General features: G+C 42.8%; 1 protein-coding gene across 1 annotated transcript; it reads right to left on the bottom strand.

Moving 5' to 3' along the window:
• Positions 1-6,494: 6,494 nt before the first annotated feature.
• On the bottom strand, positions 6,495-108,715 carry col12a1b (collagen, type XII, alpha 1b). Its single transcript, XM_079180074.1, is given in 77 exon segments — positions 6,495-7,350; positions 9,571-9,741; positions 11,115-11,183; positions 11,851-12,036; positions 12,121-12,187; positions 12,622-12,657; positions 12,748-12,819; positions 12,989-13,042; positions 13,151-13,204; positions 15,372-15,425; positions 16,408-16,503; positions 16,829-16,882; positions 17,192-17,278; positions 20,748-20,825; positions 21,299-21,457; positions 25,055-25,164; positions 25,870-26,012; positions 27,033-27,171; positions 27,261-27,299; positions 27,403-27,567; positions 28,849-28,992; positions 29,077-29,200; positions 29,331-29,470; positions 30,808-30,838; positions 30,840-30,883; positions 31,222-31,374; positions 34,271-34,387; positions 34,968-35,114; positions 35,896-36,015; positions 37,138-37,267; positions 38,475-38,617; positions 39,653-39,782; positions 42,734-42,876; positions 46,659-46,788; positions 47,732-47,871; positions 48,180-48,309; positions 48,871-49,010; positions 51,126-51,255; positions 51,444-51,583; positions 52,186-52,315; positions 53,206-53,345; positions 53,542-53,671; positions 55,347-55,486; positions 55,580-55,709; positions 55,806-55,945; positions 56,508-56,637; positions 56,921-57,060; positions 57,752-57,881; positions 61,716-61,855; positions 63,536-63,553; positions 63,660-63,792; positions 65,715-65,854; positions 66,771-66,900; positions 69,698-69,834; positions 70,862-70,991; positions 71,716-71,861; positions 72,769-72,898; positions 75,730-75,872; positions 77,387-77,533; positions 77,855-78,019; positions 78,294-78,413; positions 78,606-78,755; positions 81,864-81,988; positions 82,703-82,895; positions 84,179-84,445; positions 86,284-86,553; positions 95,550-95,822; positions 98,402-98,677; positions 98,753-99,031; positions 101,203-101,805; positions 102,136-102,426; positions 102,945-103,118; positions 103,637-103,801; positions 104,908-105,171; positions 106,195-106,254; positions 107,193-107,336; positions 108,645-108,715. Coding segments are annotated over 77 exon segments (10,818 nt in total). The 5' UTR covers positions 108,709-108,715; the 3' UTR covers positions 6,495-7,228.
• Positions 108,716-113,342: the final 4,627 nt, after the last annotated feature.

The raw sequence follows: 113,342 nt of genomic DNA on the forward strand, positions 1-113,342 counted from the left end.
CTAGTGGGTATTTCATTGACGACAGTGAGGCTCATTGACGTGTTTTAATGGAGCTCAATAGCTCAGAGGAAGACGAGATATCAGGCTGTGATACACCAACGTATCCTCATGAAGAGGTTACTCCTCATTTAACAAAATAAAAACACAGCAAACAGCTGTTAGGTTGAGGCAACACAACTCTTTAGGTTGAGGAAAAGACGATGAAAGTTACTGAAGTACGAATGTTACGTGACAAACGTCCACTTTGACTTGTTGGTCTTTTGCGATCTTTATCAAAGATACGTCTATCAGGTCAAAATGATCGAGGTCACACATGGTACAATAAAGAGATTATTGTGATTATTGTGATGGGGCCTCGTCATATGTTTGGAATGTTAAATGTTAAAATGCAGAATAACTAGTTTTAGATGAAAATTATTTTCATGTGAAATGGAGATATTAATGTACAAGTACCTCAAAATTGTTCATAAGCAAAGTACTTTTGCAAAAGTACTTTCCAGTGGTTACGATAAATAATAATAATAAAAGAACAGCCAACATGCAACCGTGAAAACAAATGAAACAGAAGAACTTGAGACGTTTTTATAGACGTGTTGTGAGTGAGATTTGTACGATTTGTTCTCGATGACGACCGTCGGCGTTGTTTCAAACACACAAATTCAGCTCAACGTCTTCTCAGCCGAATAAAATCATTCACGGTGTCGTACACAAACCTGAACTGAAACAGGATTTGAAGCAGACTGCTGGGCCTTGTTATCAGATTCGGAGCTCGTGGTTTTGCTGGAAAACACATCTCAACATTGAGCTAATCTTTTATTTTATTTCCTCTGGAAGTCGTCGGACTTTTCTTTGGACGAGCTGCAGCCGCCGGCTCGACTCATTTAGGGTAAAGTTCGTTAAAGATTATCGGTCCTCAAAGTCGCCAGGAGACATTTTCTTCTGGGCCTCGAGCAGTTTTATTACGCTGATGAATTGACTTTCAGCAGATTTAACTCCCAAATAAATAACACGAGGTGCGTGCATGTGTGGAAAACTATTTCATCCTCACTGCAGAGCTCCAGCTGCTGATAATGTTGAAAGAATAATGTGGATTTATTGGAAAGATTGAGGCTGAAATGGTCATTAAATCAGCTTTTTGTTTTACATAAACTCAACTTTATTTCATTAAAGCAACAACTTTGATCTGATACCAAACGTTCTTCCTTTAAACTCACTTTTCTTTTCCTTCTTCTTTTACCTAAACGCCTTCATCTTCTAGTGTGTGACATGAAGTGTGTGTCGAGAAGCAGATTGTTCCAGCTGTTCACACTCTGCTACAGATGTGTGTCGCCAAATGATGAGGTTGTGTTTGCGTCTCATCCGTCTGAAGTGTGTGTGTGTGTGTGTGTGTGAGGCTAACGAGCAGCGGATCAGAGAGGAAGACGAGGTCAGGTGATGAAGATCAATCAAGCTCTCACTTTTAATACGGTCACAGTACGAGAAATAATACAGAGGATTCATTTAAAGAAGACAAAGAATGAGAAGAAAAGAGAAAATACAGGAAGTCCTGGCGGCTCATCAGTGATGATTGAGTTTAGATTCAGTCCACACGCTGTTTAAAGAAGATGAATGTGTGTTATATCTGTTAATAAACTAAACTAAATGCTGCTTAAATTATTATTCATATTGTCTGAATGCTTTATGATTCCTTTAACTCTGTGTACAAACACTTGATATATACAGTTAATGAAGTTTAATATTAAAATGTGGCATTAATGTGGCATTATTATTGTTTATCAGCATATTCACAACATATTGCAGTTCATGTTCTGGTCTATTGTCTGTTTATGATGCTATCTAGGATGCTATCTTGATAACATTTTTAATATATGTTTATATATGTTTATTAGTTGAGTTTGAAAATAATAGTTTGACCAGAACATTTTAAATCAAGGTCCACTTACTGGTATTTTCCGGAGCTTTCAGCCGCACCTCGCTCACAGGTTTAAGTCTAATAATGGCTTTTAATGCGTTTAATTAAAAACTATCAAACATTAATTATACTGACACACATTATTGTCAGTGAGGCAAATGTTTGGTCAGCAGTTTGCTGCAGAAACTCAGGAGTCAGATTTGAACCTGATGAACCTCGAGAGTGATTCACCGTCTACAGTTTTTGCTCACAAAGGTTCACGGTTGAATGCCTTGCTCAAAGGCACCACGGTGAGATTCCCTTGTAAGGCGGGGCTGCTGTCGTGTTCGCTCTGTGGAACAGATCACATTTTTCTTCCTGATGAGTTTTCATGATATTCCAGCGACACATGACGACGTCGCCCGCTGAACGCCGAGTCAGCAGCAGCGTGTCTGAGAGCTCCACTCACGCTGATGTTTGAGGTCGTTTAGGAGGGAAAACACTGACCGCAGTGAGCTTCATCTCACAACAAGTGTCCTCGCTGGCTGAACAGCGGCTCACTGTCATCACAGTGTGTGTGAAGGGAAGTCAGAAGGTAACGATGTGGAGGAGGAACGTAGCAGAAAGTGAACTGTAGAGCAGCAAAAAGTGAATTATAGAGCAGAAGTATAAAGCAGCAGAAACACTAAAGTACAAGTTCCTCAAAACTATACTTTGGTAAAAAGTACAATATTGTCATATTTCATATCTTGTAAAAACATCTTGTCAATAATATTTGACGTAGTCATAACTTATGCATATTCATTAGATGTTCTCTGTAATATTGTGATATTGTAATATTATATAGATGGAGGACTCGGCTTTCTGCCTCTTCCTGCATTTTATATTTCAAATTGTGCAAATAAATAAACATCAGCACATGTCATATAATATATGTAATAATCAAATAACTTTACCTTATTTATGTTTAAATAGTCTATTTAGTAGTTGATTTTAAACCTCAGTGGGTGAAGATTTACTGTCGTTGATGCACTCGTACCGGCGTAAACTGGTTCCTCGACTCCCGCCGGCTGGGAATCAGCCAATGAGATCATCTCTGCCGCGGTGAAATACCGGCGCACTAATCCGCGCTGTCCCGTTGTCTCCATCCCGCATCGTCAGCACTCGGTGAGTCTGACAGCGTTAATCCCACCGAGACGAACTCCTTCCATAAATATTGTCGCGGTGGACCGGAGTGATACTGGTGTGTTGTGGGTCTGGACAGTGGGGGGGGCGGTGGGACACCTCAAACCGAGCAAAACCGGCACCGTATGCCAGACTTTCCATGAGGTCATCTCTGGCCGGCATTAAGCTCTCCTTGAGTTTATAGTTCTGCTAAGAGCCTCAAAAGTCGAGCTGGAAGAAGAGTTTTTATTGCACTTAACAGCGACGTATAAACACTGCCCCCCCCCCCCCCCCAACACACAGAGGTCAAACGAATCTGGTCTGATTGTGTAAAAATGTTCCAGATCATTTGGGTTCCTTCTGTGCAGCTGAGAACAGAAAGTGTTTGTTCTCCATCTATCAAAAGAAGTTCCTCGTTTGACAAGCGAGGCGTCACTCTTTGATTATTTTCACTAGATGTGAGAAGGAGGCGGAGCTCCGACCTGCAGCTTCCAAACACTTCCGTCCATCACCGATGATTCGTATCAACTCTGCAGAACTTCAGCTTGCAGTTTAAGTCCAGACACAGTTAGACACTCGCTGGTCTCTCACTTAAAGTTTCTCAGCTGTGAACATTTGCTGCTTTTCTTTCTCGCTGTCAGTCTGCTGGCGTTATCTTGGGCTTCTGGCCCGTTCAGACACATTTGAAGACGTCGCCTCAGGCTTTAGGAAGTTGTGATGGAGCTGACATTTTATACAGGAAACAATTTGTTGACAAAACACTAAATGTAATGGTGTGAATCTTTTGTTATCAGAGTGAACCAGCTGTGGCTGGGTGGGTTTTCTATGTATTTAATATCCTCTGAGCTCTTTGCAGGCACCTCTTGTCACCAATCTACAGAGGCATCAGGGGCCGAACCAGCAGACTTCAGAACAGCTTCTTTATCAGGCTGAGGCTCCTTTATTCATCCTCCACCAGATAATATAGTTTTCCCTTTTCGTTTGTTCTCCTCTTGTAGCAAAATTGGACTAAAACTGCATTTCGTTGCGCAATCCTTTGTTGTACAATGACAATAAATGAAACCGTGACCCTTCAGTGAATGAGTCTGTAAAGAGGGCGTCGCTGCTAAAGCGTCCAGACTTTGTCCTGATGGCAGATGGAGAAAAATAACCCTTTTAAAATATGTTGATCCGAGCAAAGTTAACAGGAAAGGATTCACTTGAAACCAGAAACAACAGCGTTTATAGGAAACGTGGTGTTCATTTGTAGAGTCATGACTCTACTTGTGTAAGATAAAGGCTACCAGTGACCTTTGACCTCCAGGATATCGAGTGTCCTTTCCTCGGGTCCTTGTTTGGTCTTGAATCACGTTTCCGCTCGGCAGGATCAGAGGGACGTGCGTGCAGTTTTAACTTTATTCATAATTACCTGCAGTCGCCAGCAGACGCAGAGAAAATTGACCTCAAAACATTTCATCGTGCTCAGATATGTTTTGAGTTTCGCCACCATCAAAGATCGCATCTCGTGTGTTTTTCTATATGTGAGGTTCAAACTTCAAAGCTGCTGATAAGCTCGCCGCTCCAGGAAGGAACACGGCTGTTCCGCCTTCTTCATCCCGTTCCAATTAGACCTCCGGAGGTTTCTGATTAGAAACACCACAGACTACTAAAGGTTCCTTTTCTTCAGATGCTTCACCGACCTGCTCGAGACGTGAGGAAAAACCTCCGCTTTAGTCTTCAACAAACTATCAGAAGACTCTGTCAGGCCTTCACACATCATCCACGTAGGCTGCACATTATTGATGAAACTGCAGATTAATCTCTCAAAGAATCTGTTGATGAAATGGTCCTAAAAGCTTCCCAAAGTGATGTCTTTAAATACTTTGTTTTATGTGAACAAAAGTCCCAAAACCTAAAAGGTATTGGATTTCCTGTCATATATGACACAAATCCTCATATTTAAGAAGCTAGAAGCTGCTAATTTCTGACAATTGTGCTTCAGAAATGACTTAAACGGCTCGACTATTGAAATAGTTGCAGATTAATTGACCGATCGTATGCGCTCTAGTAAAATAAGTTTAGAGTCTGAAGTAAAGTTGTTTTAAATCAGCTAAGAATTTGTTCTTTGTGGCAAAAAGTTCTTCAAAATGTCTCTTATTTATATCTTCTTAAATTTGTTGAAGGCTTAACCTAAATAGATTTGAATGAACACTGAACCAAAGACCTATTTCAGACTAAATGAAGTAATAAATTGCAGCATCGTTCTGTCGTTGCAGCTTTAAATCAAAGCATCATTCAGCAACAATCACACGTGTTGCTGCACGCTGGATATTTTCCTTTTCCTTCAACAGTTAATCTTCAGTATTTTGAAGTCGAGAACCAGTAAAATAACTCTATTTGTATTTCATAAACTACAGCTACAGATGAGTCGTGCTTGAGTGGACTCATCTCACCGCTGGTGACGAGGTGTTTCCGTGGTGGCGATGTTTGCGTCTCACTCGTGTGCTCGGCTTTAAGCGTCGTGTTTGTGGGAATGATTGAGGGGAAAATATCCGGAGAGAAAATAGCAGCGAGTGAGTCGGGGGTCAGTGAAGTGAGCCGATCCTCAGCCGCTCCTGAGTTCAGGGTCGTAAAAAGAAAAAGAAGCGAGTATTCGGAGAGGCGGAGGAGAACACTTTTAAGACACTTTCCAATTTCCTGACTGCACAATTTATGTCTGTCTTAAAGTTTCCACTCCAGGAAGGTGTTTCCCCTCAGAGACGTAGAACATAACGCAGACAGAGGCGCGCTCTCCATGCTGAACTTCTACTCAATCAAGGTTTGTCTTCCGTCTGAGCTGCAGGGCGTCCATGTGTACCGTCTGTAGCTCATAGTATGGTATGTCCAAAAATATGATGAGAAAAGTCATACTGTAGTGTAAATAAATATGAAAATAGTCAGAGTATACCATGTGGTGAAGGTCATTAAACATTGATGGTAGAGGGGAGACTTGTCAGTGGTCCGTTAATCAGATGATCCTCGTCCGTGTCCGTGTGTTTGGACAACACTTGACCCTCAATCACTCCCGTAAACGCTCTCCGGTGTGTGAACGACGGTCCTGATGGGCAGGTGGCAACGTTCATGGCAGCGCCTTCAATCAGTGTGTGAGTGAACACGTTCATTTACCGTCATTTACTAAATGAACATCATGCTGCACTGAAGAAGACTTGAAACTAGAGATTGAGACCATAAACTCATGTTTACAATGTTTACTGAGGTAATAAATCAAGAGAGAAGTAGAGTCATTTTCTCATAGACTTCTATACAACCAGAGGAGTCGCTCATATACACTTTATTAATGAATGTAGTGAAGTAAAAAGAACAATCTTTCCCTGTAGTTGAGTTAAAAGCAGCATTAAGTTGAGCTTAATAAACGTTGCGTTAGTGGAAAGTCACCGTCTCACAAAAACACACACACAAGTTTACATTTTCAGTAGTTTTATTGAAAAATGCCTCTTCTGTTTTCAGAAATAAATAAGAAAATAAGGCTGGAATTCACAATCTGCAGTTCAAACATGAAGCAGCAACACCGCTTCCATAGTCTTGCACGCAGGTTTTTTTTTGACTGCATTCGATACTGAGAAGATGACAAGAATGACAAACAACTATATTCTGTTTAAAACAAAAATATGAAATGTAACAAAAAAAAACAACAAAAGAACATCTACTAAATATACACCACAGACATGCAATTCCACCTTTCTTTGTTAAAATGAGCTGTGACGGAATAAAAGGAAAAACAGATAAATATTAAGTCTAGATACGAAATGAAAGCTGTTTAACTGCCGTAATGAAACTGAACCTCCGTGATTGTGTTTAACGTTGATGAGCTGTGAACGTTCTCTCTCTGCTTCCTTCAGCTTCGTTACAGCAAACCGGATGCAAATATGTTACAAGCAAAAGAACAGACGAGTGGAAAAAGAAAGATCACAGGTTTCTCTTTGTTGTTTGGTGGATTCTTAACATTTCTCCCCTCCATTCAAACCGCTTAACCTGCTACAAAACAATGAATATTCACATACGTTTGAAGACATTTAAAGGTGTTTTCCAATAAAAAAAAGTCGAGGTGTCAAACCCCCTTTTACATTGTATGTGTGTATAATGTGCAGAAATCCAAAACACAGGTTGAACATGATTAGAAAAAGGAGTTGGTTCTTAAGACGTGAGCCTGCTGGATGGCCGTCTTGATAGCGACCTCTTTCGACGCTGGTTTTGCGACAGCTCGTCCTCCTCTGGGTCTGGAGCTACCCGGCTGTCGGGTTCAGGAGGATACTGGCCTGCTCGGAGATATCGTTTGGGCCAGTTGAGCACAAGGTTTCTCATCGTGTCGTTAACATGCACACAAACCCCACCAGGCTGAAGCTTTGTTTAGTTTGTCTGAAGCACCGATAGCGGTGGAGAGCAGGGAGAAAGGGGGCGTGTCCATCCAAATCTTCACTCGCTAATTCAAATTAAAAAGTCTTCTGAAACAGGAAGAAGCTGCGTTCTGAAGTTTTGTTAATTTATTTGTATCTTAACTAATGTTTTAGATCAACCAGCGCGCTAAACATTCTCTGGTTTCTGCTTCTCATCGTTTCTTTCTGATCGTACAAACAATTAATTGTAAAAAAACTAATCCGGATAAGATTTCATAACACATCCGGATACTTTTCCTTTTATTATTGATGCTTAAAGAGCTTTAGAACGCTAAATAAGGAGAGCATCTAAACTGGGATGGTTGGCCGAGGAGGTACCGCCAATGAACCAATCAAACTGCCAGCTTTAGTGGGCGGGGCCTCAGGTTGGACACGCCCCCCTCCTCCTAAACACCTCAGTGCTGTTTCATTCATTCACAAAATAAAACATTTCTAAGTTAACTTCTACCAGACTTGGTTGGGATTGCATTGTTAGTGTTTTTATATACTACTTACAGACAGTAAAGCTGGTTTTTGGGGAGAACAAAAGTCAAATAAAAGAAATATAAAAAGTGTCGGATCTAAACGTTCGGGGGTCACATGTGCAGAAGTGATTCAGAGGCCCTGAGCAGTTTAAAACACACGGGTAATAATAAATCAGTCAAAATAAAAAGAGGCGTTTTCTTTGGCATTCAGCAAAGCAGCAGGTTGTTGGTTTGCACGGCTCAAGCTTTCAAACTGCAGATGTTAAAAACTAAATGTAGTGATTCAAAGATCATTTACAAGGAAAGAATTAGTTTATTTACACTGAAGAGAAATGCTGTTAACAGAGCTGCTGCTGCTGGTTCTCTGCTACAAATCCACCTTTGTTAGTATCGGCTTGTTGTTGTTGTTGTTGTTGTTGTTGTTGTTGTTGTTGTTGTTGGGTGCATGCTCCTCCACCGAACACAACGCTTCTGCGTTTTTTGGTCTTTGGCGTCAAGCTGCAAACAGGCCACTCGACGGGTCGGCGCTTTGTGAGTCGCTGTTAGTTTCCCTCTTTGTTGTTGTTGACTTGTGTGTTTTTGTTAAAGGTTTTTCCTTCGGCTGGTAAATCCGTTTCCTAAAGCAGCTCGAGAGCGTGTGAGCGATGTGTCGTGTGTTGTGTTCAGGGAGTCAGTGAAAGCAGCACATAGAAAGTCTACTGTGAACCTGGAACAGGCCGAGAGAAGGATGAAGGTGTCAGTCAGGTCCAAGAGAGGAGACAGAGAATTCAAATACTTCTGAGCTTCTAAAACGATTAGTCACGTTCTTCTAACGCATGCATCCGTCCTCAAGGAGAAGAGGAAGCAGGCCCACACTTTGGGAGATCCTTGTTTTCTGTCTTAGAGCCCCGACACACACACACACTGATGGCAGCTACATAGAGGGTTGACTTGTATCCAGTGTTGTTCTCTGATGGAGTACGTAGTGTAACTGTGGAGCACGCTGGAGTCAACAATGATCCGACCTAGAACAAGTCTTTACCAACGAGAGCATTTAGCCCCGAAAGATGCCACATCTCCATAATAAGATTATTTTTAACATTTATATTTACGGCAGAATATGAACATTAATATTATTGATATTGTTTTCGACGCAGTGTGACGGATGATGTGTGTGAGGGATGAAAGTACCGACGTCGGATGGATTATTCCATGTTTAGCCTAGCTTAGCACAATGACTGGAAGCAGGTGGAAACTGCTAGCCTAGCTCCATCCAGAGGAAGATGCTGCATCTTGTTCACTGAACAGGTGTTTGGTATTAATATAAACATGTTTATTTACCAAATATTAAAAGTTTAAATCACAAACATTCTGATCGAGATTCTTCAGACACATTTCAGAAATCAGATTTAAAGATGTACTTTGTCCTCTTTTGATGGAGCTAGGCTAGCAGTTTCCCCCTGCTTCCAGTCTTTGTGCTAAGCTAGGCTAACCCGACCTGAACCTGCTGGTTCTTCACTGGACCCGCGTTCTCGTTTGACAGAAAACAAGCATCTCTCTCTCAAAGTGCCGGACGTGCTCCTTCCAAAAAATGAAGAACCAGCTGAATCATGAGCAGCATGCTGGTGGTGCTACGTACCTCCGTATCCCTGCCCGTTGTACGGAATACCGACGCACTGAGAGGAGTCGCAGTATCCAGGAGGTCCGGGGGGTCCGCGGACTCCCGCGTGTCCTGGACGTCCGGGGGGACCGCGGAGTCCGGCGGCGCCTGAAGGGCCCGCGGGTCCTGTTCTGCTTTCTCCTGGTGGACCTGGTGGAGGAACAACAAAGCGTTGTTTGTCACACGTTGACTAACGAACGAGGGAGCGGACTCGTGATCGGCTCCCTCCGTTCACAGCAGGGCTTCATGTCGGGACAAACCAGAAAGAACCCTTTAGTCACAACCGTTACTCAGAGGACGGAGGCTCATCTCTGCCGCTGGGACGTTCATGACGTTGGCTTTAGGAACTTTAAAACAATTAATCAAATAAATAATAGTTTGGTCTGAAAGACCTTCTCAGGTCTGTGGAGCTTTCATATTTTACGATCGTTTCTGAACAATAGAGAACATTCTATTAAGCCGAGATGAGTTGAAATGATGTAATCTCCGAACATCAGGGGGTGTTTCACCATCTCTAAACCAAACCAGATCATCTGAGTCATCGCACTCTGGAAATACTTGTTGTTTTCTAGAAAGCTGTTAATGCAAGACATTAATTTAAAACTCCTCTCCGTGTGATGTCTAGACACGGAGAGTCTCCTCCTCTCCGTCCTCTTCCTCTTCCTCCTGATCCAGGACCTTTGAGCTCTGATGTGAATCTTAATCTAAGAATGTGAAGCGCAACACCTCCACCGGGTTCAGGCTTCACTTAAAGGTGCTTTCAGCTTTAACGATCTGGTTTTGGGGCAATAATCAGGATTTAGTGGCTCAGCTCGGTTTATTACTCGTAGCGTGAGGAGTTTATTCTCTGAAACACCAGAAGAACAAACAAACTGTGAAGAATGAAAAAGACGAGGAGTGTAACTCAGAGATGTGAACACAGACTGAAGGAGACGTAAACCTTCCTCCGCTGTAGAGGATTCTAATTAACTGTAAACTCATGTCTCATGTTCATAAACTACTTTATTACCTTCATACAAACCCTTTAAATAAAGTCCAGTATTAAATACATTAAACAGAAACAAAGGTTGAATATCCTGTAAACTATGTGATGTGGCTGATCAATATTTAGACTGTCCTTTGTAAAATCACTAGACATGTAAATAGTGTTTTTATCAGTGAACTTTGTTTTTTTAACTTTTTGTTAATGAAAATTAATAACAAATGTTTTGAAGTCTAGATTTTCAGACAGCAACACATCTCTGAAGTTATATATTAGTCAACCTCGTCTTTATTTAAAATGAAACTCTCTGTCGGTGCATTCAGGGAACCTCTGACATCTGAGAGTTGGCAGCAAAACTTTAAAAAGAAAAGATTTAATTTACTTTATGTTTTCCTCATAATCCGGTCGTGTTCTGGGTCGTTTGGCAATAAAACATGAATCCATCAGCTCTGATATGAACTTTTAAACTTAATATTTAATAAACTTAATAAACTTTATATATTCTTAATAACACATTTATAACACAGAGTCAGAGACGTACCAGCAGGTCCTCGCGGTCCTTTCTGTCCCACTACTGACGATCCTCGCTCGCCCTTCTCTCCTGCGGGACCTGAAGGCAACACGCAGCATCACACACGATGTTAAAGTTATCGATCAATAAAGAGGGTTTAACGGACAGAATGAAAGGAAAAAGCATCGATATCTCTCTACAGGAAACAGAGGAGAAACACACAGGATGTACGTAGCAACAACGTTTAGCCGACAAAACGGGGAATTATGGCGTTCCTGTTCGTGATTCAGCGTAACGGTGAGGTGCTGCTAAGATAAAGACAAAGAAAAGCAGAGCGTTTACCGCTGAAGCCTCGTTAGCATCTTTTAAAATAGATAATAATAAACAATAATAAGTCATAATAAATAATATAAAATAATAATAAATAATAAGTCATAATAAATAATATAAAATAATAATAAATAATAAGTCATAATAAATAATATAAAATAATAATAAATAATAAGTCATAATAAATAATATAAAATAATAATTCATAATAAATAATATAAAATAATAATAAATAATAATAAGTCATAATAAATAATAATAAGTCATAATAAATAATAATAAGTCATAATAAATAATATAAAATAATAAATAATAATAAGTCATAATAAATAATATAAAATAATAATTAATAATTAATGAATAATAATTCATCATAATTCATAATTCCGGTCTGGGTTTATTTCTCCTCATGAAGATAAAAACATCCTCGTCGTACCTCTCTCTCCCGACTGGCCCGGTGAACCCGGACTTCCCGGGAAACCGTTGCTTCCCGTGGTGCCGGGCTCTCCGCGGGGCCCCTGCCTGCCGGTGGCCCCCGAAGGCCCCGGAGGGCCCGGGTTGTTGCTGCGCTGCATGCCGCTGGGGATCTGGTTCAGCAGCGTGTTGACGCGAGACATTTGTGCTGAAACGACAGAGCGGAAGGAGGAGAGTTGAGTTTTCTGGACTCGTCGTCATCACGAGAGAAGAAAAACGTTCGCTGACTCACCGCTGACCAGCTGCTCGCACACCTGCCTGGCGATGGAGCGCATCATGTTCTGAGGAGCAAAGTCTCCCTGAGGACAAAGAGGGCGGAGTCAAACCAAACTTTAACAAACCGTTGGCTGAGGTTTATTACTTCCCTTTACTTTCACTCTGGTGTGATTTTCTAACATCTTTCTGTTTTAAACAGTTTAGTTTCACTTTCTCTGTGGAGCTTCTTGTGTGTCGGGAACTACATTTCCCATGAGCACTTGCATAAAAACAGAGGTTCTCTTTTTGAAAAGATTTGATGTGATCCTCTGAGAGACAAGTACACCAAGAACTCGTCCTAACACGTGAGTTAATGTTGAGTCCTAAAATCACATTTTCTTTAATTCACTCAAGACAGTCAGAGATTAAAATGTGTAGAAAGCTCCTCAGAAACGGCAGCAGGAACAACTGGAGTGCTCTGAAGGTTTGGAAGATGAAAGTGAAGCATCTTCGTCTGAAGAAGTTCAGATGTACTCACTCTCTCTCCTTTGTCTCCCTTTGGACCCAGAGAGCCCTGAAAACAGAAGAACCACGACGGTTCAGTTGTCACAAAAAAACCCACATTTAGACCGCAGCTAGTGGCCGTGACGGCGAGGACACTTACAGGGGTACCGGAGTCTCCGGGGTTTCCTGGTTTTCCTGCACCACCCGAGGATCCTGGAGATCCTGGAGGTCCCTGCGAGGACACAGAGAGGAGAAGCGCTGCGTTATCAGACAGAACGGATAGAATCGTGAGTTTAGATAAAGTGTGTTTTTAAATGTGTTCAATATTTCCTGTCCTTGAGCAAGGCACTCAAACGCCTCGCCTCGGGCCTTAGATGAGTCAAAACCAGTAAAACTCTCACCATGGGCCCCGCGGGGCCTCTGGGTCCCGTCGATCCTTCCTTTCCTGGAGGGCCCTGGAAGCAAAAAGATCCAGACTGAGAACCTGAACCTGGTACCGTTCAGGTTTTGAAGGCTTCATGGAGACCCCGTTAAAACCAGCCCCCCACCCCGTCTGTACTCACCCGGACTCCGGCTGGTCCGATGGGGCCGGCAGAACCACGAGGACCCGGAGAACCCTGCAAACACACAAGGAAGAACTGCAGAACTGAACGGGAACCTTCGCACCGATGGAACGTTCAGACCGGTTTGTTTCTGACACTAAATCAACTCTCGATCCTTTTTATTTCTCTGCTCGCTGGTCTTATACGCGGTCCTCGTGGTCTTTGATGCCTCGGCACCAGATTTACTGGGAACGTAATATATTCCAGATCTGTTTTATTGGCCGTTATAAACCAGGACCCGCGTGGTCTGGAAGTCATTAAACCCACGATGCTGCTCCGACCCGCTCACCTGCAGCCACGTGGAGGTGACCTCAGGGGGCTCGCTGAACCCTCGGCTGATTGGTCCGTCACATGGTCACATGGTCACATGACAACAATGTTCAGAGTATGACAACATACTGAAACTACGGATCATGTAAATGTTATATGTAATATTCAGATTGAGGTTTTATTCTAAATATTGTGGAATATTCATGTGTATTAGTCATGTAAACAGTAATATTAGTGGAATATTCATGTGTATTAGTCATGTAAACAGTAATATTAGAGGAATATTCATGTGTATTAGTCATGTAAACAGTAATATTAGAGGAATATTCATGTGTATTAGTCATGTAAACAGTAATATTAGAGGAATATTCATGTGTATTAGTCATGTAAACAGGAATATTAGAGGAATATTCATGTTTATTAGTCATGTAAACAGTAATATTAGAGGAATATTCATGTGTATTAGTCATGTAAACAGTAATATTAGAGGAATATTCATGTGTATTAGTCATGTAAACAGTAATATTAGAGGAATATTCATGTGTATTAGTCATGTAAACAGTAATATTAGAGGAATATTCATGTTTATTAGTCATGTAAACAGTAATATTAGAGGAATATTCATGTTTATTAGTCATGTAAACAGTAATATTAGAGGAATATTCATGTGTATTAGTCATGTAAACAGGAATATTAGAGGAATATTCATGTTTATTAGTCATGTAAACAGTAATATTAGAGGAATATTCATGTGTATTAGTCATGTAAACAGTAATATTAGAGGAATATTCATGTGTATTAGTCATGTAAACAGTAATATTAGAGGAATATTCATGTGTATTAGTCATGTAAACAGTAATATTAGAGGAATATTCATGTTTATTAGTCATGTAAACAGTAATATTAGAGGAATATTCATGTGTATTAGTCATGTAAACAGTAATATTAGAGGAATATTCATGTGTATTAGTCATGTAAACAGTAATATTAGAGGAATATTCATGTGTATTAGTCATGTAAACAGTAATATTAGAGGAATATTCATGTGTATTAGTCATGTAAACAGTAATATTAGTGGAATATTCATGTGTATTAGTCATGTAAACAGTAATATTAGAGGAATATTCATGTGTATTAGTCATGTAAACAGTAATATTAGTGGAATATTCATGTGTATTAGTCATGTTATTAGTCATTAGTCATTACTCTCTGATGTCTTTAACTGTAGAAACTCTGACATCTTTTCAGACTTTACTGTGTTCGCTGACCTTCGCTGACCTTCACTGACCTTCACTCCACCTCATCTTTAGAGATGAAAAAGAAACGATGTCTCCTCTGACTCAACAAAGAGGAGGAGCTTCACTCTGCTTTAGATTCTTTTAAAATCCACTGAAGAAGTAAAACTCTGAAGGGTTGAAGCTTCAAGAAGTAAACAAGCTGCACTTCACAAGTCAGAGGTCACGAGAGAGACTCCGCCTTTAAACAGATCTCATTTAAAGATCTTTTACCTTCTCATGAGCTCGACTGCAGTCTAAACTGAAACGTGACCTGATCTTAATAATCTACTGTTTTTCACTAAATATGTTTCATCAAAGGTAACTTGTGATTCTTCATCTCCCCTGAGTGATGCTGCAGACTTTAATAGATAACAGAGGAAGACATTGAAACGCCTCCTGATGTCCGTCACTAAACGTCAGCGTCATGATGTTTCTCCGTATGTTCACAGATTAAATGAGGATGGAGACGCAGACCAACACTCAACCAGCGCTGTTAATCAGGGAGACTGCTTCTTCAACAGTTGATGCTCATTAGACTCTCCTCTGTGAATCCTGCTCAGCTGGAGAGATCTTCACTTCCTGTTTAAAACTCTTTTCTTCTTCTGTGTTTTTATATCAGCCAGAGCTGCACTTACTTTCTGTCCTGGTAAACCCGAGTGACCGCCGTCTCCCTTTGGTCCGGGGCGGCCCTGAAGACAGGAAACAACATCAGTCACATGACATTCAGAAGATGTTTACATAAAGTGATCTCTTTTATTATGTTTTATTTTTGAATTCTGTGTTCTTTGAATTGTTGCGGTGCAGATTTAACTCTTCTTGTTCCTTCGTGTCATGGCTGTGAGAGGCGTCACTGTCTTTAATAAAGTGTACTGTTGTTATTTACGTTACATTTACGTGCATTATTAATGCAGATGTGACACATGGATTGGATCAGACCCACTTTACACCTGATACCAACATGTGGTCTCTGTCTAACAACATAGCCAACGTTTCATGTGTTAAAGCTGCATTCTCTCTAGTGACCACCAGGGGGCGACTCCTCTGGTTGTATAGAAGTCTATGAGAAAATGACTCTACTTCTCTCTTGATTTATTACCTCAGTAAACATTGTAAACATGAGTTTATGGTCTCAATCTCTAGTTTCAAGTCTTCTTCAATACAGCATGATGTTCATTTAGTAAATGATGCGCAAATGAAACGCAGAACTCAAGGCTTCAAAATGTCCACAAATCAATGATCTACGTCCACTTCTGATATTCAATAATCCAAATCTCTTGCTGTAAATATCTACACCAGTTCTCCCAAATCAGCCGCTGATCTGTAACTACAGCTGCTAAATACATCTCCTTGAGGACAGCAGTCTGCTTCCTCACAACGTTTCTCTTTGACTGGACGTCACAGATGGAAATCCAAACCGTGGATCAGAAAGCTTCAGAGAGTCTCAGGTCTCCTCGGTATCCGTCTCCCCCTCAGACATGAAGGAATGTGAGACTCTGCCACAGAAAAACTCCCCGCCTTGTAAATTCTCCTCATAATAAATGGCCTAATAATCCCCACACAGCCGCGCTGAGGCATGCTGGGATTTATGTTTAGCTGCTGAAAAAGGCATCGTGGGGAGTGTGTGTGTGTGTGTGTGTGTGTGTGTGTGTGTGTGTGTGTGTGTAGACTCACAGCTTCTCCTGGAATCGACAGGCCGCTGGGTCCTTGAGGGCCGGGCAGACCCATGGGCCCCGGTGGTCCGTTATCTCCGCGAGGGCCGATCGGCCCCTGTGGAAATGAAACGAGGAGTCAGATACGAGAACGTTTGGGATGTGCTGCTCTGATTATAAGACGTTTTTTACAACCCGCGGAAAAGAGGAATGCCGCTGCGCCGGTGATCGAAACGAGCTTCCCCTTCATATCAGGGGAGGAGACGCGTTGTGTAAGTGGAATCAGATGCGATCGCCGTCTTCAAAGCTCTTCGTACTTTAAACAATATGTTGTTTTTCACGGAGGAGCTGATAAGCTGATCCAGCTCAGAGCCAACTGTCATGGGTTTCTTCTTCAGGGGTGATTTAAACAAAAAGTAAAAAGGTAAAAAAAAGGTACTCACAACAGGACCGGCCTCTCCTCTTTCACCTCGGGGACCTTTGCTGCCGGGGGCACCCTGAGGAGGACCAACATTAGTCATGTTAGCACAACAAACACCAGATCAGTCTGTCAGAGGTCGTCACCACAAGAGGAGTCATGGTGCTCTTGAAGGCCTAGCTGTTCATGTACGAGGACAGAAGGACTTCAAAGTCTTCAAAGATGCTCGTTATGCATGTTTTTACGTTCGCAGGGAGGAAGAGTCACGGAGTCTTTAGGGAATCGAAGCATAGAGGACCTTTGATAACGTGCGTTAGTCTGCTTCATCAGGACTGTGCGTGACACTTAGTTTGGTTAGATTTGATCATATTTGTGACTCGACTCTCACCACTGGTCCCTGAGGGCCCGACGGTCCGGTGCCCGCTGACGTACAGCTGCAGGAGTTTGGAAGAGACGGACACTTCAGCTCGTCTCTCTGTGGAAGAAGCAAACGGACAAACGGTCACAAACAAACACAGGAGCGTGAAGACTCAAGAGAGTCCGGAGGCAAAACGGTTCAGTTTCTTTTGAGAGCTGAAGCAGCCGACGAGCAGAACCAATCGGTGGGCTCGGTGACAGCAGCAGCCTGTGTGATCCTTCGTGTTCAGACGATGAAGTGAAGGAAAATAAAAAAACCTCAAAGAGAATCTGAATAAACTCCCCGAGAGAGACGACTTTCAAGGACGCAAGAGAAGAGAAGAGACGGACACTTTAATCAAGTTAGACAGATAATAATAATAATAATAATCATATCCGTTACCAGGACTCAGTTCAAATAAATATCTACAGATGTCACTTAAATCTGCTGCTTTCAACACCAGCGGAGGAGACGATGCCGGAGAAAGCTGACGACATCTTCGGTTATCAAACCGATGTCATGGAGAGACGCCGACGGATGATTTAAAGCTATCGAGTCCAGATTTTAGGGACCGAGTCCTCACAAAGTGACGGCTGCTACGACCTCTATCGCCTGTAGTCCGATCAGAACACAACATGCAGGACCCACCGGAACCCACTGGGTTCTTCTTCGGCTCACGCTTCAGCTGCCCACCAAGTTTCATGTAAATCAGGCCAGTAGTTCTTCTGTAGCCGTGCTGAGTTAATAAAGACCTAATGAGTTAATAAAGACCTAATGAGTTAATAATGACCTAATGAGTTAATAATGACCTAATGAGTTAATAATGACCTAATGACCTAAATACACAGAAACACCTGTTCATATTGCTGCATTGAAACGATTCATTTGAGACGGTTGCAACACTTTTTTCAAGTGAATTCAAAGTTTCCTCTGGTAAATGGTCACAGTGTCTGGGGCTTTTATTGTGAAAGGTAAGAACAGCAGGAGTGGATCTGGTCCGCGCTGAGGAGTAATAAACTAATAAAGACTCATATCTCCGTGTTCAGGAGCTTCAACAGCTTCTTTACTGAAGGAAACGTTGAGACAGAAAACACAAAAATGTTGCTTTGTTGTTGCAAAGTTTAGTGATATTTGACTTTATTGTAGTTCTTCTGTTATATTCTGTATGTAACGAGCGTTAATAGAGTTCATCGGCCGGTCGTGCTCTTCAAATGAAACCATCATGTGCTGTTTTGTTGGAGGACAAATATCAGATGAAGAAGAACCGTTCAGTTCAGCTTCGTTTGAAAGAGCTTTTAGCTTTAGACGAGGGGTTTCTGGGTAATGTAGTCTATGTTTTTAGAAACTTCAACAACATCACTGGACAGAGAAAAAGACGACCGATCAGTCAGAGAACAATGAAATGTGAAATTAAAGTTTGTCAAATAGTGACACACATTCTCCACTGAACCTCTGGATCTCATTACTTCTTTGTGTCGTCTCATATTATGGGATGTTCACTTCCTCTCTGAATTATTTCCCCGCTGAGTTTAGATCATTTATTAATAATTGTCAGCAGAGGAGCACAATCAAGCAGCTGTCTCTGCTCTGCAGTAATTATAGATAATAATAGATAATAATAGAATAATCCAGCCGCTGGACGGCCGACATGCAGACGAAGCTTTGGTTTGTGAAGGTCTCTGCTGGGACACAGTCTGCTCACACAAAGGTTCCTCGTGTTCTTTACAGATCATTATTCATTCTGTGTGCTAAAGCTGCAGGACATTTATTATTAGCATTTATTGTTATTACATTTCAGAATGGTGTTTTGGTTAGAATGAGTTTCTACAGTAGCCCAGAGGGGACAAACCCCAGACTCTAGAGAGACTTTCACGTGTTTCTTTGCCTGAAGGCCACCGTAGTCTTTCTACATACTTATGAAACCGTGGTAACGTGAGCGTTAAACTCTGGTACCACCAGCCGCCATCTGACTCTTCTAAAGCCGTGTTATTATGGTCTGGACGTCCTCTGAGTGAAGCTAACGAGGTTACCACAGTTTTCCACTTGGCGGCTCACGTTGCCTCAGAGTGAACGACGTTCAGTTGGTTTTGATCTGCAGCCTCAGCACTAAATCTGCACGCTGGCCCTTTAAATAAAGGACCCGAGTACTTCTGGTACTCAGTAACTGTTCGCGTTCCTCAGATCTGTAGCTAGTTGTCCTCCAAGTGGTCAACAATTATAAAAGTAAATAGTGAATGAATACAGGTTTAATCAAACCACCACTTAAACATATTCATATTATATCGCTTCATGTTGACGCGTTAGATGCTGCAGATCTAAATCAGTTGTTCAGCTGTGGCTCATAAACTGCAGCAGGTCATTTAGTTTATCTGTATCTTTGACTTTATTGTCACGTAAATGGTTAAACTGAATTATTCTTATTAGCTTCTCCAAGTATTGAGGTTAAGCTCAGAACATTTGACTGCAACAGACGGGAAAGACGTCAGAAACGACCTGAATCACATGAATCCATACGCTACGTCGTGTTGAGTGAACCTCAGCAGGTTTAACGTGTTTCGTATTATATCTCACGTCCTCTTGGACATTCCTGCGTATCATATACACGATGTTTATATTCCAGAAACTCCTGATTCTGATTATTTTGCCCCGAGTGTTTGTTCTGCTGCTCATCTGCTGTTCAACGGTCGGGACGCTGGAGTTACTTCTGCTCTGAAACCTCAGCGAGAGTCACTCAAACGTTTGTGCATCGTCCCAAAGGTGGACGATGTTTGAGGGAAACCAGGTGGCCTGATATTCTATAAGATGCTCCACAGATGTGACAGCAAACAGGAAGAAAGCAGATGTGACTCGTTGTTTTAGATTTACAGCAGACATAAGTACCACGGTGCGTATATTCCAAGATTCATGTCGTAAACCTACGAGAAAAAACCGGAATATTCTCTGAGATTATGAACTCATAAATTTGCAGGAAAGAAACTTTAAGTTAAGTTAATGTATAAGCTAATGTATCAGTTAATGTATAAGTTAAGTTAATGTATCAGTTAATGTATAAGTTAAGTTGAGTTAAGTTAATGTGTAAGTTGAGTTAATGTATAAGTTAAGTTGAGTTAAGTTGAGTTAATGTATAAGTTAAGTTGAGTTAAGTTGAGTTAATGTATAAGTTAAGTTGAGTTAAGTTAAGTTAATGTATAAGTTAAGTTGAGTTAAGTTAAGTTAATGTATAAGTTAAGTTAATGTATAAGTTAAGTTGAGTTAAGTTGAGTTAATGTATAAGTTAAGTTGAGTTAAGTTGAGTTAATGTATAAGTTAAGTTGAGTTAAGTTAAGTTAATGTGTAAGTTGAGTTAATGTATAAGTTAAGTTGAGTTAAGTTGAGTTAATGTATAAGTTAAGTTGAGTTAAGTTGAGTTAATGTATAAGTTAAGTTGAGTTAAGTTAAGTTAATGTATAAGTTAAGTTAATGTATAGGTTAAGTTGAGTTAAGTTAATGTATAAGTTGAGTTAAGTTAAATTAATGTATAAGTTGAGTTAAAAAGTGTTTCTCTCACCATAGACGGGAGGTCACAACATCTGTCCCGGCTGGTCCAACCCAAGCTGCACACAATGTCAAACATCTGGAGCTGGAACTGTGAAAAGAAAAGAAGCAGAACAGGAAACATTAAAATGGTGTTGTGGTACACAAGTCTCTTCACAGCTCCCATCAGACAGGAAACGTCTCATGTTCTACTTACACATCTGACCCAATAGACCCGATATGCGTCGTAGCGTATTCATGTGAAACATGTGTTTGTTTCTATTGTATCTGATCTCTGTGTTTCTTTCCTCCATTCTCTGAGATAAATGAGTCTCTACTGGACAGTAACATCTAAACACCTCCTAATTCTATCCAACCTAAAAGTCTTACTTTGACAGTATTCAAAAACTACAACTCCCACGAGGCTTTGACGTCACATTTCTGTTACATTTGATTAAAAGGTGCGTCTTGTGGCGTTTGCTCCGTTGTAATCAGATTGAAGTGTTTGCAGTTTGCAGACTTTGCAGTATTTAATATGTCAAAGTGATGTTAAAAGACGTTTAAACTCCTTCCTAGTTCACTTACGGTTGCCGACTCTCCTTTGGAGCCGATGGACTTGGACATCTTGCCCAGGACCTGGTAGCCGTCGCTGGACGTGTTTCCAGCCTCCTTGATCTCCTTCTCGACCACTTCTTGGCAGTCGATGTTGAGTTTGACGCCGGTGGATGAAACCAGGATGTGGAGCTTCAGAGAGGAGAGGAGAGGAGAGGAGAGGAGAGGAGAGGAGAGGAGAGGAGAGGAGAGGAGAGGAGAGGAAAGGAGAGGAGAGGAGAGGAGAGGAGGTTTTATTGTTACATTTCTTTGTTCTACGACCAAGTCCTGAGTCTGCTTCGTATCCTGTAAACGATCAGGTTACACTGAAGGTCTGTTTATTGAAACACGGCCGGAATGTAGGAGAGCTTCTTCCTTTCCATTCAGAGGAAGAGCTGCTCGCTTTAAGGACAGCAGATTCCGGATCTGATGCTGCTCATTTCTATGGAAATTCATATTTCTATAGAACTGATTCACTCGTATTTAAATTAGTCAAATATCCTAAAATCTGCATTTTTTAATCCTCATTGTTATCATAAAGACAGAGCACTTAAAAGGTGATCATAGTAGAGTGTAGATGCAACAGTACGACATGTTTCTAAAGAATATCTGCTGATACAAAGTTTAAATATAAACAGCATCACATCCAACTTGGATCAGAGTTCAAGCTTCACACAAACGTCACTTAATTACCTTTAATCATCTAAAGAGCTTCTGCATGTTTGTTTCAGATATGAAATAAAAGAAAACTTCTAAATAAAAGTGTTTTAAATCTATTGTCTGAGGCTCCGTCTTTCATCACGTCTTTATTTAAATTATAAATAGAAATAATGTGTGGACTCGTTCAACACGACTTCCCTAAAGAAAGCGAACAGTAAAACGTACTTTAAAAAAAGTAAAATCTTCGACCGGATTGTTTCTCATTTAACCGTTTTACGAGCTCATTTCAAACCAATAAAAAGCTAAATCCTCGTGGAGGGTTTTAAGATTCTGCTCTGAGCCACGACGTAACTGATCCACGATCAGTGTTTCAGGCTCTGACCTCGTGTGACCTCTCACAGACTTTTAGAATAAAGTTTTACAACTGTCTGATGACGAGCAGCAGATTATTCACTCTGGACTCATCCGGTCGTCTCCGACTCCTCGTCTACTTTCTCAAAGATTCCACAGAAAACCTTTCAGCTGGAAAAGCATCACATTTTTGGGAACCGAAATTCCTTCCCTCTCGTGTCATTGGACGACACACTGAGGCATCTGAGACAGCTTCAACTGTAAACAGTCAAACCGCTGTTATACACACACACACACACACACACACACACACATGATGAACCACAATGCATTTCTCCTCACTCAGATCTCTCCTCATGATGTCATTCTGTGGTCAGTCTCTAAAACAACTTTTCCTCAAAGCCGAGTCAGAACGAGTCCAGCTGTGAGGAGGAGGAGGAGGAGGAAGAGAAGCAGGAGGAGGAAGAGGAGCAGCAGGAGGATTAATGAAGTCAGACGTGGTGACGGTGTGGCGGACCCCGACGTCTCTCAACAGACTTTCTAAATCATGTGTGTGTCTGCATCGCGCTGACAGCCGTCAGCTCCTCCACCTGACAGGCGGCTGAATCCTTCAGGCCGGCCGTCGTTATTACGGCCGGAGGCCTCGGAGGACGACGCATCCAGAGTGAAAAGCAATCAAAGCGTCATGACGCGTCGCTGAGCTCCACGCCGATCCCCAGACAGAGGAGATGGTTTACGGTGACCTCTGACCTCCGGGTGGAGGGGAGGAGCTAAAGGAAGAATTTCACCCTCAAGGAATCGATTCCGCATCACTTTCCTCTTCGTCTCCGGAGATCCGGAGAATCACGACTGAATCAAAAGGTTACTCTCAGAAAGGTTCTCTTTTTTAAATTGGAGCTGACTGGATGAGTTTTAATCTAATTTGGATCTTAAAAGTTACCAAAAACATCTCTCTGCTTTCAGGTTTCCTGCCTGAGGGAAGACAGAAAAACACATTCTACATGAAAAATAAATCACGGCTCAAAGTGCCCAGAGGACGATCTGTCACCGCGGTACAGCAGGTAGAACCTAAATCACCACAGGCTGCTCTTTTATTAACACTCCTCCAGAGAGACAGGGGGCATGCTGGGAGGTGAAACCACAGAGCGGAGAGAATTCCCTCTCTGCGGTCGGCTACCGAGCGCCCTGAACCTCGAAAACCCCACTCCTAAACCGAAGCGATGATGCAATCTGATGTCACCGTTTAATAACACTGACCCAATATTTTCCAGGCGAGCGTCCCGGCAGTTCTTCTGAGGAGCTTGTGGATCCTTTGCGGAGCGTTGGCACCACAGATTACAACACATCCTCTCCTCTCTGATCCTCATCAGACCAACGAGAAGTTTTTATTTCTGCTGCACTAACTGCAGCTTTGTCTCTCGTGTTGGCTCCGTGTAGCACGGCGGCGTAAAGTCAATCTCAAGTAGCGTTGTTTAAAAAAACAGAAACAACACAGACACGACGGAGATAAGAATCGTCCTTAAAAACAAAGACATTCATCACCGGGGTCAAACCATCAAGGGTTGTCTTATTTTGAAGGCGGCCTACGACACGTTTCCTCCACGACAGCAGTGTTTTAAACTGGTCCAGTGTTGAAGGAGAAGGCTGCAGACGGCCACCGCTAACAGGCTGTAATGTCATCGCAATGTACGTCCACGAGAAGAGCCTGTGACTGCCGCTGACAGACTCAGATTGTCATTATAACCTTTCTGTTAGTCATCGTGTCATGTGACTTGTTGAGGCGACGGTGTGAGAGAGACTCACAGCAGCAAAGAGAAAGGTGAAGAGAGGTTTGATTTCTCTGGAGGCTTCTTCCCATAATGTTGTCAGACGCTTCACATAACAATGTGAGTCTGTCAGTGGAAACAACAAGAACTTCTGGTGGACGTACGGTGATGGTGAGGAGTTTGGTGGCTGATGTCTGCAGCCTCCTCCTTCAACACTGGACCAGTTTACATCATTGTTGTCCCCGTTAGTCACTTAGACACAGAGACATTCATGAATAGGGTCCAGGTCTCATCTTGTCAAACAGACTAAAGATCTATTTTACTGCTCAATGGATGGAATATTTGTTTATGTCAGCTGGATACTTGACTTAGAGGAGAATTAATGTCGTTAAATAACCTGAATAGTTTAAGTTTGGTTTGAATCTCTCTTTAAGAAGATATCTGTAAACTGATCCTGCAGAAGTCTCAAATAAAACGATGATGTCATGAAGGAGTCTGTCCTCTCTTAAACATCATGTAGAAGTCTATTGATGTCTGTTATAACATCCAGCAGATCGCTCTCCATCAGCTCATCAGACGTCTGCACTGATGTCATCATCATCAGCAGGAATCAGTCTCAGGTATCAGAGCCGGAGCTTCACTGCGTTTTTTACTTGTTTTTTTACAACCTGCAGAGGACCATCTGTTGGTCTTCAGGAACACGTCTGTAGTTGAGCTCCGACTCTAATTTACGACACGTTTTGGAATCTCAGGCATCCGCAATATCTGTACGACCTCTGGGACGTCCAGAGAGAACAAAGCGGAGCGATCAGATTGATGGCGGTCACGCCCACAACTTAAAGAACAACATCTCTCTAGAATTCAGACGTTAAAGACACGTTTGGCTCTCAGCCTGGATCCGTTCCACTGGAACAAGACGGACTCTGAGCTTCTCTCCTGCTCCATGAACACTTTTGCTGGTGTGTTTGTTTACCTTGTGGAAGCTTCCGTGGAAGATCCTCTTCACCCGATCGTTGTCGAATGTGACTCTCTGGATCTCACCGCGCACGTCTGTGTTGTAGAAGGACAGCGTCTGGCTGGAGGCTGAGCAGAGACACAGGAGGAGATGTTACGCTCTGATCTGGTTCGTACGAACGAAGAGGACGACGTTCAGCCAAGAGAGTCAATGTTTCTTACTTATTACGGAAATTCTGCTGCAAACAAGCTCCTGAAAATAAGACCAGGCTCCATGTTGTCATGCAAACAAGAACACTAATAAAAAAAAAAATTCAAAAAAAATTCAAAAAATGTCAAAATTCTAACTTTTTTGAACACTAATAAAAAATAAGACTTCAAAAAGTTGACTTTAATTCTTCAAGTTTGCCAATTAAAACACTAAAACCACAAACTATGAACTAAATCCTCAATATGTGAGCAGATATTTTGATTTATATATTTGAAGCAAACACTGTTACTATATGCAAATGACTCCCAATGACAACGTCAAACTGCTCCTTTAATAACGCGGATCGTTCCTCTCTGTAGAGGAGCTGAACCTCGTCCAAAAGGTTGCCGCTCAAGAACCAGAGCGACCCGTCTCTGGAGGAGAGCCCAGCAGAGAGTCCAGCAGAGGGTCCGGCTGACGGCCTGAAACCGGGTCTTTACGAGAGCCAGCTGAGACCACGACACCAGACTCTCGAGGTAAAAAGAAGGCGGGAGTCGTTACGCACGACTCGACTCTCTCCATGAACAGACACAGCTGCTCCTCGTCCACACACACACACACAGAACAGAGGGGGGGGTATTTACGGTCCAGGGTGACGCCGGTCTCTGGCTTGTGGTCTTTGTTTGACACCTGCCAGATGTCGAAGGCCTCGCTGGGCGAGTCGGCCAGCAGGCGGATCATCATGATGATGGTGAAGGAGTGAGGAAGACCGTCGGGATGGATCTCTCTGTTCAGGAGACACGAAGACACGACGGGTTAGAACAAAACCTCTCCGGTCCAGAGAGGCTTCACGGTACTTCAGTACATTAACGCAGCAGTAATACTAATCCAGAAACTTTACTTACTCATCAATCAACACTGTAATACTAAGTACTTTAAGTAGATTCAGCCGATCACATACCTTTACTTCAGTAAGGTTTTGAACGCAGTATTTTCACGGTATTGTATTAGTACTTTACTGCAGTAAAGGGTCAGAATACTTCCTTCACCTCTAAACCGAACATTTCAACTCACTTAGAATCACGTGTGTCTACTTCTACAAGAGTAAAAGGATTGTTAATGTTCCCACCATTGGTTCTTCATATATTTATATATAGACCAGAGCATGTGTCAGGATGTTTCTCATGATGTCACTTTGGAAAGTCAGACTTTTGGTGAAGAGTCAGACCTCGAGCTGTTTTTCAACAGTCTAGTTTGCACTCGGCGGACGACGGGAGGCTTCAGGCTGCAGGGTTGTGACCTCACAGAGCCTCGTAAATCCACTGACCCAGTTAGTGAAGAGAAGGAGCTCAAACAGTCACAGCTGGGCAGAACGAGACTCTTCCCGCTAACAACAACGGTGCGGAATAAAAGCAGAGTTCAAGCGGTGTCTTTTTATGAGCACCAGGTCTTATTAGTGTTGCTCTGAAGAGAATAAAACCTCAGTGGTTGAGCTACAAACCAACGGGGGAACTGAAGGAAAACTGATTTTATTTCTTATTTTATCGTTTACTTCCCGTCTTATGTTGTGTTGCTTTGTTAAGCTCTGGTGTTTCATTGCTAGGAGCCGATCCGTGTCCTCCGGCTTCATATCCCTCATAAACGAGACCTCTTTAAAGGGTTTGATGTCCTCAGCAGTGATTGTTTCTCTGGTCCACGTGTTGAATCACTTACAGAGTGCTGATGTTAGACCAGAGATACGCGTCTTTCTTTAGACGTAAACTAGATTTCTACCGTTCAAACCTTCACAGCAACCTTCAGGACTCACGTTGTCGGCTGAGTGAGGAAGGCGTCCTTGTGGAGTCTGTAGGCCGCGAAGCTGTTGAAGGAGCCCGGCTCCATCGAGACGCCTTTAACGTAACCGTAGGTCTTCTCCGTCAGGTTGAACGCCTCGAGCATCCGGAAGCCTGAAACACAACCGACCAGGAGCTTTTGTCTCTAGATACATTTAAGTCTCAGTCATTGGTTAAGTGGTGCATTTCAGCTTTGCACTCACCAGGTGAAGTGAATCCATTCAGGTAAATCAGGGGACACGCTGTGGAGCAAGAAAGGAAAACCACAAAAATTCAGCTGCTGAAAACAGAACCGTAACAATAAAAAACTCTGTTTTTGTTTCCGTAGATTTGGTGCAAACTTACACGACGTCGCGGTCTCACAGATGAAGGTGATCAGGTTTTCTTTGATGGTGTCGAAAGCGTCGAAGTCGTCCACGACGAAGACGTGTCTGTCGCTGGGTTTGCTGCCGATCTCCTGCAGCTCCACGAAGTCCACGTCGGCGACGCCGATGGCGAAGACGCTGTAACCTGAAAGACGGGGACGTAGAAATACGGTCAGAACGCCGTAAACCCGCTGAAGCACAGCGTCACATTTCACTCCTACGTCACATAAAGTCCTGCATCTCTATAGAAACAGAACCATCACGGGGAGAAGGAGAGAGAACTCAAACATGTCTTTAGTGCAGAATAAAACTGCTATAATGCCATTAATCACAAAAAAGAAGAAGAAGAAAGAGCAAGTTGAATTTCTTTTGATTCAAATTTTTGAAAAACTTTAAAATTTTTAAATTTGGAAAATAGTGGAATCTATACATCCAACAAGTGGAGGCTCCACATGATGTATTTATATCTTTTGATGTCTTTATAGAAGAATAAAATGTGTTCCATTTAGTTTTCTACTGTCCTTTACGCTGTGAACAGCGTGATGCTTTGTTTAGTGAGATAACAATAGATATTGATTTGATAAATATGGATAATCTTTACATATTATGTTATTTTGAGAAAGCCTGGGACAAAACTCTTTACCGATATAATGTGTAGAAATGTATTTTCTTCCTTTTCCACATGCTTTTATGTGTCAGACCAAATATAACGGTGTGTTGTAATCTCATGTGGGATGGGCTGAATGTTTGGCATGATACAGAAATAACACAAATAGATGAATATTAAACGATTCATGTTTTTAAACCTCTTCTTTCGTACCTCTCCTGACCTTTCAAGTCCAAGTTTCACCACATTTATTTCCCGTGACGAGTCATCACGGCTTCTCAGTTTCACTGGGAACTCAGGAATGAGTGTTTTTGGTTGATGATCAGAGCAACGGTTTGTTTGTGGTGAAATTATAAATGAGACGTGAAGAAGAAAAGTGATTTTGATGAAATGTCCCGATTTTAAGCTTTGATTTGGTTTCTTTTCCTGACGGAAGTCACACATGATGAAGATCTGACAATGATGTCTTTAATGTTTTTAAGCTTCAAAAAAAGATAATTAAACACGCTTTTCAAACCTGCCGGCGAGGTTTGGGGTTGAGAGATTTGTTGGCACGTTGAGAGGCAACAAAGCGGTTTACTGCTCCGACTTTGAGGGAAACCAAGCACACAGATCTGAACCAGAGCAGTTTCAGAAATATCCATGATTCAGATCGGTACCAGCTGCTTCTCTTTAACAGAGATGTACCGTACAGCAACAAGCTAATGACCGGTCTGCAGCCTGCTCTGCTTTCGTTCTTACAGTTCATGAGAGAGACTCAGATGAAGTCATGAAGGACTCGATGCATCGCGTCGATGCATCGTGGGATCCCGGCATTACCTGCGTGCTGCAGCTTGGCCGCCTTCGTCTTCACCTCGTCCTGAGAGCGTCCGTCGGTGATGACGACCACCACTTTGGGGACGTTCCTCCTCATTCCGTTCTCCACAGAAAAGGCCTTCTCATAGGTGTGTTTCAGCGCCACTCCTGTTCAACAGAGAGAGAGAGAGTCAGAAAGAAAACCCTCCGGCTCACCGACGGACCGTCTCTGCGCGGTGCGCGGTATCGAACCTGTCTTGGTGTTTCCTCCTCGGTAGCGGATGAGATGAAGCGCAGACATGGCGATGCCTTTGTCTTGGTAAGCGTTCAGCCGGAATTCGGTCTTTGCTTCGTCGCTGTACTGCACGAACGACACCTGAAGACACACAAAAGACCCTCAGATCTTATCTCAACAAACAACAACAACAACTTAAGACCTTACAGCCCACGAGGCATGAAGAAGGTCACGGGTATGTATGAAAACGTGCAACTGGATGGTCACAAACCTGCATCCCAGAGGGGCCGATCACGTCGAAGGCGGCGATCATGCCGGAGACGAAGCTCCTGACTTTGGTGAAGCTCTCCTCCCCGATGCTCCAGGAGCCGTCGATGAGGAACACCACGTCGGCTTTGGCTCCTTTGCAAACTGAGGCGAGGGAAAATGGAGCGTTAAGAGAGTCCAGTGCCACGAAAACCAGCAGACCGGATGACATCGTCACACGACATCAGAGTTGCTTGAGAGCTGGCATAATAAAGTCGTAGGATGGTAATCACCAATAAAAAACATTTGGTGAGCAGAATGGTTGAGAAGTGAGCTCTCATTAGTGAGCTCCTCAAATAATCTCTGCCTTACGTGATGCAGCGAGAGATTTACAAAGACACAAAGAGATTCTCTTCCTTTTTTAACGGGCGGCTGACGGGGAGCACATGTGGCGGCTAATAATTCACCGCTGGCACGACTCGGATCCAGAAGGAGTCGGCGCTGAAAAACAAGGAGGCCAAAAACGCCTCACGGAGGAGTTTCCAATCAGAGCCAAGCTTGAATGAAAAGACTGGATCCAGTCAGACCTTCAGAGGATCCGTGTTGGAGTTTCTGCATGTGGTGAATTATTAGCTTCATTTAGCTTCCACTGACTTTAAAAACAAACCTTTTTTGCCGAATCTGATCTCTAAAGGTTGAGTTTACACGATGCATCGTGAAACCTCTCTGAACCGTTTTACTCCACCGCTTGAGACACTTAACCAGCTGGTGTGATGGATCACTCACAGGACAACAAGTCTCTTCTGTGCAGCGCTCTATCCTCAAGAGTCAAGAGAGCTTCCTTCATGTTGGACTCTCTAAAAGATCGCCGTGGTCGCTGTCGGTCAAATTTGCAAATTTGTGTGACGGTACAGTTCAAAAACACATGTTTATCCTCCATCAGTCTAGATGGTTTGGGTGTGAGTGTTAGAGATATAAGAGATATAGTTGTAGAAATGTCTGCCTTCTGTCCAATGTAAAGCTGCGTGCAGAAGGTAGCATAGCTCTACGCACCGCTAGCTCACGTAGCATATACGGCTGCCAGGTGTAGTTCGATACAAAGAAAGTCGTTCCTACATCATGAAACTGCTCTCAACAAGGTGTTTGGAATATCTTAAATAACCGGCTCATGATTTTTTGGAGAGAGACTTTGCTGTTGAGTTCTGGTGATAAATAGCTCTACTGTCCCTTTAAGGAGAGAACTCACACATTTTGAACCGCAGGTATGTTTTTAAACTGTTCGATGTTCTGCAGCTGAGCAGCAAAGCGACGTAAACGTTTGTTTGTTTCAGCCGACGAAATGATAAAGAAACGATTGTCTGTATGAAAAGAACTTCTCCGTCCACGAAGACAGAAAAAAACAATAGAGTTGAAAGACAGCTGGACTACAAAAGAACTAAACGTGAACTCTAACTTCAGCTGGACTTGACAGCGAAGGCTTCTGGGGGCCTGGAGACACTTACTTGGCCACGCTGGGGGGACGGTGGGCGGGGGGGGTCGGGGTCGGCGGGAGCGTTGGAACCGGAGTTGGCTTCACCACTACGAGAAAAACAGAAAATCAAGCATGTTTGTAATAAATACAGGACAACAGTAAACATGTCGTGTGATGAGGTCATTGTTTTTTTGGCCCCGCTGCTGTGAGGTGATGTCACTTCTCTGGTTGCGTAACGCTTCAACATCTCAGAGACCACGGGGTCACGGTGGAGACACGGCGCTCGTTACTGCGGTCATCGTGTCTTTTGTAGGTTTACGGTTTACAGGTACAGTTTCACACAGTTTGTGAAACAAAAGAGAATGATTTGCAAAACACGACTCCGTGTTTCAGCTACAAAACATTTCTTTTTAAGCTTCTTTTGAGAAACGTCTTCAGAACTTACGAGTCCTCTCCTTGGCGCTGACTCCCGGACCCTCCAGGTTGGGGGTCTGGACGAACACGGTGGCGGTGTACAGGGCGTCCGGAGAGAGTCCGTCGAAGCAGTACTGAGGAAGACCGGCGGGGATGGTGATCTCATGCTGTCCTTTACTGGAGGCTGCAGGAGGAAGAGGACATCGTTAATCCACCAATCACAGTAAAAACGTCCAGAAAATGTGTCATGTTAAACACTCATTAGTTCTCTCAAAGATCCCTCTTCCAGGCTGTGTTCTCAGGTGGTTTATCTTTGGGAGAACACGTTGATTAGCTAGCTTGCTACTGACACAGTGTGTGTGTGTGTGTGTGTGTGTGTATTAAAGATGTAAAAACAGGATTAGTGGATCATTTATCGTTCATCCTCTTCATGGGACTCAGTCAGACGGAGGGAAACACGTTGTGAGGCAGACGAGCTCCAGCCTTCCTCCTGGATGGATGAAGAGTGACAGTTCCAGCCTCCTAACCACACCCGGCGGGTTTCATATCGTCGTTCGGCTCTGAATCATCACCAGAGATTAATATAAGTGGTGAAAACCCAGATATTCCTTCATTACGTGCATCTCCAGGGGTATGAAAGCATCAACGATGATCACCGATGACTCAAAGATTGCTTCCCCCGGTGCTCACATGTCCGGCTTTTGAAATGAACTCAAAATGTTGCCAACATTTTTTTCAAATGACGTAGAAGAACTTGTATTTTACAGCACTTTACCGTTTCTGTGCTCCATTTCAGTGAAGCTGTTTTGATTTATTGGTAAAGTTCTTGGTTCGTTTCTCGTCTTTGTGGAGTTACGAACTGAAATCTTTGCTAAAACTGGTTTCTCTGCATCATTTCAGTCGCCCTTCACTCTAGAATGTATTTAGTTTCTTTTATTTGATGGAATTGTGATTATTTCACATTCGTCTGCTGGAGCAGGATTTAGCAACATCACAACCAGTTTGGAGCCGATCAACATCCAGTATTCAAGTTTAACCTTTTCAGTGAAGACACAGCTCTGGAGTAATCATATTGTGTATATATATATATATATATATATTTAGTTATATGGATTGTCCCTCCTCTGTTATCTTTCCATTTTTTCCTTGTCTACGTGTTTTGGTAAAGTCCGTCCTCGGGGCCTTTACGTTGTTTCACTCGCTCGTCTCGTCTGATTTGCCGTGAAACACTTTTCTGACTTTTATTTTGAGGAAAGCTGGACGACTAAAGTAAAGATGACATCACTTGTGTCCATCCTGCAGAGACACAGGATGTTTGTAAAGCTGTACTTTCTGTTCTGTTGCTAACGGAGGAAAACATAAAAAGATCACTTAAAGCTGCTTAAATTCCTCAAAGGCACTCGTCTTCAGGACGTCGACATGTGTGCACGTCTGAGCGGTGAAGTATCGACAGCGAGCTTTATTTACTCTGTGTTTTCTAGCGAGCACAAACAAACAAAAGCGTGTTTACGGGCGAGGAAGCTGCTCCTCGGTGCTCTGAAACCTTTAGTCCGGTGACGCAATGCGTTCACAACGAGCTCTGTAATATCAACAAGTTATGATGGAAGTCAATTGTCAATTGTTCTGGGAAAAACACACACAGAGCTGAGGTCTGCTCCAGAACAGTGGCCCCGGCTCATCAGGAGTGATGCTGACTAAATATGAAGCCTGAAGTATTTCAGAGGCTTCTCAAGAACTGGCAGCAAGTTCTCCTTTCAAACGGCTTCTAAACTACGGAGGAAACACCGGCGGAGAGCCGGAGCCTCGCCGGTGTGTCGACGGATGTGTTGTGTGTTTCTGATTGCAGCTATCATCTGTCCCACGCTAGCAGACGCTGTATTTGTTCTGGCAGCCCGTCACAGCGTCCCCGCCGGCTAATGACTACCATATAGATATTTAAAACACGGATGCTCCCTTTTCCTGTTTCTTTTTAACCGCTAACCCGGCGCGCTCTCTCGGCGCGCAAACACAAAACCAGATGGGACTCAAAGACCCCCGGCGGTAATTGAAAAGGACGTAATCTTCAGACACAATTAAAAAGCTCGGTGGTCGGGACGCTTTAAATCCACGCCAACACTCGCATCCTGCTCGGGGTAATAATCCCGGAGGAGGAGGAGGAGGAGGAGGAGGAGGAGGAGGAGGAGGAGGAGGAGGAAGAGGAGGAGGAGGAGGAGGAGGAGGAGGAGGAGGAGGAGGAGGAGGAGGAAGAGGAGGAGGAGGAGGAGGAGGAGGAAGAGGAGGAGGAGGTAAACAGTCGAGCTGACAGCTAAACGCTGTGAAGCGTCCGTCTACAGAGGTGACCTCATCTGGAGATCAAACATCTGCTGGAAGTTCATGTTACTGCATGCATCACCTCAGACGAGTCACATCGGATCAGGATCAGGATCAGGATCAGGATCAGGATCAGGATCAGGAGTGTTAAAGTGGATCAGGTGCACACATGAATCTAAAGCATCGGTGTCAGGTGGAGGTGAAGTGTTCAGTTTGACATTTTGTCGTCAGTTTATTAAAGACTTTGATTCCAGTGTTTGTCAAAAGGATCATTTTCATTCGTTGTTCTTTGGCCATAAAAAACAGAATTTAGTCACAAAACATATAGAATGTGTTGTTCTGGTCTTCATCAAGTAAAAATGTCAAAAGCATTTCCTGGTTGCAGCTCAAAGTCAGCATCTACAGCTGTGAAGTGTCTGTTCACTGATATTCATATTTTATGGAAATAAACTGAACCCAATGACCAACCAGTGGAGTTTATATCCACATCCTGCCACTTCATCACTTTATACTTTTAGACATTCGTGGGAAAATATTCATAATTAGCAGATGAATTCTTGAGTTATGGCCAAATACGTGTTTTGTGAGGCCACCGTGACCTTTGACCACCAAGATCTTTAAATCAGTTCACTGAGTCCAAGTGGACTTTTGTACCAAACATGGAAGAGATTCTCTCCAAGCGTTCCTGAGATATCACATTCTGAAGGATGAACTTCAAACTTCTAAAGTAAACAGAGTCACAGGAAGCGGACGGTGTGGAGGAGACTTACGGTCCACGGGGAGGAGCTTGATCCGGTACGACGTGGCCGCCCGGTGAGAAGTCCACTTGATGCAGAACTTGTCGTGGTCGGCGTCGTAGGTCTCGATGTTGGTCACGTTCAGGTAGACTGCAGGTAGGACGTACATTCACATTTAACATCGGGTCTCTGACTGCAGAACACTGACTCTGTACTAGAAGAGGTTCCAGGTTAAAAACGGACACTTGAAGGTTTTTCACTTTCATTGTCTCAAGTCAAGTTAAACGTTTAACACGTTTGTCTGTTTCACATCAAGTCACATTTTACAAAAGACTCTTTAGATTTTTGTAACTCTATATTTTAAGCAGATGAAGACTTTGAGTCATCATGGATGTTAAGTTATGATCGAAACAAACGATCTGAGCTCCTCCAGGACGTCAGAGTCGGAGAAGCTGCTTTATTCAGTCAATTTGAACACTGAAGGAATCCTGACGACTACAACTCCCATCATCCCAAGCTGCTTCAACGCGTCACGTGTTATATTTTTGACTGGCAGCAGCAGAAAAAAAGTTTTTGCAATCTATAGTAAGTCAACGTCCGATGTCAAGTGTCAGGTTTCAAGTCAGCTCTGCCACAAATCAAGTCCCGTTAACATCTCTGTATTTAGAAGGCAGAGAAATCAACGGTGTTGTGATTTGGGAATCTTTTCCACACACTTCCCCGTACGTACGTGTCGTTCCCTGCCCGGGCAGCGGTCCACTCATGCCGCCGATGTACTGAGCCACCACTTTCAGATCGTAGGTGGTTCCAGGCAGCAGGTTGTGCAGCGTGTACGAGGTCACGTCGCCCACGAAGAAGTCCATGGGCTGGTTAGTGCCTGGAAAGATAACAAAGACGCAAATAAAAGACATTACAGAGTCCATCTTTGAGTCAGAACATCAAAGAGACCAATCACAACTAACTGGGAAGCTTTTTGCAGACGGTGACTTGGAGCCGAGGCCGAGTTCACTCACAATCTGAGGGAAACAATCCCAACTCAAGGGCCACTTACTCACTTTTTTTTCCAGAGAAACAAACTGTCTTTAATTTCAGGCTTGAAGCCAACACGGAGGTGAGAAATCATACAAGTGCGATGGATAAAATCAAAGCAGCTTCTGAGCTCGCATGTGAACAGATTCATCCAACATCCAGCTACTGATGAAGACTGTGTAATTCAGCTGAAAGCTCCAGAAGAAGCTAGAAAGTGGACCTTGAGAAAGAAGGAGTTTCGAACACAGATCTTCAGCTCCGGATTTTACAAAACCATTTTATGAAGACATATTTAACTGAAAATGATGTGTCCTGTGTAGGTTTTTCTATATTTTGATGGTCATGCATCGACGGTTAAAAAGTATCCTTTTTAAGCTCTATTTTCTCTTTTCTTTTCTCTAATCTTTTATACTCTTTTCCCACCAAAACTAGCGTACATGCAGATACTACTGTTTCTGTCAATGGAGTTGACTCTGGGCTTCCAAATCATGTTGTAATGAATCAATCTGCAACCAACATGTGTTTCATATGAAAGGGTTAAACAGCCGAATCATCAATTCACGGGATCCTAAAGACGCGAGCAGTGAGACGAGCTGATAAACTGTGTGGATGACGACATGCGGTCTCACCTGCAGGAGCGTAGATGAGTCTGTATCCCTGGACCGGAGCTCCCACCGGGTCCCAGGCCACCCTGAACCTGGTGTACCACTCATCGGAGACTCGGAGGTTCCTGGGACTCAACATCCCCACTGAGACACGGAGGAGGCGACGCGGCAACAACAACACATCAGATTTAGAACATTACATTACTTATTAGAATCAGTCAAACATCAGTAGCGAGTCGCTGCTGGTTCGTTTCCTTCTGTTCATGAAGTTCATTGTATGTGATACGTGTGTTTAGGTTCTGGCTCTTTACTGAAGTTCTGAGTTGGAGCGACGCCTGAACGTTCCTATTGTTTGTGTAACTGGCGCTCCTGCTCACCAGTGAAGTGCTCTCCCAGTTTGGCTCCTGTGAGATCCCACTGGTCCGAACCCGTCACACTAAACCCTGTTGGCACCGTTGACTAATGCACATGGACTGTGTTTATTTTCTCTGCACAGACTCCTGCAGCCCGCTGGCCCGTAGAGCTGCGAGCTGTCGGGCGTTTAGCTCAGTGAGAGCTCACCATGACGCAGAGTTCACAGGTTCAAACCCGGCAACACTGAGACCACAGCAGCACTCTGGTGGAGAGGTCTCACTTCATCTTCTCTCAGTCTTGTAGAAGATGTTCTAAAGCAGGCTGGAGGTTCTTTATTCTTTTTATTGTTTTTGGAGCACTTCTTATTCACAAACTACAGATTAAAAGAAACTGTGGAAGCACTTTTCCTCAAACGTGATTAATGATTTAGAGATACTAAGTCATGATTTAGAGATAACAAGTCATGATTTAGAGATAACAAGTCATGATTTAGAGATAACAAGTCATGATTTAGAGATACTAAGTCATGATTTAGAGATAATAAGCCATGATTTAGAGATAACAAGTCATGATTTAGAGATAACAAGTCATGATTTAGAGATACTAAGTCATGATTTAGAGATACTAAGTCTTTATTTAGAGATACTAAGTCATGATTTAGAGATAATAAGTCATGATTTAGAGATACTAAGTCATGATTTAGAGATAATACGTCATGATTTAGAGATAACAAGTCATGATGTAGAGATACTAAGTCATGATTTAGAGATACTAAGTCATGATTTAGAGATAATACGTCATGATTTAGAGACAATAAGCCATTATTTTAAGAAACTAAGTCATAATGTTGAGAGCTTCTCTCGTTGTTGCTTAAAACAGCTGACTGTGTTATTTTAGGTGCGGCTGCCTCACCTGTGCGTCCATTTCCATTGAGGGACCCTCCAGGACCCTCGGCGTAGATGGCCTCAACGGTGATGTTGTACGGGGTGTCGGGCAGCAGGTTCTGCAGCATGGCGTTGTTTCTGTTCCCTGGAACCACAGTCTGAGGACGGGAGAACACCACAGAGTCAGAGGGTTCCACACGCAGAACAATGCACGTGTTGTGTTTGGGTTTTCCCAAATATTCTTTTATTATATATTTTGGGATGCATGTTTTTGCTGTTTGTTGTCCCCATTTTAAATGTGTTAAATCTGTTGTTGCCACTGATGGCAATCAAAGGCCAAGAATTGGTTGTCAATTTCGAGCCCTGCATCGACATCGCATCTCAATTTGCAATATGATTCATGTTTTTGTACATTACACATGGTGTCTCTTGGTCAAATGAAAAGTCTTTCTGATTCTGAGTCCTGACTGTCTAACACTCTAATGTGAATGTAATACTGCTTAGTTGTTATGAGTCTTCGGTAAGACTAAACATCCCTTTCCTCAATAATTAAGAGTGTAACCGTCTAATGTGTCTTCACTGAGGAGTCGAGGGAGCTGTTGGTGTTACGAAATGTTAAATCTGTGAATTCTGTTCCACCCTCTCGACTGGTTCCCATTCCTTTATGTGCACAAACACAAACCTTGTCCATTAGCCACAGATGCTAAATTGTAATAACTGCACGCATTAATAAACGGTAATAGGTTCCTCGGTCAGTCCCAGTCTGGAGAAGTCCTTTCGTCGCCGCCCCTCCGCTGCGGTTAGCTGACTCATAGAGAACAGGTGCCTCGCTAACAGGTGGAGGGGCAGCACAGCTGGGCCGCCTCCGCCCTCCACCGCCGCTCCAACTCGCTGTTCAGGACTATTAATAATGTTATTAAGGCCCTAATTGAAGTGTTTGTTTAACAGAGCCCGTAATTAGTCTCATTAATCGGTGATTTATTACCTGGACGGGTCGAGGGAATCCTGAGATGTGACTTCACTGCATAGTTTGGATGGAACATCACGGAGGAGGGTGAACGAAGAGTTTATCCAGAATAAAGAAATGTAATAAACTGAAATGAATCTCTCTTTATGGCTGAAACGAGGAGGCTCGAGCGGATTAAAGAAGTTTGAGATTTTTCATTATCTTAACAAATATCTGTCTACTTCTAAAGACTTTGCATTGCAGAGTTCTTGGTGTGTTTCCGGTGTTACGGTTTTGTCTCCATTAGCAGGAAGTTCCTCCTCCAGGACGGTTGCTCCATCTCTACAGCTCCACCGTGAATCACTGAGGCTCGACGCTACACGGCGGATGATATTTCGGCTACACGGCGGCGTACTTACGAACTCGGTGATGGGGTCTCCGGTCATGGGGGCGTAGGCGATCCTGTACTGCCTCACGGGTCCCTCTGCGTGGTCCCAGCCGATGGTCAGGGTGCTGGTGGTGGCGTCAAACACACGCATGTTCCTGGGACCGGCACGCGGCACTGCAGCGCAAACACAACAACGCACACTTATACCACACGCTGTATGACGACACACTGGGAGTTTCTGCTCACACTGACAAGCTGCAGGACTAAAGTGGATCAAAGAGAGTCTCTTTATGGAAAAATAAAGACTATGAATGGATCGGTTTTTGAAATAAAACCATATGTTATGGACCACAGAGGCAGTGCATCATTCTCTCATTTTAGTTATAATAACATAAGATAGAAATTAATTTATGAAGGAAAATGTTGGTAAATTAAGGGACAGAATTCCTCTAATATTCTCTAGTTCCTGTAATATAAAGTGTAAAGTTCTGATCTCATGTTATCTCGTGATAAATAAATTCTATCAACTAGACACAAGTTGTAGCGAGCTAGCTGGCTAATGCTAACGTAACTTCTGTTTTGCGGTCAAATAATGAAGTCATTGTGAAGTTATTCGTACTATGTATCAAAACAAATAAACAGGACTAACCAGCATGTTTTCATCATTTTGTTTAATCTGTTTCATTTAGTTGAAACAGATTAAACCCCTAAGGTGTCTTAATGAACTATCTGGGCTGAGTTAGTTTTCAGGTTTACTTGTGCAACAAAGACATGTGTTTAGGTTTAGGAGAAGATCGCGGTTTGGGTTAAAATAAGAACATAATTGCGTAACATAACTACTTTCCCACCGGACATGACCAGCGGTCTCCTGAGTGAACGTTTTACTACTTTAAGATTTAGGTTTATTCTTTTAACAGTCAATAGAGAAGACAGAAACAGAAGCTACCTGGATGTAGCTCCAGCTATACGAGTGCACGAGGAGCCAGTACGGACAGATAGTCGCATCATCCTGGTGAAGCTCGACTTTTAAATACTCACACAGTTTTGGAAACTGTTTGTTTGTTTTATGACCACCGAATGTAAATCATGTGATCCGTTCTGAAGTGTCTGTGTATCATGAAGTCATGTGTTTAGAGGAGCTGTGTGAGCGCTGATGCTTGTTGAGAGGAACACGGTGTCACATTGTGGGTTTGCTGCCGTTGCTCTTACGTGTTCTGCCGCTGTCTTTGATCGGCGATCCCTCCCCGTCGGCGTACAGAGCCGCCACGCTCACCGAGTAGGGCGTGTCTGGGACCAGGTTGTCCAGGAAGGCGTTGTTAACGTTTCCTGGAACCAGGACCTTTGTGGAGTAGAGGATCAAACATTATATATATATATATATACACAATAGACATCATCACGATGACGGCTCTGCCTCTTCATGCATCACACAGACACCTGGCAGTGATAATGTACATAATGAGCTCACTGCTCATCCCACATCCAGTTATCAGAGACGCATTCTGCTGAAACACTAACAGAAGGCCTGGGAGGTCAGACGGATAAACACATCCTTCGGTCAGTAAGTGGACTGACGGGTAAACAGTCTCTGCGAGGAAGCGGCTGGAGAGAGCGAGCGGCCGTCAGCACGCAGCTCGCTGAACAACAAGGACGACGGCGGCGCGAGGCCGTCTACTGTCGTGTGGGATTATCACGGCGTTTAACCCGTTTAGATCACGGGACATGCATCTGCTGGGTTTGAACTCCGGTCCACCCTCATCGAGAGACGCTTTTGTTTTGGTTAAAGCAAAAAATCTCAGAGGGTTTTGGACCCAAAAGCTTCTGGCACACGGGACCATGAGACCGGGTTCCTCCACAACGCCCGCCAGCCGGTCAACAGTACGGCCGGCGCATTGGCCGTTGTCCTTTTGAAACATGATGGATTACGCTGGAGGTGCAGTCGTACGGTCACTTCCTGACGGCGGAGCTGCTCTCCACGGTTCAGACGGAGCTCACCGGTCGAGATAAATCTCAGTGAACGGAGCCAAATCATCCAGTTCTTCTGGCTGATTAATGAGCTTTTAACAGGCGTCGTGTTTACTGTGTTTAACAGTCGACTTGAATGACACATTCAGATGGTATTCATCTCATTAGCTGTGATGTTTGCTAATAAAGAAAACAGGGAAGTTCCGTTAATTAGCTGAGCTGAACGCTCAACGCTGGTCTGTAGCTGTACTGATGTGGCTCCGTGATTAATTATGATTAATTGCGTCGTACGTCCGTTCCTTTCGTCATTTTGAAAACGAAGAAAAGTTGAAAAAAATGTTGCTCTGGTTTGTTTTGGAAGTTCACTTCGCTTCCCTTCTTCCCCCTGAAGCGGACGCCTCGTCTCTCCTGTTGAAGGAACTCTTAATGCTAAAGTACATCGTATTTTACACAACAGTGTTCTCCCAACTTTGTGTCGTCAGGTTCTTTCTTTCCTGCTTCAACGTGACTAGAACTACAAAGCCAGCTCCGTAGAGAGTTGGGTTTCCCAGCTTGGCGGAGAAGAACTAGACCTGATCCCCGATCCGTCACCTTTGGGATGAACTGGAATGCCGACTCTAAGCCAGACCCGATCACCCAACACCAGCGTTGGACCCTTTTTGAGCAAATTCCTACATCAGGTTCCAAAATGTGGTGAAAAGACTGAATAGCGGAGGCTGCTAGAGCGTCATATTAATGTCCATGTGGTTTTGGGATCACGTGATCAACTATCACATGTGGGTGTAATCTTTCTACAGAATCTGTTTCCTGGCTCAGCCCGCTTACGTTAAACTCAAAGGACTCGTCTCTGTGGTGTAAAACAGGCCGTTTAATCTCAGCTACGCTGAATTAATCATCAAGAGTCGAATCTTTCTGAGCTCATCTTCGCGTCTTTACCGAACCAACAAAGTGAGTTAAAATAAACCACAACAGAAGTGAACATAGAGAGAGGAGGTGGTGACGACGAGTGATGCTAAGCTGCTCAGAGTGTTGCTGATGGGGGATGATAAGCTGCACAGTGATATCAGCTTCACAGCATCATCAAAGCAGAACCTCATCACCAGAACAGCCACACTGGATTACAGCCTCACAGCCCCAAAAACATGACACCATAGCGTCCAATGATGTCAGTCACAGATGTGTCCGCTCTGTCGTGTTTCCAGACTTCAGAGTTCAGACTCTTTCTGGGGAAATAAAACCTTCTTTTGTTTCGCTGCCATCCAGAGATTTGCCCAAAAATCAGCACGGATGGAGAAAAACTGACAAGTCATTAGTTTCAGAGCATCGTCATAATAACTGCTGCTCAGACATCTGTGCAACATCAACGCAAACACTCAGCGAGGAAGAATAACAGGAACGTCTATGAAACAGACCGACCCGGTGACGGCTTTGACCAAAAGCTTTTGAACGCATCAAAGTCATTCATCAGATGTGGAGACGAGACGAAGACAACTTTATTCAAACCTTCAGACGACCGAGAGAGACGCAACCTGGTGGGACGAGTTCAGCGGCACTGAAAGTCCAAAAACACAGCTGAACGGTGGGACAAGGAAAGCTCTGAGGTGAAGAGTCCTGAGTCAAGACCTGCAAGTCTCAAAGTCCCACGTCTGGTCCAACAAGTGCCGAGTCAAAAGCAACAAGTCCCGCGTTGATAAGAGCAAAGTTAAGTCCTAAAAACGTCAAGAACCAACTCAAGACCTACAAGTCTCATGTATAGACCCACACTTTAACTTTAGGACGACGTCACGTCATTCAAGTCAGAATGCTAAAGTCCAGCTGAAGTCACCAGTCACTGGTGTTACAATCTAATTCTTCTTTGATTTAATCAAATATAAAGTCAGAGTTATGTTACTTGAGACTAAACTGCTGCTAAAACCGAACATAATAACCATGAAGCTGTCACCTTGGGCTCTGGGACATTTTATTATTATTTTGGGGCATTTTTAAGACTAAATAAACAACATTTTATTATAGATTTTATATCAAAAGATTGGCTTATAATGAAAATAACCATTAGTTGCAGCACTATCTGTCATGATATCTGCTTTATCTTAAAACAAGAACTGCTAGTGGGATCAAATATTAACCGCTAATCTTCAGATCTATCCTGGAGACGCTTCACATCCAACAAGAGTTGACCTGCAGCTCTTTGCTGGAAGTTCTTTATCCAAACATTTGTATCTGTAATCCTTTGAGAGCAGGGACACTGATCTCCTGCCCCTCGAGGCAAAGTGTGCCGCCGACTGGTTGTGTGTGTTTTAACAGCCTGCAGAGAGAGTTACTCACCGACTCAGCGGGTTTAACTCCGCTCAGGGAGGAGTACGCCACCCGGTACTGCTGAACCTGGCCCGAGGCGGGCTCCCAGCGCACGTTCAGGCTGTTGGCGCTGGGGTTGTACACCTGGATGTTCCTGGGTGGCGTGCGTGGGACTGCAAGGGGTCACAGAGGTGAAGACAAAGTGAAGTGAGGGAACTTTTCTTTTACTTAGCAACCAAAACATCAAAACAAAAAAGGATTTGTTCCAAGCGGCTCCGGCTTTAGGACCCAGAAGATGCCGGAACACACGTGATTACATTCCTATAAATGTCAAGTCAGTGAAGCGCTGAACAGAAACGCAGCGAGAATCAAGCCAAGGACGAGAATGTCAGTTTATATTTTTGCATCTTTTTTAAAAAGGTACAGAAGAGTTTACAGAGAGTGTGAACTCCTGTGACCTTCTTTGTCCAACAGCAACAGAAATCCGGTGTTGTCTGTTAAATATTACAATTAAAAGAAACAGATTTTGCTTGGAAACACTTCCAAAACCCTCTGGCTTCTATCAAGAAAAGAGCGTTTAATGGGAGAATAAACGGTCTCTGCAGTGGGACGCCCGGCGTTACAGTCGAACCTGAGGTTTGAACTCAGACGCTGAGTGCAGCAGAAGTCTCCTGCGTTTTATAGAGCGGAGAATGTGTAGAGAGAGAAGGAGCTCAGTTTTGGGGTTTGTGCAAAAAGCCCTTAACTTCCCTTTTAAACGGAACCAGATGTGCATGTCCCCCCTGGTATTTGGAGCTTTACCCAATAAAACAGAACTGGATGCAGTAGGTAGATTTAAGCGGAGCCTCCTCCTCAATCAGGACTAAACCTCCAGACTAAACCGTCTCCCTGATGTTCAACCACATTAAAAGAAATCAACATTTAATACCTCTGAAAACAGAGGCCGTCCGCCCCCATGTTTCACTTCCATCACATCCAATGACCTTCTGTCCTTCGGAGGGATAAAGTAATCCTGATCTGATGTGTTATCAGTCGTTTTACAGCAGTTCGTTTTCTCCACATTTTTTGGACTGAAACACTGTTTTTGTCCAGACGAACTGTGACAAATTCCTCCCGGAAGGGAAACAGTAAAACTGGACGGAGTCACCGGCGATAAAAGATCATTAACGTCACACACGGGCTCATGTTCACTGACGGACGTTACTGGTTTCACTTCTTTGTCATTCTGCACAAATGAATGTTTCACTGAAGCAACAACGACCTTTTAGGACAAATGAATGATGAGTATTCAGCACGAGCAGCGACAGTTCACAAAGCTTCACGTTTTAAGACAAAGAAGCCAGAAACAGCCGTCCTGATGAAGGCGAGACAGCAGGAAACCTAATGAAACCAGCCGTCTCTACATCTCTAATATATATAATATATACACGAACCAAAGCTCTAAACCACGGAGGGAAACAGACTTCAACCCCTCTGAGTAACAGATCAGGAGTTCGACCGAACGGTTCCAAGCTTCATCCAGAACTTTGATTTTTTGTTGCGTGTCTGTTATTTTGTTTTAAAGCTGTTTGCACGAACATTTATTGAAGGAAAGGTAGTTGTGGGTTCTCATGGATGCTTTCACACCCCTGGAGGACGTTTGTTTGGGGGAAAAGAATAATTCGGATGGAGAAAGATTTCAGCGAATTTCAACCTGCGGGAATATTTGTTCGACCAATGAAATAATTTGTTCCGAGTGATGTCATACCTCCAGGTGAAGCTCCTGATCGCTTGCTGCCAAAATTTGGGGGAAATGTCTTTAGATTAAGTTTGTCAAGAACCGAATAAAGTACGAAGTCTGTCTGGAGGTCGCCGAGCAGCTGGGACACGATGAAGACGCTAACGATGAAGATGTGTACTTGCTAACGTTATGAGTTCTATCCGTGAACACAGGCTCTATTCAAAATAAACGGTATTTATTGCTTTTATGACCAAAATGAAACATGGCAGTGCGGATCATTAGTTGATATAAAACGTTATTTTCACTGCGGTAACAAGTGATGCAGCCCTTATAATATTATAATATTATAATATTATAATATAATCATTAAAGCAAGTTATAACAAAAAGAAGTCAAAGTCAATAAATCCGATGAATCAATTTATTCTAATGAAGGATTTAGTTTGAGGATCATTTTTTACTTGTTTTTTTTGGTGACATAAAACACGACGAAGATTAATTTGAAAAAGCTTTGATTTTCTTCCGGTACAGTTAAAATAAATCCAGATCCAAAAACACAGTTTTCATGTTTTCTGAAGTTATCACAGCAGCATCGGTCAGCACAGTGGGGTGAAATGCGTTTTGAGTATTTTAGTGAAGGAAACGAGGAAACATGTCGTAATCAAAACCCCGCCGACCCCAAAAATTCAAATTGGACATAAACCGACTTCCAAACAAAGAGCATCGCGTTACATGTGACTGCTCGATGGATTATCCCGACCAGAAATGAAATATTCCGGCTCGTGTTTGCCCGCTGGAAGAAGTCTGTGGAATCACTCCCCAATTAAAAAAGAAAAAAAAAACCCAGGATGCATTTCTGCTGACTCTGCATGCCACGCCGTCTGGGCAGAAACAAAACCAACACACACACACACACACACACACACACACACACACACACACACACACACACACACACACACACACACACACAACGGGAGGTCAAACCACCCAGACGAGTCAACGTTCTCCAAAACCCCAGAACGTTTCTCCATCCAGACTCAGCAGCAGCTTCACCGTTCTCTCTCTGCTGCGCTCCATCTCCGTGCATCTCTTCAGCTTCTCTGTTGTTCCATCGACTCATTCAGAGGTTTTTCGAGGCTGCTTGTGATTTAGGAGTTTTGGGCTCTTTCTGCAGATTGCTGTGGTTTTTTTCCACTGAAGGAGATGCTGTTTGTCTATAAAGATGTTTCTGCTGTCAAACTTCTTCTTTTTTTGTTTTTGAAACTATCTGAAAATGATGCAGTGCAGGAGAACACACTGCCCATTTATTTATGGATACTTTAGTGCAGACACTTATAAACTTTAAACATTTATCCCAGCGAAGGAATGACTGTTTGTTTCCACTGGCAGCTGCTCAGTAAAACCGGTGACCTCTGACCTTTCACTGCAGCGCAGGAGGAGCTGGTTAAAGGGAGAAGCTCAGCAGAACAGCGTGAGCGAACAACGACGTCAGGAAGAAAAGGTGATAAACATGATGAAGCTGTTTTTTGTCCCCTCCACTTTTCTGGATATTAAATGTGTAAAAGCCGTACCATGTTCTGGATATTCACACGTTTACAGCAGCAGACGTGTTCCCTCCGTGTGTCTTTGAACCTGTTTACAGTGAATCTTTCAGAGTAAACCGGCTCTAATGCGTTTAAGAAGTCCAATTTCAATTGCAAGACTTTTCTAACTTGTGTTTTACTGCCACAGAAACAATAAAACCCCGATGAGTGAAAACATATTTACTGTCAACAGCCAGAAAGCAGCGTTCTGATAAATGATTTCAAAAGCCTGAATGACGGACAGGACGAGGAATTAGCTGCACTCGAAAACATATTTGGACAAGCACAACAAATGTGTTTTTTATGTCCCAAATTTTTAAGACTAAATAAACAAAGTATTTCACTTTTACGAGAAAAAAGATGAGAAATTTTAACATTTTTCCGCCGCAGGACCAGCCTGATTAAATCTTTTATATCTCCAAAAAGTTGTATTTCTAAAAGCAGATGTTGGAAAAGAGGGTTTGATTTAATATCAGTCCATCTGTGTGTTACAGTCTGTTACTTTAATAAGAAGGTGTTAAAGTTTCTTCATGAATGTGTCCAGTTTAACTTTTAAGATGCTTGTGCAATGAGTTTTGTTTCCTACTGACCTCTTCACTGCAGAGATTCATATTTTCTTCATTAGAAAGGCGCTCCAGATCATTACTTACGTGTCTTTCCGTCGTCGGACTGGCGCAGACCTTCTCCCTCTGGGTAGACCGGCACCACGGTCACGGTGTAGGGCGTGTCCGACAGCAGGTTCCTCAGGACGGTGTTGGTGGTGCCGCCTGACACCTGCTCCTGCTCACACACACACAACAAGACGATTACCAGGCCGCAACCTCCGGCTCTGAAAAGTGTCTTAAAGCTGCATTCTCTCTAATGTCCACCAGGGGGCGACTCCTCTGGTTGTATAGAAGTCTATGAGAAAATGACTCTACTTCTCTCTTGATTTATTACCTCAGTAAACATTGTAAACATGAGTTTATGGTCTCAATCTCTAGTTTCAAGTCTTCTTCAATACAGCATGATGTTCATTTAGTACATGATGGTCCATTTAGAGTCAAACAGACCATAAAGCAGGGTATCTGTATCTTATCTTATCTGTAGCGTAGCTTCTTATCGTATCGCGTCGTATCGTACCGTAGCTTCTTATCGTATCGCGTCGTATCGTATCGTAGCTTCTTATCGTAGCTTCTTATCGTATCGCGTCGTATCGTACCGTAGCTTCTTATCGTAGCTTCTTATCGTATCGCGTCGTATCGTACCGTAGCTTCTTATCGTATCGCGTCGTATCGTACCGTAGCTTCTTATCGTATCGCGTCGTATCGTATCGTAGCTTCTTATCGTAGCTTCTTATCGTATCGCGTCGTATCGTACCGTAGCTTCTTATCGTAGCTTCTTATCGTATCGTGTCATATCGTACCGTAGCTTCTTATCGTATCGCGTCGTATCGTATCGTAGCTTCTTATCGTAGCTTCTTATCGTATCGTGTCGTATCGTACCGTAGCTTCTTATCGTATCGCGTCGTATCGTATCGTAGCTTCTTATCGTAGCTTCTTATCGTATCGTGTCGTATCGTACCGTAGCTTCTTATCGTATCGCGTCGTATCGTATCGTAGCTTCTTATCGTAGCTTCTTATCGTATCGCGTCGTATTGCGTCGTATCGTAGCTTCTTATGGTATTGTATCTTATCTTATGGTAAGAAGCCTGTGATGAAGCACAGGAAGTCCGGTGTCTCACCATGTCCTCGGCTCCTCCTGCTGAAGGAACGTAGAAGAGGCGATACTGGCGGACGTTGCCCTCCGCCGGCTCCCAGCGCACCTTGAGCGAGCTGGTGGTGGGATCAGTGACCTGCAGATTCTTCACTCCGCCCAGAGCCTCTGTCAAAAAACCCCCACAGAGATCCTCGTCAATGGACAAAATGTCAAATGTTTGAGTTACAGCCGGCAGCTAAAAACAGGACTTTCCCTTTGACGAACAGATGTGGGAGGTTAGAGGTCTGTTGTCAAGCGTCAAATCACAGGAAAGTGACACCTGCTGACTTTCAAAACACTTTTCTTTCATTATCTAAACTTCCTTCAACATTATTATCTTCAAAACAAGTCGAGAAAAGTAGCAACGTTCAAACAGACGAGTTTTTGCCGAAGCTTTCCTGAGAGCCGGGCGTGGCCTCGGCCGCTCTACTCACTCGTCTTTCCGTTCTCCGACATGCGCTTCCCTTCCACGTCGGAGTAAACGGGCACCAGCGTCACTTTGTACTCGGTGTCCGGCCGCAGGTCTCTCAGCACCGTGTTGGTCGACATTCCGGACACCTGAGTCTGAAGAGGAATGAGTGACGAAATAAAACAAAACCTGTAAAGGAAGCTCCGTGTGTCAACATACAGTTTTCCCTTTTTATTTCCCCTGACAGCTCTAAGGTGGACACTGTCTGACAGAGTTATTTATACCTTGTGTGTCATCCTGTTTCAGCTCTTCATTGAAGCGACATGATGTTTATTCAAACTGCTTTAAAAACAATAAAAGCCCCATCGAGTACCTGTATCCTAGTAGGAAGATCAGGTCGAGGCTGTTTTTTTCAAAATAAAAGCCTCGTAGAATAACTATCTTAACGGGGAACTAGAGCCCTCACAGGTCAGACCTCAGCTGATGTTGTATCCTCATGTCATTGCTTATTACACCAGGATTCCCATTGTTCAGGAAGTAAGTTGAACTCAGTTTAGTTGGATCTCCGTTGGCTTCTGTTGCAGCAGTTAATAATCCGCACAGAGTTAATATCTGAGACATTTTAAAAAGACATAAATAAGTCAGTTTCTTTTATAAAACTGACAAGCTGACAATAAAGCTGACAAGAGATGAAGTTCCATCCTCATCACACCGACCATGCTCTCGGCTCCTCCTCCGGTGGGGACGTAGATGATCTGGTACTGCCTGACGTCGCCCTCGGCCGGCTCCCAGCGAACCCGGAGCGAGTTGGTGGTGGGGTCGGTCACCTGAAGGTTCTTCACTCCGCCCAGAGGATCTGAAAGAGAGACGGGACGCGTCACGAATGCTCGCTGTGTGCTTTGTCTCTTGGCCGTTGGACGGGTGGAGTTCACAGAGGAGTGTATTTCCCTTTTCTCTGACTGTCTAAGCTTTCTGGTATTCTATGAGGCAAAGACATCCCTATGAGAATTTATCCAAGGATAAAAAAAGGTTAACTGCTTCAAACAATCCTGAGCATTTGTTTTATCCTGCAGGACGAACCCGCTGGGTGGGTTCACCACATCGGGAGCGTCTGGCTCTCATCGTCTTCTTCTGTGAGACACAAAAACCTCCAAATAAATAAAGTCTGTCCTCTCATTCCTGCGTGTGTTTGCACGTTAAATGCAAACAGAGTTTACTTTACATTACCCTGGCACGTTTCCTCAAAGGTGTGTTATTGTAGTGTGGTCACGCTGTTTCCTGCAGAGAGCAGGTTTTTTTCAAAATTGTCCTTTTAGTGGAGGAATCAAGAACGCTGCAACAGCCACGAGTCAGCTGCTGAGAGATTTATATCTGCCGGCCACGCTGTTAGGAATAAATCAGTCCAGATTTTTATCGCAGCCTCCTGCCTACAGAACGAAACCTCAGGAGATTGAGCAAAAGTGGGAAAGACTGAGGTCAGGTTTAGGTCGGGGTGTCCTGGTGGCCTACAGGCCAACCTGGACCCTATTTATGAATGTCTCTGTGTCTCAGTGTCTAACGGGGACAACAATGCTGTAAACTGGTCCAGTGTTGAAGGAGGAGGCTGCAGACATCAGCCACCAAACTCCTCACCATCACCGTACGTCCACCAGAAGTTCTTGTTGTTTCCACTGACAGACTCACATTGTTATGTGAAGCGTCTGACAACATGATGGGAAGAAGCCTCCAGAGAAATCAAACCTCTCTTCACCTTTCTCTTTGCTGCTGTGAGTCTCTCTGGAGGAGAAGTCCGGTTGTGAAAACCTCTCGTCACATCGACGTCTAAATCATCTAAATATTCACGCGTGACGTTTGAACATCTTTTAGATGAACACTGAGCTTCTCTTTTTTCTTCTAAGGAACTCTGAGTGGAGGTACATCACCGTTACATTACAACCTGTTTAGCATCTGCAGCTTTCTCCTTCAATACTCAGACACAAACACATTTTTCCTGTCAGAAATATTCATGAAGAGATTAACTGCACCTCTCTTGGTTTGTTTTTGATTAATTCTGTTTCTTTTCTGTTCTCTGTGGAACTCATCTCCTCCTGTGAGTTACAATAAAAAACAAAAGATCCAATAAACAAATAAATCATGCAAATATCAAGCATGACAAGAATAATAGGCCGTTTTTTTATAGTCGCAATAAAACATGAGGTCACTGGATGGCGGATAGTCCTCGAATGCACCGACAGGGAGAGATTTACCGAACCGGTCCAAGAAAGTTTGGCTCCTTAGATCTTTCACAAAGGTAGACGCAGCGTTAAGGACAGTGAACAACGTTTCCCCTCTTTGCTCTCAGGCATCATCTGAAGAGACGACCAATCAAACAGGAGAATCAGCGTGTACTGAGTGACCTCATCACGTGAGATCCCAGCACAAAGGACCGTATAGAAGTGTTGAAGTGAAGCCACCCCTCGGCTCTGCTTTACTTGGTTTAAAGTTTCTCATTCGTTCCCCAACATCACATCACATTAATGAGGTAAAGATGACGTTCTGTGTCTGTGTACAGCGCTCACATATTAGAGCACATGACAGAAGATAAAGATGGTTTAACTTCTATTTCACAGGGACTTTAATGGAGCAGAACCGGTACGATCCTTTAAAGTTGTATTTCATAGAATAAGTGGAAACAATGTGGCTGCGAGTGAAGAGAGAAGTGCTGCCTGGAACAAAACGAGGTTAAAAGTTAAAAACAATCATTCAGTCCTGCAGCGTGCACCAGCTATGTGACGGTTTGTAAGTTATTTCAGATGCATCGAGACGCAGACACATTCCTGTCCTCTGCTGAACTGACACAAACAATCCAACCCGAAGCACGACGGGTTGGATCACATTTGATTATTTGACTCGCGTGCTGCCAGGAATGTGAGCTCGGTCCACTGCAGCTCATTGTGCTGACGAGAGCCGAACGTCTCGAGCGTGGACTCACTTGTCTTTCCCGTCTCGGCCTGCCGAATGCCCTCCACGTCCGGGTAGACGGGAACAACAGCCACGTCGTAGACGGTGTCTGATTCCAGGTTCCTCAGGACGGTGGTGGTGGTGCCTCCTGACACCTCCTCCTGTTCAGGGAAATGTTGAAACCACCGTCAGCACGATTTAATCTCGTCAAGGCGAGAACGTTTTGAGTCCACAGTGAAGCAAACAGCCTGATTGAAAACCTTCCGAGGCCTGAATAGAACCTTATAAATCAGCCTGAAACTGTAAAAAACACTCCAGGTGCATCGTATCTAATGAAAACAGTTGGTACCATTCGTTGTTCTCCTCCTGGCTGAGCAGCGTAGAAGACCTTGTAGCTGCGGACGTTGCCCACCGCTGGATCCCAGCGGGCCGTCAGCGTGCTGGTGGTCGGCTCGATCACCTGCAGGTTCTTCACTCCGCCCAACGGATCTAAAGAGGATTCATCCACGAATCAACCGGTTAGTACACTTACATTCAGAGGACGATCTCTCTTTGCTCAATCTTAAAATGTCCAGTGCACAACAATCAGGCAGCATCCAAAGCTAGTCACGAGGATCAGGAGGAGTTTATGCTTTTATTCTGAAAAACCTTCGTACTAAGATGTGGCCGATAAAAATGAATATTCCACTAATATTCCCAGTTACATGCAGTAACCAAAGTAGGATCATCAACACCTTCTTGAAGATGTTGCGTTGTGATTTATCTAAAAACCTTTCATCATGTTGAAACATATATATAAATGAAATCAGCATTCTTAAGCTGACCTGGAAGAACTTCTCTATTTTGATGGTTTAGTCTCATTTCTTCTTGTTTTACTGGGTTTTTTATTTATATTTGACTCGATGAGTCACGTGTCTTTATTAGTTCACGGTGAGCTGAAGATTTACGTTCTATTTTACTCTATTCTACTCTTTTTTCCACATTCACAAGAAAAAAACACATTCATGAGTCTTGGCTCCTCGTCGTCCTCTCGAGGTCCAGGCCGCTTCCTGCAGCTACAAATCAACCGGCAGACTCTCGTCTGAACTCACTCGTCTTCCCGTTTTCCGACTGCGACTTTCCCTCCATCTCTTCGTAGACCGGCACCACGGTGACGGTGTACTCGGTGTTGGGCTCCAGGTCCTTCAGGACGGCGGAGGTGGTGGTTACGGGCCCCGGGTCCTGGTTCGAGGAGAGGAGAAAAAAACCACTTTGAACTGGGTGAACTCGTAGAAAGATAACAAGAGATTTGGCAGAAAGACGCCGCGACTGAGCACGATGTCACAGTTTAACGTCTTCTGATCCAAGCTCCCTTGGATGCGGCTTCACTCGGTAAACCGTCTTCATGCAGCTCAGTAACAAGAACAGTAGAAGCTGCAGAAGGTGAAGACGGATTCAAGCAGAAAAAGCTTCCACTTCACAAACTGTCCGGGGACGGTCGGGGCCTTTTTACACTTAATCTAATAGTAAATCCTGAAATCTGCCAAAAAGCACTGAGATAACTTCAGTGCTTTCCAAATCAAATGATCTGATTTCACAACAGTCCTCGAACCAAATGACATAAACTTGAGATGAATGAAGAGAGGACCCCGTGGAGATATTGTCACTGCTTCAGAGAGAACAGTTGAAACGGCCTTGGAGATTAGTTAAAAACACACACACACAGACACACACTCTCAAATGTTTTCCATTAGTTTTTGAGGGTAAAAACATTACAGTGTGGTTTTCATCTCTTGATAACTACGGATCTTTTTCCAGAACAAGAAAATAAAAGTTATTGCATGAAACTGTTTTGGCGACTGGCTTCTCCCAACGTGTGCTGAGAGGCCAAAACTCAGATTAAGCCTTTTGATTGTGCAGAAGAAGAAGGAGAAGAAGAAGAAGGAGAAGAAGAAGAAGGAGAAGAAGAAGGAGAAGAAAAAGGAGAAGATGAAGAAACCATCCTATCCCTCTGTCAGAGTTCTGCTCATGAAGTGGGTCTTTGTCTTCCAGCAGAGACCACCTTGTCGTAGGAACCGCGTTGAACCTGGTTCTACTTTTCACAGAGCGGAAGATGAAGGTTTCGTTCTCACCACTTTCTGCTCTCCTCCGGCAGCCGGCACCCAGCTCACGATGTACTCGCGTACGGTCCCCTCGGCGGGCTCCCAGCGGACGTTCAGGGTGCTGGTGGTGGGATCGGTCACCTGCAGGTTCCTCACGAAACCCAGCGGCTCTGAGCGGAGACACGGAAACAAAGGAAGACGGATTTGATTCTCTTTGACCCTTTAGACGCCATCGACTGACCCAAAGCAGCTGTGGCTCAGTGAGACGTTCAGGTGCTTTTTTCATGGTTCATGGAAGCACTTGAGACTTCCATAAAAACCCTTAAACACCACACAGCCAAACAGCTCCTGTGCACAGATACTCACTAGTCCTCCCGTCGTCGGTCAGACTGGGTCCGTCTCCCTCGGCGTAGACGGGGACCACGGTGACGGTGTAGCGGGTGTCCGGCAGCAGCTTCTCCAGGACGGTGTTGGTGGTGCTCTCCGACACTTGCTCCTGCAAAAAACACAAAAACACAAGCGGTGAACTCAACACACGTTGACCTCCAGCAGGCGGAACGACAAACCGATACTTTGTGCTGAAAGTTCTAAATATTTTATGACAATATTTATTATTGTTGCTGATGTTCTTTTCTCTTAAAATAGTATTTAGTTGCTCCACTGAAACCAGTTTACAAAGTTGCAAACTGGTGACATTTAGCTGTACACTTAATTAAAAGATATATATTAAATTTATTATATTTATGTTTAACTTTCGGGGAAATATACTGAAATAACTGTAAAACAAATAAGCATGAAAATAACAGAAAATAAAAATATGAAAATTTTTGTTTTGTCAGGTTTAGTTTTTTCTTTATTTTTTTCTCCATTTTCTGTATAAAAACTGTAAGATTTAGTCAAATGTAATCCTAAATCACTAACTCAAATAATTCCAGTTATTTTACGATCGACATAAAAAAATGAATTGGGCGTTAAAAAGTGACGTCATCGGCAAATCGAGACAAATGAAGCGTTTCCAAACAAACAAGTCTTCAGTCAGATTAACAGGATCTACATGTACTTATTGTCTCCAGAGATATAAACATGTTCCACGTGCCACGCAGCGATGACGGATGCTCTCTTGCCAAAAAGGATTTCGGAGCCATTGTGTGGCATGCTGGGATTATCCTGTCAAGAAGCATGACATCACCAAATCCCTGCTGAGAGCTTTGATCGTTTTGTTTCTTTTGAAGAATTCAAACAAAGTCTGACAGCTTTTTATTGACTTCTGCTGTTACATTTCAACATGTAGTATTTGTAGAACCTGGATCTTGTTTTCTATGTATTCTCTTAATAATGTTAATTCTGGAAATTTGACCATATTTTTTATTTTTTAATGCAAGCAGTGAAAGCTTTCCCCTGAATCACAATTTAAGCCCAGTGAACCTCCTCATTAGACACTAACAGCGTCCGTCAGAAGAACACGACGTCCCTGTGAAGGAACAAAAACATTTGAAACTTTTGCATGTTCTAGATGAAAAGCAGCAGACTGAGAGATGTGAAGACGACACTGGTCTGAACCTTGATTTAAGTTAACTCGACTAAACTCAAGTTAACTCGGCTCCAGTTAATTTACCTGAACACAAGTGAACTCTGCTGATTAGGCTAAACTTGAGTTAATTAATAAATCTCGTCTGAAACTTAATTGTCTCGACACAAGTTAACTCAACTCAACTCCACGCAAGATAACTCTGCTCCAGTTGACTTGAATGAACACAACCTAACTCATCTAAACTCAGATTATCTCAAGTTAACTTAACTCAAGTTTACTGCTTGAGTTAAGTTAACTTGACTTATCTCAAGTTAACTTAACTCCACTCAAGTTAGCTCTGCTTCAGTAAACTAACACAAGTTAACTCAACTAAACTCAGGTTAACTTGGCTGCATAACTAAACTCTGCCTTTATTCGTAACTTCCCATGTTTTGTAATTTGTCATGTTTCAGTAACAAGTTTTCTGATCTGTTAATATACCGTTTGTTGTTATATTCATTGAATCAATACAAATTAACATATTAATGATAAAAGCATAGAATGATTTAGTTTTGTTGTATTTCTACAGTTAGACCTGGCCGCCATATTTAATTTAAGATGTTTCTGCAAACTAAACAAAAAGAGGAAAAGAGGATCTTACCACAATCTCCATTCCTCCATCTACAGGAACGTAGATCACTTTGTAGCCCTGAACGTTGCCATCGGCAGGATTCCAGGTCACGGTGAGCGTGGTCATGCTCGGGTTGGTCACCTTCATGTTGCCCACTCCGCCCAAAGGCACTGAGGAGCGGGAAGATGATTGATGTTAAATTATTGTTATAATTCAAATATATTTTACTTCCAAAAAACTTGATAAAATAAAGAGTAACTTACGTGTCCTTCCGTTCTCCGCCTGCCGCCTTCCCTCCCTGGCTGGGTAGACCGGTAACACCGACACCGTGTACGGCGTGTCGGGCATCAGGTTCCTGAGGATGATGTTGGTGGTGCCTGCAGGGATTTGTTCCTGTTTACAGAGACAGATAACATAAAGTCATTTAGACGGTCGGCCTTTCCGTGTCTGGTTTTTAGTCCTCAGAGGCGTTTATTGAAAGAGTCTCACCATCTCCTCTCGGCCACCAGCAGCCGGCACAAAGAAGACCTTGTACAGGCGGACGGCTCCGTCAGCCGGGTCCCAGTTCACGGTCAGAGAGGTCATGGTGGGGTCCGTCACCCGCAGGTTCTTCACTCCTCCCAGGGGCCCTAAACCAGGAGACGGGTCGGGTTAGTCATGAGGGTTTAAGAGAGTATTTCATATCTGTTTTCATCATGACTGCATTATGTTTAAGGTTACAGAGTTACACTAGTGACCTTAACACACTAAATCAATCGTTACGGATTTCTATCATCATCATGAATATATAGTTTAGATTAATTCAGTTTTAGTTCAACTAAACCTAACTTTAATGAACTCAACTTGAATCAATTTAATTAAACTCATCTCAACTCGATTTAAGTTAACTCCACTAAACTCAAGTTAACTAGGTTCCAGTTAACTAAACTTAACACAAGTTATCTTAACTCAGCTCAGCTCAAGTTAACTTGATTTAATAAGTCAACCCGACTAAACTCAGGTTAATTAGGCTCCAGTTAACTGAAAACATGGACTTTAAATGTACCTTTTAGTCAGAATAAATACATTTTTTGGTATGTATGACGTTTAGTGTTTGTTTATTTGTATGGACCGCCTAATCATTTCTCGCTGCATCTGAAGGGACTTTATTAAACTGGTTGAACTTTAGCGTAGCTCAGTGTTCGGTCTTACTCGTCTTTCCGTTCTCAGACATCGTCTTTCCGTCCCCGACGGCGTAAACCGGCACCAGAGAGACGGTGTAGAGGGTGTCGGGCTGCAGGCCTCTCAGGACGGTGTTGGTTGTTCCTGCAGACACTGTTTCCTGAGATCAACAACAAAAATCACAACAATCAGCTGCTTCCAAAACCCAGACGGAGCAACGAGCAACGAGCAACGAGCAACGAGCATGCAACTAGAAGTAACGATGGAACGTTAGTGTTTAGAACAGCAGCATCAGCAGCTTCCAGCATGCCTTTGAGCAGTGCAGTTAACCTTCAAACTCTGGTGATCTAGCCTGAGGACTGTTTGACTTTAGCCAAATGAAAACAGCTGAATGCTGCGGGTTCAGGCTCAACGCCGACAGGAAGTCGTCCCACTGGTCCTACCGTGCTCTCGGCTCCTCCGGCGGCGGGAACATAAAGGACTTTGTACTCCTTCACTCGGCCGTCGGCGGGCTCCCAGCGCACGTTCAGCGTGGTCATGGTGGGGTTCAACACCTGCAGGTTCCTCACTCCGCCCAGAGGCTCTGAAGGAGCAGAAACACCGGCGTGTCATCAGCAAAGAGTCGGTTTATTTACTGCGTTTACTGAACTGCACTGAAGTACTGCTGCTTCACTTCAACACATCTATTTTGGCAGATTCTCCATCGCTTTTGTGAAAGCAACATTGGTCACCTCTACAATATAATATCAATATCGAGTTAGTTGGTCAAACATATTGTGATATTTGATGCACTTTTTACTACACTACATGTTTCTGAAAGCTGCAGTTTCGGGTTTCTTTGTAGATAAAGATTTTATATTATAAATGATATATTACAAATATAAAATATCTCCATCACAATATGTTACTTTACTTCTTTTCTGTCTACTTTCATTCTGTCTTTCTTTCCCTCTTTGTCACCGGCCTGTGAAAAAAACATGTATCTCCCAATAAAATCAACCCGATATATGAGCTAAAGAAACCTTTTGTTTAAATGTTTGTAAATCTGAAAAATTCAAAACCACGAAATTTGGAAACACATGGTTTGAACTGTTTTTTCAGACCAAATGCGAATAATTTCTGTGAATAAATCACACGTCAATTAAAAAATGTTGTAAAAATAAAGCAAAAATAATAATGACTTTTGCTCATGTGGTCGATAAGAAAGGTTTGAATTGTTATAAAAATATAAAAGCAGCGACGGCAGCACATTCTGTATGACGTCCATCTCTTACTGGTTTGTCCTTCTCCGCTGATGTCTCTGCTGACTCCGGTGGGATACACGGCGGCCACGGTGACGGAGTACGTGGTGTCGGGCTCCAGCTTCTGCAGGATGACGCTGGTCTTCTTCCCTCCGACCTGCGTCTGTTCACAGGAAACACGTCAGAATCATTCTCTCTCCGTAGACTCGTCTCTGGCAGCGAGTGACGTCACGGCACTCACATGTTACAAAAGATCAAATAAAAGCTGTAAATACAAACATGAAATCATAATGGAGTCTGGTGTCTTTGTAGAGATCACGTGTTCTCCTGTCTGTTTCTATGAACTCATCTCCTGCAGTAGAACACTGACTGTGAAGAAGAACCTCAAACACAAACTCTCCTTTAATGTTCCGTCATCGCTCAGTCTTCCAAAAACTAAACTAAAACTCTAAAATGCACAAAAACTCTCAGCGCGTCGTGTTTTGGAGTCCGATCTTCTGTTTCTGAGGACGAGATGTCAGCAAACTATTTACATTGTCGAAACACAAGTAAGTCAAATATTTCTCTCAAGGGGAATCCGAGTCGGCCTCCGGGGAAAATCCTGAGCAAACAACTGTGATGTGAGTCCGTAAACACATTCCTGGAGGGAGTGAACCGTTTCCCAGAGATAAGCGAGAGGCCGTGACGTCACCTTTACATCAGTATTCCAGGTATTCAGCTGGAAGTTTCATCTCTTAAACCTTCTCTGAGACATTCTGTTTACAGGATGATCGTTTTAATCATGAGGCAACTGAGCTGCTTCAAGACACTTCATCACAGACGTCATATCATCATACGTGTGTTATTGCTTCTTTTTTAACAACAAATAAAGGAATTTGTCTATTTATTTTTCATTTATTCAATAACAAAAATAAATAAAAAAATGTCCTTATCTTCCACCAAATTAAAGAAACATCTTTTGTGCTCAAGAACATTCTAACAGGTATTGTTTTCTGTACTTTTTTGTTTGATTACTTTGTTTTTGTCGGTTGTGAGCTGATCAGACAAAGTGTTTTTTATGAGGTTATTGGTGATGAGTTCTGTATATTTCTAAATCTGAACAAATCGAGTCCACGTTTGGTGCTCCAGTGAGTATTTGTCCATAAACTACAGCGTGTGTGTGCAGTGAGGCTCATTGGTGTGTTTTCATGGCGGAGGAGAAGACTTTTGTCCACCACAGAGTTTGTCTGTTCGTCAGCAGGTTAACAGAAAAACTGCCGGCTCGACTTCCATGAGACTTGGTGGAGGAGTGAAGCACGGGACGAGGAAGAGACCATTACAAACGGGAGGGGATCTGGATCGCTGGGCGGATGCAGACGCTATTCTTCACTTGGCGGAGGTCTGAGCTCTCCGAGTGCTCTTCTAGTTCTTCATATTTTCACATCTGTGGGTGTCCGGTCTGATTTATTCCACAGTGAGCTACAGGACGACCACCTCGGTCCACAGCTAGCGTTCTTCTCCACAGAAGTGGACCTTTAAAACAGTAGTTTCCCGTTATATTTATTTAGCTTTTTGGGAGCAGGGAGGAAACCCTGAGCTCATCCGGCACAAACAAACAACCCGTCTGGCTTCACATGACTGAAGTCACAAAGAAAAAGCCCGGAGACGACGACCCGACCCCGGATGCTCTCAGTCTTCTGGTGTACACACATCTGAGGGGCTTCCCAGACCCAGCAGACGTGACACTCTTCCCCTCCGACACTCTGTTTGGGTGAAACGCTGTCATAACATCTCAAGAGACACAAGAAGAGATTTGTAACCCGTTGAAATTCTTTTTCATGCAGCCCACGCAGTTTTTCCTTTCAACTTCTTTCCTGATGCTTAATCGCCGGCGAGTCATCGCGCAGGAATGCGAGCCGCCGCACAGTCGCCGTCTTAAAGCGTCAGAATGTGACGGAGAATCTGAACTCCTTCAGGACGTCTTTGTGCGTCTCGAGGGTTCACGTTTGAACTCCAACTCGTTCCGTAAACGCGATGTTTTTGGTGAAACCTGTTCTGTGATTTATTGAATGTTTTTAGTTAAACGTCTGAACTCGATGACAACGATCACATTTTCTTTTCAAGGAAAACGTGTTTAGCTTTAAATATAACTGAGTCCATTTCTTCTTGAGACTCTACTGCTGCTTTACCTCCACATTTACATTTTGGGAGACTTTCTACATGTAATCCGTTGTGTCTCAGAGGAAATACTGAACGTAAAAGAAGTTAAAAGGTCTATTTGTTGTCTATTTGTAATATAAATAAATAAATATTATCTCGAGAATATTAAGCCAACTATTCCTGCAAAAGTGAAATATTGTGAGTTCTCACTCAAAGTGGAGAAACAAGAGAACGTTTTCTAACAATAAGTGCTTTAAGTTTACTTTAAGATGAATGCTGATACTTGCATACTTTAACATGAACACATATTAAACTCTAGTTTTAGCCGTAGTGGAGTTTAGTTTTTCTGGTGCTTTAATAATAAAGGACTTTATCTTTATCTTTCTTCCACCTCTGGTGTCCTGTGTGCTGAATACAGACTCGTGTTTATTCCACTTTTTGTTTGCAGTCAACTCTAGATGTCTTAAACATTCCTACCTTCAAATGATCTATTTTATAAAACCACATGAGGATGACGCAGTGTTTGCCTTTTAATCCTTTTTTTTCTGTTTTGGACATCCTGAAAGAAGGATCTGAAGAGCCAGAGGAGACTTCAAACGGTTTACGCATAATTGATTTGTTTCTATATGTGCGCTGGGACTCGTATTACAAACTCTTCTGACAGCTTTAAAGCTCCCCATCATATCGATGCGTCCGTCAGTCTGTTGGAAATGTTCCCGGCACCACCGCACCCCGAATAGAGACGAACGAAACCTCTGATTTTAGGAGCGGATGAGGGAAATCCACCCTAAAAAGGAATTCAGTCGCATTGTTCCTCTAATCCTGTACAAACACATGACACAGTGTTCGTTCACAGCAACGTGTTGATGGGAGAGAAACACGTTTTACAAAAGAGTCATTGAGCTGAAGGGTGTAAAAAGTTAGATAAACATTTTGGAAATCTCAAGAGTCGCTCGATTGTTCAGCAGCTCCAGCTTTAGTCTCCGGATACAATAAAGAGCCAAGTGATCATGTGTGTGTGTGTTTAGGATGACAGGGTTTTATGTGAATTCTGCTATAATTTACATTAGATTTAGGACTTAAAAGTACATTAAAAAAAACTTTGTTTAAATCAAATATACTGCATTGTTATGATTGTATTTTCCAGAAGACTCTGGTCTAACGAAAAATAGGAATTATTGAGTCATAAAATACATAAACATCTAAATTACTTTTTAGCTTAATTGTTAAAAATGTTATTTCACTCTTTTATTTTCTGAATTTAATTTATTTTTTTTATTTTTTTTTGTATTGAGCGAAAATTAAGCATACAGTATTCATATTCATAATATAATATTATTATATTAAACATTCACAGATGATATAAAAGATGTAGGATTATATTTTGAGATTGGGACAGTACCACAAATAAACAAATTAAAAAGAGAAAGGAACATTATTCAAAAAATAAATATTTAAATTAAATATTTAAATTAAATTAAATTAAATATAAAAATGGACAAAAATAAAATAAATGTGTATATACTAAATAAAATAAAAAGAAAATAAATCTCAATCTAATAGAAACATAAGGCAGTGTGGGAACATTGATTATATCTTCCCCCTTAGTCTTCCTTATATTCTTAAAACGTTCCTGTTTCTTGAGGTCTTTTTAATATTGTTTTAAATGCATTTCTATTCCTCATACGAAGCACTTTTAAGCGCCTTAGTGTTTGAAAGGTGCTTTATGAAACATACAAAAAACACGATTTTTCTCCCCAAATTTTGATTTCTAAATTCTAATGTTTTTACGTATGCTGATGACAGCGCTGTGTTTACGTCCCAAAAGGAGAAACTGTGAAATGAGCAGTGAACTCACTGTGAGAGGCTCGCCTCCAGTGACGGGCTTGTAGATGATCTTGTAGTTCTGGACGGCGCCGGGGGCGGCGTCCCAGTTCACCGTCAGCGCGGACGTGGTGGCGTTGAAAACCCTCAAGTTCCGAGGCGGCTGAGCCGGCACTGAGGGCACACGGATAGTTCCAGTGAGATAAACGGAAAGATCAGCGATGGATTAGCGGTGGTGATGGAGAAGATGATGATGGTGGGGGTGAGGATGAAGAAGGCAGTAATGGTGATGCTCCAACAATCTTGCAGGTCACAAAAAGCTCATTTTTAGGATGGAAGCAGCAAAACATAAGAAGCAGTGTTGAGGTCAGCAACTTCTCATTCAAATCACTCATCTCAACATCAATAGATATGAATAGATAGATGAATAGCTGTTTCCTCGTTACAGTTAGTGTAACAACCAACAATTTATATTATTACGAAAATAAATCGTGGTGCAACTTTGAGAATTTTGGATTTGAAGTTGTAACAATGTTGGTGCTGGAGAAACAAATTTAGGGATTATAACAAGTACGTTTTTCAGCACATTTTGTGAATATTACAAACAACATTTTATTAGGAATTTGTATTAGGGAGCACTAATAAATAATGTAATTGTACCAAATACATGTGAATAGGCTTGGAATTATAATGAATACAATAAGTTGATACTATCTATAAGATATTTTGAAAGGTTGATTAAAGTTTGTTTTTTTAAGTCACAGGGTCTCGATGAATAAATGACTTGTTGAATTAAAAGTTCACTGAGCCTCAACCCAACAGCAGAAACACTGTACAACAATGCAACAACATGCAACATCATTAACGTGATGACTGAGGTGAACTCGGATGAAGGATGACGTGATGACGTGACTGTGACAACAGAAATGTTAAAGATGGTGACGGACGGGGAACACAAACAAAAGGACTGATGTTGGAATTAGAACAATCGATCACATGGATGGATGGAGGTCTGGGGAGGACGACACGTTACACGTCTACTTTCACACTGTTTGCATTTAAAGCTCTGAATCTACGTTCACACCACGTTCTACTGCAACGTCTACCGAGAACCTTAATGTTCAGTGTTCACATACAAATGATGTGCCCCAAACACTTTAGTTTTAAAACCTCCTATGCAACATATAAAACATTAAATACAAATGTCTGTTACATGGCTGTAGTAGCTAGCTAACAAACTAGCACTGCCTATAATTGTCATTTTAGGAAGCTGTTGCATCATCATGTATCGATATAGGCTACCATTTAACAATAAATGCAGTTATTGTAAAAACGTTCCCCCAAACAAAATCAATAATATTATGGTCATTTATGACACACTCAGTAAATAAAAATCAACATAAACAACGTGTCCTGATGTAACAAAAGAATAATATAAGTGGCAAGTCCGGTCCTCCTCCAAGTTCTCTATTTTCTATATCAGGACACTTCAGAGTGCATTACTATTATTTATAATAGTAATAGTTTATTAAATGATATAAAAAACTCAACTTAACATGGTCAGGTATTATTCAGCGAAGCCTACAGTCGAGTTTCTTATCTTTTCTGAAGCAACAAAAGGATTAAAAAACAAAAAGAAAGCTGTGACCAACATGTTTTTGGTTGCAGAAAATCAACAAACGCTTATCGAGCGAGTTGCTTGTGGTGTGAACGCACAGAGAACCACTGAAATGCACAAAACATGCAGTTAAGAAAGGAACAAGTGTTCTTCCGTTAACGCCGTCCGCGTTACCGTTCAACACAAAACCATGGACATTACAATGAAAAGGAACCTGTCCTTCTCTGTTGACATACCATCCGGACCCTTTAACACTAGAGAGAGACGTCGAGAAAACAACATTATTATTATTTCAAAGTGACATCTGTGAGTGTAAAATGGTCGTTTTTAGGGAGCTCGTAGGGTGACGTGGGTGCTTACACGTGCGCTCGCGTCCCATCAGGTCCTCGCTCTCCGACTCGTCGGGGTAGATGGCCGTGACAGTGACGGAGTATTCGGTGTCCGGGTCCAGGTCTGGCAGGACGTGGGAGGTATCGTCGCTGGTCTTAAGGGCCTGGTGACGGACACAGAGCAAGAAGAAGAAGACAGTTAACACTGTTTTACATTATATTACTACGACATGAAACTATATTCTAATTGTGTAGTTCAAGACCCTTTGTTGTCAACACAAATGGCTTTTGTTAATAATGGCAAGAGGAGAATCCTCAGTCGTTATAAGAGAATGATTACATGGAAGAATCAAAGAAGGTTCCTTTGCCAGAGTCCATTATATGTTATATACCAAGACACTTTGTGCCATCCTCTGCAGGAACTCTGTGGAGTCACCTCGCTCACCAAAAGGACAAAGACATAATGAAGACGTGTTCAGTAAGAAGTGTTTCCTTCTATCTATGTACTCCAGATTCATACGGTCAAGATGGTGATCAAGATCCAAGATGGCAACAGTGAAAACGTCAAACTCAAGGCTACAAAACCTCAGTCCACAAACCAATGGGTGACTACGTAAACTTCTTTTATAGAGTCTATGCTTCTCAGGGGCCACTTGCCCATCAGGTCTATCCAACATTCATAAACTGGAGGAGCCGGGGATCGAAACGCCGATCCGCTTGATGGAAGGACGACCCGCTCCACCTCTGAGCCCCAGAAGTCACCTGACGATCCCACTTCATGGATGGGTAAATGAACGATAACTACCTGCTTCTTCCAACAGAAACAACAGCCCTTGATTGAAATTCTTGACTGCTGAACAAAGACAACAAGAGTTTTAAAAAAATCTTATCCTGCACTGCGTTTCATTTAAACTTGACCTCTGAGACGTCAAGCTTTTTAGCAGCATTTCCATCGGCCAATAAAGGAAGTCTAATAATTCGCAAATCTGGAGATCGTGAAGTAAGACTGGAATAAACAACCTTGTATGGATTTCATTCACATGTTTGTGCTGAAGCGTGTGTCGGCTGGGGCGGCAAAAAGTGTCCAAAATATAACATGAAGAACATAAAGAGAACGTTATTGTTGCTTCAACTGAACTGTTTTATTTTACTTAAGTCTTCGCGAAAGTGGTTTTGTGAGGCGTGTCCGTTTAAGTGATCCGTGAAACCACAACGCATCATTCTTATGATCTTCTTCTTTTACTTGAGCAAATCTTTCTTGACAGTTCTACTTTACGACGGTTTCATTTTAAACCAAACCAGGTTTCATAATCGTCTACATGTCAGAGAGTGCTGGACCGTGGTCGGTTTGAGTCTGGACTAGTTCAGGAAGGTGGACCTGCAGGTGAGCTTGAGTGCTCTTAACCTGAACTCAGCTACAGTTTTTGAATCAGAGGAATGAAACACTGTGAGAAAACCGTCACCGTTTGTTGATTTAACTCAAAGCAGATGTTTGGTGTCCATGCAGACGGACGAAGCTGTCCAAGCAAAGCTCGTTTGCATATTTCTAGAGAAAGAACTTGGCCGGAGTGTTGATCCAGCTGCTGGAGATGCTTTTTGTTTTTTTTACAACAAAGACAAAAGTAAAAGGGGACTAAAGAAATATAATCTGGATACAAGTCAAGATCACCATGCGTCTTAGAAACATTTGGTAAACTTGTCTTTGTCCACCTCAGTTTCCTCTTAAGTCTCTTTCACTTTCTTTCAATAGTTTTCGGTAAATTACTGGGAAAACCAAGATTCAGGAACTTTTGCGTCTTGCACCTTTTCACACATGCCTTTGAATAGATGACACTTCTGGACGCCAATTGCTATAAAACGCAACAAAAAAAGAAGATGAAGAAGACGACGGGTACGCGGCAGAAAACGTCTCTTATTATTTTCAGAAGAAATGATGTACGAGGAGATGTTTTTGTCCGGTGCATCTTGAAAAAAATCACGTGTTAATGATTGGAAATGAACATGTGATGATATGTTGCTGGAAAATCCAAACTGAAAGACGAAGAATAAGCAAACAGCATTGAAGAAGCAGTTCGTCTAGACTTACAGACACAGCATCCTGCTCCCCCTTCTTGGTCCAGCCGATGCGGTAGAGGGCCACGTCCGGGGCCCCGTGCTCCCATGTGGCCCTGAACGAGGTCTGGGTCACCTCAGAGAACTGCAGGTTCTTGGGAGCAGGAACGACATCTGGTCACACAGAAAGAAACAAGGTTACGAGAGTGTAGACCAATTATATGCAGGTGTGTTGTGTTTCGATTGTGTGTGTGTGTGTGTGTGTGTGTGGTCTTGTTTTGCTATCTTTGGGAGGACCAGATTTTAGACCTGGACAGTGAGGACACTTATTCAAAAACGTAGTTTAAGGTGAAGGTTAGTGTATTTTGTTTCCCTTTATATATTCAGCGGTACATTGTGTTCATGTTAGACTATTTCTGGTTGGGATGGGGGGTATTTTACTTCAAATTTTTTTCGCCAAACAATCAGTAGCAACTCACATAACTGCCGTGTTTGCGGGGTTAAGAGTACTTTTTTATTTTAACGAGTAACGTGACGCGATAATTTGCAATTGGAGTTACGTGATGGTGGAAACGCTACCAATAACAACTGAAGAGTCTTCAACTTACTGTCAGTTAATCAATACAATTATGAGACGTAACAGTGTTTTTTTTCGAGTTCTGAATACAACAGATTGCAGCATAAGTTTTCAGTATTTTCTCACTCATCACATCAGTCCCATTTTGACCAAGTTTCGATGTAATTGCTAGTTAAACTTGTGCTTGAATTTCAGTGATTTGAGAGAAAAAATACACTGGTATTAAACAAATTAACTTTACCATTAATTTATCAGTAACATTTTTTATTAAAATATCAGTCAGGACATGTTATTATTAGGTTTCATTACGTTTAGATGAGGTTAATTGAATTACATTTTCGGGATGTTATCACATCATTGGGTGCTACAAACTCTGACGGGGAGCCATTATGCAAGGCACTGAACCAAAGAACCAAAGAACACTGTGGTGCAACTCTGACATTTGAATGTGTAAGAGGGAAGTTGCTCAACATTAAAAAAAGCTGTAATAAAAATCATTAAGCAGATCCAGACCTGTGATGGCGGTTCCGAGCATCGGGGCTCCGGGTCCCTCGTCGTAGATCGGGGTGACGGCCACGTCGTACTCGGTCTGGGAGATGAGGCTGGACAGGTCCATGGTGGTGATGTCGCCGTTGACTTCGCCCTGCCGGTCACAAATGTTATACATTAAAAACTGAGCTCTGTGACTAAGGCTGCTCGATCCTCCAATGTTGTTATTCTAGATATCAGAAATGTTGTTAATGTGCATTGAAACACACACAGTGGCAGCCAGAATTCAGACTCATGACCACCTCGCTATTTAAAAAAATATTTCTCATGTTTTTATAGCGCCACATATCAGTGAAATCAGATTTTACAGGATAACACACAGTTTAAATGTGCGTTTTTCTTCTAAATCACACAAATGTGTCAGGTCAAATCAGGTCAAACATTACAAGAAATTGTCAAACTAATTAAAGTAAATCTTGTTTCTATTGTTTGAATAATGTGCTATTAAACCTCTGATTGGCTGGCAGGTGGGATTAATCTCTACTAACAGCAGAGTACAACCAGACACCTATGATGTCTGAAATAAGGCAACTTTCTCCCCTCTTAGTGTTTCCTTTTCTGTAAATGAAGCCTTTATTTACCCGATGAGGGTCATAGGGAACCAATCTGAACGCCCACAACTGTCTTTATTCTTTACCCAATACATTGTGCAATCAATATTTACTTCACAACGGTAAGTTAAAGCAGAACACTTGACTGTTGCCACTTTAAACTGCAGGTAAAGCAAAGAGGCTTAGCTGAAGAGTTCGGAACTAAAAGAACAATTTGCACAAATCTAAATATGAACCAGGGAAATTTCTCTTCATGTTATGTGACGCTGCCTGATTTCAAAACGTTTTTCTTCCTGGATGAAGTGTCGGCTGATGTGATATGATCAAAAGCTCCGGGAGAGCTACTAAATGGACCTTGAGGCTTTTTTACCAAGAATTACGTTTTTTGCTGCTTCTTTATTAGCTAGATGTTGCTTGGCTAAAGTAGCATAGGAATGTTGAGGTACAGAAACTGTAATCGATATTATAAACAGAAAAGCAAAGAAAAATATGTTAATTATGTGTTTGTATTTGTTATAAATCAGCAGCTCTGCTGAAGTTATTATGTGGAAGTTTTTTTTTTATGGTTTCATGTGAAACCAACATGTTCACTAAGATAAGCAGCCAGAGATGAATTAAAAAGTGAATATTTGTAAGGTCAGAGGAACATCAGGCCAAATGTTTGGCGTATGAAACGCTGATTCACGTCTCAGTAGAGTTTTCCACTTCAGGCATTAATCCAACATGTGGGCTTCTTCTACAGAGACGAGACGTCTTCGGCGGTTAATCCTTAAGAGGAGTCGAGCTGCAGCGTGTCATCCGTCAGAGCTTTTCTTTGGCGGGGGTGTCCACGGACGGCACCTCCAGGCTGCCGATTCATCCCAGACAGAGTTTGTCCTCAGCCGACAACCAAGTGAGAAATGATGAGGACGGAGGAGGAGTGCGCTCGTCTGCCAGCAGACTGCTCTTCTCATAAAGATCGGCCAACAGAGCGAAGCTGCTGCTGCTGTAACTCTAGACTCGGTCATGACTTCCTGGTTTCTTTCCCAGAACGAAAGTATCAACACTAAAGCTTCGGGCTCGCCGAGGTTTCATTGTTGAACTTACAAACATTTTTCAAACAAGTATTGCGGCGACTGATACCTGCCAATATCCTATACATTTAAACTGATCTAGATTTTATAGACGGGATAAATTAAGATTTTCCTGCATGTCTACGAAACTTTCCTAACCCTAGAAAACGAACTTCTTTAGGAGCAAATGGAGGGTTATGTGATGCCAGAATGGAGCCTGTGAAATGTTTAAAGTTCCCCTTCAGGCATTGATTAAACTACAAAAAAAACACATATATTTGGAAGTTTAAAAAGGGCTTTTGGATTTAAGTCGACACCGTTGGCTCATTTAGTATGCGTCTATCAACGAATATGCAAATTCGGCTGACTGACGCTGAAACGTAGCGGTTGACGGACATGTTGGCTCGTGCTCGCCGTGATAAATGGATGGAACAGCGACGGGCTTCATAAAAGCTTTTGTGGGAAAAAAAAGAAACATCTGTTTCTCTGGTACATTTTTTTCAAAACAGTTCTCTGGAAAAACGACAACCGCAAACTTGAGTTTTCTCTCGCAGTTTGCCGTCGGTTCGACGCACAAAGACGATTTTTTTTTACTTTTCCTAAACCTAACTTCATGTGAAGTTTATTTTGAAAGGACACCATGCATGTAACGAGTGTAGTTGCCGGTATTCCACGTTTTCCGTAGCGCTTTGCTAATGATATGCCAAGCCCCCCCCCCCCCCCCCCCCCCCAAGTTGACGGGATTGGTTCCTCAGGTATGTGGCATTGGTACCCTGCAGTTCTAAATGCTAAGACATGGTGGCAACTTCCATTATGACGTGGATTGTAGCATATAAACACTCCATGTGGAAACGTTGACGAGGTTAAAAACTAGATTTTTCATGGGGGGGGGGGGTAGACTGATGTATTTAATGCTGTAATAAAACCATGTATGTTTTTAATGGTTACTCCCCAATTTATCTGCAACTGACGATTATTTTCAAGGGCAATTAATGCATTTATGATCTCTAAATGTGGAAAAATTTCCAAAAACCCAAATCATGTTCCGTTTAAACGGATAGAAAACAGAAAGCAGCAAAAATCCTTATATTTAGGAAGCTGAAACCAGATCGTATCTTAGTTTTTTGCTTTAAAGAAGATTGAACAATGAGTTCACTAATCATGTCTCATCCACCACTGCTGCACATTAAAAGCTAAATTTAAAGGTAAACAGTTTTTACATCTGTGGCTTGTTCATAACTCAATCTGTTGTATTCACACTGAGAAGACAAACAGCCGGGCTCTTTACCTCCTTCAGGTCTCCTTCATCCGGCTTGTAGGTGATCATGTACTTGCGGACGGCTCCGGGAGCGGCGTCCCAGATGAGCCTCATGGTGCTGTGAGTGACGTCGGTGATCCTCAGGACTCCGGCGGGAAGAACAGGCACTGAGGGAGCACAAGGTGACAATGGACCTCCAGTCAAACAAGACGACGAACAAGCACGACAACGTTTTACGATCCCAGTTTGTGAAGATGTTTAAAAGATGCCGACTGACTTCAGAACTTACTGAAGTAGCTCGTTTCTTTTCAAAACGCATCTGTTGTCAATCCAAAATAAAAACTCCAGGATGTGAACCAGCTCGTATAAAACAACTGCTACATTCTGTTGAACTTCTGATCTTCTCTAATAAACATTTTAAAGGGTGAGAGCATCTTGCAAACATAATGCAGTGAATATAAGATTTGTGAAAAGATGTTTTTTTAATACTTTTTAACATTCCCTAATAATTGCGCAGGGACCAGGTCTAGTTTAGGTTCTGGTTTCTAGTTCTAGTTTAGGTGATAGGACTTTCTGAGGAAACTGAGCTCCTACAATAACAGGACATTTTTAATCGTTTTTTAAAAAGTATAGTATAGCATTTCTCTTCCTTTAACTAATAAATCGTGAGTGACGTATGCGTCAACGTTGTTCACAAAGGTCGAAGAAGTGCGTTGATGTACGAGTTGTTACTTCTTTAAGTCATCTTATCACAACCTATTTCTTATTGCTCGTGTCTAGATTGTAACCCTTCGATCTGTGAAACTCCAGGCGAGGCGGTTGAGGGAAAATTGGCGTAACCTTTCTCACGAGGTTCTGTTTAGTCGACTGTTTCTTGAACTGCTGAAGTTGTGGGTGACATTCAGGGACTAGATTTAAAGCTGAAGATCAGAGACGTGGCGAGTTTATACCAAGAAGCACTGTAGCTGCTCTGGAGGGTTGTGCTGGAACAACATCTGAGGAAGGATTATACCGCTGAGTGATTTTTATGGAGTATAAATGGGCATTTTGATTCTTTTTCCACCATGAAAACTCGCTGCTTCCATTTCAAACCGAGCTTCAGTCTGACGTTACTTTCCCGGTAAAACTGTGGCTCTTCTGCTTCGGCGTCGGATTAGTTCTGAGCTGAAGACTCTTCATTTAAACATGACTTACGGGTGACTCCTCTCCCCTCCAGAGGGTTGCTGGCAGCTTCTCCATACAGCGCATAAAGAGAGATGGAGTACTGTGTGTTGGGGATCAGCTGCACCAGCTGGACGTCAGTTACATCTCCTCCAACACGAATCTGCAGAGGGACAGACGGAAAAAGAGTTTTTGTTTTGTTCTTTTTACTCAACAGCTGGTGAACATGCTGGACTCTCTGATAAAGCCCACTGTAATGCTGAAGATCCACACCGGTGTTTCTGCACGTTTTAGACTCATTAATTACTTATTATTCTTATCATGAGCGCAACAGTTACAGAGACACAGTCGTTGAAAATCATTTTGATTCGAACTTCAGCTGCATATTTTCCAGTTTCCGGTTTGTGGACTGATGTTTTAAAAGCCTCCAGTTCAGCAATTTGGCCGTCGCCATATTGTTTTTTTCACAATCAATAAACAGGAAGAGACCATATATGGACTGAGGAGGAGTGACGTAGAGACGCCGTATACGTCTCTGGTAGAGACCTGTCAATCACTGTGTAGCCCCGCCCCTAAAGCATCCCCTGCTTTATGGTCTGTGTGACTCTAAATGGACCATCATTTACTAAATGAACATCATGCTGTATTGAAGAAGACTTGAAACTAGAGATTGAGACCATAAACTCATGTTTACAATGTTTACTGAGGTAATAAATCAAGAGAGAAGTAGAGTCATTTTCTCATAGACTTCTATACAACCAGAGGAGTCGCCCCCTGGTGGACATTAGTGAGAATGCAGCTTTAACACATGAAGCATCGGCTTCACTCTTCAGAACCGGAGGTTGCAGAAACAGAGTTTGTAACCGGGGTGGTCTGCGTTACTGTACCTCGTTCTCCAGCTGAGGCTCGGTGGCGTTGATGGATTTGTACAGCAGCATGTAGTCGGTGGCTCCGCCCACCTGGTTCCATCTCACCCTCATGGTGCTGGAGGTCTCGTCGTAAACGTTCATGTTGGTCACTGCTGACAGCGGCACTGAGAGGACAGAGACACTCAGTCAGAGCTAATGACATCAACTCAATGCTTTCATGTCACATGAAGTATCTGAAGGAGACTGAGAGCAACAATTGGAGCAAATGAAATGTGTTTTTTTTGGTTTGGCAAAGAAAAATGAATGATGATACAAACTGTGAAACAGGATGTACCGTCTTCAGCACCCTCAGGGCTCCTTCAGATTAAAGTTCAGACTGTTTAAGACTTGTTTTTAATGCCACTTAAATTTTAGATCAATTTTAGATCAATTTTAGAATAATTAGAATTGAAGGAAAAATCTTGTAAACAAATGCAGTGAAGTTCCTTAATAATTACCGATTGTGTTGTAGCTCCACAAACTATTTCCTGATGCATCATTATGACTACAGCTCCTTTTACAACAAGGAGGAACTTAGTCATATTAAATGAATACGATAAAAGAGTTGTAAAGGATCTGCAGGAACCCTGAACCCATAAACATTGGTTTTAACATAAAAATGTGAGTTTTTGTTTTTATAAGAGTGGAGTATTTTTACACAATGAGACGCCTGCAGCCTGCAGCCTTTACAGGCTTCATGTTTGAGTCACACTGACAGACTCGACCGACGACTTTAAAATAAATGATCTAACGGCACTCACACCATTGCATCATGGGATGTTGTGTTTGTCTGTTTTCCGCCTCATATCAGATGCTAAAAATATATGAGAACAAACGTGAGTCTGTGAAATAACGAGCGGAGAAATCAAGTTGTTTATCTCAGGAAACAAAAACGCCTTCAAAGCTCCTCTTTAATCTCGTCTGTCGCCCCACAGAAGGACATCGGGTTTCTTGGGGGAAAAACGTCCAACATGGAGGCTGAGCTCTTCTCTCTTGAGACCAAGAGCAACATAGAAAGAAGGAAACACTTACAGGTGGTCTCGGTGCCCTTCAGAGGCTCGCTGGTCTCCTCGCCGACCACGGAGTAAACGTTGACCACGTACTCGGTCAGATGGTTCAGGCCTTCCAGCACCGCCGTGTTCACCGAGCCGTCCAACAGCAGCTGGAAACGATAAAAGGAGTTTTCACACCTGAGGCAGCAGATTTCTCTCTGGGACTCATTTTTGATGAGAGTTCAGGAGTCGTGACAAAGTTCTTCTACGTGATAAATATCAGAATGTGAGGAAGTGGCAGCAGAAGTCTCAGTAACGATTGAACCAACGTACAGTCAGAGAAACAACAATAAGTGGGACATTCATGGGACACACAATCCAAACCCTACATATATATTCTAGAAATACAAATCTTGAAGATTTTCATTTGAATAAATCGATGTATTTATGACCGTGGGGAGATTCTGTTTAGGTCTCTGAGAAGTGAGAACAAAAAACAAACCTGCAATTACTGCCAATTATCCTCCTCCCCCGGCTCTGTTTTAGATATTTATTTTACCTAGAGTGGTGCTAACACTCTGTCATAAGTAGCTGAAGATGAAGCTGCCAATTGTTTTGTTCTTTTCAATAATACATTTCAGAATAAATCTGTTGAAGCTCAGAGAGCTGCTGCCGTCTGAAAGGACTTGTCTGCTAATTATGAAAGAAAAGGATCAAAGTGCAGCATGAGATGTTCTAACCACCAATCAGCAAACACAAACAAAGACTCATCAGACCTTCAGAGCTGGGCCTTCAGAGGATTCATCACTTTTTGTTTCAGAAATCTACCAATGAAAATTGACTTGAGGCAATTTGTCAGATAATAATTATACAATTTTGGTATCGGAAAAATGATGTTGGATCTCTCTTCCACAGGATCTGTCAGTCAGATATTGGTGGAGGTCCAGGTCTCGTGTGATTAATTAAAGGCTGTTACAGCCAAAAATGATCGTGGTGCGTTCATGTGCCGGTGGGAAAGTCGTCATTAAGGAACCTGGCTTAGCTGCTGAACTGCGTCAAGTTCCTGTTTGGCTGGGAAATCAAACCCAGAGGAGAAAAGACAAAGAAGCACAGCGAGGCTGCAGCTCCTCGTCCCTCCTATCAGGTTATTTATGTAACTGATTAAGTTCAATCTGTTCCCCAATGCTCATCCAGTTACTATGAAATATCACACGAACCGTTGAGGTAACGTTGAACCAAGATGGCGACCGTTGAAGGTGAGAAGTGTCAAAGTGTTCCACACACCGTCCACTTACTCACAGCGCCCTGCATATTGTCTGTGTGAACGCACTCATGCACTTTAAATAACAAGCCTGAGAATGGAAGAATTCAAATCACAGAAAAACTCTAGAAACTTGGAAGTGACTCTGGTCTTCACAGCCAAGACTTGAGACCTACAACACAAAGACTTTGTCTCACCTCTGAGGTGTAAACTGGTGTTATTTATTGACCTAAAACACGAAAACCACCCACGATTGTTACTCAAAAGTTATCCAGACAACTCTTTAAACACTTATAACAACACAGAAACACCCACTTCAGCTCATTGGGTCTATTAATCCCTCCCTGGTGTATAAATATATCCAACACACACAGTAATATGTGTTTCCCCTCTCGGCAGCGTGCCGTGGCCTCATCCATGAACCCTCCCCTGTTACCGAGAGTTTAGGAATTCCCTCTCTTGTAAATCACTGCCGATAAGACCATCACCAAACACCCGGCGTGTAAATATAATATATCTGGTGTTGTTGAGCTCTGCGGTCCAACGTAAACAGACGAGGAGAAAGAAGAGAGGGAGGCGGCCTCAGAGCACTGTGAGGTCTACGACGGCCCGATTGTGATCTGCCTCTGACGTGGGCCAATAAAACCACCAAAGGATGGGAAAGACCCAGCGCTCGGGGATCCAGGTTTCAGTCTCAGAGGGGGCTTTGAATAAAAAGCCAGACCTGGGTACGTGGAAACTCTTCCAGGAGTGTGAGGAGGTTTTCACCTAAGAGGATATTAAACAACAGGGGGGGTCTTAAGCATCAATTAGTCTGTTTTTGTGTCACAGACGACCTTTCATTGTGTAACTTCACAGGAAGTAGTAAATCTCAGCTGTCTGGTGGTGATTCACACTTGTAAAAAACAGAAACAAAAGAGTTATCTGTTACAGTTTAAGGAAGGTCTAATGGGAGCCAATTAATAAGCAAACAAGATGCTATTTGAGATTCAGGGTCGTGTCCAGCGCCAAGAGATGGTAGACGTTACGTTTCCTGGCCAGCGAGAAGCACACGGAGCAGATTCCTCTGATGAAGTTGACCAATTATCTGAGTCTTTTGAACATTCAAACCTGGAACAATGGAGTCAAACTGATTCCAGACCACAGTGAGAGAACCGGGTCTTTATATCTAAACCAGGTTTAAGATGTGAAGGGGAAAGAAACATCATCCACAACCCTCGTTGCCATTTTTGTCTCAATCAAATTGTGCAGAAGCTCTGCAGCAAGTTACACGTTTGCATCGTACGTTCATAAAGTACGTACGATCCGAATTTCAAAGTTTATTTAAAAAAAAAGATAAAGATAAAGATGTGATCCTATCCAAAATTCACGAGGTGTTTTTATGTAACGAAATATTCTGCTTCAATCCAATCTTGTTGGCGTTTAGCCTCTGAATTAGTTTGCGCTCACGCAAAGAGAGGCAGCACCGGCATCAACAGGGCGGTCCAGCAGCAATCTAACAGCACCATGACTGAGTGAAGCTCACTGAAGTGTTTTCATGGAGCTCTACGGCTCAGAGGAAGAAGAGATATCAGGATATCATGATTTCATTTGGGTTATCTGATGTGGAACTAAAAGTTCACACAATAAAATGATCATCTTTCTTGTTTTTTGGTTGATTTCTAACTTCCTGTGAACATCTTTGGAGTGTGATTTCATTCTTGCGGTTCTTCTTGTGCAGGAGAAGCTCCTTCATCTCACCTCCCAGGTGGGTCCCCCGGCCACCATCGCGTAGGTGACGCGGTACATGTCGACGGGGCCGCCGGGCGCCGTCCAGGTGGCGCGGAAGGAGCGGTGGGTCACCTCCGAGGTCACCAGGTCGGTGGGCGCCTCCAGCTCTCCTCCTGATGAAGGAATGAAAGCGGGAATATGAGCCGACACGTCAAAAGTATTTCACACCCGTGAACCCTGACGCCACGAGTCTGCCGTCGCCATGTTTCGGCCCTTTTGGCTCGCTGGATATTTCAGCTAAATAAGCTAAAAAGAAAAGTGAACCCTGCATGGATTTAAGTGTGTGGATATCTATTCTATCGGTTTGAGCTCTTCTGACTTTTAACGCTTTTCTCCGGCTGTGCTGTAAATAATTTTTTTGTATTTTCCACCTAAAAATGATTTACAGACAAAGAGTAGAAAAAAAACTACTTCCAACGTGAAAGTTTCCATCAGATGTTCGGATCTGTGTTGCGACATCTATTTAATTCCCCGAAATAATCGAGGTTGTCGGACAAAACGGAGTCAAATTTATCCATCTGCGATGTGATCTTCTGTTCGAGTAGAATTGATTTGTGAATAACAGGACACTTTGTTCTCATCTGAGGATTAAAATGATGCCATAGAATTTGTACTTTTCAACAGCCAATTAGTGTCATCATTCAAACTGAGTCACAGCAGCTGAGCCAAGGACGAGTAACTGAGCCGATGTTCAGTTTATAAGCAGAGCGGCGTTCACACCCTCCAGCCTGTTTTTTATTTATATTTATAGATGTCAGTCTGAAACACTTTGGCATTTTAAAGTCCGGAGAAGTATAATTTTCCGAAAGCAGCAGAGATTCCACCTGATCTGCTCCACAGGTAACTGAACGGTGTGAATCTGACTCAGCAGGTATTCAAACAAAGAGGCTCCATCCGAGTCATGTAGACCTTCAAAATGTGTCAAGAATTCAAAGTAAGAGCGTGAAACATGAAAGGATTCATCATTACATTCAGGGGGGTTTATATCTCAGGTGTTGTTGGTGGAGCATGTCGCCACGTTTGGTGCGTTTTAAGGCAAAATCTAGAGGAAGAAGATGTGGTCGATGTAGAATGACTTGTTTAGTTTGAGTGGCCGGCATCTGCAACAACTTATGGACGTATGTGCGCCTCATGATGAGGAAAACATTTGTGTTGAAGGAAACAGATGACTAAGGCAACGTATTACATAAATCAGGTCTACAGAATAAACCACTTCTGTGTTTCTATTAGCGCTGACTCTTTGAAGTGTGGTTGTATGAGAATGTTTTCCCCTCTCTACCTTCATGACGGGGAACTGATTTTATCTTGCAGAAGTGAATCTGAATTAACCCTTTAAAACACCAAAGTCAGACAATACTAACTCACCGACTGAAGCAGCAGCAGACCAGCAACCGAAGGTCAAATCACTGTCTGGTGTCAGCTTCAGTTCCCCGTCATGCATATTGTCATTCATATTCATATTCGTGACCATTAACCCCTCTTACAAAATCACTGCTATATCTTTGATTTCAAGCCCGAGAAGCCTTTCTGACAGAACACTGCCTTCTGAAGTCTTGATCTTTAATTCTAATCCCGGCGGCACCAGTTTGATGTTGATTCTATGCCGACGATGTGACACTGTTCCTACCCGGGCCTTTGACGCTGTTGCACAGGTTGATGGTGAGGTCGTCCACGATGTCCATCATGAACTTGAAGTCCTTCACGTTGTACATGTGGATCTCGTCGGGGTCGGAGGCGATCAACCTCAGCTCGTTCTCGTCGGCGTTCTTCACGCCTGAGAGGAAAGACCGAAACGTCAACACGGTGGAAGAAGAAGAAGAAGAAACCCCCAAAAACAAGACTAACATGATATAAAGTACTGCAATCAAATCTCATCCCATCTTTGGACTGATCACCTGATTTTGGTTTGGCCATTGGTTTCAGTTCATTTCTGTATAATTTGAAAACCAACACATTTAAATACACAGCTTTCTAAAGTAGTAAATGTATCGAAAATATTGAAAAGAATTTGGACTATATATCTTAAGAGGATGAATCCTGGAAAACCAGCTGTTATAATATTTTTTAAACTCTGTGATATTTAAAGCGACGGTACCGATGGCGTAGAGCTCGATGTCGCTGTCTCTCAGGCTCCTCGACGTGGAGATGATTTCGTCCTGCGACTTTCCGTCGGTGATCAGAATGCCGATCTTTCGGGCGTCGGGACGCATCCCCACGCTGGCTTTGAAGTTGTTCTCCAGGATGAAGTTCATCGCCAACCCTGTGAGACGGGAACAATGAGTTTCACCAAACACTCGGGGGCGGATTCACAAGAGGATTTAGCGGCTAAATCTTCACACAAAAACAGGAAAATGCATCTTTAAGTTAGTCAATGTTCAGACATTTGGCACAAAATGTGACCCTTTCTATGCAAATGAGCCTTATTGCAAAAACAATAACAGATCAAATCTTTTTTTATCGTCTCACTTTCTGAGCAAAAACAGCTTCAGTGTTCTTCAGCCAAAGCACCCAAATAAGGGAAGTTAACACGTCACCTGTCATGGTGTTGCCTCCTTTGTACGGCAGGTTGTTGATGGCGTCCAGCAGGGCCTCCTTGGTCTGGTGGGTGTTCAGGTGCCACTCGGTCTTCGGGTCTCCGCTGTACTGAGCCAGACCTGCAGAGAACACCAAGGACACGACAACCCGGTCAGTTAACAATTAAACAGGTTTACCAACAAAACCCTGGTTGTAAAGCACGCGATCGCCTTCATGAAACAGAAGGATCAGAGACCCAGAGAGGAACTGGACTGTACAACAGAGGCAGCAGTAGAAGCCATCAGACCTTCAGGTCCTAGTGAGAATATTACCAATCTGCACTCTGTCGGGGCCGACGTTGAACACGCTGACCATGCGAGAGATGAAGTTGCGGATGGTCTTGAAGTTGATGCGTCCGATGCTCCAGGAGCCGTCGACCAGCAGCACGAGGTCGGCCTTCGCTGTGGTCTTACACTGAAGGTCTGCAGAGAGGGGGGGGGGGGGGCAGTGAGTTTCTGCTACACAACACAACAGCGTCTGATGTGTTTCACATGAACAACTAGAGGTGTGAACAAAAAGAGGAATCAGAGAGAGGATCACAAGTGGAAGACGTTTGTACAGCAGGATGGTTTTTACACAGCGTTACGTAACAACAATAATTCACACGTCGTGAAACAGATGTCGCGAGATGTTTGGACTTTTTTAAATCCAGCGGTGAATCGGCCCCGTGGTCTTTTCTGTCCCAGGACTGAGCCTCTCTGTGATATACGAGGCCGACCGCACATTCCTGCTCCAGGCACCTGTAGGAAAACAAACATGGCCGCTCCTCCTCTTATCTTTTTCTTTTTCTTTTTTTCAGCGGATGCCGAGCGTTTTAAAAGCCGGACCCCTGTGTGTGGAATTGAAAACAGGTTAGGAGATAATCAATTAAAAAAATATTTTAAAAAAAAGTTCAGATCTGTCTCAGCCGGCTGCAGAAAACAGATGCTTCAGAGGAACCGAGTCGGATGCTTTGGCCGCCGTCTGTTTGAGTTATAAACAATACGCTCATGTGTCCCCCTACGACGTTCATTAATAAAAACAGATGTCATAAACAGAGGCAGCTTTAAGAGGCAACTAACGCGCCGCAGACGGCTGCTGGATCCAGTGTCTCTGAGCAACGGTCTGAGCAACAAATATCCATCTCAGCTGAACTGTGGGACATAAATCTACTGGTGACCTGCAGAGACCTGCAGCCGGCTTTTGGTTTCACTCCAGAATCAAAAGTCTGATGTGTTTACTGACAGAGAAGTGATTTAAATGTCGTTTTGTAGGAGACTAAACGCGCTTCAAGGCTGCAGGTGTATACGATAACGTCAGCATCGTGTCATCTAACTGTCTCACATGAAAGGGACAGTAGTGATGTTTAGAAGTGTTTGTGTGACGTTCTTCTCCAGTCAGTGTTCTACTGCAGGAGATGAGTTTATAGAACCAGACAGGAGAACATATGATCTCTACAAAGACTCCAGACCCATTCATAGAACACTGGTTCTACCTCTCAACACAGGTTTAGTTTGTGTGTGTTGTTGTGTGACTTTGCTGTTACTTCAGATTCCCCAAAGTTACACAATAATGAACTTGAAGTCTTGGAGGTGTTCAGTGAAACTCTGTGTCGTCGTAACAGTTACGCACTTGATCTTGAAAATAGTAGCTTGATGCTCACGGGGAGCAGCCGTCTGGGACGAGATGTCTTTGGAGAGCAGCGTGGATGAAATCATAGCAGCTGCTGAGCTCAACACATCTGAACCACAGGATTCGGTTGAATGCTGCACAAATCTACTAAGTGGAGTTGGGAGCAGATTGTATTTATACTCATTCCTTCATATAAATCTGGTTCCTTTGTGGTTTGTCGTAATGTTTTGATTGTTGATGATTTAATGTTCTTTACTGAAACTTCTTCACATGAAATGATGTGAAACGAGCTCTCCTTTCATTCGACTGTGTCACAACGTTTAGGACGCCATGTTGGATTTCAACGTTTCAAACGGCGGCTCACTCCATCGTGTCGAGTCCCTGTTGAGTTTTACTCACTTTGTTTAAAAAGACGAACATTTGAAAAAAAATAAACCAAGTGTTGAAGGACGCAGAGAAGCGGCTCTGCCAGACCACATGGACCCGTCAGAGAGTCTGGATCCAACTAAGCAGTCTGCCATGTGAGAGCTGCAGGTTTTAAATATACGAGGATCTCCGAGGTGGAACCTCGGTGGAACATCCTGGATCTGTTCCCGGCTCGCTGGGCAGCCGCCGGTCACCGTGTCTGCTCCCCATTACAGCAGGAGCCTCTGCCCGGGGTCAGCGCCTCCTCTGGGCTCCACGTGAAGCACGACATTTTCCTAACGGCAGAATCCTGAGTTCAAACTAACGAAGACGTACGTTTGTGGCGACGCTGTTAAAAGTCCCGGTTAGAGGTTAATTAAAGCATCTTTAAAGCTTCTGAACTGTCGACGTAGATCACAGCGAAATAGAACATTTGAGTTACAAAAGGGATTCAAATCAAATCCTTTGCATTTGATTGGGCCGCTACAAAGTGGGCGGGGCTTAAGCTTTGTTTATACTCACGCTTGGCAGCGTAGCGTGAGCCTCTGCAGACGGAGCGCTAGCTCTACACGAGGAGGCTCTGATCGTTGCATCGTTCTCCGAAACACGAGAGGACGAATCAAACGGACAACGAGTGTAAACGTCATAAACTAGCCTCCACTATAGAGAGGAGGGATTGTAATTACTACTTTATTACCTTCAAACAAACCCTGTAAAGAAGGAAGTCAAGTATTAAATGTGTTATAAAGAAACAAAGGTTGAATATCTTGTAAACTATTTGATTTGGCTCCTAAATATTTACTCAAATGTAGATTTTTAGTTCCTCCTGTTTCTAAAGCATTTTAAAACTAATCGGTCTTCTTTGTAAAATCCCCCGAGATGTAAACAGTGTTTTTATCAGCGACGTTAAAAGGTGCACAACGGCAGAGCTGATTTATTGCTCTGTTAGCTATACGATCCACAGACGTGCTTTTATTAGACCGGTGTGACCCAAAGTCTGAGTCATTAAAGATTTTAAACTGTTTTTACAGAAGAGAAAAGACAACAAATCATTGATTTAACAGAAGGGACTCGGGATTAAAACGAGGTTTTTCTTGACGTTTCTTCGGGTCTTTTAAGGTCAGCACATTGTTGGGTGTCGGCTCAGACTATGCAGCACATTAAACGGGTCGGGGGAATGCGTTAGTGTCGAGTCTTCAGCACATGTCTGTTAAACGCTCCAGATCACACTCACAACGAGATGTGAGGGAGGTGAGGAAACGCCGAGCCAAGCAGCTCAGAATAATTGCACTAATAACAATCATCTGTGCTGATTTCCAGCCTGCGATTCCAAAGAGACGGTGATGTTAATGCCCCTCGACAGCTGATAATTCAACGTTTCTGGCACTCGTTTAGGGGCGGGACCACCGCTGTCCCGAAACGACTTGGATCAGACGGCGTCTGGTCTGCAGGCCCCGCTCTCTACGGGGCCGCTAACGGAGGTTTTCAGTGTTAGTGGAGTTATCAGCTTTTACCAGAGGGGTCGACAGAAGGCGGCTCGGGGGCGTCCATGAGGGTCGTCTTCTCCTCTCCGGCCAGAGGCATACTCTCCCCGCCGTCAAACATCCCGGACACGGCGACCGAGTACTTTGTTCCGGCCCTGAAGGACGAAGGAAACGACAGGAACTCTCATCAGTCCTTCATCATCTCAATAAGAAGACTTTAATGCTGAACTGAGATCATCCTGCTCTCTTTAACTCCTCATGCCTAAAACCAAAGAAGAAAGTAGTGCTAGCTGAAAGCGGAGGCAGAGTACGGCGGGTCACGCCTTCACCACAGGAGGCAGAGAAATCAGTGCAGATGAATGATGTCATTCTGCATAATAATTAGTCATGTGCTTCTGTTTGTTGAATGTGTGTTCTTCAGAGCGATGGGTTTGTTTAAGTGACGGGTTCAGCGAGTTGTAAAACAATTGTACGAGCTCCCATAGCAAGATCTGTTTACATGAGTTTTTACTCGGGCGCTGTGATAATAATGATAAAGATAATAATAATAATACATTTATTTATTTAGAGCTTTTCAAAACGGATGTTACAAAGTGCTTCTCAAGACAATAAAAGCAGATAAATGAAGCAACAGTAAGGCAGCTATTAGAACAAACAGCACCGAACATATCAACGACAGTAAAACAGTAAAAAAGTAAAACAAGATGATAAGAACAAATATATATAAATGTGTGTAAGTGTCTGCAGGAAATGGCTACTTTACCTCGACCATCTGTTGTTTCCGTCTATGGTGAACTTTTCTTATTTTTTAAGTGTTTTTTAAGCGTTTTTTAAGAGTATTTAAGCGTCTAACGGTGACGAAAACTTACCTAAGTTCCTCTAGAACGACCGTGTTGTCGTAGGGCCCGACCAGGAGCTCGCTCAGGTCGATGTCGTTCCCGTCGGGGTGGAAGCTCACTTTGTAGCCCCGGACCTGACCGGGTGCCGGATCCCAGGAGACCCTGAAGCTGGTCTTGGTGGGCTCTGAGGTCTGGAGGTTCCTGGGAGCCTTGAAGGGCGACACTGAAATGGGGAAAGAACCCGTGCCAGAACTTCAGGACAAACAGAACGAACATTCAACACAAAAATCATTTCATGGCAAAAAAAAAGGGTCGTTGAAGATCAGCCACACCACGCTCGAGGCTTCTCATTAGTCCATAATACAATACCTTGAGCCCGGTGCCTTTGGTTAAAAAGCCCGGCGTCATCATGCCGTGTGTTAGTAACGGGAGAGATTCGTGTTCGTTAATTGTGATTTTAGTGTTTGTGGTGAAAAGACGCTGCTTCGTCCTGTAGTGTGAAAAACATTCATCTGAACAAGTCGTTTAAACTCGAAGTCACAAAACTCCAAATAAAGAATCTGCAGCTCGGGGGACGGAATCCCGTTTGTTTCCGAGGCAGCGAGACTCGTTTTGACGTTCGAGGGACACAAACTGTCAAACAAGCCGGTTTAACAGGAAGCCGGTTGAGATAGAAGACTTTCTGCTGACCTTAAAGGGACGCTTTGATTCACGGAGAATTCAAACACATTCTTCTTCTTATCGGAGATTCAGACAAAGTCATAAATGTTTTGGTGAGCCTTGAGATTAAACCTCGCTCAGTTAAATTCCACGAGTTCGTCTTGACTCTTGAGAGTATAGACGAATAGAAGCTCTGCCGAAAAAACAAAGCAAACCCTTGTGCTTCACTAGGAGCATATTTGGCTTTTAAAATTTGGGTTAGGGTGTGATTTTCAAATGTTGTAAGTTATAATACGTATCTAACAAACTGTGCAGCCAAAATACAGACACTCAGGTCCTAAAGGACACTCAGGTCCCCACGATGTTTGCTCCCACGACCATTACAGCATGAAACCGTGCTTTCTACTGTTCAAGGCTGTTAATCTGGAGGCCTGGCTTCAGAACCACATTGAGACATTTTCTCATGTTTGTTTTTGCCGTTTTTCTCGCTGTGAGAAACACGCTGTTCTCCTGGTGTCCACTAGGGGCGCCGCTGCTGCATTACAGAGCACTGCCGTGTTTGATGCAACGTATCAAAGTCAATGTTGTTGCTAATTATTGACATTAATTATTCAGATAATAATTCAATTGTTGTGGTTCTTTGTTTCCTAAAGGAGAAACAGCGGTGTTATGTAAACTAACGGGGGACGGGATCCGTAAAAAGCTACGATCGCCTCAGCTGCAGATTTCTTTTTCTTTCATCAATGTTAATGTTTTATTAAGAGTGAACTGTGAACGTCTTGGTCTAGATGGACATGTTTCTGCGGTGTGCTGTCTGTCAGAGGGTTGAATTATGGACCAACGTACGTGTCGTTCCTACTCCTTGCCTTGCTTTTCCTTCCCCGCGCTTGTAGATGGGGTGAACGGTGATGTTGTAGGTGGTGGTGGGCTGCAGGCGCTTCACGACGGTGGAGGTGGTCGTCCCGGAGACCTTGAGGGCCACTTCTTTCCCTCCGGCGACGGGGAAGTACTTCAGCCGGTAGTGGGCCACCTTGCCCGGCGCCGGCGCCCACGAGACTTTCATGGTTCGCTCGGTCTCGTCCGACACGGTCAACCTTTTGGCGGCAGCAGAGGCTGAAAATAAAAAAAAACACATTTTCTAATGTAGCAGCGTGCAGCAACTCTGGACCAACAGATTCAAATTGATATTGCAAATATTCAATAATATCTTTTAAATCTAATAAATGTATCATCAGATGTATTTTCGTCTGGGCAGAAACTGTATTTGGTAAATATTTCCATGTTTTTGGAAACGTTTTGGTGGCATCTCGACACGCTGAACCACCACCTCCGTCAAATATACCACGCTCACCTTCACAACACTACAGACTGGACGGGTTATAGTGAGGCGTCACCTTCTGGTTCTGAAGACTGAAGCCAACGCAGCTGCATTCTCTCTAATGACCACCAGGGGGCGACTCCTCTGGTTGTATAGAAGTCTATGAGAAAATGACTCTACTTCTCTCTTGATTTATTACCTCAGTAAACATTGTAAACATGAGTTTATGGTCTCAATCTCTAGTCTACAGTCTGTGGGCCAATCATACGTCGCATTAGATCAAACGCTTGCAGTGATTAGTCATATATTTCAACAGCTGGGTACAAAAAGGATCAAATAGAGGTATAGTTTGGCAGGAAAAACTTCTATACTACTTGATATTATTCACAAATTCGACAATAAATCTTAAAAGCTTCTTTCATCTAAGCCATCTATCTTTGAACATCCATCTACTCTATTCCTCCGAGCATCAAACCTCCTTTAGCGGATACTTTATCAGTTTGTATGTTCCGTATGTGTACGGCTACTAAACAACCATAAACATTTTGTCTTTTTTAAAAACCATAATCCCTAAAAACAATCGTCTTCTCCTCTCTACGTTCAGGCCAAGTGTGGTTTCCCTTTATATCCCTCCAGTAATCGTAATGTTTTCATAACTGCAGGCATAAACGCAGAGTAATTCCATCAGCTTCATGCCAAAACTAATTGGTAGTGAATTCGGCGTTCACCCAGAAGTGATCAACTGTGGAGGAAATGCGAACCACATTTTCTGTCCACCCTCCGAAACAACCGAAAGCCCAATAAAATGAATTTCACATATTCCGATGATTCTGCAAGTGATTAAAACAACTTTGCAAGGAAATAATATGTATGTTTAATGATCCCAAAGAACGTTTTTCAGACCGGCGGATTTTTACTGGCGGAAAAAGAAAAAACATTTCGTCCAACTTCTCTACGTGTTGATGGAACGTTTGGGTCGATGCATCGAGGAACTGAAGACGCGTCGGTTCATCTGCACGTGTGCATTAGATTTCACATGTGTGCGTATAGAACGAGGAACGTGTTGAGGTTTTTAGAGCTTTGTCTCTGATTTAACACGTTCACTCACAGGACACACGCTGATCTCATAGATTTACCCTCACGAGTTGTGTCGTTTCACAGAGCGAAACACAGCAGAGCTGTCACCACGTCGCAGCTCCACTCCAGATTAGTTTCAAAAGAAACTAAAAGAAATATCTTCATTTAAATTTGGACTTATTTCTAAAAGACCAGAAAGCAGAAAACGTGTGTTCCGTCGTGCGAGCTCTGAAATCCATTTTTCTTCTTGTGACAAATGGGAAGTATCGGATATACTTTGGCTGATATTCTTGTGGCGCACAAGCAGAAACTTTCACTTTTAAAAGCAGCTGATCTCTGCACCTCCGAGCAACTTTAACCTCCAGGTGGTTCAGAAGAGCTGCTCAGATATTTTGTTCTTGCAAAATGTAATAATCGTGTTTGTTTTGGATTTATATATACATTTAAATATGTGTGTATGCACTTATTTTATCATTCTATTTGTAACACAGTTTTGAAAAGTGCTTCAAGGTCTGAGGTGAGATCAGTGAGAATGTTTCGGTGTCTGTCGTCTCACCGTCGGTGGTTTCCTGTCCGGCGAGCGGCTCGCTGTCTTTCCGGTCGTAGGCGGCGACCACAGAGACCTGGTAGAGCGTCTCTGGACTCAGACCGTCCAGCACGGTGTCGGTCACGTCTCCCGGCACCGTTTTATCTCCGGTCTCCCCCGAGACCAGCGAGCGCCATTGGACCCGGTACATCTTCACGTTCCCGGGCGCCGCCGTCCACGACGCCGCGAAGCTGGAGTCGGTCACGTCGCTGGTGACCAGGTTCTTAGGAGGTCCCACCTCTGGAACAAAAACAAGCAGAGGTGTGAATTAATAAGAGGTTTAGTGAAAAGTGCAACACTCAAGAAGATATGTGGTTCCTGAAGCATCTTTCTTTACAGACTAATTTAAATCTAACTTTCAGATTCTTTTCGGTATTTAGATTTTGATCCAAAAATCTGCATTTCTTAAAGAAACACATTAGTGCCACTTCTATACATCTCTTATGCTCTTTCCAGTATTTGCAATCTCACTTTTTTAAAACAAAGGAACCCTTTTGGATTTGCTGGCAGATCAGATTATGTTCTAACATGGAAACTATTAAAAGTCCATCAAGTGGACCGAAGAGTTGACCGCAGCTATTAAAGGGCAGGGAACCAGGGAACCGGGGAACCGGGGAACCGGGGAACCGGGGAACCACACCAGATTTAAAAAAGAAAACATTTCTGAGGATTAATTTTAAGACTTTTCTGCTTCCTTAGGGAGCACAGAGGATCAGGAGACAGGAGACAGGAGACAGGACACAGGAGACAGGAGACATGTGTCCACTGAGCCAACGAGAGGAAGAATTGTCTCTTTGTTGTTTCTCTGCTTCCCTCTGTTGGTGGAGTGATATCCAGTATTTAAATGTACTCTTTTGACCTTTTCAGATGTTCGGTGACATCACGTCTCTCTGGTGTCTTGTGGGTTTTAGGAACGTTGTGTTTGCTGACGTCTCACTGACTCAAAGGACCTCTTCAGTTCAGAACTTTGGGTCTGATTCTTGTGGTTTTGACGCTCCGGGTTTAACTTGAACTGACTTAACGGTCAGTTAAACTGTGATAAATGTTAAAAGTGGACGGTTGTTCGAATGATTTAAACCATTCTTCTATGTTTTCTCTTCTTAACAAACGTTGTCTTACTTCCTGTTTGTTCAGACTTTAGTCTCATCGCTCGTGTTTCCTGTTTCACAGAAACATTAGACCATGACAATAGAATCCAGGTTGTGATAAACCATAATTATCCTTTTAATCAAATGAACTCCTCACTGTTCATTTCTAAATGCTATATCTGAACCTAATCGCACATTCTTATATTGGGTCGAGCCCACATTTATGAGGATTAACTACGACTGAACCAAGGCAGCAAACTTTATTACTCCTTTAAACCTCGACGAAGGCAGCGCAGACCAGATCCACTCCTTCTGTTCTTACCTTTCACAATAAAAGCCCTAGACACGTAATATTCCCAGACACACAGTCCATAACACTGCAAAAGTGAAGGCTCCCATCAGTATTACCTCACTCAGCATTAGATGATTTATTCAAATTAAACTCTTCCAGATGATTAAAGTCAAATCAAAACCAAGCCCGAGACTCGACCCTTGCTGAAGTGATGGAGCGACTAAATAAAAACACACTGAAGACGGTTCTCACACAGAAATCAAGAAGATACGAACAAAGAGAGCATTTAAGTGTCTTCAGAGGTTCAGACTCAACGTCCTGAGGAGCTGCAGCCAGAAGCCCTTATGGATTCATTCCCACCCCAGCGGCTCGTGTTGCTGGAAGGAGACGTACGGAGACGGAGCACAAAGCTGGAAATATTTATGAATGATGGAGGAGGAGGAGGAGGCGGACGTCTCCGGTTTAGTGAAGGTGACAGCGCGGACAGCGGAGGCGCTGGAAAGACTGAGACGTTTCCGCCGCGTGATAATTATCACAAAGCATCAGCTCCAGCTATGTAATCAACAGAGATAAGTCACATTCCAGCTTTTCTTTTGCCAATTGATACACATCTTAAGAGCGAGGCGGAGGAACAGGAAGACACAAACCAAATGTTTAGAGTCGGGAACTTTGTTTCTGGTCTGGACAGAAATGAAGGAAAAAAGTACATTTAATATACTGGAGAAGAAGCACACCTGGATGTTGTCATTTAGTTCCTGCCAACTGATACCATCTTTTTGTAAAACATGTGGCCAGACTGTTGTGGAAATCTCTATTAGTGAATTGAGCAATAAAACAGATTGACAAGCGTCGTGACCGAGATAACAAGCTTTCAGAGCTTCTGATGACGCGTAAAGAGGCTTTTAATTTGACGGGCCGACATGATAAAACCACATTAACTGTTCTGTTACTATGAAGCTAAACTTCCCGTCTGTGCTGTGTTCTTCATGAACGTACATGTATTAGTTTATTTAACGTGCAGCGAGCTGTGTGGAGCTGCTGCCAATTTTGCTTTTTTATCAGCTTCAAGGAGCGCCGTCTCTGCGAGCTGGAAGCTGGAGTTGAAAATAACTGCAGCAGACAGATGGCGTGTGGAATATTCTGGCGCTCGGCAGACGACGCCTCAAATGCACCCGGACCTATTTTTCCAGAGTCGGTGACGAGGCAAATGTGAACAAAACCGCAGGAGATTTAAGATTTAATGCACTTGTGAGGACATTTCCACTGCTCTGCATGTCTCCATAATCTATTTATCTATCTCACATCTTGTCTGCTAAAAATGTGAAAGTTTTGAGGACAAAATGAGGCAAAGACAGAAGAACCTAAAGTGAAAACACTGAGGAAGATCACGTGATTAAAATCGAAAGCTCCAGAAGAGCTTCTTAACAGATTTCAGGAAGTTTAGGGTTCAATTATTGATGCTTTTACTCAATTATCATGAGAAAAAAAATGTGGTCGAGATTAATTTGAAATGTGGCATAGATAAGAGGTAAGATAAGTTAAGTCAAGTTTAAGATAAGTTAAGTCAAGTTTAAGATAAGTTAAGTGAAGTTTAAGATAAGTTAAGTCAAGTTTAAGATAAGTTAAGTGAAGTTTAAGATAAGTTAAGTCAAGTTTAAGATAAGTTAAGTGAAGTTTAAGATAAGTTAAGTGAAGTTTAAGATAAGTTAAGTCAAGTTTAAGATAAGTTAAGTCAAGTTTAAGATAAGTTAAGTGAAGTTTAAGATAAGTTAAGTGAAGTTTAAGATAAGTTAAGTCAAGTTTAAGATAAGTTAAGTGATGATAAGATCACAGCAGCACAGGCACAGAAATATTAGAGAAAAGAGAGAAAGTAGAAGAAAGAGATAATAAGAGGTATCACATAAACTAAAATAAGAATAGAATAGAAAATAGAAAACTATATGAGAGCATAAAGCATTTTCATTAAAGCATATTTAAATGCAGCTCCACCTCTGAGAAACGGTATCCGACTCAAATCCGTAGACTTCTTCAGCCACATGATTAACGTACGTGTCATAATAATTCTGAGATATTTCCTCTGTCGGTCTCTGAGCAGCTGAGTCTCGATGCCACAGGAGGAGACTCCCTGCTGCTGAAACCTCACAGTCGCAGTGGAAACTCTCTCTCGGCTCATTACTTTGTATAAACTTGGCAACTCGACATGTTCCATCTACCGTCGGCCGTTTAAAGCACCGCGAGGTGCAGAGACTGACTGCGGTTTTCACACCGGTGGCCCAGATTGAGGGGAGAGAAAAATCACTCTGACAGTTTTGTTGGTGTCAACTCCACACCAGAGGACAAGTGCTATCTCGATCAATGAGCAAGGCAGCAATGCTGCCAGAGTCAGTCGCTACCAGGTGGCAACCTCCGGTTCTGCAGAGTGAAGTCACAGCTTCACGTGTTAAAGCTGCATTCTCTCTAGTGTCCACCAGGGGGCGACTCCTCTGGTTGTATAGAAGTCTATGAGAAAATGACTCTACTTCTCTCTTGATTTATTACCTCAGTAAACATTGTAAACATGAGCTTATGGTCTCAATCTCTAGTTTCAAGTCTTCTTCAATACAGCATGATGTTCATTTAGTAAATGATGGTCCATTTAGAGTCAAACAGACCATAAAGCAGGGGATGCTTTAGGGGGCGGGGCTACACAGTGATTGACAGGTCTCTACCACGGCGTTGTATTCCGTCTGGGAGTTGTCCATGTTTTCGTCTTACAACTTGAATTCTTTCACAGCGTGTTTTCACTTCATGGAAGTTCATTGAAACATTTTGGTTCCCTAAAAATGTCTTATTCAGTGTTTTGGTTGTACTGAACTCCAGCCTCTCGTGTCACTTCTGGTTGCAATAAAACTAGATGGCGACGACCAAAATGTCAAACTCAAGGCTTCAAATGGCTTTCAAAATTGCGCATTGCTAAAAAGCAAATAAAATGTGTCCACTTCACGGTTTAACAGAAGATTTAAAACATGGAATAAAACATCTTCCATCAAAGATTATGATGGAAGATGGGAAGGAAACATGTCTGAAGCCTTTCAGCACATTTCCTACATCAGCGGTTGGGAAATCTGTGTTCACAGCCAGTGAACAGCACTCATGTTCTACATCACCTTCATGTGACAACTCAAGAGATGTCGTTTTCTGGCCTAAAACAAATGTTCGCTCTTTCACCGCGACTCCTAAACCGGGAACTGAACTGTGTTGTCGGCCAGAATCACCGCAGGAAGACTGAGCGGAGCCCGGTTGTAGTTGAAATCTGCAGCTTTCTAGCCAAGCTGGAGAGTAAGACCTCATCATGAACCCAAACCTCACCTGAACGAGCCTGGAAGGCCAATACAAGTGAAGACTACGAGAAATAGCTGTAAGAAACGATTTAGTTTGATTTGTATTTGGGTTTTTTGGGCTTCAGGTGGAAGACATTTAAAACTATGAGGGCACTAGGAGGAGAACGTCCATTCTCCAATGTTAACACATGTAAAAAATAATGCGTGAGTCTGCCAGGTTATTGGGATCTGCTCCAAAATGTGATGGATTCGTCCGTGGCCCTTGCTGCACCCTTCTGCCAAATTTCATGACAATCGGGGGGAGGGGGGGGGGGGGGGGGGGAGGGGGGGGGGGGTTCTGTAATGCTGCTGACAAACAGACAAAAAAACCAAATATATCTTTGACGGAGGTGATCATTTAAAAGATGCATCATCTGACAATAAGCGATTCCCGAAATGTTCCCATTTTCCAACACTAATAAAAAGTTCTCCATCCCACAGAAACCTCACGTCATACTGGTCCAACAATCAGGAAGTCCTGGTTAATGTCAAGGATTTGGGGTTTTGTCCAAATGTAGAAAGTGAAGGAAAAGCAGCTTATACTGTATATGATATATCAGCTGTGGACAAGTTTACACCAAACAACGGAGCGAGATTGGACCTCATTTATACGGATGTCATTGGATGCTATCCCGGGATCTACTGCACCATTGTTTGTACGTATGAGGAATGAATGAAAAGCCTTTATACGGTAGTTTGAGCAGCGGCCTGAATTTGTTTTGATATATCACAGAAAGCATCGTAACCTGCAGATTCTTGGCACCAAGTGGACTTTTCCATTTTAGCTCCCATTTGGTCGTAAACAGAATATCTCTTGGGCTCAACCGAGGGCCCCGGCGAAGCTTAATACGAGCTCTTACTGTACATTACGAGTGAGCTCACTGGGTTTAATGTGAGGTACAGTATCAGTGCAGCTGGGTTTAACAGGGATCAACTAAGGTAATGACAACCTGAAGCTCTGGAAAGAAAGAAGAAGAAGAGGAAACGATGGCGGTTGGGTCGATGCGACCAGAGAGGCATCTGGAGGCTGTGAAGGCCGACAACACAGAGACCGTGAACCACACTATTAAAATCCCAGGCAAGCCCTCACAGGGTGGAACGAACAGAATGATGTCCATGAAATGTTCAGGAACATCTCCTGCACGTGTGAAAGGGAGCAGCGGTCAATATTCAGGGCAGTCTGTTCCACCAGCTTTCAAAAACCTCAAGACCTCGTTGTATTTTGAGGAAAACGCCGGATGGATGAGTTGTGAATGAAAGCAGTAACGTTGCAGGAACGTCAAAAGTCACGTCCGTCTGACAGAAGACGCTTTCACGTGGAGCAAGCGGACCAATCACAAGACGCCATTGATGACTTGTTTACAAAGTTCCGCCATTGCTTTGTCTTGCAAACTTGTTGGACATTGGCACCGGACAAAAAACAGCTTCCCTTTTTCGCTGTTTCTAAAAATAATAAGATGCATCTTCTACTCTTACAGCGGGCCTTGCTCCATCTTCTTCTTCTGTTGAGTTTTATGGCGGTTGGCATCAAGTCTTGCATTTACCGCCATCTGCAGGACTGTCCCTTGCCCAAATCTACTCCAGCATATTCATGGCTCGTATTAAAAGACACAAAAGGAGGAAATGTTCCTGAATGTAGTGCATGTGTGAATAGTGGCGGTGCATGAAAGGTTACCCCAGTAATTAGAGCAGGAACTATGTGAGAAAGAGGCTGAAGAAAGACAGACGGAGGTGAATAAAGAAAACAGAATAAATGGGAGAGGGGGGGGGGCGGGAACGACAAAGACAGAAGGTGAGAAACAGAGACACATGGAGACGGAGACATAAACAGAGAGGAAGACAGCAACAGAGACAGGAATGAGTCAGCTCCTCCTAACCTTCCAGCCCTGCTGCTCTTCAGCTGGGTCACATTCCTGTTGGGTCTTGCTGTTTGTCATCTTTACCTCTGAGTCTGTGAGGCTGCTCTGTCCACTGTTACTGTTACTGTTACTTTTACTGTCTGAGGCTAAAAGAGCTACAGCTCCACTGTGTGAGATCATAGACTGTATATAAGAAGTGGACGTAGTCATGGTGATGTCACTCATTGGTTTGTGGGCTGATGTTCTGAAGCCTCGAGTTCAGCGAGTTTGCTGTCGCTATCTTTACTTTTAGCAACCGGTGAACAGGAAGTGACCATATTAGGACTGAGGAGGAGTGACGTAGAGACGCCGTGTACGTCTCTGGTAGAGACCTGTCAATCACCGTGTAGCCCCGCCCCTAAAGCATCCCCTGCTTTATGGTCTGTGTGACTCTAAATGGACCATCATTTACTAAATGAACATCATGCTGTATTGAAGAAGACTTGAAACTAGAGATTGAGACCATAAACTCATGTTTACAATGTTTACTGAGGTAATAAATCAAGAGAGAAGTAGAGTCATTTTCTCATAGACTTCTATACAACCAGAGGAGTCGCCCCCTGGTGGACATTAGAGAGAATGCAGCTTTAACACATGAAGCACCGGGAGGATTTGCTGCTTTTTTTGTCATAATAATATTACAGATAGATACTCAATATGTTTTGGACTGTTGGTTGAACAAAAACAATCATTTTTAAATTTTCCTAAACGATTATTATTTAAGTCAATAATCAGCAGATTAGTCGAAAAAGAAAATAACGGTTTAGAAAGTAAACATCCGTTCAGTTAGCTTCTTGGTTTAACTTTGACATTCTGTATAAATTATCATAGTTATATGTGAACAGTTTTTTAATTCAATTAAGTTCAACACAGCAAATAAGCTATTAAACTGGGGATTTGATCGTTACGTTACTGATCTGATACATTCTGTGTCACAAAAGCATCTTGAGGAGAAATGATCTGAACCCCGTTGAAGGTAAAATATTTGGCTCTTCTAGATGGCCTTGGACCTTGACCTTAACTTGGTAACTACGCCGTTACTATATTCATTTTCTTTAACATCACACCTGCATGAACACTGGTTGGTTTCTTCCTCTCCTCCTGCTCCTCCTCCTCCTCCTCCTCCTCCTCAGCGCCTCTCTTGTTTATTATGACTCTCCTGTAACAGTTAACCCGACCCTTGAAGCCTCTCTGGGTACCAAAAGCAGAACCTCGTCTAACATTTAGCCTCCGGAGCAAAAAGAAACCAACGTTTAACCACCGACCTGTTTGTTTTTAAGAGCACTCCTGACAATTTGGTCTTCTTCCAGGTTTTAGTCACAGCAATTACAGCAAAAACCTCAAACATTAGCTGTGGTTGTTGAGCCGCTCAGTCATAATACAAACAGAGTAATCGTGGCTAAATCTGGGAGGATCAGCGGGTCACAGCTGCAGGCCAGAACTAACAGAAATAACGTCTAGCTATAAATTACCAGACTTTATTTAGGGTCTCTGCATGAGCTGTGAGGACAGATATTAAGATATCTTGATATCTTTATTTATTCACTGTATCGCTTGTAGACCGTGTATTATTAAAAGTAAATGGCATGTCTGTAGAGCAGATGGTTTTCAGGACACAAACTCAAACTTTACAGGGAGCTGTATCTTAATTTAGAATAAAATAATAAATCTGTTCCTTGACTAAAGGAGACGTTAACCTTTAAACCTAAATAAATTAATATGTTCTATATTAAGACTGAATGAAATGACTCAGTATGAAGTGATTTTGTTGCTGAAGGAGAATTAGTGCCAAATCTGGGAGCTTTTGAGCATCTTTTAGCTCCTTATTTACCGCCTGGCTGAGTCTCAGTGTTTCCAGCAGCAGCATGGCAGCTGTTTTCAGAGGCTAGCAGGTGAACACAGAATTTAGCATTAGCATTTAGCGGCTAAAGAGAGGAGTTGGTGGAGACCAAAACCAGAGCTAAATGAGAGAGAACATTGGACTGAAATTCATCAGGTGACATCATAGACTGTATATAGACGTAGTCGTCGTGACGTCTCTCATTGGTTTTTGGACTGATGTTTTGAAGCCTCGAATTCGGCACTTTGGCCGTCGCCATCTTGGTTTTTTCGCAACCAGTGAACAGGAAGTGACCATATCTGGACTGAGGAGGAGTGACGTAGAGACGCCGTATAGTCTCTGGTAGAGACCTGTCAATCACTGTGTAGCCCCGCCCCTAAAGCATCCCCTGCTTTATGGTCTGTGTGACTCTAAATGGACCATCATTTACTAAATGAACATCATGCTGTATTGAAGAAGACTTGAAACTAGAGATTGAGAACATAAACTCATGTTTACAATGTTTACTGAGGTAATAAATCAAGAGAGAAGTAGAGTCATTTTCTCATAGACTTCTATACAACCAGAGGAGTCGCCCCCTGGTGGACACTAGAGAGAATGCAGCTTTAACATACTTCAGCGTTGGCTTCACTCTTCAGAATGGGAGGTTGACGCCTGAGTGACACAAACTCTGTCTGGGTATCTATCTGCGTGTTCTGATGTTTTTCCACCACCCAGCAACTAAAAACAATTGATTTAACAAAAATGTAACTGGTTTACCTTCTAGCGTGGAGCCCCGTCCCTCCAGGGCGTCGCTCGGACCGGATGGGTATCGTGCGCTGACAGAGATGTCGTACTGAGTTCCCGGCTGCAGGTTCTTGAGGACGGCGGTCCTGCTGTCGCCCTTCACTGACACTTCCTTCCCGGGGCCGCCGGCGGAGGGTTTGTACGCCACGCGGTACTGGAGCACGTTCCCCGGGGCCGGCTCCCAGGAGACCTTCATGGAGGATACGGTCTCGTCGGAAACCCTCAGGTCGCGGGGGGAACCCCTGGCTGAGGAGGTCGGGAACAAAGGTCCGAAAAATGAAGCCAGACTCAGAAGAACAAGCTGCATCATGGACTTTTTTTTTTTACTATGTCAAGGAAAGAAACATGAAGATATTGCACAGAATATATTCATGTATTTGTCTGGACTAATGTATTTATTCAAGGTTTATAGCTGCTTCTGGGTATTTATTAGTAATTAAAAGAAACTTTTCTAAGTATTTTTATTGATTCCTTGTATAGTGTGTAAAAAGTCACAAAGTCAAATTGCACAAAGGAGCTAAAATGATCAAATTTCTTGTATTTGTCAGAAAATCCAAAATATTTTTCTGTTTTATATACATTTTCTAACAAGCATTTTGATAACCTTTGTTGGCCCTTTTTCTATTAAAGAATGAACTTTAGTGCTCTATGTAACTTAATGATAATCATTTCAATATGGAAAATAATCAGCAAATATATTTATACAAGAATACCAGCGTGGACTGTTAGTGATCCACGGACCGTTGAGAAACAGTGCATCAGCAGGTTTGTGGCCCAATAATCATGAATCATGTTCTTAATTAACTGGATAAAAAGTGGATGAGAAACATTCACGTCGTTGACCAAGACACTGAACTCCCCGTTGCCCCAGTTGAGCTGCACAGTAGAAAAACTGTTTGTTCTGGGCAGCTACCAGGACGTGCATTAGTGTAAGTACGGCATGTTCGCACAATTCCCCTTTGAAGAAAATAATAGTTAAAATAAAGAGGTGACTCATGTTCCGCCTGAGTGGAACTGCGAATTGTATTGTTGCATCTGCCGGACTGTGTGATGTTTTTTTCCTACCGACTGATGAAATGTCCTGGTTTTTAAGTGAAATGTACTTCTGTTTTTTTCCCCAAATAGTAGTCAGAAAATGAAGGAGAAAATTAGATTTCCCCCTCTGGCTGTCGTAGTTTTGTGCCAACGCAAGACTTTGTGGAAAAGGCTGCAAGCAAAAAAAAAACGGGCAATTCATGAAAAAGCCACAAGGCAACTCATAGTTCTGAGATACAGTCATGGCACAGTAAACATTGTAATGGGAACAATATTGTAAGCCATGCATGGGGGGGGGGGGGGGGGGACGGAAAGACATAAATCCATCTGAGAGCCAGCTGGGTGTTTCATGTCAAAGAGGTGCAGGCTGGGATCAATCCGGCCTCTTTTTTTTTTTTATAAACCGTCAAAGTAGAAATCACCTCGGACGACAAGCAGCTGTGGAGCTGGAAGAACACGGCAAGTTCCTCCACGAGATGATCTCCAAAGTTTAACTTCACTGTTAAAACCTGCAGGGTTGTGAACCCCCCACACACACACACACACACACACACACTTCCCTTTCTACCCTTGTTTATCCCCCATCAAGCACATCTTGGCCCCGCCTCCTATTTCCCAGCTTTCCGTGCTTCTGTCTGTTCTTTTCATTCCTTTCCCCCGTAAGGCCGGACAGATCTGACGAGGAGCTCGATGGGTGGCAGGTTGTACTAACAACGTGAGGACTCGCTGGCACTCACGGCAAAGAAAGCAAACGCCATATGACAGATGACGACTTTAAAAAAAAAAAAGACTTATTTCCACTGTGGAGTTTAAATGACGCAAATAGACGGAAAGACAGAATGTTTTCATCATCCATCACTGAAAATATGCAGTTCTTTTATACTTTTTATCGTCTCACAGAATGATCTCAAGACGTCTGCAGACACCTGATGTGCATCAGAACCAGAGACTCAACCGTGACTTCTGGACTCAAACTCAACTTAGTGGAACAAAGATTTGCCACATAGTGGAGCTTCAAACCGTCGCGATCTGTTAACCCTTTGAACACTTGCCTCCTTGGTTTTCATTTACAGTCAATTACTGCAGCTTCAAGATGAGTTAGGTTTGATAGAAGTGGGCTTGAACGGAGGTTCCCAAACCTTTCAGAGCGCGCACCGCCGCACACCAAACGTCCAAAGTACCACCTTCCTGGTGTAGATCTTAACACTACAACACTAACAGAACCACCTGGTCAACGTGCAGCCTTTGCTGTTCTTCTGATCTTGACGTTAAATCCATTATTGACGTAACGTTCTTTTCACGCTCAACCGCTGACTTTGACTCCTCTTCACCATTGAGGTCTTCGTCAAACGTTGTCTGGTGCCCCTGGACCGTTATTTTTAGATCTTGCAGTCATTTAAAAATACCAATAATACAATAAAACAATATTCTGCTTTAATCCTTGACGGAGGAGTCCGAATCCGACTGAATTTAATCTTACTAGTTCATGCTACGTCTGATAACAACTAATCTATTACATCATTGTAATGTGATGTGTATATGTAATAACGATTGTCTGTAATTCAATTAAATGAAAGGACTTTTTGGGGTTTATGTTAAGGACTTTGTTATTGACGTTTTATTGACGTTAATGCTCGAGTCCAGAAACATTTGACTTACATACTTGAGTTCTGGTCAGAGATTTTGACATTAAGACATTATAACTTTACCATCAAATTGTTTGCTCTGGGGGACATTTACAGTCCCAATAATGCTCTTTTCTAATTCATAAGAGAATAATAAGTTGTCACCTTCTTTGGTGGTGCCGTCTGTCCTCATCGGCCCTCCGGAGCCGGTCTTGTATTCAGGAGTGACTGTGACGCGGTAGGTGGTTTTAGGCTGCAGCTCCTGCAGCACGATCGTGGTCTCGGGTCCGACGGTGGTCGTCTCCAGCCTCGAGCTCTCGCCCCCCGCGGGTTCATAGGTCAACCGGTAGCGAGTGACGTCGCCCGGAGCCGGCTGCCACGACACCCTGAAGCTGTCTGTGGTCTCCTCGGATACTCTTAGGTTGTGCACGGAGCCCAGTTCTACAGCAAACAGTAAATGAATTTGTTAGCGTCGGCGGCTGATCCCGTGTGAATAAACGTCTCGAGTCAACGTACCTTCTAACGTGGTCTCATAGCCGGTCACAGGCAAGCTGTCCCCTTTGTCATACTGAGCGTGAACGTTGACTTCGTAGCGGGTGAATGGGACGAGGTGGGGGAGGACGGTGGTGAGCGTGTTCCCGGGCACGGACACGGACACGTAGTGTCCGTCCTCGTCGTCCGCCAGTTTGAACCGAACCAAGTAGGACTCCACGTTGGCGGCGTCGATCTCCCAGGCGGCCCTGAAGCTTCTGGAGCCGACCTCTGAGAAGGACAGGGCCCTCGGTTGGGTCAGGCCTGGAGGGAGAGTGGAGGGTCAGTAAGTTTATGGATATAGAAGCATTTAAAAGACAAAAGAATGAAGAAAACATCCAGACATCAAGCCTAAGAAACATGAAAGGAATAAGACGCTAAAAATAAACTAACGTGTCTTGAGTTTTAAAGCAAAGGCAACAAAGTTAAAAGGATTTTTAATCGAACACATGCAGAAACTCTGAAGAGTGATTTTAATCTAACAGAACATTCATCTTTTTACAAGAAACCTCTGAGCCCCCGTCTTCCTTTATGTTAGAGAAACATATGGTTGAATGAGAATCAGCAGGACGAATGTTCAACATCTGAACACCACTTAGATAAAACATTTTATCCATAAAGTAAAAAAGAAAGTCAATGAAGGACTCCACATCTAGAACCATCTGACAGCTCCATCATTCAAACAACATGGAGAGCTGTGAAGCTCCTGTACGGCTTCTCTTTGTTGACATAGACTCATTATTATATAAGAATTATATAATCGCCAATCAAAGCTGGCGTGAGTCACACTCTGTGCCGCTGGCGGAGCTGGAAGCTCCTCTTGGCAGAGCGGAGCGAGTGATTAATACCGAGCGTTTAGTGGGTGAAACAGCATTGTTTTGCGAGATACTCCTCTCGCTTGTTTAAACTTGACTACCAGATGTTCGGGGGGGGGGGGGGGCGGCTAACAATTTCAGCACAAAGAATGCATTTTTCAAAGTTTTTTTTGTTGTTTACGGATATGTGACGGAACGACGCACCTGACAGTCATCTGGTGCTCCGGCTAAGGTTTAAACTAATGCAAAGACATCTCCTGCTGCAGACACCGTTTGACCCTTCTTCTAATATTTCCACATGCAGGAACTCACTCTGCCCTTGAAAGATCAAAAGGTGGACATGTGTTTAACACATTGAGGCCAAGAGGAGGGTCGGATGAAGAGAAAAGACTTGGAGGAGCGACGTGACAGTAATTGTGTGCACATGGACGACTGTCGGTGCTCCTCTGTCTTCTGCTGGAGCTACATCGGACTGCTGCGGTATCATTGACTGTTCATTAAAATGTCGGTTTGTAAAGCTCTGAATCATAACAGTCGACTGGTAGTGAAAGAGAAATGACGTCAAGTTAATTTGAGTCTGATGAAAAGCATTCATCGATGTTCTTTAAAAAGAACAAGTCAAATCCAAGCTACTCTCTTTTTAAACAACTAACGTGCATTTTATTGTCAAGTGGAAGATCAGCTTTTCAGTATAAACTTGAGATCTTGAGACTTTGTGACGAAACGCATCACATGACTACGTCATCACGTTAAAGGCATTTCATTCAAGAAAAGGGAACCTTGGAGTTTTCTTGGTATTTTCCTCTGAACATATCTTTATCCAAAGAACAGCTCAAACAAACTGGACCCGAGTCCTACCTAAACCTTTTCAAATGAATAAAGTACATTTTTGCTTTATCGATAAACATATTTAGCTCTCCATGTTTGATGACATCATGCTGAAGGAACTGAACTTAAGACCAGCAGCAATTCCAAACAAATGAACATATTTTGAAATAATGTGGAATTAGCTTAGATAAATAAATGTTAGCTCATTCATATGCACTAAATTATATAAAAACTGGTAATTAACAACTATATTTCTGTGTTTTTACATCATTGTGAGAAATGGCAACTTTAAGAGTTCTTCTCAAAGCTATTTTAAGTCTTCAGCAAAATTGCTTGAACAAAAACCTCAATAAACTGACAGTTTGGTGCTCCATGTTTGATACATCTTTGTTCATGCTAAGCTAGCTTGTGCCATAAACTAAATAAGGCCAGTATACTAAGCATAGGCATGCAAGTAATTCATAGTTTCCACCTCTACAGTTAAAGAAACAATCCAACTTGAGTTAAAACCAGTAGAAAACAGCCAACATTCCACAGTATTTATATTTTTCATTGCATTTTTACCCAGAAAGAACCAGAAAGTACCTCGTTAATTATGATATTGTAAGTGTTTACTGCAGCCTATTTTTGCCTACTGTGTTTTTTGCTTTCAACATTTCTTTTCTTCTGAGAATATGATACAAACCAGAAAAAATAATAAGAAAAACTGAATTAATCAGATCTAAATTAGACCCGAAGACAACAATAAAGCACACGGTCATCAGCGTAGAGGTTTATAGCAACACTACTCACGTCTCTGCTGGATGATGCCGAGCTCTTGCTCGATCCTCAGACAGATGGACTGCGTGAGTTCTTTGGAAATCCTCTGGAAGGCGTCGAAGTCCTCCACGGTGTACACGTGGGTGTCCGCGGGCTCGTTGGCGATGGCCTCCAGCTCCGTTCGCACGGCGTCCTTAACGCCCACGGCGAAGATCTCCACGTCGGAGTTCCTCAGCCTGGTGGCCGGCTCCTGGAAGGCGTCGGACGACTTCCCGTCGGTGATGAGGATGTTGACGCGGGGAACGTTGGTGCGCGCCCCTCTGGTGGTCAGGAAGACCTTCTCTCTCACGTAGGTCATGGCCCTGCCGGTGTTGGTGGAGCCGCCGCGGTACGGGAAAGTCCTCACGGCCTTGACCATGGCGGCCAGGTCGTGGTGAGTGTTCAGGTAGAACTCGGTGTGGGGGTCCCTGCTGTACTGGACCAAGCTGATCTGGACCTTATCTCGCCCGATATCAAAAGTGGTCACCAGCACCTCCAGGAAAGCTCTCACTTTAGCGAAGTTAGCCAGACCGATGCTGTAGGAACCGTCGACCAGGAGGACGACGTCGGCTTGAACGTCCACGCCAAGAGAGCACTCTAGATAGGAAAAACAAAAAGGACAATGCAACGTTTTAATTGACTAACTCCAATGACAGCACATTGAAATACATCTACGGCTGTTTACTTATATTATATTCTGAGTCATTTTTGTTGCAACCTAAAGGCTGAAGTCAACAAGACAAGCTAATCACCTCCTAGCTCTTTTCATCTAACTCTCGGCAAGGAAGCAAATATTTTCCTGTGAAGTGACCTGATGCATGAGAAAATCAATATGTTCATAAAGGAGGAACCACCATTGTATTACAAACTCACTAAAAAGCCAAAATTGACTATTTGGGGATTGTTCTTTAACTATTTTGTACTCACCCATTGATACTTTAATCGGATGCGTCTTCTGCATGAGGGTGACGGGCTCACTGGGCATCAGGCCCCTCAGGGCCAACAGACTGATCTGATACTCTGTGTCTGGAGAAAGGTTTCTGACCACCACTGAGGTCTGGGTCGGGCCCACGTACAGCTCCTGCCGCTTGCTGCCGGCCATCATGGGGATCATCTTCACCATGTATCCGGAAGACTCTCCCATAGGGGCGTCCCAGGTCAACCGCACGGACTTTGAGGCCACCTCCAGGACCTGGAGGTTGGAGACCGGATCAACGACTGCAAGAAATCAAGAGTCAGAGTCAGAATTATAGGAGATTTAACTCAAATCTCATTGTTCAAATAGGAAAGTGAATATCTAGGGCTCGTAACTTTGCCTCGTAATTTAAGAAAAGAAAAACATTAGCTCCAAAAAATTTAGAAATTTGTTTTCTCACTGGGACTGATATCACTGTTAAATCTGTAAAATATGAAATGGAGCCAGCAAGATGGTTAGCTTAGCTTAGCATAAAGACGGGAAACAGGGAAACCGTTAGCCTGGCCCAGATCAAAGATGTATGGATCAAACTAACTACGTAAAACATGTTAATAAGGGAGATTTAGAGGAGCTGGTAGGTGGGTTTTGTTACATTTGACCAGAGCCAGGCTAGCTGATTCCCCCTGTTTCCAGTCTTTATGCTAAGCTAAGCTAACAAGCTTAATATTTAGACACTGACGTGAGAGTGGTGTCTATCTAAGAGTTGTGACATTGCATTATAAAACTCCAGGTGTATTAAAGTAGTGTGTTTACATCTCACCTTCTTCTCCGCTGACGAGTGTTGAGAGCTGATCGTCGACGCCGGCGCACACCTGAGTAATGAGCTCTCTCTGCACGTTCTTGATCTGGTTAAAGTTGGCGACATTAAAGATGTGACTTCTGTGAGGCGTGGAGGCCATGAGCTTCATCTCCTCTTCATCCGCCTGTTTGATGCCTAAAACAGACAAAAGGAAAGCAAATAATGGAAAAACTAAACTATTTAGATACATTATTTGTCCCCTCAGGGCTTCCGTACGTGCACTGTTGACCTGCTAAAACATCAAAACTAAAATGTCGGTGACTTCAGTTAAAATGTAGCTTCAGCTGAAAGACAGCCAAGCTCTTTGTGTGGTTTGAGAAAAACTCCACCTTTTAAGATAAACAGTAAATCATGCATGCAAGAGCATTTCTCATGTTTCACTCAGCAATTATCCATCTGATCTGTTATTATTATTGAACCGCCCGCCCTCCTTAACACCATGGCAACACCTCTGCTCCTGCATCCTTTGTGTGGAAAGTCTGACAGTGAAGCCCGAGCGTAAACATTCATAAAACTTGCTATCACTCGCTTGTAATGTTAATGACGTAGGAATTTCTCCCCTGTAGCCGCTTTGGTTACCAGTTAAAAAAAGCATTGAGCAGGAATGGAAACTGTAAGATGTGGAATGTAATGAACTTGTTCTGGCTACGTACCGAGTACAAAGACCTCCACCCCGTTGCTCCGGAGCTGCTTGGCGTAACTCTCCACTGGATCCTCAGATTTGCCGTCCGTGATGATCACCAGCACTTTGGGGAAATCCCTCCTGGCCCCGGCCTCCTCGGTGAAACCGTTTCTCAGAATGTAGTCGAGGGCATCGCCTGCAGCAGCCAGACAGGATTTAGGGTTTAAATCGACGCAGGTTTAACACTTCTTTATCACGGTCACTAAATAATGAGGGGAACTGATGATGGTATTATTCTTTTTTAAAGATTTATAGTTGAAAAAAGGGGGAAAAATGAACATTTTGATTTATAAAAACTGAAAACAGACTGAAAACATCGGTTTCGTCTCAATCGAACGTGCCAATAAAGTTGTGCTGCTGAAACTGAAATATGAACATTTGTAATTCAGGTCAAGCACCAAACAATAATGAAATACTTTGCTATTCTTACTGTATTTGTAATACACAGCAGCCTCCTTGATTCACCTTTAATCAACCTTAGATTTGTATTTGTTTTATATTCAATTTATCCGGTTTCTCAGAGCTCTTCTTTGTATATTTATTATCATTCTTTGTATTGTTTTAAAACATAGTCATGTTTGTGGCGTTTGTGATGAGTTGAGTAACACGCGATTTGTTTGAGGTATTTACATGTAAATTTATATTTTCGTGTTGATTTGAAATGCTATTTATGTCGATTATTTTGTCCAAAAGGTGAAAGGTAAAAGAAATACTGAGACATTTTAAGATGTTGGTGTGCGACAAGGTACGATCAACAGGTATTCATATTATTATGTAATTAGGCTTCACGAAACCTGCCAAATATGTTTTTAAAAAATGTATATTCAGAAGAAAAACAAATCATGATATACTGTTGATATACTGTTGATATACTGTTAATATACTGTTAATATACTGTTGATATACTGTTGCTATACTGTTGATATACTGTTAATATACTGTTAATATACTGTTAATATACTGTTGATATACTGTTAATATACTGTTAATATACTGTTGATATACTGTTGATATACTGTTGATATACTGTTAATATACTGTTAATATACTGTTAATATACTGTTGATATACTGTTAATATACTGTTGATATACTGCGGCACAAATAATAAAAAGTACACTTTGAGTAGATTTATTAAGAAAATTGTAAAAAGTATTTAAAGTATAGTAGTATAATAGACTAAAACTATAGTAAACTGAGGTGAAAACGTGAACGAGTGTAAAGATATAAAGGACCTGTGTACCTGTCTTGGTGTCTCCTCCTTTGTACGGCAGCGAGCCGATGGCGCGGAGCAGCTCGGGTCGGGTCAGGTGTTGTTTGAGGGAGAACTCTGTTCGCGGGTCGCTGCTGTACTGGACCACGCCCACCCGGGTTCTGTCCGCTCCGACCTGAAAGGCGCCGGCCACCGCCGAGATGAGGTTGCGGATGTATTTGAAGTTCGGCCTGCCGACGCTCCAGGAGCCGTCCACCAAGAACACCACGTCGCCGATGGCGCTGAAAGAGCATTCTGGGTAAAAAAAAAAAAAAAGAAGAAGTGAGGAGTGAGAGGGAGGGGCAATAAACAGACAGAAGAAGACTTTTGAACAATTTTATTACAACAGATTTACAATCGCTACAACTATTGGATTAATAGCCGTGAGATTTAGTCAGAGATTCATGGTCCCCAGAGGGGGAAACTGGTGTTTTGGTGAAGTTTACACAAAGCTATGTACGCCCAGCATCCTTCATGTCAACCTCCCTAAAACTGTGTGCAATACTGAAACATAGCACTTCCTTCACTGGAAAAAAGTAAAATAAAGTATTAACATGTACTTCATACGTGTAATTTGTATTTCATTTTTGAGTACTACCTTAAATTTGAGCATATATGACACTTTTAGTTGCATTAACGTAACCAGATCTTGACAATAATGAAACTTCTGCACCAAAAGTAATCAGGTGTTTTGCAGAATTACCGTTTTTGGCAAGTTGGATGAAAAACGTAGGACTCTACATCCTCAAGGAATGATTTTACTGGACTGTGCTGTTGGAGGTGGAGGTACAGGACTCTCCTTACTTTCACTGGGACTTTCCTCTCCTCAAAAGAAGTAAAAGAAAAGAAGCTCTAGCTCGTCATAGTCTGCAGAACTGCATCAGCAGCTCTCTTGTAAATCAGCATCTGTAATGGTTTCCACTTCTCTCAGCACTTCAGGGCTGGGCTCCACTCGGCTCCTTCTCCCAGAGCTCCCAGCAGCCGGCCCAACCTACGACCCCCGCACTGAGCATGTGCAGCTCCCTCCACGCTGGCATAATTGGCCGGCAGGGGAACCAGAACCGATGACCGAATACTTCAGAGATTTACGAGGGGCCTAATTTTGATTATTGCTATACAATGGGTTGTTGTGCGTTTTAATGGACGCCGCCCAGCAGTTTGGGGAAGAAAGTTTGAGGACGGTGGAAAAGTGGAAAAGTGGAAAAGTGGAAAAGTGGAGCGGTGACTTGACAAGTGAGTGAAACCCCCTCGTCAAATGAAATGAACAAAAGGACTCACTGACTGAATCTGAAGAGTCTGGTTTCCTGGAAGTTCCTCCTGTGCCGCCGCTCGACTCAACTGAAAGACAAAAACACAATCACGTCATTCATGTTAGATGTGATTCACATAATCTACCCTCAGCAATATTTCTTTTCCTCCGTCTATCCTCAAAAAACTTCATTTTAACGTCACGTCACGGACGCTTTTCTGCCAGTAACTGACGCTGGTTTTCGTCAACAAATGGCCGACGACTCCAACTGGACAGAGAACTCGTCTTTTCTTTCCATACATGAGATTTCAATTCTCTCATCGGAGGTTTTATTTTTTTTCTTGTACAACATTTCCTCCCGACAACAAACTTCAAAAATTACAAAACCAAACAAGTTGATGTCATTGTTTCCGACAGAATTTGTCAGGGAAATCTCCCGAGCTCGGAGGGTTCTTCAGATCATCAGTGTCTGTTGCGGTGCCAAGCGGGCGTCCCCACCAAACTCCTGCCATGACATGTCCTATCTTATCCGAAGATTAAATGCATTGCCTCTTTGTGCCTCTCCCACCGACTAAACGAGTGGTTCCCAAACTTCTTTTTGCTTGAAATGATTTCAAATGAAGCTACTTATGACCCTTCATCGATGACCTTACAGTGGATATGTAATGTAACCAGCTTTAGAGACTAAATTATCTTCATCATCCGTCATGGAATTGAAAATTTTCAAATTTCCTTTTTTAACAAAGTACAAACAAACTTCATTTATTTGGTAGCATCATTATTATCCAGAGCTCTACCAAACTAAAATAAAGAAAAACGAATGATTCAGAACAACAGAAGCGCACTCTGGTCTACAATCCACCACTCTTTAAGTGTTTTAATTAACCGGCCAGTTTGGTGAAGAAGGTCGTCAGCTTGGTGACTTCCTGCCAAAAATGACCATCTGCAGACAAACTTTACGGAGCATTAGGTTGGAAGTCTGGTGCAAATTTTTCCGGAACACACACTGAAGGCCGCGTTGACTCACGTGTGAGCTGGCCGGAGATGGGCAGACTCTCCTCTGATCCGGCGTACGCAGTCATCGTTACGGCGTAATCCACATCTGGACTCAGGTCCGAGATGGAGGTCTTAGTCGCAGATGCAGGCAGAGTAAATTCTTTTGTTGGTTCTTCTACAAGAATGCAACAAAAAAAAAACATAGTCAGAGGGAAGCCATTAGGAAACTATTGCATTACTTCAGTTCTCCAAAGAGTCAAAACAGGACTTCAGAAAAACCCGATTCCGACTGTTGACCCGAGGACTGGAAGAGAAAACAGTTCGATTCAATTTAATGAAATCTTTCCGCATTACTATGAATCAAAACACATTATTTTAACCCTTAAACACAAAAGTCTTCCATTAAATCAAACGTATCAGAAATGTCTTGGCATCAAATAGACAACAGGTATGTGCGTATTATTGGTTGATGGTTGAGATATTTCAGAGGCTCATTGCTCAGGTTTACAGGATTATCAGTGTGACAACATGCAATACGCAAACGTTAGCTCTGTTTATCACTTAATAACATGCAAACTAACATTAGTTCTGTCATTGATCTGTTAAATTAGCTGATCTACATGAAAGTTACACCTGGAAGTTATTAAATGTAAAATATGCAACAGACTATTAGTTCCATCAGTCAGCTAGTTAAGATAGGTAACAGGAAGTAGGCTAGTTAGCTAGTTAAGATAGCTAACAGGAAGTAGGCTAGTTAGCTAGTTAAGATAGCTAACAGGAAGTAGGCTAGTTAGCTAGTTAAGATAGCTAACAGGAAGTAGGCTAACAGGCACAGCTGACAGTCATTTAATGTAAAGTTTTGTCACTTCAAGCTAGTTTAGTAACGTTTAATAATATGTAACAGCTGTTACTGGGTGTGTAACTAATCTCTACGTATGAAACTGTGAACTAGTGATGCATACGTATTTAATAAACACTTAACCAATGACTAGAACTTGCCGAAGCTTGAACTTAAAGTACAAACTAGTGCAACCAGCTGGCTTTGTGAATGGGAACATTGGCATGTTGGAGGAGAAACCCTTTCCCAGACTGCACACTATTGTTCTACACGTGTTGTTGTACGTGGAGGCATTGAGATCATTCAGACGGTGTCAAACCTTCACACACACACACACTGAGTTAAGTGTTGAGGTAGCTGATGAACCATCTCAGCTGTTTAATGGAGTCTGATGGATTTGACGTCTACACTCTTGAGCTAAACTAATGCTGACGACTTCTCCATGGCAGTGATAATGTTTTTCTTTTCTTTTTTTTTTATATCATTAGAGCTCCCGGAGCCAAACGTGTGTCTGCAGAAATCTCTTCCGATAATTGCGGAGGAGTGTTGAGTCTTGCTGGGCGGACTGATGTCTGAGGGAGTTTATGACACTGATAATGTTCTGTGCTTGGCAGGACATAACTCGCAGGTTTAATGAGCACCCACCTGTGTCTGAGGTCACTTGTATTCTGTAGCCCTGTATCCTCGACTGTGGTTTGCTCCAGATCATTTGCACCGTGTTCTCATTTAAAATCTTAAACCTCAAGCCTGTCGGAGGGTCGACTGTGAAGAGAAGAAGTAAACACAGTTAATCCGCGTAGCTTTAGGAGGCGGATGTATTGTAATGTGAGGTATGAAAGGATTTCCCCAACAGTTAACACTTCCAGGGAGAAGTTTTGACAAGTTCACTGTTGGAACAAACAACACAAGACAAAGCAAACAATAGATGTGGGGGAGGGGGAGGGGGAGGGGGGGCCATTTTGGAGAGAAGAAATGACCTCCGTTTGAGCTTGTGTGGCCAGCAGCCACAGTCGACAACTCAAGCAACAACACACTGAGACGACAAACACAACACAACATTATCGTCCTACGGTTTAGAACATTCAGGAAGGAAACACACAAACTGACAGAGAGAGTTCAAGTGTCCAATATAAATGAAATTAAACGCTCAGATTGAACTGGCTATTTTCAGATATAAAAAATTCAAGTTGAGTCAAAAAGTTTGATTATTATTAGATTTTGAACAAACGATTCGATGGAAAATTCAAACTTCATCCAGTCGAGGAAGGAGAAGCCACCACAACCACGACCACAACCACGACCACGACCACGACCACGCCTTAATGGAACCAATCAGGCTACGTTATGGTTTTACATCCAAGATGGACACTTGGTTTTTTGACATAACTTAAATTTGAAATAAGAATTGACCAGTTTAATCTGAGGTTTTTTGAAAATATACGATTTAATTTTACTGCAGTTATTGAACGTAAGAACACAAGCTAACGTTAGCTCTGCAGCTAGCTAACGTTAGCTCTGCAGCTAGCTAACAGTAGGTGACCGTTACATGTTATGTTAAAGTGGATGGCACTTTCAAAATGAAGTTTTTGAAACTTCAAAACTTGAAATCAATTCTTAGCACAAATTTGAAAATGACATTGTTATGGCCACTCTTTACATGTTTGGTGTTTTGTTTCTGAAAAAGAATCTCTTTTACTGGTGATGTGGTGGAAGAACTTTTTATATTCTGACTATTAGCCACTTCATAAAAACGTTTCCCGCCAACAAACAGCATGGACCGGCTGCCGTCCTGCAGACTGTCCATGACCTCAATCCAACTCATGGTGTTGAATTGACAAACAACAAGAACACAGACATCTGATGAAACTCTCCAGTATTGATTATACAATGGGTAAAGATCTGGTCAGTAACTTTCATGGTTTCCATTGCAAACCTCATAAAAGAATACACAATGTCGGCGAGGACTTGTGTACGTCTTTTTTCTGTTTACGTTTCCAAAAATCAGCACCAGAGGTTCTTAAATTACTTCAGCTCCAGACCTCATTTCATTATTTTAAATATACAATCACAGAATCTTTCCTCTTTGCTCCAGTTAAAAACTCTCAGGAATCCTTTGAGGATCTGCTTTAATTTAAGAACCGCTGGTCTTTGTGAGTTCACCAACAAACAGGATAAAAGTGCACACACTTGTGATCTCGGACACGGAGGATCTCATGCATCACGTGTACATGAAAAGTTGTTTACAACAACTTGGGGCAATGGACAAAAAGTTTCCATGTACACGAGAGACCACAGATTATTATTATTTAAATATTTTAAAATGATATTCTTCAGGTTGGGGTTGAGAACGAGAGATCTAGCTTTGCTACAATGCACCGAAAAAGAGCTTCAAATGAACAGACAATAACCTCATTAACTACAATTAAACAAGTTGAAGCAGCTTCATGACGAGTTCAGCTGAACTATGTAAACTACACGCCTGGTTCTGAATCAGCTTGATGCTTTCAGAGGCCAAAAAATCTGTTTTTCCAGCTAGAAAGGAGGAATCTGTGGTGATTTACGGGGTTATGCATCATTAATAGACTGCTTCCGAATTTATTTTCACTGCAACCAAGTGATTTGAACATTAGGCCGATCACTTAATCATTTAAAACACACAAACGACACATTTCAAAATGAAAAAGTAAGAGTTTATCTACACTTTGATGTATAATAGCATTAATAACAGCATATAACAGCACGTTTCAGACTTCTCTCTCAAAACTCTTCTTTCCTAAACGCTCACTTGCTTAAACTTAAACCTTGTCCAACCTGAAACAGGTGCAAACCGTGAGTGTAATTCTTGATCTCTTCATGCTGGAGGAACGGTAATCGAACGGTAATCTGAGCTCCAGAGTTTGAGCTCATTGTATGAAACTCTGCAGCTGCCCAGATTCTCCTGAAGCGACGCAATAAAACACAATAAACCCACTTAAAGAAACAAATCATGAGCTGATAATAATGTACCTAGCTAGAGTTTTAAAGATTACAGTATTGTTTTTCTAGACCGCCAACCAGTTTAACATGTTAGAGTGAAGAATATCATTGTGAAATATTGTCGTGAAGCCAAGACTCTGGGTCAGCTGACCCGGTCGAGGCTTAACCGGGGAGGGTGACAGGACGTCAAAACAAATGGAGGAACCACCAACCTGGTGAGTCAATTCAGGGGCCGCGGGGCTGCTGCTTCTGTTTCCAAATGGGACAAAAAACTCCCCAAAAACTCTCAAACCACACACACACACACACACGCTCGTACAAACACACATCGTCCACACTCACTCGCTGTGCTTTGACTCACAGGTCTCTGCTCTAAACTGCTTTTATTTGGTCACAGTTGTGGAGCAGAGGCCTTTTTCTTTGTCTCTTCGAGGTGTTTTGAGCCTTTTAAACTCCGGCCTCAACACGTCAAAGTATTCCACGCGGTGGAACATATACGACCCCCCCCCGCTGGGACATTAAAGAGGTCACAAGAGGTCAGAAAGTAAAGATCCTCCTGATCCTCCTCCTGGTGATTTGATGAGTTTTTAATGCACTTTTTTGTTTTGTTTTTCATTCTGAGAGTAAATCCAGAGACACAGAGGAGCAGATTTTTCTCCTCTGCTAACCTCCAAAAACCTCTGGAAAATAATGTGAAACTCACATTTTGTCTTTCCGTTCCATCAGGAGAAAAAGACGGAGGGAGGAAACTTGGCCAAGTGCCGTCTGTTTTTTGGATTTTTTCTTCTTTTTTGAAACTGGAGAAATGTGGGTCTCCAGCGACAGATAGCAGATTTATAAGCAAGGGCCCCTCCTGGTGTAAAGCAGATCAAACTACATCTGTCTGAGAAAGATGCCCCACGTAACCCCGAGACCGACATTCTTTCTGGTTTCTTGTTCTTTAGGATAGTTCTTTAGATACATTACTGTCTTCTAACACAGAAAGATGTTAATGAATGATATGAAAGAAGCACCAGACTGCTTGATTTGTTCTTCTTTAAGGGAGAAAAGTTTAAACAATTCAGCTTTTCTAACAATATAAATGATTTTTCCTCATAGTTGTTGCCTTTTTCACCATCTTGAGGTCATATTTTACTGTACTTTTAAGTCTTTGCTACATCACAGCTCTAGGGAAAGTTACACTAATGGCTGAAACCACAAAAAAAAAGCTCATATCCATAAATTCAAAGCAGACATCAGTTTTTTCTTCTGGAATTATTGGAGGGACAAAATCATCAATCAAAACGGTTAAACTGAAGCTGAAAAGGCAAATCAGTTCAAAACAAATCAATTCACAAAACACACATTTGTCTTTCTCTGCGTGATTCTTTTTTATTCAGACTATTATATGCAGCTGCACATTGGAGGCAGAAGGGAAAAAGGGGCAGAGGTGAGAGGAGTTCAAGTGAGATGTGTTGGATCACAGAGAGGAGGAGGAGGAAGAGGAAGAAGAGGAGGCTTTACCTTGACCCTGGGCCTGGGAGGACAGCAGCAGTGCCAGGAGGGCAGCCGCCAACAGAGACAGTCTGCTCTTCATCTTCAGCTCCTCTGGCTCAGCAGCACATGAATGAAGCTGCGAGACGGAACGAAGGAGGCGGTTAGACCTTTTTAAACATCAGCCCCGCAGCAGCCTCAGGGCTTCACGAGACCTTCAAGGACACCTGCCTCGTGCAAATCTATTAGCATATAAATCTAGTTCACTAGAAAACGCAACTTTCAGACCAGATTTACCAAAATGCATATCTCCACGATCCTTGGGCTCCTAAAAAACTGCTTCCCAGACAACCCAAAAAATATGACATGACAGAATTTACATGTATTAACAAATAAAGTCAACTTTAGAGCTTTAAACGACAAATAAATACGATTTAATACCATTGAAAACGTATTAGAATAAAGGCGCACAGAGGTAAATCTGTCTCCTCTGCCTCTCTCTGTTAGATTCAGTTTCCTTCTTAAAGAAGTTTAAATTCTGGTGCAATTACACCGCAAAGCATCTGCAGTCGTATCTAATGTACCTGCTGATGAGGCATACCCACTCTAGCGGAGAGAAAGTCTTCCCAAAGTTCAGAATTACCGAGCGTCAAATACCGGTGTCGTGCGCAATTACGCACCGCGAAGCCAAGAAATAGTCCACGCGTTACTCAAACTATCCCAGATTGAAATTGGATGGTAACTGGAATATTATGAGATACCTGAAGTCTGGAAATAAGTTATCCTTTAAAACTGCAGCAAATATATATAATCTACCTGAAATCAAATAATTCACCTGAGGGGAAAGAAAATCATAAATCATGCAGAACTGACCTATAGAGTCGAATTTCTTTG

This window comes from Pholis gunnellus (assembly GCF_910591455.1).
Source record: "Pholis gunnellus genome assembly, chromosome: 19".
Classification (NCBI taxonomy): Eukaryota; Metazoa; Chordata; class Actinopteri; order Perciformes; family Pholidae; genus Pholis; species Pholis gunnellus.